Below are 144,179 nucleotides of genomic sequence, written 5' to 3' on the forward strand. Positions count from 1 at the left end.
CATAAAAAATACCTTGCATTTAAATGTATTCAATTCTCTACATGTAATTAGAAAACTTTACAATTTTAAAATATCGCCATTCTAAATTACATTACTATATTTTTGGACATGAAATATGTTTCATTTCCCCTCCCAAACACCTTCCTTTCTCATTTCTCTGGAATGACTTCAGGCTAGGATGAGTTGCCCTCTAGGTGTTCCCATTTCTTTACTGGCCTTTGGAGAGATGAATCATCTAAGTCAGACAAGATCTCAAGATGCATATACAACATCAATAGGAAGAGAATTTTAAAAAAAATGAAGCAAAACCTTTTTTTCTTACGTGATTCTCATTTCTCTAAATGGAACTGCAATCTTATTTCTCTACAGCAGTACAGCAAGTTCTTGGCATGGGACTCAGTTGCACTGCTTGAAAACCTTGTGGTTAAACAAGATTTCATCTGGCAATGTAGCAAGACTTACTCTGAATGCTGAGACTTAGTTCTAGTGTGATCCCACCATGAAATAAGAACTCCCAAAACAAAGAGCTGAACATTTAGGATAGCAATTTTTCAGCTATCAGGATTTAGAATATCCTGATGACACAACATTACTGACCGCTGAGTGGCGGTGTAAGGAAAACAAAGCCAAAAATAAACATAGTGAAAATCCATGTGGTCTTTCACTGAATCCATATCACCACAGAAACTACCTGAACATTCAAACAAAATATCCCCTTTAGGAGAGAAATGTTTGATGAACCGTACCGCATCCTGGCCACGTTAGCTGTTTACAGTATTTCATACATGAAACATTTAGTAAGGATTCTACATCTGTATCTCAAATATATACCATGTTTCAGAGAGGATTAGAAAATCCTTAGGCTTCTTTAAAAAACTTCAGAGAAAGTTTGGGTTTTTCTGTGAGAATATATGGGACTTTGCCCTAAAAGCAGAAGGAATATAAATCTATTTGTCAGTAAGATGGATATTGTTAAAAGAAACAAAACCCCCACTGCATTCAATATGAAGTGAATATTCAGAAAAGAATGAAAATAAAACCTTTCTGAGAAAGGGTCTGGAATGGAGGAAAACCTACAAAATGTATTGTGACCTATACAGCTCTAATAATAATTGCCTAAAACAGTAACCTTCAGTTGCTTTCCAATAACACTGTGGAAAAAAAAAACCCAAAACAACAAGTTTTCTGAAACAGAGAACTCTATAAATACCTGAAACAGAGGGCAAACTTCAAGTAAAAAAAAAAAAAAAGTCAAAAGAAAAATTCAACCAAGCTAACAGGTAAGTACTTGCACTAAGATTGATTTATGAGATCCTGAAAAAGACATAATGGGTTACCATTCATAATCTAGTAACAGCTGTCTACCTACCTTTTAAGATCAACAGAAGTCAGAAAGAAAAGAAAAACACACTGGGATGAAATCCTAGTGTTACCAAAAGGATTTCACATACATTCCTGATTCCTCAGCTACTGCACTTCCTTCTGCTCAGTAAATACACCGCTGTTTTGAGGAATATGAGGAATATTCCTCAGCAGCACAAGAGAAAGCTTTAAAAATTGCACATAAAAACTGAGAAAATGTTTCTTATTTGCAAGTAGCTAATTTGGAAAAAAAGTAAACTGGGAAAGTGAGGAAAAGATGTTGCATTGCATTGCACTGCATGCAGAAAGGTGATAACAGATGGCTGGGTGCAAGAGTCCATAGGCTAGAAAGATGAAAGCAACACAGAAGTCTCTTTCAAGATACAGTATATCCGCACAAAAGATGAATGCTTCCTCCCTTTATGCTGCTTCTTAAGATGTGGTTTCATCTTCAGTTTAAACCCATCTGAACCCACACTCATGTCTATGATCCTGCCCTTTTTTGTGTCACCCACCAGCAATCACTGGGACGTGGCAAGTCACCAACTTGCTGATACAGCTGACAGTTAATTTGTTTTCTTCCTCTTCTGCTGCCTGCACAGCCACACAACTGCTAGCACCAACACAGGGAAGGCAGTGCACAATCATTTCTGTGGATGAGAGGAAAAGATTGGATTGCCCTTTTCAGCAGCAGCTACAGGCTCTTAGGGTGATTTATGGCAGTAAACCTGGGAAACTAAGATCGTAGAATAACCACATTTTTGTAATCTTTCCTATTACTCCGAATTATGAGAAACCTGAAACACCGAGATAGAAGAGCTGCAATAAAGTACACCACAAGCCACGTAGCATTAGGAGGCAGTCTTCCAAGACAGGCAGCTCAGTGCACTCACAAACTTTCTGTGCAAAAAGTGCTGAATATATGCTATATTTCACTCTTTGGAGTTAATTAAGCAACAGACATAACAGGACATGAATCATGATGTAATAATTTATGAATAGGGTGTTGTAAAATATGAAGCCAAATACAGAATATTGATGCAATTAGGCAAAAGTTAATAACACCCAATTATCATAGCATAGCCTCTTAAGTGAAATTGAAAGAGGACACCATAAAAAAAAAAAAAAAAAGAAAAACAGGAAAAATCCAAATATTTGTCAGTCTGCCTGAACGGGCTGTGCCAACACTGGGTATCTCCCCTCTGTAGTAACTGATGAGTTTGTGGCCTCTTGCCATATCCTATGATCTCTTCAGATCTTATACACTGAAATGGATCAATTTGAATAAGTTTGAATTATTTAACAGCAACGCATGATTTCACTCAGGGAAGAAAGTCTGAAGACACTGCCGCTGGCCTCAGTCCAAGCTGGATTCCTGACTTTATGTATGTACCTACAAACATGCCAGAAAAATACGGCAGTAACATGAAGTATACCAAAACAATTGCCCCATTTCCCGCTCCCCTACAATGCAGTTAAGGCCAGAAGCAGATGAGTAGAGAAGTTAAATACAGCTGTGGAAAAGGACAGATGAAAACCGTGTCTGGCCTGACCTGAGGGATAGAGAATGATTTTTGAATTTCCTCTTTGATTTTGACTCACATCCAACAAGGGTGATCAGGCTGAAGGGATGAATTACACCCAAAACTTCAAAATCAGTTTACACTTCTTGAACCATTGCTCAGCCAAATCCTTCCTGTGACGCAGGACAGACCATCAAATCCACCATGCAGTTACCTGGGGAGGCCTTAACACCACCAAGCACATTACGGGGGCATCTGCATCCCCCCAGCTCAGCCTTTTGGGTTTGAGGGGCGGCCTCTCACCTCACTGGCACCACCACCATCGCCCCTGAGGAGAAGGCTGGCCCATTCCCACCTCAGGAATATCTGCTGTGTTACTCTTCACTGGGAAAACATGTATTTCTCTTCACCTTAAAAGCTGCATTTTCCTCCCTGGCACATATGTTACACAGTGACACTGCCCCTCTGCTGCCATTTGGCACTTCAGGGGGGCTCCCCCCAACTGGAGGTTTGTGTTTTGCAAGAGTCAGGCTCAACTTCTTTTCCCCCATCATCTGGACTGCCTGCCCCCCTCCCCACATAGACACAACTGAATCAAATCCCACCCTTCCTTCCTCCCTGCCTTTCTCCTCCACCAGCTTTCCCTCATCTGGAGAAAAAACAACTGCCCCTCAGGCAAGGGCAAGACACGTTTGAGGCCTGCAGCCCTGCAGCCCATGGCCCCTCAGGTCAGTGGCCCACAAACACGTTTACCCTCCGGGTGCCAGCAGAGGACGGTCCCGCCATTACTGACCTGACCCTGCAGGCCGTGTGACAAGGGCCCTGCCACAGCGGCCAGGCAGGCATGGAGCCAGGCGGGCTGTGCCAGCAGGCAGGGAGAAGTCGACATGTGGGGGAATCCATTTCAACCCCTTTCCCAAATTGGATGTCTACACACTGAATCTATACAGCCTGCTTTCACCTTGCTGCAGTGTTAAACTTCATTGTGATTTGGTCACTACCACAGAGCCTCCCACTAATACCTCCAAAGACGAGGAGTTGTTTGTTAGGAAGTCTCCAGGCATGGCTTTCCTCTGACAGGCCCTGGGAGGCAGCACGCCAGAGACAGCTCCAGCAGGCCGGGGACAGCACCGCTGCGGGTTTGGCTCCTCCAGGCCACGTCGCCCCGCACCGCCGCCCCAGCGGCTCGGTGCCTCCGGCGCCTTGGCAGGCCCTGATTTCAGGCCATGACTCATCATTTCAGACATTTTCAACTGAAAGACTCATACAGACATGGCTGCCATACAGTTTGACATCGGCCAGTCTGTGTCACTCTGCCCTAGAGAATAGTCCCTGACTCTCTATTTTGTAGTCTAGAAATATACCCAAGGGGAAAAGGGCGCGAGGAACAGCTCACGTTTGTGATTGTGAGTGCCAATATAACAGACCTGTGAATAAGGCAAGTACAATCTAAAAACATACCTAGAGATGGGGATGTATGGAGTCCTTGTGGGACTTCACCCAGAGCCCTATCAACAGCTGTGATTGCCTGTGCCCAAGAAAGGGCCATGAGGGGAACAGACTGTCCTGCTCATGGAGGACATCTGAACAACATCGCCTGTGAGCAGAACAGGGGATGGGCGAGGGGATGCTGTTGCTGTCTGTAACCACACCACGGGAAGATGACACAGAAGAGCAGTCACTCTTTGGCCTAGAAACAAAGGGAGCGTAGACTGAATATGAATGCATTTTGTAAGCTTTAAAACAAGCACAGTTTTTAGTTTTTATGGAACAGCATTTTGCTATATGACATGGAGGCAGGAACTAGAAGTTCACCAGCAATGTAGCTCCATAAATTTATGGGGTGGTGCCAAGATAGCTGAAGGCTTTACCTAGTGACTTACCACATTTCAGTGATTTTTTGGGTATCATCAAGTGAAAGAAACAAAATATAAAATGCAGAACTGAACAGAAACTTTAAGACAGAAAAGGCAAGATGTACTTAAGCTTATCCCCAAAGAGTTGAAGAATGGTCTTCTTTAAGAGGAAGTAAGGATAATGGCAGCTTTTGTTTGGTTTTGCATTTCCTGATCTGTTTTAGATAGTGGTTATATCTGACTGGAAATAAATTAAATCATAACATGAGAGTGCTAATACAGAAGGGCAGGGAGCAACCAGGATTTCAGAGTCAAGCTTCGCTTGTAGCTGCTGTGGAGAGACGTATGATCACAAGCCCACCTCGGTCTGCTCCTGCCTCCCACTGTGGCAGGCAGGAGTGAGCGCTCGCCAGCGAGCTTGCAGCCAGCTGGTATGCAGTGATTCACGGAGCATTGCTCCCCAAGCCCCCCCCTCATTGCCTCTGCTGAGCCAAACTTCATCTGGCCAAGCATATTTTCAATTTGTGCTGCTAACAAAGCATCGGGTAACCCTGCCAAGGTACTAAACCATATAACCTTCCTTTCTGAACAGACATGTGTCAGGCTGCCAAGCTGTAAGAACTAGGCATCTCCTGAGAACCTGTGTGCACAGAAGTCAGTCATACAGTATCTTGATACAGTGTCATTACTATAAATCCATTAGCATGGTAGGATCAGCCTCTGTAGGAACAATAAACTGATGCTTAATGGAAGCTACCCCAGCAATCCTTTGTAACCTCAAGTACATCATCATCATGTTCACCAGCCATCCTTTTATCTTTCAAAGTACTTTTGGGGCACCAAAGCTTGGCGCACCTTTAGAAAAACTATTTTCACCAGTTAATTCCTTGGAAATAGTGACTGCATATAAATACCTCTAAATGCAGGAGTGGCCAAGATTCCCTGGTGATTTGGTTACAACTATCAAATCATGGTTTATCAAATTTACAGACTACAAAAAGACTGATGGGGTGATAGATAATGAGGGAGTACAGTGCAGTTGTCACTTGAAGAATTAGACCCATTCAAACACAATGCTGATGAAAAAGCCAAACAAAGTTAGGTATCAAAGAACAAGACATCAGGTTTTAATTATGAGAGAAGAGACTATTTCAGGAAGTAGCAGCTAAAAAACATGAGGGTCACAATAGACATGCAGCTAAAATATGAGTTTTCAAAGCAATGTTGTGGCGAATGAAACAAAGAAGGAAAGACAGTGAAGGAAAGAAAGGATAATCTGTTCCTCACATCAATAATGAAGTGGGAGACAGGGCAGAGACAGATTTTTACCTGGCTGTAGACCACTGACTGACAAAATCAGTTTTAAGAGATGGTAGAATCTGGCACATAGAAAAAGACCTGTCCTTTATCAGAAGTTAGAGATGTTTCCTTACAATTTAAGATTTAATCATATGGTTAGATCATCAAAAATTGATCGAGTTGTTGCTCATTTCCAGTGCCTATGTATCAGCCTGGTAAGACAATACTGGGTGCTACATTGTTCTTACAAATTTCATACAAAAAGAACCACCAGTGGCTAGCAGCTTAAGGTACATAATTTTAGGTGGGGGAGAAAAACCTTAATTCTCAGCATTGTTATGCACAATTGGAACAAGCTATAATAAATGGTGAATGAGAAACATTTATTGTCTTCTAGCTAAGCATCTTAGTCCAATAGAAGGGTTTTGACTTGCTAAAGTAAGATGTTATGACCTTCTTCATAAAACTATTAGATTAAATGAGCTAACACTTTCTTCTAGACTTAAAAATCTGGGAAAACATCTAATTTCTTTTCCCTTTCAATTCCCATGTGGGTGCTATGGAAAAAACCTGTTCTCCAGAAAATCTTCCATCATCATTTTCCTTCTCTTTACCAGCAAGGGCAAGCAGCACAGCTTGCCAAAGAAACACAATTTTTTTTTGCATTGCTTAATGTGTATTGCAGATAATGATGTTCTGGGACCTACTTGCTCTGCTTGTGCTGGAGAGACAGAGCAAACATCTGGCATAGGGACACTGGGAGAGCTACAGGTGGCCAAGAGCAGCTTCACTTGCCTAGAATTTCTTGAGTTAGGAACCACTGACAGCTGAAAATCTGCTTTGAGTTTGACAGAGGAACTCGGAGACATGTGCTGGCGCCACGTTTCCCATGCATTGCTTAGCAATTCCTATTAAGAGTGAAACTGGATTTTTGATCCAACTTAGCCTGCCAAGACATGTAGGTTTTGTGATTTGAAGAACCCATCTCTTCAATTTATAAATTCTGGTTTATTTGCATTCTCCTTACCATTCCACACCTCTTCTGCTAATAGAGGAAGTAGCACTTCCAGACAATCCTGGAGGCAACAAGTTTTGTACTGCTTTCTTGCAGAAAAGGATTAGAGCAAAGGAGTGTCTCCAGAACAAAAGAAAACAAATAATTGTGAAATAACTTGTACATTCCAGGAACTGACAGCATAAGGGAGGAACACAGAGGGCATACTTCTGTGCCAGGAGACACAGTTTCAGACTAAAAGCTAAGATGTTGGATAAGGAAAAGTGAAAAAAAAAACCCCTGTGATTTCAAATAAAAGCTTTGATATGCAAATTTCAGGGCATCCTAAACACTCCAGCCTAAACTAATTAAAAGAACCCCTGTTCATAGTTGATGATGGGAAGGAAAGTAAGGCCTGGAAATACACATATTTTTTAATTTGCTTTGTTGGTCTCTATACAACTTTTGCACTACCCAAAGCAAGAAGCAACTTTTTAGAAACCCTTGCTAAACTCATGGAAAGGCTGCTTTCAGTATTGCATGTTCTAATGAACAACCATAAATCTAGAAGTACCTCACAGATGAACTTCTGGAACAGGTTCTGGAGACTTCACGGAGTTAGAAATTTCTTCTAGTCACAAGGACCTGTAGGCAGAGGGCTCCCATTTCCATTACAGACTAACAGAGAGAGCTTTCAGCCAAGAAACATAGTCACAGGTTGATGGTGTTTGCCTACGGCCGCCCAGGGAAGACAAGACTTCAGACTGTACTTTAGCAGCAAAAAGACTGACTGCTATGTAGAAAAGTGCCTTTAACTGATTGTTTTTAAATCTGTGGGCAAACCAGGGAGCTGTGTGACAAGCAAACTGGAAGTGTTTGGATGGGATGGGTGGCAGAATAGAAAATAAAACTATTGCACTCAAACTGGGAGTCCACTGTTAGCCCTCTAACTGGTAAAAACAGAAGAGGAACAATTTTGCTTTGTCTGATTTTTTTATACTGTATTTAAAAGGGAGCTTTGGAAGTATTTTTTCTTCTTTTTACTCCATTATAGAAATTCATAGCAAGCTCCTATCATGTTTTTCCATGAGAATAGAGTATGTGTAGGCCTAGGAAAACATTCAAAAGGGAGCTCTGTGCAAACAGTAGAGAATTTAAATTCTCAGAACTCATTTATCTTTGTTTTCTTTAAACAGGAACATCATGAAAGGGAAAGATCTTGATTAAATATATGACATCTGCTCTTTTTAGTTAACTTCTGTGAAGAAGTGATGGTGTGAATGTAGGCACGACTACTGCAGGATATACACAGGAGCAAATTTACAGACAAAGAAAATATCCTTAATGAGACTAACGTTATACTTAAAAAACAGACCAGCTTTCAGGATATGCAGGCTGAAGCTTTGATCCTCAAAATAAAATAGAACTTGAAACTAGGGATACAAGTTTACCTTACACTAGTTAATCAGTTACATCATCAAAGAAGTTTGTACCTGCAACTATGGAGGGGAATAATATTAGTTATTCTAATATTCTCCTAATATTAGAATATTATAATATTCTAATAATCCTAATATTAGTTATTAGGAGACATTAGTTCCTCTTAGAGAGGGGAAAGGCAGGTTCGTCAGAAAACAGAGGAACTGCTGGTGGTTCAGGAATGTGAAAATAATAACAGGGCACAGAACCAATACATTTATTGACTCTCAAATTTCTGTGTAGCAGAATCAAGCTTAAACAGTTCTTAATCTGAATTTAACTTTAAAAGTTGGCATTTGTATTTCAGTGGAGAAAAATTTCTGTGCCTGAAAGTGTATCTTCTTTTGAATTTCAATCAGCTGGTCTCATAAAAGACAACATTTGTCCCTCTGGATTCCTTACTTGTAGCAAGACCACAAAAACATACAGGTTCAGTAAGGAAACTCACAAAAGAAAGAAGAGTATTTTTATATTTCTACAAGTACATTCCAAAACCAGAAAGCAAACAAAACTTTAAAGCCTTAATTAAAAATCACATGAAAAGAGGGCATGATCTAATGTGTCCTTCCTTTTTCCAAGTCGAGAAGTTCCCTGATCCAAAAGGCTAGTATTTCAAAATTTATAGAAGCATCTCCTTATGGTCAATGTGATGCACATGTTTAGAAGACAAATGTTTAGGAGATCTTTCTGAAGATAAAGTTTTTTAAGAAAAAATACTCATTTCAGCTTTCAATGCAGAAGACACAACATCTTAGGAGAGCTTTCTATCACTACTGTCCATTTATCACCTGCTATTTGACAATTAAAAACATTTGTTTCCACTTGTGGCGGGGATGGGAATAGCAAGTAATGGAAGAAACCAGGCTCTTCAGATCCCTTATTTTCCAGCTTAGCTTCAGCAGGCAGCTGGAGGTCACAGATCTCAGAGAGGAGGATGTTTCTGAATTACTATAGATTTATTTTAATTTTATGTCAATGTCAGAGTGATCTTTGATAGTAAAGTTCAGTACAACATTCCTTAGTGGGAGACAGTTAAAGATGTGAGAGGAACTAAAGTGTGGAGTTTTAAACTTCAACAATAATTTTATTAAAATTCATATTTATTCCAATCTTCTGCAATGCTCTTGTGACAGCTCAAAGAACTTTGATCTAAAAAAAATTCCTACTTGAAACACTGCTGATCCCTCTGTGAAGACAAATTAAACTAAGCTCACTGAAGGTTAAAGCACCCGCAGTGGTTTTCCCAGAGTGAGGTCCCAGTAGAAGAGCCAAGAAAAGTTGCATATAACAGGCAAACAAGATGCACAAGATGAAAAGCATGTTAACTGCAACCTAGCAGTGGTCTCTTGTGTATTTGTGTATATGTGTAGAATGAGGCCATTCAGGGACATGGGACTTAACTGAACAGTTATTAAATTAAAAACAAATGAGGTCAGTTCAACAGAAAGCCACTAACATGACATGTGTCTCAACATGCTTTTGAGTAGGCTCTTGGGGTTATGAACAGTTAAGTTCAACAGGAAAGATGCTCTCCTCACTGTGGATGGTGAGGAAAGGAAGGAAATTATAAGGTAGAAAAATCAAAATGAGCTAAAAGAAACACTTTCCTTCAGACACGGCATGGCACACACTGCCACTGGAAAATAAAACATTTTACAAGAAATCGTATTTTCATGAAACTTAGCATGAAACACAGCCTGATTCCCAAATACCAGTGATACAAAAAATGCAGTAAGATTAAAAGCAATGAATAAATGAATTGGATGTTTTTATTTGTATCATGAAAACTTAGGGACAAAGAAAAATTGGAAAAATTATGAAGCCATCTTTCAGGGCTTACACCAGACTTTACTACAGTCTAGGAGGCAGCTGGTGGATTAAATTGCATCTGTTTACAAAAGACATCCAACTCTTCTACCTAAAGGGTAACATACTGGCTGTTATCAGAGCTTCTGCATTAGACCCATGGAAACTCAACTGGGTTATGGGCAACATTAGTATGTTGCAGACAAAGCCACTTACACTATACGGTGCAAGTTTTCTGGAAGAGCCAAGTATGATGTTGTCCATAGGTCAGTACTGTTACTCATTAGTTAGCCAAGACTAGCGATGAGCCTGGCTCCTACATAACAACTGCAATGAAAACAGAAGTCCTTGCTCTGCTATGCCAGCCACAAATAAACCAAGTTTGTAGCTATTTGGTACCAGTGACTATGCAGCTGGAGATGTTATCTGCATTACAGCAGCACCACAGAAGTAATTAGAGTATTAGATATAAAACAAGTCCTGTGAAGGAACTGGAACCTACACAGACACTAGCTATTAAAGATGGAAGAAAAATGACTGCTGTTTTGGATGGAAATGGTGAAAGAGAAAAAAAATAAGTACATTGGCAAATCATCAAGGTGTTAGCTTCTGGCAGAACTTGGATTTCAACTTAGATCTTCTGGAGGCCAATTTATACTCAAAACATCCTTTCCTTTTTTAGAGGGTTTTTTCCAATGGGGGTTTATTTATGCAATTAGATGGTAGGACTTGGGAAACATTTTAATAGCAGCAGCACCTGATGCCAGGGTATGTTTACCCAGGTAGCTTAATTTGTGGGAGAGTTTGGTTTTGGTTTGTTCCATCTCTAAACAAGCCCTGATAGAATACTTAGCTCAGGAGGATCCATATCCTATTAATTCCCAACAATTATATGCAGTTAAAATTTATCTATAAATAATCTAAAACTCCAGTCCCCAAAATAATGCCACTGGCACTTTCACTGTGCTTGAGAAGTCACTTCCAAGTGCGTATATTGAAGTTCTGGCCCCATGCCTTAGAGCTGTTCACATTTTGCTACACCAGAAGCAATGCACTTGCCAAACTGATTTCCTTAGTGAAGAGAAAAAAGGCTGCAGCATTTTGCCTTTAAAAACATGCATTAGCTTCCCAGGTATGTGTGCAGCACTTACTTGTGTCTCTGTTAATAAAGTCTTAAGTGTAATATGTACATTTTATTCATTAAAGACTGCATTTTCAAATGGAACTTGCAATTTGAATAACCTTATTTAATACCTTGTTCTTTTAAAAAAATAAATAAATATGGAGGAAACTGATCCAGGCACCACTGAACATATGCTGACCTCAACTAAGTGCCTCTATAATGATGGCTTATGACTGGTATTTGAGACTGTCAGTAGAATTCGTGGTACACACGGACTGTCAGAAACGTCAGCTCATTTTTGTGTTTTGTGTGCTTTTTCTTAGAAGTCTGAAGACACCTGCCTTTTGTGATGTAGCTTTCAAAAGCCAGAGAAACAATATTTTAAAACCCAAGAACATAGCTGTCTCAACAGTAAGTACCCCCTAATATGTTAAAGTTATTAAAAACATGAGCTCTACTTCTACACCTACTGTCACCTGGAGAGATTAGAGGCTATATAACTTACAACTTTTCACAGCTACACAAACTAAACTAGAAGAATCTGATCCTGACACCTTTTTAAAAAAGGATTTTCAAAGAAGTCTCCAAATTGAAATGTAGATCCTTTTAAGTTCAGCCATTTATTAATCACTTCAGATATGCTGACACTGCCGTCTCTCTAATGCTTGGCACAGTAAACTACCCCATACTGAGCTCTGTTCTGCCAATTACTGGGCTTCTATTTGGCGAGTATTTAAGCTAGTTTGGGTACCCCCATATGTTACTGCAGCCATAGTAATAATAACAGACCAGCTGTGCTCTCTGCCTAGAAGTTAATCCATTAAGTTCCAACGGGACAATATGTGGACTAGGGTGCTACTTCACATGACTGCAGAGCCCAGAGTCCTTCAGAGGCTTTTGAAGCACATGCAGTCAGTGGTAGAGCTTTGGAACATTAAGGCTGTGCAACAAGAGTGTAGTGCGGAAAAAGATGCTATTGCTTAAACTTGAAACATCAACACAAAACACCTGCTGGTGGTGGAAGAATGAACAACTTTTTTTTTTTTTCTTTTCTTGCCTCCTGAATTTACTTGTATTCTACAGTGGGGCTCAAAAAAGTAAAAGGTAAACCCTGAGGGAAATGCTATTCTCTAGAGCTCTGGTCCTTTGTTCTCCACCCCCACCATAGTACATTCAAATTTCCTTCAATATACCTTCAGCAGGGTGTTCTACTTTGTAGCAGATGCTTCAAAACATTTTTATTTTACACACTGCCTGCAGAACACAGAGTTCTTCTCTGAAGGAACAGTTGCAAACTCAAGAAAAAAAAAAAGGTGGGGGGCATTCAGGCTGATGTGTGTTGCATATTTCTCATGGCTCTATGTCTACTGAGGACATTTCCCAAGGAGGAAGGAGGGGTTTTTGTGTTTTTTTGAATCAAGCAAACAAAGGATTTCCACTTCATGATCACCAGACATTCTTTTGAGAGATAAACAGGAATGGATAAAGATCCTACACTCCTTTAAGTATACAGAGTAAAAACCACTGAAAAGTTTTAAAGGTTTATAAACTAAAAAGCTTTTGAAAGTCATCATCAAGGAGCCAAAAAGTCTAGCTTCCCCTTTGAATATCACTCTCAGCCTCAACTAGACGCATTTTTTCATTCAACTTTCTCACAACATTTACCTAACTACACTTGCCAGCATGTTTTGCCAAATTAGAAAAACGGCTGCAGAAACCATCTGCTTGACATTGCTTACATACATTGTATTATGCGATACTTTATTATATTGGAAATGTTTGGAGATCTTTACATGGGAACCAAAAGCAGCAGTGCTGACTCAGGCAGATCTCCCGCTGATGTCAGTGGGAATTGTACCTGAATGAGTACTGCTGGATCTGATACACAGCTTGCTGCGTAGTGATTGCCGCTGACTGATGGGAGAACATATGGTTATAGTTTAACAATACCAACTGTAATGGAGACGAGAAGGAAATTTTATAGCATTTCTGGCTTGCTGCTCTCTTATAACTATCAGAAACACTTGAATGATTCGTACATATCTGCTTCAGTAACTGTTTCTCCCAGCTTCAAGTGAACACTGAGAAACTTGCAAGGTTAGATCCTACCTCAACAGGAACAGTTTGAGTCAATCTGGTGAGATAAAAACTTGAACACCAGAAAGACTACATGTGAAGTCTAAAATAAGACTTCACAATTTCTCTACAGATTGTTTTACATTATCTCTGGATGAGAATGCAGACATTTCAATACATTTCCCTTGGTCCAATCTGAAGCAGAAATAAAGCCTTCATAGCACTGATTTTGTCAGCCTCATAGCAGCAACATGTGTGTGACAGCTGCTATACCAAAGGACAATGGCTTTTCATATTTGATCCCAAATTTAGGTGTTATAAAATTACAGCTTTAGTAAGTCAAAAACCAAAGTGTCACTGAGGTTATAGCATTTGCAAATTGTGATCACAAAAGCAGCACCTCTGGGTGGATAAATCAAGCCCCCTCTCTCACAAGAGTTGCAGAAGGATGCAGAATGGCAATACTGGGAAAATAATGAAGACAAGCTATGATGTATGTATCCACAAGTCTTAACCACACTTTTAACAGAAAGGATTCTGCACCTTCAATACTTCCTAGGAAGGGGTCATACTAAAGATCCAAATCCCAAAGAGTAGGTGAAATACTTCCTATTGCAGCCCACTAATTAGCATGTACCCATCACAAAGGTTGCAATTTGGTGGCAGCTCCCAGGCACATGACCTTTTCCTTTAAATACTACAGTGAAGATTCGTGTGGTTTGCTTTAAAGAGTTTCTATTAGCCTTAGTTTACCAGCCATGGGAACACTTCCAGATCATGTCTAGAAAACCTGTACTCCTTTTGCCCAGACACAGGGACACAAAAGCTGAAAACCATCACATCTATTGTCTATGTTTCTTCATGTGATGAAAGCCAAAAGTGGCTGGAAATTAAAAATAAAGATGATGCAAGAGAGATCTTACTGCAAATCTCAAAGTAACACAGCTTTTTAGTAATCAATCATCCTCTTCATTAGACATGTGTCAGAGTGGATTTCTGGGTAGGTATCTTGCTGCATTTAGGCTTCCAGGATTGAGAGACTGAGAAGTTTCAATTGCATTTCTTGAAGAACAACCGTAAGTTAGCGTTTGACCTCTGTTTTGGGCAAAAGCCAATGCATCGCCACTTTATAAATTATTGCTCAATTTACTCCTGAAGCAGACAGTAAACGATGTTTGCATTCCAGTAAAGTGAGTCTTGAGAATCAATGTGAGGAACGTACCACCCAGGCTGGAGTTCAGCAACAGCAGGGAGACTTTTTTTGGTACATTTTGTGAGGAGGTACTCTGACAACTTGCTTAACCTCAGTGCTTGACTCATTCTTAGCAATACAGATGAGGACTCTGGCCTCCCTGTAAGCCCTCTTGGCGGAGAATCTATTTGCAAAGGGATAGTCAGCAGGAATGCTGAAGTATCATTAATATTCTCCATGGTACATCCTCCTTACAAGACTTCTGTGGACCAAGAAAACTATATTAAAAAGACTTTGACCCTGAAAACAGGGCCCTAATCCCACCTGAAGGGGTGTATCTACCATCCACAACATCACAAGATGCAATTAGGGAACAGTAAAAGAATAAAACTATCATTTCTGTAAAACTAGCACTCATAGAAGACAGACAAGTGTTAGAAAAAATGTTTGAAAGTTAAAATAAGGATGTTTGGTTTAGAAAAATCATCACAGAAGGGGCACGAACTGAATTTCTAATCCAACTGTAAAATAATTAGGTTAATTAACATACAGAAGCATCATTAATTTGTCTCATGATATCAGTTCCCACTTTATTGTCATATTAAAAAGCTGTCAGCCTTGGTCAAGTGAAAGAACAGAGACGACAACACAGCTGTGTCACTGCAGTTATTCAAAGGAACGTGAAGTTTAGTTACACACAGTGAAACACTAATTTTAGGAAATGCTTACCTAAAATGGACTTCTGTAGTGGAAAAATAAGGTCTACCGGGATTACTATGCCAGTAATCAGCTGCTTACCTTGCTTATGAATGATCACTTGACACAGCTATATTCTCCCTTTTGAGTGAGTTATTATACCTTTATATCTCCTTCTTCCTACATACCTATTGAGACAAAAGGTATAAATTAAACAAAGCAAGTGGGAAAAGTAAGAATTACAGATCACAGCTGTAATTTCTGTCCCTTTGCAAGACTAAGGTAAGGAATACAGTATGTACCTCTCACCTTAAGTGAAAGCAAGTCCAAAAGAAAGTTGATGCTGAAGCAAGCATCAATGTACACAGTTAAGCCCAGAGAAGCAAATACTTGTTATTTCACTTTTGACATCCCTGTGTTACCTTGCCCTTATGCTTCCACTCTTGCTCCTGTTGTTGTATCTTGCTTATCTCACGTTTCTCTTTTCCGACTGAAACTGTAATTCTGTTCCTTGGGGTGACTGAGAGCAGGGCAGCCATCTGTGGTTCAGTGGTTCTGCCTGCATCATCAGTGCACAGCGGTCAAACTTCAACCCACCTCAAAAGCACGGAGTCTCAAAGTGCAACTTCGCACAGAACTGAGGTTTTGTTTAGAGGACTCTGGCCAGAATTCTGTTAAAAGCAAGAGTACAGCTACATTCAGAGTGAGTGGGATAGATCAGGAACAGGACGTGACATTGCCTGCGATGTCACTTGCACGTCACCCCAAGGCAACAATTCCAAAGAAGTGCTGAACAGAAACATTTGCAAAGCTGCAGAAGAAAGTGAACTTCAACTCTGCAGTGCTATGTTATTTAACACTTCATCAAAGGAGACAGGAGTTTTATTTTGGACAGTAGACTTTATTAGAAATTTTCTCCTCATTCATCAGTAAATTCACATTAAAATATGCTGAAGGCAGCTCAGTCTAAACATTTGACATCCTGCCACAACAACAACTTCCAGTTTAAAAACTAGATAACTGATCAGGCAGATAACTTGAAACATGTAAGAAATGCAAATAGAAAGCAGCATCTTAAAAAAATGGGATGAGCCTGAAAAATTAATACATTTCAGGTGAAGCTGGGGAAAAAAACAAAATCAGTCACCCCAAGATGGGAAACAGTTAAATGAGAACTCCACAGACTCTAAACAGATAAATAAACATAACCACACATACATTAAAAAGAGAACCAAGTACTTAGAGTTCATACCACATAAAAATTATAAATTTGTTCAAATAAAAAAGTGACAAGCTTTCTAAAATACGAATATCCTAAATTCTTGGGATAGTGAACACTTTGTTACAAACTGCAGAACTTTGGAGGGACTAGATTTGGTCTTGAAAACATGGACTGCATCTTACTGCTACCACGTCCAAAAATTGATCTGACACATATACCAGTTTCTTTTCCTCTCATGTTTTTAAATCACATAGTCTTCTTCTAGACAATAATCTGCTTTTTTAAATGTTAGAACTTTTAGATAAGATAGGCCTGATAATGTTGAGTGCTGAACACTCAAAGCTCTCAACAACTCTGGATACCAAAGGCAAGGTTTAAATATTTTTCAAAAGTTACTGTCAAGATTTTTCCTTTGCTAATTTATTTTTATCTATTGGGGTGAGGTGTAGAGGAAAGAAAGAAAAAAAAAAATCACATTATTGAAGAATGCTCTGTCCTGCATGACAGTGGATCTTGCAGGTCAGATTTTCTATTGGCATTTACCAGAGGCAACAAAGATAAACCAATATATGAGAGATGAGAATAATGGCCTTCAGGACTGTAAACACAACAGGCAACAGGTAATACATGAATTTTAATCAAATCAATGTTTTCACATTCTTTAGTAGTCCCCCCCCAGTGATCTGCTTTCACTGGTTCAGAAAAAAAATATATTAAAAATTAAATAACACTTAAGTGTCCATCACGACGATTTATATTTTGCTGTAAACAATTTTCTGCCATTTGCATTGATGTAGTCCAATGTGAGGCCAGAGGGTTCTAGACGTCTTATTGGTACTGTAAATAATTTTTCAGAGACAGAGGCAAAGGTAGAATTTCTATGTCATGCACGCGGTCTCTGCCAAGAGCAAAACGAATTGATCTTCGGCACAAGTCCATTAAAGGCAGGGGTTCCGCTGAAAAAATAGAAGAAAATAAAGAGTTAATTTTTCAGCATGTCCATTTACAGGCAATGCTTTATTTATTAACATAGGTTCTGTATTGTATTAAACAGTCATAAAGATAGTAATGGTATTGTGAAAAACCTGACAACCATCAGGCAGTTAAGATGATCAATAGAAGCAAAAACAGAATTCTATGAATTTCACCCCTAATAACTGCAAAGTTTCAGACTGAGCTTCCTTATCTGTAAGGCTTAAAAAAACAATCCAAAACCACTCTTCGGGCTTACCAAATTGCAGCATAAGAAGTTATTACATTTCCAGATTTCTAACAAGACAAAGAGCTTCTACTCTGTTTATAACACATTTGTCATGTCATGTTAATGTGGACTACACTGGCAGCTTCTGACCTTTACATACCAGTTCCTTCTGTGTCTTAGGAACTGGAGATAGTATTCAAGGGTAACCAAACTTCTCAGCAAACACGGCTTTTCCTGCAGCACTCTCTTAGTCTTTCTTTCTAGGAAGTCCATTGGAAGCAAAAAACTAAATAAAACACCCTCAAAAATCTAGAGGAAGTTTAAGCTTTTCCTCCATGAATAAATTAGGGGAGAAGCATTCAGCTGACTAGAAGGCGGGTGTGTGTTCTAATATGTATATACATAAACACCCCCAAAATATAGAAACAACATCTGCAGATGCTCTTAGTTTAATTTAATAGAAGTGAATTAAGTATCTGTCGGAAATGCCTGGCTGATAGCACTTAAGATTGGAAGCCTAAACACTGATCTGCAGTATCTCAAACTATCTCACTCCTATATCCCATGCTGGCCTGAAAGACTTGTACAGAATTGCAGGAACATCATAGAATTTCCATCCAACAGTAGCAGGAACGATCTCTGTGATTGCAGAGTTTGCCATGGAAAAGTTTTTGCAGCAGGAACTGGAATAAAGCCGTAAAGTCTTTAACCAGTTACAACTATCTTCGAGAACAACTTTAACCAGATGGATTTAGTTGCACATGTGGGTTTAAAAGGGTAAGAGCTTCAAAGACTACAGGAAACTCTTCCTCTTCACATGATAAAACAGTAGTGGCCTTTAAAACCTTAGTGGTACTTTCAAATGGAGAAAAAAAAATATAACGTCAAATGGAGAAAAAAATATAATGTCACGTGCCTATATTATAGTGATAACCTTTATAAACTTGACAGATTACTTACAGGTGCTCAACACTGTACAGCACTCAGTGGTTTTATTAAGAGTTCTTTGATGTGTCACATGCAAATTTACACAAACTATGTTAAAACTAGCAATCCTTTAGCTGATATTATTTTAAAACCTACTTGGAAAAAAAATCATTACAAAGCACAAAATATCCGATTTAAGGATTGGTTTATATGCTATAATTGTCTGCTCTGGTGACATACCACTGACTTAATGGATTTTCCATCATTTATCCCACCACCACATTTGATTTGTATAGTCCACAGTTCACTATGGTGTTTCCTAAAAGTGTCTAGACAAAAAGCTTAGAAAGCATTCTGTTGTACAATGAAAGACTAAAAAGCTTATTTAACTTTATAACCACTTCAGTGACTTGGATGAGGAGTCTGCTTCTCCTTAAAAATCCACTTAATCTATGATTTTGGCTATTAAAAGATTAAAAAACAAGAGCCCTCACATTCCACTAATAAAGTAACATTTTCTATACATTGGTGATCTTAGTTTTTTTTACGTACCAGGATTATGAATGTTAAATCTTAAGGGATGATGCTGTAAAATTCATTAACCAGGATTAATAAGTAGGAGCAAAAATAGCTCATGATTTCCAGGACACAGAATACAACACATCTTACAAGTCTTACACCATAAACAACAATTTTCTGAGTATCTTCCCAGATCTCTACGGTCCCATTAAGAAGGTGTAAAATAAAGACTAAGACTGTTTAAAACCATTAACTGACCATGTGGTCTCTTTTTCCTAGACAAAGGAATATGTAAAATATAGCCATCTGTGCAGCCAGGCACAGAGTTAATCCTAAACTTCAAAACACAATTTAAGGAAAGGTTAAAATATTTTTCAAGCTTGAAATGCTTGTTTCACTTCTACAGGGAATTTTCAAATGCTAAAGAAAATGCCCCCAAGTGTTTGCAACAGCTGCTAAATTACACATAATGAACATGTTTTTGCAACTTGAAAATTTAACTATACCCTTTTTATTCTCCTTTCTATCCAACAGAAGTTCAAACCTACAACAGAATTAGAACAGTTTTGTCCTACAATACTAAATAAAAGTTATGTTTTGTGGGGTGCTGGCTGTAAGAACTCGAGGAAAAATTGTAATAATAGCATTTTAAGTAAAAACTTTTTGCAGCTGTGAGTAGTACTAAATGATCAAAAATTAAATTCAGGAAATCACTTTAGGTTTCAAAATAGTTTATGGGATAAATGTAAAACTGTTTAAAATTAAAGACCGACAATTTTCAGATGGTCTTACTCAGCAGAACTATTAAATATTTGGTATGTACCTTAATGCAAGCACTCTCCCATCCATCATACCTGACATTTTTTACTACATATTTTGCAAAGGAGGATCATTTGGAAGAAAAGTTTGGGTTTTAAGAAGAACAACTTAGGTTCTGAAAACTGGGCGAGTTCCAGGGGGAGGCGTTTGGATTAATATGGGGAAGAGGCAGAAGAAAGCTTGTATAAAGACTGTGCAGCCCTTTGATGCGGTGCTGCAGGGCAGCCTGGAGCGCCTCTCAGCTCTGGCACCTGGGCACCCACCCAGCGGCACCTGCCCTGAAGCGGGAAGACAGAGCCACGCACCCTCCTTCAGCCCAGCAGGCCCGGCCCAGGCGGCTGCCACCACCAGCCCCAGCAGGGCCGCTGCCCGGCGGTCTGGACATAAGCAAGTGGTAACTGCAGAGATGCTTTAACATTCAGCGGGTGCCAATACCTGGCGTTCGCACCGGGTGCCAAGCCCTGGGTCGGCCATGCCCCCGCCGCAGCTCCGATTCCCAGTTGCGAGGCATTTCCTGCGCTGGAGCTCGGGGACAGGGAACTGGGATGAAGGTGGCACAGCAGCATGCCGGCAACAAAATGGGCCGCTGCAAAGAGGTTGCTCATCATCTGCTGTAAGGGCTGAACTATCTCCTTCACACACATGCAAACACCAAAAGTGCTTCAGGTTTTTAGGAAATTCAGTCAGAAATAAAAGTATCACAAGTAACTCAGTCCTTCTGGAAAGGAAAAGTTTGACCATCCTGAGTATCTATTGCTATGCATCCCACCTAAAACACACACACAGACTTGATGTATCCAAAGCACTCAGCAACACATTCAAACGTTCAAAACAGTACTTCCAAAATGTTATTTTCATTTGAGGTCATACAAATAATGATGAGAAGGAATAGTCTAATAATGAAAGAGAGAGGAAGATGAATATTCTGAAGCCACATGGTTAGCTGCAAGTCTGGCTACTGAAAAAGTCTTTCTTTCACAACGTTAAACACCTACCTTTGAAAAACTTTTAAATTCAGGGATATTAACTGATTGTCAGAACATCTCACTACTTAGTATACCCAACATGCATTATAAGTGTTGTATTTTTAGAGTAACCCACAATGGAATGGAACTGGGGCAGTGAAGAACACGAACCCACCACTTTGCTGAAGTTATGTGAACTCCAGTAATGTTCTTGCCATTAGAAAAAGGAAGAATGAATTGCTGAGCAGGAATGCAAAATTGTAAAGAAAACATGATTCACAAGAATGGCTCTTTGTACTGAATTCCCAACCAGGCTAAGAAATTCAAAGCGAGACACTCCAGGGCAAGGGAGCAAGCTTTGCACAGGAAACCCAGCGCTTCCTCTCAGGCTCCAGCAGAGCTCAGAGAGAAAAGTGCAGCTACAGCTTGTTGGGTAACACACGCACTGAGCCTCGGGCCAGCTCCCGTCGCCATCCTGAACGTACTGTAAGGAATCGTCTTCTCATTTAAGGTTTACTATGAAACCTCTCCTCCCAAAGGTAGCTCCTCATAACTGCCACACTACAGAGAACTATTTTTCAAGACAAAGAAAATCAGTGAAGAAATAATACTGCTTAATCTATGTGTCAGAGTTTAATTCCCATGTCTCCCAATTTTGTACCAGTGGTTTACAAGGCAGCTCATAAAAACAAACAAACAAAACCCAACCAAAAAACCAACAAAACCCCAATAAAACTAAGAAACAGACCTTTGCTTCCACTCCTTCTCAGAGGTGTATCTACAACAGGCCCACCTGGGTCACAGTACAGGGTACTCTGTCACAAACCACCCTCTCCCCACACTACAGTCCCACGCACGCCTACACCTGAACCCCTGGGAGCGGGGGTAAGGCACAGACAGTAACAGCTGCTCTTCTCATGCAGAGCTGCATTTCACCGAGCGGTGTACAAAATAGCTTAAATAGCTATTTAACATAATAGCTAAGAGCTTAAAAATAGCTTAAATAGCTATTCAATAAATTAATTAAATCAATTAAATAAAAATAGCTATTTAGTAGCTATGCAGCTATTAATAACACAAAATAGCTGTGTTTATATATATAGATATATTCGTTCTAATGGTATCACTGACGGTTTAAGAACAAAGGCAAAGAAGCATTTGTAACCAGAAACAACTATGTGCTTGTGAGCATTTCTCCAATAAATATGCATCTGCGATGGCAATTTGCACATCATTACCAGCTGAAAAGTTCATTTCGTTTTGGCAACCTGGAGTTATTTAACAATCTGGCACTCCAACAAGACTGCCTCATCTTTGTAAACAGGCTTTTATAGTTGAGATACTAAAGTCATTTAGCATCCAGTAACACTAAATGTTATTAACTGCAATGTTACATAAGGCTCAGACAAAAGAGCAGCTTTGAGCACACAACAGTTATATACCAAATGGCAGTACTCATTTTTTAAAAGAAATTTTTAAAGCTGTAACAGCACATAATGTTTGTGGCTTTCATTAATCTATGGAGAACATATTTTTATCTCATTTTATAACATCAAAGTTGTCTGGGGGAAAAAAAACCCCACAAAGCAAAATTAAAGGTGACTGAAAAACAAAGGAAGTTATTGTGAGAATTGTCATCACCAAAAACTAAGAATTTTTAGTTATTTTATAGGTTTAAGATACCAAAATATCTTACATGTTTTGCCTTGAACTTATTAAAAAGCACGTATATTCAGTGATCCATGTTACTGTTTTCAACTGCTGTAAGGTATCTTTAAAGTCAGATAAAAAAATAAAAAAAAAAAAACCACCACAAACAGAACCCAAAACCAACAAAAAGAACCCCCAAAAACCAAACCACCAAAATCCCCTGCAGTGTTTCGAGACAGAGATGCAAAGGCACCCCATTAAAGGCGCGGGTGCCGTCTCCCCAGCCGTGCCGTGCCTGTGCATTAACGAGGCCGCGGTGGCACCCCCAGCCTTGCCCCAGAACGCCCCTCGCCTGGCAGCGCAGCCGGGTGAAGCAGCACCACCTCAAGAACGGGTAAAGGTAACCTCTTGCAAAAGTAGCATGTGAGCACAGAGGAGTCCTGGAAACTGCGTGATGCCTCATTGGGCAGAAGGTTTTCTATACGTTACATACTTGGTGGCTATTGCCCCGTGCCCCTTGCTGCCCTCTCCTCTTTGCCACCACTAAGTCAGCATCACTCAGGTTCCTGCCCTGCACTTCTCTTCACTGCTCAATTGTAATCTCATACTTTGCCACAATCAACGATCATCATCATCTTCAGAGGGATCACGTCCCCAGAAGATTAACCCTTTGTCACGGAAAGGGGATCCAATATGAGATGACAGACTGTCCCTGTTCTGGTGGGCCTCCCGTAAACCAGGCGGGCAGGGAAAGCTCTCTCCGCAGCTTGTCACCACTCTGGTACCTGACACCTACCTATTCCAACAGACAATCCTCTGTCCCCCATCAGGGCACCCGAGTGCCCACCACTCCAGACTGCAGCACCTTGGGGGTTTTATTAATCCTTTGTCTTGAATTTTCCTCCTTCCTCCAGGTACTAATACAGGAATTTGTAACTACCATTTAATTATCACATACAATAAACATACAAATATATGTAAGCCAGCAGTTTTCCTTCCAACCTTTCTGCCAAAGCTTAATTATTGTTTTAATTTTACACAGTACAGGCCAAATTCTTTTCCCCACATAATAAGGTACATAAATACACCCCCTGTGACATATTTATGGCTTCCCCAATGCAACTGATGGAAAATTTGAGTCGTGTTCCTTCAATGGCACAATCTAGAGAAATGAAATTGCAAATAATATATTAAAGAACACAGGCTATGACCAGTCATAAAAAATGCTAATAAATCTCCTAACAGCAATGAAAATGCAGTCAAAGGATAACAGGATAAAAGAAATCACTTATCTATTTTTCCCACAGATGTCTTTAAGCCCTGCAGCCTAACCCAGCAAACCATACAAACAAAGCACCTTAGAACATCACACTTTAATTACAGCAGAGGCGATCCAGAGCACCGCTCTCAAGAATTCTGTAATTCAAAAGGGAACACTGTGGTTTTTCAAAAGAGCATTGTCATTTTTGTCTAACTCCCATGTTTATCCATGCGAGAGCAGTGGGCCCTGGCAGGCCACTACCAAACTTATGCTGGCTTTTGGAGCTACAAAGTTCCAAACTCACCGTTAGCAGCTGATGCTGTTACCGCAGGCAGAGCACCCGCACACCCTCCTTCAGCCCCTCCGACATCGCGCTCCCACCCATGCAGCTTGTTCGCATACAGCTGGAAGCTATCACGCTCACTTCTTCAAAAGCATAACAGTGGCAGATGGTGAGATTTTTTTGTTATCAGTCAAGGCTGATAAACAGCCACTGTCTCCAGCAGTTGTCTACTAGAACAAATAAAGCTTTATGTTGTACCACATCAGCACCTTGCTTTTAGCAGACAGGGTAGGGAAGTAAAACTACAAAAATATCCCAAACACCCCCCTCTATCTGAGCTAACCCACATCCCACAAAAATTTGGTACTTGAAATTAAGTATGTTAAAGGGAGAAAGGAAGGCAAGGAAGCTTGAATAGAGGGAAGGACTCAGGGGTAAACCTCCCTGCTCCTCCTCTGCATGTCTACGGCTGGGCAGGGAGGATTGTTTTACAGATACCTTTGGCTTTTAAGTGTTAAATGCAGTTAAACACAGTTTAAAACTTCAATCAGGCATCATTTAGCAGCAGTAAGCTGAAAAATCAGCAATGAACAAGCAAATATTCTGCAGCATCATTTGTTTTCAGTTAATGCTCTCCAGCTGTGCTTTCTTGAGAGGAAAAGAGTTGAAAAGCAGAACAGAATGAAAACAAACCAATCCCAAAAGCCAGTGGCCTCTTGTTAGGGGTTCGTTTGATCACAAGTACCTATCTCCTTGCAACTTTTTCTGCATTTCAGCGTTTGCAATCTCCTTGATGAAGAAAATACAAGACTTAGCAACTGGTCCCGACTCATAAGCACCAGAGCACATGCCTAAATCCAATGAATACAACACAAGCTTAAAATTTATTCTTAAGGATTTAAATTTAGTAGACTTAAGCATATGCCTAAACACTTTTTTGAATTATATTGGATATAGGAGTGTTCTTCCTAGAAAAGTAATTTGTCTGTGTACATTTGTAGGAAGGCTGTATATAAAGAGTCATATACATATGCATCTGTAGACACCCTCTTCTGAGGGGCTCAATGTCCTCTACAGCTCTTACCATCTACGTGGGTTTATGATCCACCTAAAAAGAGCTCTAGATCAAGCACATTTAATATGTAGAACAGGAACAATACAAAGTCTGGCCCAGGCCAAATCTACAAGTAAACTTCATCATGGAAACTCTCCTGAAAACCTTAATTTCCTGAATTACAACAGCTAATTTAAATGGACATATGCATCATAATAATTCAATTTCCAGTAACAGAAAAAAAATCACAGGTATGATTCATATTTGAAAACATTTTAGCAATTTCTCCAATTTACTGATTACTAATTGTACTGCTCTACATAATTCAGAAGCCGCAAAATGGAGCCAGATAATAATGAATTTTACCAGCAAACAAGTGGCTTCTTTAAAAAGGAGCAAAGCCCTGTAATAAGCTGGTTTTGCTACAGCTTGATAGATTTGCATGCTGCCAGAGAGCAAAAATGGTGGCCACTTCCCTTCTGAAAGAGGAAGCGCACGTATGATTTCATTCCCTGAAATGCAAATAGGAAGGATGAGCCAGAAAGATTTGTTTTCTGGCCTTGATTTGCTTCTTCTCCTCCTCCCCATAAATACTTCCACACTAAACAACTCTTCACTTTGTTCTTGAACACAGTAGAAAGGTAAATTGAGACAGTTACTTCAGTGATGATCCAAATGTTCTGTGGTAGAAAAGACACATAACATAAATACACAGTCTTTAAAACCAACAAAAAAAAAAAATGAAGTGCTTGGAGTTAGAGATGAGCCTAAGATACAACCACTGACTCCTTAGCTGCTCTCAGCTCAAACTTCGCCAAGTTTAACATGTTGGGAATGAGGATTTGCCTTAGATTAATCTCTGATGTATACTTTATAGCTTTTGCTCTTAGAAACACATTTATCACCATTAAATTCAGCTTGTGTGCCAGGCCATAAAGAGGGAAGTTAAAATATATCAAGGTGAGAGAAGATTAAAGCTTGGATGAGAATTTCACTGAGTAGATGCATTGGAGTTCAAAGACAATGTTGTTCAGGGGTTATGGACAGATTTACAGGCAAAGTAATAACAGAGAAAGTTGAAGGAAAGTTCAGGTTTCAAGGACGAACCATCGCAGACAACTATTGTAACAGGAGTTCACACACTGCAAACTATATGCAACATGACGACTGAAATATGCTGAAACAATTCCTTGCATTTTATCTCTTCATGAAATGTGCTTCAGAAATGGGCATATAAAATACCGATGTACTGGCACACACCTTAACAACCTTTATGGCTGTGAACAAGTCTTTATTGCTTGGGGGGGGCAGGGATCAGGATGAGACTTTAGGTGAATCTTTTCCTATCCCTCAATTCATCGGCACATTTCTGCCTTAATAGTATTACAGCAGATGATGAGATTTCTCGGTGGGAAACCTAATCATACTGATTAAAATATTCTAAACTTCAAAATTACAAGTTTTCACAGCTGTTCTTAGGCACATTTTTATTTTGGGTTAAGCTAATGAAGTCCCCCTTTTTGAGAGAGAATGAATGTATGAAAGGGAGGCATGCAAAAGGACAAAATGTTGGAACTGCATGCTGACTGCCCCATCTGCCCTTCTCCCACTGGCCTATTTTATCTACCTGTTGCATTTCGTATGGCATATTAATTGTGTGGGACAATGAAGTACACCCTGTCATCTTTTCTTGTACTGTGCCCAGCATGCTGGAGCCTCACAAGAATTTCTAAATACTACCCTACTAAAATAAAACATGCACATTCAAGATTTCCATTGCTTACAACTCATATTTTCTCAGCTGGAACCTATCACAGTAGTTTTCTGTATGGATGTTTAGTATTATACTAAATAATAAAGTCATTTAGTCAGCAATTAAATTGATTCAAAGCATCTTCTGCATCACACTGCACCACATTGCAGCTTTTTTCAAAGTTTCACCATATTGACCAGGCAACAGAACTGATGACTCTCCTACTTAAATTAATACAAATTGTGCTGATTTGTTTAAGACAATTAATATTTGACTACATTCCTCATATCATTGTTACACGACATTTTCCTCAACTGCTTCAATTTAAATCACCCAGAGGCTCCAACATATGCAGATTTCCTCAAACCAAGCAAAAAAATGGCAGCAGCTTGTCATTTAAATTTTAATGGAATTGTATAGAAGCTGATGAGCTCTAGGGGAGATCTACAAACAACAGACCTGACACATCACTTTGTTACTCTAGTTTTGATACTAATAGAATTATACCGGAATAAATCTGGAACAATGAAGTTGCAATTAGGCTCAATATAATGAATTTGATCCCATTGGTTTAGTACCATTTATATTTTTGATTTCTTGAGAGTGATTTTTTTATGAAGTACCATAACCTTTATCAGCAGCAAATGGGTACTGGAGACAATCTGAATTATTTTCATACTGAATTTATGATTCATCATCGTTCCTGGTATGCAAATACAGCTGATGCTCTCTGAAGACATTTCTAAAGCATTCATTTGGAACACAAATGCACTCTCCTATTACCGGTAGAGCACAGAGGGCTGCCCTTACTCACCATTGCTCAGCTTGTCTCATCACAAGTTCCTGTTATCATCTTTCAACCTTGGCAAAGCTCTGAGATTTCACCCTGCTGTGCCACTGCCCACAGCTGGCACTCCTGCCATGTTGCCTTACAGATCATCTGGTCATTTTGTGAGAGAGTGTGGAAAGATGATTTCCGCATTATGCATTCCTACAGCCACTGTATGTGATGTGTTATCATACCCCGTGTCTCTGAAGCACCAGCATAAAACCCACTGATGGGAAGGGAGAGGTGAGGGTGTAGGTGTGCTAGGGAGAATGGCTTGCCACTAAAGTGACTTCTCCTGTTCCTGTGTGCATGGCAGGGATCCAACAGGACAACAAACATTAAGACACACACACCCCCTCCCGCCCTGGAATTTCACATGGGATTACTAGAATCTGATAGCTAACTCATGTTTTGCTCACACTGAATTTCTCCACTTCCAGGGCAGCATCCCTGGGAAGAACTTTCCAGTACTTGGTCCTCCTGGATACATGGACAGTAGGAGCCCTCTCCGAGCTGTCTTCTCTGGCCTGAACAGCTGAAAGAGGAGGTGACAGCTGTGGTGGAACCTGATGACATTCTCCATTCATCCATCATCTTACTCCTCACAACACTGCTTAATATACTTGGAGAACTAGGCCTGCAGCAGCACACCACTCCTGGCTTCTTTCCCGTCTTCCCCCAGTTCACCAGATCCAGCTAACACATTTTCTCTGGATCTCTCAAACTACACACAACAAGTCTTACCCCAGTGGTGCTCGCTTGCTGTTCCAATTAATTCAGACATAAAGGGAAGGGCAGAAAGAAGCAAGCAGGGGTGCTTTTACCCCAGCCCTCCCCTCCTCACACACCTCCCAGCTTCACACTTGGTCCTTCTGTCCTCGTGCTTTCTGTTATCCACTCGCGGTGGTTTTATAACCACCATCTGCACAGGACATCATTGATGTCCAACAAGATGAGGAGAAAACCAAGTGCTGCTGAACCACCGAGTACTGTGACTATGCTCTGGAAGGAACTATAAAACACCACGAAGGGTCTGGGTTTATTGCTTCTCACTGACTCATTATCAAATATGCTTTGTCTATAACCAGCCTTTTCCAGCTCTCTCTGCCCCAGCTGCCAGCTGGCTAATGCAGTTGCACAGGTGTAAATGAAAGCATCATTTGGCCTGCAGAAAAGCTATTATGAACAAAGATTTGTCTAGATTTTCAGATACCAAAGTCAATCTATAAGGCTGGCAATTAAAAAATTGCATCTGGGAACAACAAAGCAAAGGTGAGCAATTCACTCACCTGTTTAAGTACTTGGACGCCTTATTTCTGTAGGAAAGGGAATCCCATCAACTCACTAGTACAGCTGATTTCAAATAAAAAACTAGAATGAAAGAAATTGATATGTACTACAATACTTATAACAATTTCTATGTGTTTGTGCTTTCAGATTCCTGAAGAGATTCAGGTAGTAGCTTGAAGCACTTAGCTAAGTACTATATGCACGTGTGTGTATATACACGTGTTTGTGTGTGTGTATATATATATAAAAACCACATACATGCACAAGAACGTAAAAAGGAATGAATATGAGGGAAACATCTGAACCACCCTCTCCTTCCTACACACATACTTTACTTATTTATTTCAGTGGCAGTAACACACCATGGAGTTTAGTGACACAAAATAGCTGTTACTATTTGATTTTAGATTTAAACAAAGGGAAATAGACAATTGCAGCTATGACCTGGAATTAATATTATTCTACTTATATTAATAATGCTGTGATTAATAGCACATACAAAATATTTCTATAATTCTACCATATGGACAGACGTACAATAATTTCTTAGTACAAAATATAATTTCAGTATGGATTTAGCTACAAGAGGATACATTTTCTTATCTAGGCTTTGGTAAATATGCAGGTTAAGGTTTTCAAGAATAAGTGTGTTTATGCAAGCCCATACTTCGATACTGCAATAAATGACTTGATTCATTGCAGTGTCAAGCAGGCAGCAGAGCTTAGTGAAGACAATGAGGCCATTTCCAGCCCCCCAAAAAAAGGGATGGCATTTTTTGCCAACTTTTTCTTTGATATTTTATTTACTGATTGGGATATGACAGTTTCAAAATTACATATTAAGTTCTTTAATGGGAAGAACTGTGGAATTTTGGAGTTTTTTTGTTTCTTTGGTTTTTTGTTTTTAATTAGTGAAATATCAGTTTGATGCTAAATTTCCATTATGTTTTAATACATTCTGGACAGACTCCTTTACTATCAGCCTCATATTTTGAACACTAATTTTTATCTTTTTCTTAATGTGATTACAAAAACGAAAAAAGGTGAGAGACAAATATCAATCCTGTTTTATGCTTGTGTGGCATGTATAAATATTTTTTTTTTTTTTAAAAAAAAAAAAAACCTCCACTATGACTATTTTCTTTTCAACCAAATCTTCTGACCTATTAAACCATTTAAGTATGTCTTATTTTCTTCTCTTATCAGCCATCTCCTTCCCTTTCTTCTGTGCTCCCACACTCAAAGCAAACACTGTCACTCAGTGAACTGGGGTTTAAAAATGAAAAGCCCTTCTACCTGTGGGTCTGTAAACACCAGGCACAGTATATTTTGCCATTTTTTAACCTAAAATCTAGGTGACTTTGGTGCAACATATGAAATGTTAAATTATCAAACCAAATTCTTTAACTCAGTATTTAATCAAAAGTACCACTTCCCAAAATATTAAAACACATTCTGAATTACACACAGCACAAAGGAATGCTTCCCACCAAATTCTTTCTGCTCCCTGTTGACCCAGACTTTTTCACTCCACCAGCATTGTCAGCAAAGCCAAAGGGAATTTTGCCAGGGTAAATACTGTTAAGTGGGGGTCTCCCATCCATAGGTATTTCACTTTTCCCCTGTTGGCAGGTCAATCTGCCTGTAAAATGAAATGGATTTTTTTGTTCTTCCAAGTACTCACAGCTTTGAGATACACACTGACCCCTCAGGCATAAGAATATGCCCGTGTCATTTTGATGTCTTGGATATTTCTTAACTAATTAAGTTAATCATGTGAACAATGAGTAAAAAGCTACACACAGCTTTCCAAAATTGTCCTTCATATGGGTGGGAACAGCCACCCAGACCAGACTTCCTAGGGAGCAATCAATTTAACCCATCCTCTAAACCCATCACATTAGTTAGTTGTTTACTTTGGTTATGCTTTTACTCCTGTCCAGGAGGGGAGATCAAGACCTTGTGCTTGTTTTACATCTTACTCAACCATACACAGAACTGAAACTGCAACCCCCAATAAGCCTGTAGTCAAGCACCAGGGACAAGAAAACTTATGGGTTTAGGGTAACCTGACCCTCTCATGTATCCCACTTCCCAAAATGCTGACACTTGTCTTGCATCTCCTTCTTGTCCTTCCAAAAATCAGAAAAACTTCTTCAAAAAACAGGGTTAATAAATCAAGGAAGATGGTTTCCTTCAGAGTCGTGAGACAGAAGCAAACACCACCAAAGCAGAGACACAAAGACCTGGGGCACCACAGCAATGAGAAACAGACCAACTTGATCCTCCCAAGAAAGCACTTCCAGCTCAAGAGACAATGAGGAGAGAGGGGCAGTGACCATGCCAAGTACTTCCCCGGGAACTCCAAAGTGCATCTCTTGTACGTGCTACTCACTCCGCAGATCCACACTGCTGGTGATGGAGGGGAGACCTGGGACCTCCCTCACCTGCGCCTCCGGGTTTCCTTTGCAGACATTCCCAGGACTGCAGGCGGGGAGGGCATGCTCCCTCCCACCAATCCCCTGCCTGGGAAGACCAGGGAGATCAGGGGGCTAAGGAAAACGTTACTAATCGACAAAGACAAAAGCACCTTGGGAGTGGTAAGCACTACACTAAGATCAGTGGAAAAATGTCAATGAACAAAGAAAAAAGAAAAATAAAGACTTCTTTCCTTTCTCTGTGTTACGGTTTACTGTACTGATTTCAATACAAACCTGCTTTACATCATCTCTGCTATTAATGACATATTTGTATGTTGACGTCATGCACTTCGTGTTCTGAATGAAATCTTTTTATCGTATGTACTTTAATTTTATTTACTGATGCAAATTCAGAATTCCGGGGTTTGTATATTTGGGATCCTGGTATCAGTTGAAATATTCCTTTCACTGTCTCTAAGGTAACTTTCCAGCTCAGTAAAGAAGGGAAATATTTTCATATGATTTGCTTTATTGATATACCTTTCAAAGACAAAAGCAGGACTATGTATTCATCACTGCCTTTCTCTTGTTAGAGAACATCAATTAAAACTGACCTTCCAGGGTATTCTTCCTTTTAAAACATCAAAGCCAGACAACAATTGTTCAAAACTCCTGCACCTCTCTCCCATACAGCTTTGAACAAGAACTTCTATGCTTGAGCAAAAGCAAACTTCATAGAGAGCAACTTGTATCACTGCTTGAAGATCTCACAGAAGAGCAAAAGTCGCCCTGCGGTGAAAGCAGACCACAGCCCTTGTGTCCGGATTTCCAGTACGGACTAGCACTTGGCACACTGCGTTTGTAACCTTCCAGCACAATGTGAAGACAGGCCCAACAAAAACATTTCATCTACTCATTTCTTAGATGCATCGCATTTTTCAGAAGACAGTTGTGCATAATACTTCTCATTTCATCAAATATCCATATGGATTTAGCAATTACCACTGACAGAAAAGGTCACAAAATTTTGCCTGTTCCCAAACCGTCTGTTCCTCTTCTGTGCTCAGTGGTCACAGCAGGACTGAATCCTTGCTTTCAAGTACGTAAAGCTCAATTAATTTTATGTGCATTTTTCTTTATGGGCTTTGGCCAATTTTGATGAAAGATTTAGCTTGGTCCATTCAAACATGGATGTCTCACAAAAACTGATTCTCTTTGAGGCTATTTAGAATATCCGAATGAAATCTCTCTTACTTTTGGGAAGCACTTTATGAAGACATCCTGGTTACAGAATTTTGTTAATGAAAGACCACTTTCAACAAGTCCTGAAATGAGAACACATTCCCAAATAATAGTGCATGGTCTAAGAAAGCCCACAAATCTAGAAAGTTCAAAAGGTTGAGTTGCCTGTTAATCACGAAATGAGAACATTGAACAGACCAAAGTTGTCTTCATATACAACTGCCACCTTCTGGCGACTACCATAGCTCTTTCAAAGGCCTGCTCTGAAATTTTGTGTCTGCAAATTCTGTTCCTAAAAGTTCTTCACCTAACTTTTAAAAATATTTTTTTGCTTCATAACAGCAAGTTATTTCCTTTCTAAGGATAGTAATCTGCACAGACTTCTGCCTCATTCCAGGTTTCGCCGTGCTCTTGGCAGCAGTGACGCAATTCTTCCCTGAGCTACCGGAGTTAAACCATGCCGCTTCCCACCAGAATTCTGATCAGAATTCTGATCAAGGCCGGGACTTGTGGTTCCTCTAAGGACAAATGCAGCAGAGGGGGAAGGGAGAGGGACAGTAGGGGATTTATCAGCTGTAAATCTCTTTTTAGAAAGAAAGGACTTTAGAGCAAGCCTTCATGTATTTCTATCTTCCGTAAGTTCCCAGCGCTTAGTGACTCTCAGGTGCTGGTGGCTCTCAACAGACTTCTGTGCTTCAGTGCTGTTCTTCCAAATAGCTACTGCCTGTCTTGTTCCTGAAAACCAATTTCAGAGCCAAAGTTCTGATTTTTGGCATTTCTTTTCCATTGCCTATCCAGGCCAAAGCTGAGCATCAGAGAAAATGAAAGCAAACATCAACACATAGAAAGTCCTTAGAGGGCAATGCCAAATTTATTTTTGGTTGGAAGGTAGCCACATTGACATTTGCCATGCTTTGGCTTTCCTGTTTTTCCAAAACACGCCTCCTGGGCAACACTGTACATTAGACATATAATAATTAAAATGAGGGCCACAAATACACTGCTACTATACAGCTAAACCCACTGCCATACAGATGAAACACATCCATAATAAATTTCCAATCCGCCACTAAAACTTTAGTATTGATGTCCAAACTAATTATATTTGCATGCACAAACTAATCTAGAGCTCATGAAGCAGGGACAAAGATTATAAAAAGTAAGCAAACCAGCAGCTCTCTGAAGCCTCTGACTCTTTCCAGGATCCCTGAAAACTGCCTCTTGCTCTGTGCAAGTTGCCCTCTGCAGATGTAACGCAGTGTATGATCTTAATCCTGCAGAGCCTTAGTAAAGATCTACCTACCACAGCATTAAATCAGGTCTTTGGGAAGCTCTGCTCAAAAGAAGATAAAACTCAGAGCTGTTATCAGAAATTCAAGTAATAATGATTCCCCCAGGTGCCATAAACAATTCATAATGCTGGTAATTCAGTATTTTTTAAAAATATAACAACTAGGATGCCTGTCTGCATCTACCATTTGTGAGAATTTAAAATATCACTTCAAAAACCTGAAAGTTCATCTGATAAGAGCAAAATGGCACTTTTCATGCAATGCCAGAACACTTTAAATCTTATGCAAGTCTTCAGCCTTGGCTTTCAGAAACAAGAACGTAAGTTTCCAGTTGCACCTATGTGACTCCATTCTCTCCAACAGAAAAAGGCTATTTATTACCACTCAACGACGAGCTTTCTGCAGCGCAGGGAGCCCCACTCGGGCAGTGGTGCCAGCCGCTCTTGTCAGGCAGCTGTGGCTCTGTTCCCAAAAGCACCAGCCAACCTCAGCAGGTCAAGAGCGCATGCTACATTTTTCACAGGGATGTGGTCTGCAATGTAAATGAGGTTGCTCTCTAAGCCTCCCTTCAGGAAACACTCTCGGGAACCCAGATCAGCCATTTCCTCCTTGAAATCTCTTATTCCCAGAAGGAAAGAGAAAAAACCTAAGCTTCCCCAGCAGTAAGCATCTGCCAAGAAATTTTAAGTATTCCCATCCAAACCATCCTCCCTTTTCTTAAGGTTTCCATTTCTTGCTGTATTATAAATCACTCTGGGGAAATACCATGGACTCTGAACACTTAAGTTATGTTCCTAAGTGGTAAACCATCGAGTTTTACTAGACTCTTTAAAATAAAATACTGTGGTCTATCTGCAGAAGCAAACTATATATTGCTTTTTCTATATTAATTATATGTTACACGGATTAATGGCCATAGTAACAGGAAGTTAAACTAGCCCTTATTTTGGAAAACTGCTACATTTGAAACAGAACAAACATCACAGGGTTGAACAAAGCTTTGGGGAATGCATCAAAATGCTATGCAAAGATTAGTTCACTTGGCTTCAAAATGGCTTGTCAAATAACAGCAAAATATTTTTTTAAATTCGAATATAAGAGCATCTGACCTGTGGTCAGACAACAGGCAGTACCTTTCAAAATGCTGGAGCTCTGATACAAGACAGCAGGTACACTTTCTGCCCCACAAGAGCTTCTCCTACACAATACATCCTCCAATTTTGGCCTGTGAGTATTCATTCCTTTATTAATAATCCGCTATTCAAATCTTTTGTTCCAGGATGGTCACTACAGGTTAAGAATAATGCATTAAAATGCTTTCGAAGTATTTATAGAAAGATGTTGCAGAAAGGAAAGAATAGCTTAAGTACAACTGAGACTGCGCATTACTAATGGAAGTCACCATAGAAGCTGAGCACTTTGACAGGCCGTCAGCCTGGGAGCAGCGTTCCTAAACCAGCAGAGATGTAAACACACGCAAGGACCAGGCAGTGGTAAATGCTTTCACCTGGCATCAACCAATGCACTGGTTTACTTTACTACTAAAGGATGATTTACACACACCAGAGACATTTTAGTTTCCTTTAAGTGGTGACAGAAATTAGGAAAATAACAGGAAAGGCGTAGGACAGAGCATGCCATGTTCACTCAGGTCCAGTGATTGTTTCATTTGCACTTCAAATTTTCAGGTATCTAACTTTGGATATTAGGTGTACAATGAAATAGCACTGAGAAGTTATTGATCACATCTGTAGGAAGAACAAAATACAGTGTCATCAATTTAAAACTATACATCTAACTAATAAAAAACAGCATCAGAGAAACAAATTATCATCTTGCATCACTTAGATTGTGGGCATTGGGTGTAAATGCATGTCAGGGTTGGTTACCCTGGGCCAACAAAACACTACAAAAATCATTATTTCAACACTGTAAGAAGAACCACAGTGTTTTTTGGGAATCTGAAGGCTTTGTGAATACCAAACCACCACACACATGAAAACATGGCAGTCACAGAGGACTTATTCCTAGCTCTGACACATTTCCTACGTGATGTTGGCCAAACCACACAGGTTACTGTAACCCACTTAGCAATACCGCATGTATGTACGGAGAGGAGGTGTGTTCATCACACTGCACAGCAACATCGAGCCATTTCTGAACTGACATACTTGCGCTGCAATCTGACCTGACATAAAATACCAGGTTGGAAGGGACCTCAAGGATCATCTGGTCCAACCTTTCTGGCACCATGTCCCTGGGGGGCCCTCTGCTTTGGAATTCAGTGGAGAGCTACATTTAGATGTAGGCGTCCGTCTATGCCCTCTGTTTCAACTGCTGAAGCAGCTAAGATTCAGCTCAAGAGGCTGAGCTAGGTGCAATGTTTGTCTTGCCATGCATCACATTTGGAATGTGCTGGACACGAGATGTGGTCGAAACTGGCAGACAACCCTGCCAAATATTGTGTGTGCATAATACAGGCCTGAAGAGCCGAGAAATCCCCCTGTGTGAATGAAAGGCCACGAGCACATGTTACTACAATTAACTCAACTGACATGAAATAGATCCAGAGTCTTGTTGTCCAGAAGCAAACACCCACACAGAGCCACACAAGGAGTTTGGTGGATCTTTTGCCCAACACACGCACCAGAGAAGCCACTCCAGTCCAAAGGGAAATGCCTTTAGCACTGGCAACCTGTTTGGTATAGGCAAGCCAAGGGCCACGTGCCGAGGAGGCAAGCCTGCTCTGCCACCCAGGGGCTCTGTGCCGCTCCTTTCCCTGATAAACTCTAACACTGAAGAGATGGTCAGATGACAACATGAGAAGTGTACTAGACTTCACACCCCTAATTTTGTTTTTAACACAATTTTTACTTCACAAAGCCACATTTTAATTTTAGAGGGTCGTTTTGTGGGTTTGTTTTTTTTGTTTTGGTTTTTTTCCAAAAAAAAAAAATCACCCTGTGATACAGCAATGTAGTTTAACAGATTCTGGCAGCAGACAAGCACAGCTCAGAGTGGACCTCTGTCCTGTTAGCAACATTTGACAGTGCATCAACATTATCTGCCTTCCTCACTGGAAAAAAAAAACTAAACCACATTTCCTTTCCAAAGCACACATGTTAAAGACCAGTATCCAAAGACTTTTCGGTTCTCCTATTGCTGTTACTGAGACAGAAAAGTAAAAAGCAAGTCATTAAAAGGATGTGACCTTTCTGCCAGACCAGCTTCCATTACAGCAGTTTTCACACAGTGAGGAAAATCTCTAAAGATATTAAGAGAATGAGCACTTTGCAGTGCCTCCTCCATGAAATGAGGTTTGCTCAGTTAAAAACAATACCAAGGAAAGAAGTTCAGAAAAGAAACCAGCCGTGCCACTCAGGAGAAACGGGGAGGGAGGCAGTTAATGTGTTAAATCGCATGCTTGTTTCTTTCTTTTTACCAATAAAAATGAGCAATTGAGACACAATTACTTCTTTATTTTTCAAGAATACAGAAGAGATGCTATGATATCCAAGCTGGATAAATGAACTGTAACACCTGTTGACTCCTGAAGCAAGAGTAAGGTAAGCACACAGTTTACTGTGCTTATCCTGTGGGCTGTTCACGTGGGTCACACACCCCACAAGTGACCGGGACAGAAGTACCGTGTCCCCAGTGAGCAGGCTGTGGAACCAACCTGGCTCTGCACAGAGGGAGGGAGTGAGGGCTCCGGGAATGTCACCGCTCCCCTCCTCCTCCGGCCACACACGTGCCCTGCCTGCCTGGCCTGCTGCACAGCGGCCAAGGAAAGCTGGGAACAGCAACTGCAAACCAACACAGCTTGACCCACTGCAAGTCTGTCTAATCTAAAATAAAGCTTCACCTTCACTTACACTCAATCACTGCTCATAAAAGGTAAAATATGAAGACAATATTCAACAAGCTGTGGCAACCATGGTTTAAATCATTTACCAAGAGCTCTCCATTACTCTGTCAGCATTCCTGCCTTTGAAGCACAACCACCAAATTAAAACAAAACCATACAAAAACAATAATCAACAAAAACCCCAAAAAACCATGCCTTTGGAGCATTCTTCTGAAGTAGATTAAAAGGGCTCACCTAAGTGCCAGCAGTTTCTGCAAATAAGCCCAGAGATGAGGTTACTCATTTGCCAGCACCAAAAGAGCCTGAGTATTGCTGGTAAAATTTTTAGTGCTAACTTAGTAGCAAAAATGCCTGTCAAATTATTTTTTCATATGATGAATACCATCTTAGTTTGGTTTATCATGACAAGCTGGAAAGAATCACAATGGCTGTTCATGCAGGCAGGAACAACACTGGAGTGCTCTGGTTTGGATGTGCCCAGCCTAATTCCATTATAAAACCATTCAGTCTTGAGGAGCAAAGCTAGACATCACTCATTCCACTTAGTCAGACTTAAGTGCCTGAAAAAAACTCTCTTCCTTCAGCAGCTTTCACCATACTTGAATAAAAGTGATTGTGAAATATACTGAGAGCATAACAGATGGCTTGTTCTGAAAACGGGCAGCAAAACATGTCAAGGGGATGGACACAGAAAGTGTCGGCAGTGAATTATGGAGCGTGAGTCAAAGGCAAAGCTCAGCCATACCCTTAGCTCCTTCCAGCTTGAAACAAGGAGAAAAAACAGCCTTCAATTTCTCAATTTTGGTGTAAAATGAAATCCCTAATCCAGTTTCCTAGTGCAGAAGCATTAAACTGTAGTATATGGTATATGAATGGATTACATTAGTGCACTTCTAATGTTTTAACATTTGTATGCAATAATTCAACATTTAAGCCTGATTTAAGATTGACTAAATTTAGCTTGGAAGGAGAGATTAACAGAACTCACACCATAGAATTTGTTAAAATGAAAGCAATAATGAGGTGATGATGGGACAGACAAAAATCAAATGTCACAGCTCTCAGCATGAAGAGCAACTGGTTAGGAAATCATACAACTCTGGAAACAAAAGTGGTCTAAAATGAGTATCAGAAATGAGCTGTGGAATAACCTCTTAAACCAGAGTATGGGAGTTTCATCATTCAATACTTTTAGAATAGGAAGGGTGTATGTGGGAAGGATGCTAAAACCATTCAACCCAGAACAACTAAGTCTTCTGGCAGATGAACAGAAGCCATTTAAAAAAAAAAAAAAAAGACTGGGTCATTGAGTTTGCTATCGTGCTACTGTAAAAAATGTAATATAGACTATTTCATTCTCTGATTGAACCTTATCTTAGAGCAGCCTAAGTTTCTTTCCCTTGTAACAACTACTAGAAAGAATAGTAAAGGGTCAGCCCTAACATCTATAACTAGATTGGGTAAATTAGAAAAGTGATAAGCAAAAATTTTTATTTTCTGTCCTCTCTTATTACTCAAACAGGCACTGGAAAATGAAACACCAAATATACAGCTATAATCTAAAGAGAAATATCGTCTGACCTACAGAGAAGTTGCTCTGCATTTCTGCAGTAAACTTCTGGTTGGCTTCTGTTCAAAGTCCATTTAAATTAAACTGGTTTTGAAAAGATCTCTGATGAACAGTGGAACCTAGCAAAACACACCTTTTTAATTAATTGATTTTTTTCTTTTAAATTTACTCCTGCTGTAAAATGTACCCACTATTACCATGGACCAATGTAAAATGTGCCTTTAAAACAGTTTTCATGCTGAGTCTGTGCTGGCTTGCAGCTCCCAAGCAGACTCTGAGCGGGGCACAGGCAGGAGCGCTGTGGCGAGGGCAGAGCAGGGCAGGTGACACAGGGTTGCCTGAAGAGGTGGCTCCTCTTCCTGGACAGATCTGACTCCTGCTCTGGGCAGTTGGCTCCATGACCCCTTTCCCTGGCTCTAAAGCTTATGGGTGAGTGACAACCTCCCGAATTAAAACTTGCCACTACTCTGTTCCAGACAGAAATGTTGTTCAAAGGCAGCAGGTCTCAAGGTATGAACCATTTTTCTTGGGAATCTTTAAATCCCTTCAGAAATTGCCTGGTCAGTTAAACAAAGCTGTGGCCTTTGGTTTAAATTTTGTCCATATTATCTGTCTTCAGATCAGTTCTCAGAATGCCATTTCTTTTCCTCTGAAACGTGAGGCTGCAGTAGTGCTGTGCCGTGCGGGATGAGGGTGCATCACGCGGCACATGGTGCCACGTGGGATGAGGGTGCATCACGCGGCACATGGCACCATGTGGGATGAGGGTGCATCACGCAGCACACGGTGCCGTGCGGGATGAGGGTGCATCACGCGGCACACTGCGCCGTGCGGGATGAGGGTGCATCACGCGGCACACTGCGCCGTGCGGGATGAGGGTGCATCACGCGGCACACGGTGCCGTGTGGGATAAGGGTGCATCACGCGGCACATGGCGCCATGTGGGATGAGGGTGCATCACGCGGCACACTGCGCTGTGCGGGATGAGGGTGCATCACGCGGCACACGGTGCCGTGCGGGATGAGGGTGCATCACGCGGCACACGGCGCCGTGCGGGATGACAGCACACCACACCACACAACACAGCCTGTCCAAGTGCCAGCGTGGGCCCAGCCGACAGCCCCTGCCTGCGCTCGGGGGCACGGCCTGATGCCCTGACCCCACTGTGAGGCACGAGAGGCTGCAGCTACAAAGTGCAGCTGGCACAGTGCGAAAATGGCACTGCACTGCCCAAGCATAGGAAGGCCACTATTAAGAGACTTTTTGTCCTCTGGGAAGTCTTTTATGAAGCAAAAAAGAAAGAGGAAAAAGCCCCTGTCCTCTCTACACACACAGCAGCACACGTGTGCACGCTCAGAGACGCTCAGTGGCTGAAGTAACTGGTAATTGCAATGTTTCAGAAATGGCTTGATTTCAAGTTGATAATATGCTTATAACTATTAGCTTCTTCCATTACCAGATGGGCTGTATAATGTGAAAAATAAATTACAAAACACTTCCCAGGGTTGCTTAAATGACCGATTTGTAGCTGCAGGCATCTAGCAAGTTGTGAATGATTACTGATGTAAAAAAGCATCTCTATTGGGGATGACAGTAATTAGTCTTTACAAAATTCAGTGGAACATCGTCAGGGAGAAGAACAAGAAACGTAGTAATTCGTTCACCACAATTAAACAATTGTTAGAACTTGCAAAAATTTAAACCAGACAAATACGGCATATACCACACAGCACCCATAGATTTATAATCTTATCTAACAATACCACATTTCTTCAATAAGAAAATATCAATTAAGTTAAGCATAGTAAATAACACACAATTTTGTCAGCCTAAATTACCGCTTCTACCACCACCAAATGTCTTTCTCCAATGTTTCTCCTGTGCTATAAAATAATGTAAGCGGACTCCCTTTCTCATTTTGTCTATGGCAATGCTTAATAAAGTGAGCCAGATATCCAAGGAATAAACCAGCTATGAACTACTAAATTAGCTGATACCATAATTTCTTGCCATTTATATGCTTTTAGCATGACAGTGATTAATATCACAAAGTGACTGAATTATATACATTTAGAAACTTGATTTGATAAGTATAATTGAAATATATATATGCAGGTATGTATATGTATATATAGAAAAACATATAAATGCCTGGATGATTCTCAGCTTCCAAGAGAGAAATGGATAATAAATATTTTTGAAGCTCAACATGAGTCTGGAAGAAGCATGACTTTTCCAACCTGAAAAACAATGAACTAAGGAATCCAACAGAGCCATCCCATTTCAGCTGGTTATCGTATCTGCTTCCTGCAGGGCCTTCTGCCTGCACAGACCCCTGGCACCACACTGGTAAGGGCAGTTTAGGCAGCACAGCACTCCTCAACACCAATTCATCCCATCCAGTGCTCTTCATAAAAACCTGCGTGCACTCCTGATGTTACGTGGCCTTTCTGCATGGAGTGATGTCTATACATACTCCTCAACTTGAGAGCACAGTGGAAATGAGTGATTTGATTTTGGAGGTAATGGAAACGGGGCAGTGGAAGGGACAGCAGCAGCGATGCAGGTAGTACAACTTCTTAGCAAGAAAACCATTCAGACCGATTGGATGCCACAGAGAGGGTCTGACTGCATGGCACGAACTCCTTAGTTTTACTGCCTAAGGATTTGCTGTAGCAATGTGATCAAGCCAAAGCTGGGCGGTTGCACACCAGCAGAGAATCCAGCCCCGCACCTCTGGCCTGCCAATAACTATAATAACAATAAATTGATGTAAAATAGTATATAATGAAAAAAACTAAGATCCAGCATTGAACTGTTAGCATGCTTTGCCAATAAATCTCACCCATTCTCAACCATTTTAGGACCGTATGTAAAAGGCACTAGATACTACATAAGAATTTTAATGTTCCGGTCCAGCTACAGCTTTTCATGAATCAAAAATCATTTTGTTAGAGTTCAGTTATTCTTTACAGGGGTCAGCAAATCAAGTTAACCAGCTGAAAAACTGTTGAATATAGCACCTTGAGAAAAAGCACAGCATGTCATGACCTGGTTCTACCTCTTGCTATCCAGATAGGCTTAGGTTTACTCAGCTATCATCACAGGCTTTATAGCCTGCCAACCAAAAGTATTTCCTTTTAAAATAAACATTTGAATTACAGATTATAAAGAGCAGTCTGTTTTAGCAGGTGCACTGTCAATCCCTGCCATTCTCAAGTTTTGCCTTACCTACTCAACACTGAGAGAATATGCTGCTAAAATTAACAGAGCACACCAAGATCTCTCTACAGCTGTGCTGGGTAAAGCAGAGAAGAATAGATTTCAGCTTTAATTAAGACATTCAAAAGGATATTCCATCTGGATAAACAAAGACAGAAAGGCAAGTCTCTATCCCCTAGCCATCCTAGGAAGGGTGCATTGGTGTTTCACAGTCTTCTGACCTTCAGAAATGGTATCAAACATACAAAATGCAAATAGCAACCCTGCCTGTACCTCTGTGACATGCTAACTGGCAGGGTCAGGCCCAAGTGGGAGCACACGTGGAACCAGCTGCAGATGTTTCCCAACATGTCACCTGCCCCAAAGTGCACCCCTTCCTGGCTCTGCCCTGCCTACTGCGCCAGGTGCTCCCCTCCCTTGTACGGCAATGCCCAGAGGGTTTCACCCAGATCTAATAAAGCCCTACAGACAAAATTATCTGAATATTGGTATACCAACAACATCCATGGCACAAGAGGCATTTAGTAAGTCTAGAGAGACAGATCTCTGCTGAAGGATTTGAACACTGGAGTGGCTTTATCCATAAAATGTAATTGTCTCCTAAATTCACCAGCCTTTGTAGACTTGCAGTTAATTCATTCCCTTCAAACAGGATGGCAGCTAAGTAATAATAGGGGGAGAAAAAACCCTTAAAGGCCAAGAGAATTAACTGTATCTTACTAAAGCTAGTAAGGTCATGCATTATTCATGCATGGAGGACAGGAGTATACTCATCAGCTTAGAGGGCTATAGAGAACTCCGAGTCTGAAGCTCTCATAATCTGTGGCCATTAAAAAGGCTAGCTGCATTATTTTATCTGAAAGCAAACAATAGTTAACCACTGCATTTCTCACAGAGCCACATGTAGGCAAAGAGATGGCTTCCAGTTCTCACAGAGACTGCTGGAGCTCCCATTGCAGAGCTAACACAAGCACTTGACTGTTCTCCCCTGGACACAGCAAGTGGACACGGAGGTATATTTAAACCAACTGATATTCCTAAATGCAAGAAAGAATTCTGGTATTACTAGAAGATGTCAGAGCATGTGGCTATTATACAGCATGCTTTCATGGGCTCTAATGAGACCATCAGCATTAAATGCCAGCCAATACACAACCTTTTAAATCAATAAAACCACAGAAAATAGCTACTTTGTACTAAAAGTAGCCCTCTTCACTTAAACTATTTACATCCGCTATGAAGTGCCAGTCCAAACTAGTATTGCATATTTGCAACCTTCTTTCTAAAAATACACCTTTATAGTACAGTAGCTATTACTTCTCTACAGTATAATCATGGAAACTCCATGACTGCATTACTTCTAGCCCGTATGTGTTAAATAAGTGAGCTCATTTTGTGTAAAATTTCACACCCGTGTCTAAAATCTGCCTGTTATAATACAGTATTTACTTTTCACCTGGCCTGTAAACTATTAAAACCACAACGCCAAATCTTGCAGACAAAACTCACATTCACTGAAATCCTAATTGAAAGCTGCAGAATTTTGAGCAGTGTTGTTCATGGCGAAGACAGTGTTGGTGAAGCAGAGCTGAAGAATCTCAAAGAATTATTTCATGTTTGTCAACAAGCTCTCTTTAAGGGAATGCCTTCCCCTAAACTAGGCTTTTCAAGTTGACTACCCTTAATTTCTATTTCTTCTTTATTCTTTTACATATAGTGATATGAACTCTTACATGATGTGCACTAGTTAAAACATGGAATGTGAATAATGACTCCACTAAAATATTCTTGTGTTAACCAACCACCTCTCACAATCCAAGTCTCCAGACATGATGAACTATCGACCCTTCTTCTCTTTCTTGTACTCTACAAATCTAATGAACTATTGATTCTTTCCTCCTTCCCCCATTTTCTGCTTTGGCTATGCATGCCCCTCCTCCACTGTCTAAATCTCCTCTTCTGTACATCCTTAGGCAGGGCACGAGCTCATCCTTTATCTCCATCTCAGCCATGCCTTTCTGTAGCTGAATAGCTGCTGGTCTGTCCTGCAGTGGGTATCTGACAGCAAAATTCTCAAGTCAGAAATACAGGATTGGATGTTGAGCTGTGCTCAGCAACGGAAGAGCACTGCAAAGGAGCTGGTTCTTCACCCCAATGTCCGTTGTCCTACTGCACGCTGGAGCTGCTGCAGTACATACCTGCAACCTCCTGCCCTCTGCAAGGCCTGATCCAAGGTTCCCCAGGAAAACCACCGTATCAGCCCGGGGGTGATGCTGCCAGTGGAGCAAGGTGGTAAAGCTACCTCTGCTCACTCCATCCTGCTCACCCCTTCCACACAGTTCAGCACAAGAGGACCCTCCCTGCTTTCTGAGGGGGTTGGCACAACCCGGGGACCCCAGAGAAAGACCAGCTGCATTGAATTGTAATTCAACGGTAGTACTTATTGTGCCCTGCAAATAAACTCCAAGTGATTTCTCTGATTCCTTAAAAGCAAAAATTACAAGCTAAATCCCTTGCCACGAAGAAAATACTTAATGCTCACTGAGACTATCTAAACCCCTTTGCTAGTTCATCCTTCTATCCACAACAGCTTCCTTCTCCTGCTACGAAGGCTGCCGGGCTCCTGCGCAGCGCAGCCGCTCCAAGACATACTGCAGCCAGCCACCAGCCCCAGCTGCAGCTCCCCATGCTGGGGTACAGCTTTAACCTCTAGAACCTCATGACAGTGACACAGAGATTTGTATTTTCAGTGTTTACATGAGTTCTATTTTCCCCACTGAAGCCTTTCTTTTACTGAACTGACAGCCTCTTGTCATGCAAAAGCTTCGCTTATTGTCTGCCAAACATCGTTTCAGCCAAGAGTTTCCCCCCACACCCCCTTCTCTTTGCTGGCCACCTTGCTGATGAATTACTACTTCATTACAGCATCACCACAGACCTTTTCACTGCTCTACTCTATGCAGCCTACTTTCCTTTCACAAATCCCTATCCTCCTCTCTGGAGCATACAGACATTAAATCCCATGACAAAGCTCTGCTTTGAACTCATTAGCAAGCGTGACCTCAGTAAAATACCTTACTTGAAATAACTTCTGTAATATTCACCATAAACCAACCTAAGCCTACTGCTTCATCGCATACACACACCAGTCTGCGGATATCAAATATCTGGAGTAAATCCTTTATCTTTGGCTTGTTATTCTATTGATAGAAATAATAGTTGAAATATGAAACAAGAAGTTGCTACGGTTGGTGGCACTTACAAGAACATTTTTCCAATTGCATTCTAGTTTAAAAAAATTACTTGTTTCTTGATACTTGGAGACTTAGGATCATCAAGGAAAGAAGATGTTCCATAGAGACTCTGAGTAATACCTAATGCCCAAACATTAGCAACTAAGTTTGAAAAAAATCAGTTTTTATGAGGACTGAAAATAGTAACTGATTCCTCACTAGAAGCTTTTCTCTCAAAAATAACTACTGTCATAAGAACAGAAGTGTAAATATCAGGCATTCCTATCCTAAGTTATGTTTGTTACTTATTAAGTAACAAACATTAAGCCTTTTTTTTTTTAAATTGTTGTTGTTGTCTAGGAGTACATCACTAATTGTTTTTACTTCAAAGGAGCCAATTTGGGAGTCCTCCCAAGAACATCGCTGGTAGAAGTCTTGTAAGCAAGCTCTACCTTCCTTGCTACAAGTTCTGCTTTTATCGTATGATAAATACCATGTGTTAGCATCGTCCAAAGAAGAGGGAATGGAGCCAAACAAGAATGTAAAACTAACCTGGGTACATTGCTGTCATCTTTTCCTCTGGATAAAACTTAGTGGCCACATATTCTATAGCTTAGCAGGCAGTATATCTTCATCCTTTCTGCAAGACCTACAGAAATACAAGCCTCTCATCTCTTTCTGCTTAAATATCAAGTTTTTCTTTTGGACACCTATTCTAGTCTCAACCAATGCAATATTAAAAAAGTGGAAAGGCAGTATAGCAGATTCTGAACTGAATGGCATTATCCTCAACTAGCTCCCATGGAGAGTTCATCTTCTACCACTACTTAGAAAAAAGAAAATTGTAAAACAAAATTCTTCAAATTATCTCAGGAAAAGGCATTTGCACTATCAAAGTACTAGATTTTGTAATGCAGTAAAATATTGAGCATGTGAAGGAGAAAAAAAGGAGTCTTATTTAAAAAAAAAAACAACAAAACAAAACAATGGGGCAAATTATAGCCCCAAGATAATTCCCACATTGCTTAACAGTACAAGGATTTCATCCAGGCACTTTGCAGATAGAACTCAGACGTCTTCCCTCCACTAGGAACACTAACTTCAAAACTAAATGGATGAAACCTATGGACAGCTATACTAGAAATAAGTGCGGTCATCCACAGAAAAGGATGTGCAAGTCTGCAAATATTTTGGGGAAAAATCTTCCCAAACCTTTACCCTAAAGTAAGCACCCCAGAAACACCACAGAAAAACCCATTCTCAAAGCCTGGTGTCATCAGAACAAAGTGAAGACGATAATGTTAAATAAAGAAATTTGGCTCCCATAGGTAAAACAGAATTCAGTGTAAAAGGTTTGTAAAGAAACCTTCTGCCATGGCCTGGCAGTGGAGGTCCTTTCTGTGTGGCTTGTTTTTTGCTAATCAACTCAGCAGTTTTCTGGGTTGTAACAAATTCTCCCCAGCACATGCACAGAGAAGCTATTTCTTCCATTACCTTGGAGACACAGACCTTGGCTGTGCGTCAGCTTCCTGCTCCTCCCAGCAGCTGCCTGAGTCCTGCGGAGCTGGAGCTCACCTCCAGGCTTGTGACTCCTGCTGTCTTCCACCCCTTGGCTGGGCAAACAAGGCTGCTTTCTAGGAAGGAACCATCACCCCTCTCCTCCCCAGGGTTCCATGTGACGGCGGGGCGCAACCCCATGATCAAACAAAATGGTCCTCACACTGGCTGCCTAGTGATTCCCTTTTTAGAAAGACACCTGTTAACATTCAGTAAATAGGGAATAAATGCATTAAGTAGCTTTATCACCCATCATACCTTCTTAGCTTTTGGTAGAATGTGCTCAGCTTTCACCATAAAACCAGAATTTGTCTGTTCTGACTTCGTTAAAAACATTTAAATGTAGAAACGTTATCGACTGCTTAAAAGCTGAATTAAAGTACAGTAAGTTTCAACACGCATGAAAAATCTGTAACTAAGCACCGGACTCAGAGGCAATCAGTTGGGCACAGACTGTGCCCACTCCTGTATCACATACAGGGACACTGAGGGAGGATGAGGGACAGCAGTGTGACCAGCAGAAAGGCCCCCTGGCAATCCAGTGACAGGAATCCTCACTCTCCGTTATAAGACACTTCCACTATAAGATCTGGAAAAAACAACAAAAAACCCACCTAGCCCACTCCCCGGAACAGGTACCATCACAGCCTTGGGCCATCTCTGTAATGAGGAACAGGCCGAGAACAAACACAAACACAGACTTTTAACGGTTTGATTTTGTGCCCTTCTTTTTGATACCTACAGTCACTAAACCCTTTTGCTTAACTGGGAAAAAAAAAAACAAACTTGACTGCATAGCACGGTTATGGGATACATTACTATCAATAATATATAGATATTAACAACAACAAGCAATAAACTTCACATTTAGAGTTTGTGTTTCCAAACTACCTCCCCTCCCTCAATTCTGAGAAAGTCTGAAGAGCTTATGTTATTATGAATCATCTCTCAACATACTATTTCCTACCTGAAATAGCATTTGATTTCTTTATTATTCTTGTAAATTTATACATGAGTGCTTCAGACCTATTACTACTAAACAATTTAATCAGCATGTGTCTCCAAACCTGGCTACAGTAGGAGACCAAAAGAGATAACTGAATGCAAAAAGCAATAGTTGAATCATAAGCTACCAGAGATGAGAAGCAGGAAGAGTTCCACTTCATCAGTCCTATTTCTATGGTTTTCCCAAACCTGAACTCCCACTCATTAAGGAGACCACAAAAGGGTCCAGAGAATTATTTCCTCAACACGGTTTAATTTCCATTGTGAAAAAGTACCTCACGTTTTCCTTACCAGGCAACCTATCACTGCATCAGCAGCATCAACCAAAGGGTGATGGGAAACATGCTAACAGTGGTGAGCTACTACCCAAAACTGACTTTCACACAGCCTCCTCCTCTCCCTAAATACTCGATGCAACAAAAGCTTCATTGTTGTGGCTCCAACCCAAAGCACGCAGATGCTCACCAGATGCTGCCGGACTGGGAAGTGAGGTAGAAAATGGAGCTTCAGCTGTTCCAAACACGCCAGGGCTTGATCTGCTGCTATTGAAGTCAGCAGAATGCCACTGCATTTCATGACAGTAAACACTTACTGACAAAAGCTTCTCCTCTGCAGGCAAACATCCAGAAAGCCCTAAAAAAAGCTCTCTGAAAAGTGGCCTCATCTTTCTATTACTTCTCAGGTTCAGGAGATGCATCCACTAACTTACCTTGTCCAACAAGAGACATCCTCTTTGTCAAGGCCAGGTGTTCTCATACTGGGCAGTACAAGACACACAGGTCGCTCCCAAAAGACTGTGTAATGGGTACTCCTTTTTCTGAACTATGAATCTTGTTTTATTTTCTGACAATCACTTACAGTTATCCATCTATGCACATTCCAAAGTGGATTGTTTCAATCACTTTGGCTAATGATGCTGTGATAAATGTTTTCTCTTGAAAAACTAACAAATATATAACATAGCCCAAGTTACAGAAACATTGTGGTTCACCAGAACTTCTGAAAGGAGAAATAGTGGAAACCTCCACATGAGGATTTACATCTAACTTAGACTGAAGAAACAGTAGATTTATTTCTACCAGTACTTCGATACCTTCTGCTTATGCTTCACAGTAATAACCGACCCTGGACAAAAGAAAAACCCCATGGAAAACACTCTTCACCTCAAGACACATCAGTGGTAGAAACTATGCCAGAGCCTACAGCACTTAGCTCTGGGCAGGGAATAGCCTTCAGGTCACGTTTTACAAAAAGAGGAGTCTTCTGAGTTGATGTCACTGATGGACAGCGTGGAAGCAAACACTGCCGTGAACTCTGTAGGCAAGCCACACACTGCTCTGGTTTTTTTGAACTCTGATCCCCATTCCTGCATCGGCACAGTCACAATGTTCATTAAATGTTGAGGATCAATAAACGATCCTCCTCTGAGCCATACGTCTGCATGTCAAAAGCCCATCACATGAAACAGAACCAAAAGAAATCTGACATTTGAAAATACAAGTGAAGTGTATTTCTTTCTGGAGCTGCTATGTATTCCTTAACTATCTAAATAGCATTTACAGTTTTATTCATGGTGCCTAATGCTTGCTAAGCAAATCAATGAACAGATTGTCGATCACCCCATTTTCAAAGCAATATAAGGAATTTAGACCTGAAATTTTAAATTGTGCCCTGAAAGCCCAATTTACACTGCTGCGCAACCTAGCACAACTTCTTCTGACAGTTTGCAAATAAAACCCAAAACAAGTAAATGCAGCATAATAAGAAAATTAGTACAACCCGTAGCACGTATTGCATGCCTAAAAATACTGTAATTATATTTTCTGCCATATTTAATGCCTTGACAAATACAGAAAGTTGATCCACTGTCCACTGCGTTATCAAGATTTATCAACCTATCTGGGTTGGCCAAGTGCCTTGGTGGGCCCAGGGTGCAGCGTACTGCAGGCACTGCACAGCAGCCCAGCACAAGCATCTGCCAAATGGATTTACCATTCTTGCCTGACCTTGACAAATGATACCTTAACAACAACAACAAAAGCCAGAACAAAAAGAATTTTAAAAATTGGTTTTTGTATTTTAAACAGAAAGACGTTGAAGCATGAATAAATATCTGGTCATTTCCTGAGCTAGTTGTGTGCTATAGGCTGTAACCATCTAACAGGCAACTCCTGCTTCTCTTGTCGTTTCCTCCTCCCAGTTTCCAAGAAACACTGTGATGAATGCAGATTAAAAAAGGCAATTTCAAATACATTAAAGGAGTATTCTGGTTGATTAAAAAACCCAAACTTCCCTGCCTCTCAAAAATTTTAAATAAACCTTGGTTACACAGACACACAGCAAAACAGATAGAAAAGGGAAGTGGAGATAGTGAGGAGAGGAGGAGGAAGGGAAAGGGATTTTTTATCTCTTCTTTCACATGACTACGACATGCTTTGTGATCTTTAGATGACTGAGAAAGCCACAGCTCTCTTGCTAATAAGAATTGCTTCCTTGTGAGCTACATCAGGGCTGGGAAGCCTCTTCCAAGAACAAAGGGTCTCTTCTGGGGACACCGTGGGATATCTCTGCTTGTCCTGTGCCTCAACTGAAGTTTTATGATATCAATACTGAGAGAGGGTGTGCATATGCATACATACATGTAAATACTCTGTGTGTATTTGTATATATACATATATGTATATGGAATGTTCATTTATATACACATGTATATGTATATATATGTGTATGGAATCTTCTTCAAAAAGCACATAAATAAAGGCAGTGGTCAACTATGAAGTAGTATCCTCTGATTTTTTGCTTATAAAGACATGTGTCTGCTTACATAGGCCACACGATTTTAGACCTTTGCACAGGTATAGGAATGGAAGAGAGACAGACCATGTTGCTGTGGGTATACGAACAGCATCCTATAAGTACAGCTTCCCACAGGTGGCCGAGCATCAGCTCCTGGGAAACCCAGGCAAACTGTGACAGCAGAGCTGTTATGACCCACTGCCTCTTTCCCCCATTACATTTTGCTAAGGAGCAGTGACCATGAGAAGCTCGCCAGATTGATCCTGGCTGGTGGATCGACCCGGGACTTTATCAGTCCAATTCTTTCAAATAAAATAACCGAAAGATACCAGCCACAGGAGTTTATACAAATGACAGACCTTGTAAGGATAACTGCATCTTCAGAACGTGATCTTCAGGAACTTTAAGGGGAAGAAAAAAAGATACAGGAAAGAAGTCACTTGTTTCAGAAGCATGTTCCCATGATTACACAGAAAGAACTTTGTGCTTTTATTAGATTCTATAAAAGCTTAAAATGTTATGGGTTTGGTTTTTTCCTCATTTTATGTAATCATTCTGCAAACAAAACAGCCATTGGGTTGGCATGAAGAGAAAGATGGGAAAAGACTGACCCCAAAAGACTACAGAGTCGGTCTTTCCTCACTATTTCTAGTCCAAAAATAGTTTTTAAAGGGCTTATCAGTGCCACCAGGCTTCCAAGTCCCTGTTAAATCAGGACCTCCTGAAGTCCTGTCTTCCTGCCAGTACCAGTTCAGCCCACAAGAGCAGCACAACCTGCAACATGAAGCCTTTCCCAGTTTAGCAATTTTCTATGCCCTGACATTTTTAAAACCAGATTAAAGAAACAGAAATATACACATTTATTCACTTTAAAACACTGTGGGACTTTTTGTCCTCTAGATAGGCTGGAAGGGAATGACAGAAGTAGGCAGTGTCTAGGGCAGTGTGGGAGAGCTGCTGCACCCTGCAGCGTCAAAGAAAAGCAACCGCGGATCCATGGCATCTAACACTAGCAGATGACTAATGTTGCCTCTTGAAGTGGGCAAAGAAACTTATGCCGAGTTGCAACAAGGAGCCTTCTGTAACTTTCCATTTGTCAGTCTTTGCAGTCCAAGTACCGCCTGTGTTTATCATAAAGCAGATCAGTGAGTCCACACATGGGGTCTTAAACACGCTGTGCTAACAGCCGGGCCCAAGAGCTGATACTCCTAGTCCTAACCAGCAGCTGCTCCAGGATTATCACTTCCATGAAAAGCAACAGGTGCTTGTTCATAAAAAATAGATTTATTCTCTGAGAGTATCTTCCTGAGGACTGTTATTCACAGATACAAATGGCCCGGACTGGATTCCTTCTCCTCATACTCTCATTCCCAGGATTTTAAGAAAAAAATCTGATAGTCTGCAGCCATGTGCCAACAGGCTTTCACCATCTTGGATCATGACTAGCCAGGCACGGACCCAGTCTCCAAGATCACCACTGCCCCAGGAAACCAGCATGCCTTCTCTCCACAGACAGCAACTGCTTCTTCATCTGTTGCATTTCGCTGACTCACCTTCTTTTCTCAAACTTGTTGCAAAAGTATCCTGGATCATTATCAGACTATGCTGATACAAGGTTAAGGGCTGCATTTTAACAGAAAAAAGTGGAACACAAATTTTGCAAAACCTCTGTCACTCTGTATCACGTACCTATACAAAAACATTTTGTAGGGCATAGCTCTACTTCGAAGCAAATGTTATTTTGCAGTACTAAAAATCCAAATCCAAATATATACCACCTATATTGCATGCACACAATTGCACACTGACATCAAATTAAACACTAGACATTTGAATGCATGTCTAATAATAAATATCAAACCTACAACAATTTAACGCAAAGTTATCAATAAAAATCTTATGGTGATAAATTGGTTTTTAATAAAGGAGAAATAAAGCAGAAAGAAACATGTTTCCAAAAAAATCCTGTAAATCCTAATCTGATCATTTCTCCTAAATTGGAGGATGATACAACTTCAAGTTTCTAAACTTGTTTCCTTGGTTATCAGAAGGATGAAAAGTTACCCACACTTATGGCAATACACCTGGAAAACTAGAGTATAACCACTACTCCAAATACATGGAGCTACACTGTATCAGCTGAAACTAAGAGGTTGAGGGGTAGGAAACATTCAGAAAAAGGCCAGCATGCCCTCAAGGAAGAGGAGATGCCAGGCCTGGAGCCGGTGAAATAACTAATGGAAGTAGTTTTCAATCAAGTCCACAGCACTTACTGCAAATCCTACTGACACAAGGGAGAGCAGGATTACCTCCCACATTACACCACTAGCAATCAAAACCACACAAATCTTGCTGTGCAAATGATTGCAACTCACACCCAGGTTTTTAAAACAGTAAGTAGACCACAATACAGTAAAACTGTCATCTCGGCCCAGAAAAATAAGAATAATAAAAAAGAATTGACTATTTCAAATTGCATACAATTGTTTACAATAACTGTTTACATATTCTCCATTATCTTCAAGAAACTTAACAGCATTCAAATTGAAGCTTCTTCCAAAATAAAATGAGACACTGATACAAGAATACCGATCCTATCAACAGCCATGAGAAGCACATGCCATGACACTGGTGCTGACAGCTCAAGCTGATGTAGAAATTACTGGAAAACACACATAAATACTAAACTCTTGATCTCCACCTGTTTATGACCTTTCTTAGCAGTAACACTCACCACACACCCCACTGAAATTTCCTAATTACAAGTATATGAAATATACTTCTATTTTGTTTGATTTTACATGAAAAGAGACACCACTGCTTTCTAAAAATCATTCTGTACTGGCTTCACGGACTCTGCCCCATAAACATTGCATTAATTCATTCAGGCCCGTCACCAAAGACACAGATATCTCTGCAGCAGAGAGCGAGAACACTATCAACTTGTTCTGAATCAGCAGAGAAGCTGGCAGCCTTTCAAGTAATCCGAAAAAAATTAGGTAGCTGCACAAAGAATAAACTTCAAAGTGCTTGTCCAGAATTCCCTCTGGGAAAGAGCAATGCATTTTTCACATGCTAATTAACTAATAGGTGCTGCTCATTTATAAACTTCTAAACAAATTTTTAAGAGCAAACAACAAAATTCACGTTAAATACTAAGCCCTTAGAGAAAGATACCATATTTATGCTATACTGCACAGAAAATGTGTGTTCACTTCTTTTCAGCTACATTAAAGTTCAAAGGATCCCCAGGAGGATGATTCATCAGTTAACACACATCCTTCAATATTAAACTAGTGAATCTCTTTCCTCAGACCACACACAATCACCACCCTCCTCTTATTTTTAAAATTTTAACGCATGAAAAATAGTCATAAGTCAGAAGAGGAAACTTTGTTATTGGTACTTTATGTATGAGAGAGGACTAATGATCTGGCCTGTTCGAGTTCTGTTCTTCATTAACAGCACTGTGTTGGCTGCAGTCACCTGTACTTTGTCCCCAGCAACAGCATATATGGCAGGGCCACTTCAGACCCGCTCCTGCTCCAAGGAGGAACGCACACGCTAAAATACCTAAAATTATATTTTATAATGTGAGGTCCCAAAAACTTGGGAGGAAAAGGAGAAAAAAACCCCTATAGTAGCACTGATTAACTCCTATATGCTCCCATAGAGACACTAATTATTTCCAGGACATTAAGTATCTTAAAACCCCAGACTAGGACCTCAGTTCCCTGCTTGTCTTGAACCACACACAGTACTTGGGGCCCAGGACTGTCAGTACTCGTACACTGAATTCAGGGGCTTGTGACAGCACAGGAGCCTTGAGAGCCACAAGCCAGGCAGGACTTTCAGGCTACCCACTTCCAGACCTGTGTGTGTGGATCCTACTGCACGTACCTTTGATGTGAACATTTTAAACATTTGTTTAGCAGAATTATAAACGTTATGTTAATCTAAGAAGTTTTTGACAGAAGCAACCACTCTGGATGTGGACTACATACAGCTAGGTTGGAAGGAAAAAAAGAGGATTTGGTGGTTTTGTTATTTTACTATCTTACACTTCATTCCTGTCTCCTGTGCAGCACTAGCAAGACCATCAGAGACCCATATCCATATAAAAGCAACATCTTTGTTTTGCAACCAATTTCCATTTCAAAGCAGCAAATCTAGACATCACTGTTTGAATGATTTCTTAAATCTCATTTCCATATGCCAAGCAGACAACTAACCTGCTTCTTCTGTTCTGTACTGTGAAAGCTTCCAACCTACAGATCCATTTGAGAAAGGCATGAAAACAAAGTATACATATGTTCCCTGGGGCTTTTTGCTAAAGAGTTGATTTGCATGAGGCATTACAAATTAGCCTTTTTCAAATGAATGCAAAATCCCTAATTTACTCTGTGCACATATTTAACAGATTATGAAATTCATAATATTGGATAAAAGAAAATAAATCAATTATAACTGCTGTTTTGGACAGGGTTATTATGGAGTGATCCTAACCACACTAGCAGCTTCAGCAAGAAAAAGGGGCTTTATAAGAAACACTTTGACTGCTAAAATACTATTCCTAAAGGAACGCTACAGCTGGCCATAGATACACTGAGGGAGTGCAATCTCTTCCTCACTCAGTCTATCCTGGGTATTTGTGGTCTGTATGGCTGTTGTGCAGCCAGACAGAAAACAGTATCAAACCTTCATGCTATTCCTCACTTTTGGCCATGTTTCTAATCTGCCTTTGGAAGCAGCTACATTGCTTTAGTGCCCTGGTAGATTTAAGCACTCCAAATAAACAAACACAAGGTATGCAGGGGAAACTGGTTCACTTCACACACTTCCTCTTATTTCAAAGTTCAAATGGAGACATGTAATTCATAAGCCTTTAACCACAGAAATACAAAAGCCATGCTCATAAAAATTAAATACACAACCTATTTCGGCCACATCCTTCTCAAACGTTTCTGCAAGCTAAATTCAAGATTTCAACCCAAGTTGTCTACAATTCAGAAATGTACTATGAGAAACCTGTTCCCCATGCCACAAGTTTAGCCCCAGGCACAGAAACTGCCGTACCCTCATGTTTAGATTTTTATTATTATTCTTATTTTTTAAAAGAAAGCCATATTAAGAGACTAGCCCAGAGCAACAGTCTGCAAGTTAATTGTTTCCATGTAGTCTGTGAAGGCAACACACACCACAGGCACACACACATGCTCTGCACAAGAAGGAATATCACCCTTTGCTAATCTGGCACCATTAATCCCTTCCCTCCCCCCCAGCTTTTTTCCAGGGAGACGGACTCAGAGTTACCCTGTGTGATGTCAACGGTTATTTTGTGCTGATTACTGGAATCAAATCTCCAGACAGGATATATTTACAGCTGTCTACACTGTCTTACAATAAGCTGATGGATGACTCATCCTTTTTCCCCCTTCAGCTGAAATCACTAGAAGTAGGATGAAGGCAGAACAACAGTCAGTGGGAAGTGAAGATCCCTTCCCGCCTGCCCCTGCTCCCCTCTCCTGCCGCAGGAGACTCCTGCATGAGGTGAGTGAGCTGCAAAGGTCTTGCTCTGCCTTTAAAATACATTACAATGTGAGTCTTTACCCGTACATGCAATGACAAAAAAAAAATCCTAGGAAATGTATAATTTTTAAGATTTCGGTATATATAAACCCACCAATAAACAGGCATTTATTTTGAAGTTCCAGTACCCATGTGCTTGCAACAGCTAATGGCCCAATGCCATGAGTGCACGTCCCTTTGTCATGCACATTACACAGAATACAAGAAATTAAAAATCAATGCTCATAAATGCAATATATCACAGGAAGATGTGTCAGTAGAAACAAAAACTGGACTTTTCCCATCAGCTATCTAGATGGTGCAGATTTGCCAGCAGAATAAAAATGACCAAATGATGGGCTGATAGCAGAGACTGAGCGACAGAGACTGCCAACTCAGCAAACCTGCAGGCAAAAAGCACATCTACTCTTTGTGTCAATGGGGAAGGATGTGAGTTTTCATTATCACAGACAAATTTAAAAGAGGGTAAGTGTATTCATAGCATGTCTGCCTCTCATTTCTGTCAGCATCAGCAAAATATTATTTGATGAAAGACTGAAAAGAGTTTGTGGGTTTGTTTTTTAAAACCGGGTAAGTCAGTTTATAATCACAGCTGATTATCTTAATGTATGGTGTACCAACAGAAGAGCGAGTCTTTCGTAAGCTCCGTCAGTATTAATGAACCAGCTGCTCAGTAAGACGTGCATGGAACCAACTTCTGCCACGGGTAGGTTGGTCTCTTTCTACAGATTTGGGCCAGGCACTGGGAAGTCCTCGAGGACAGTTAAGCGTGTGCTTACATGTCACTGACTTCAAATGAATTTAGGCACACAATAGAAGAATTTGTTAAATAGAGATAATGCTGTGAACTGGGATTGGTGCTCAGTACACAGCCACGGCATCCGCACTTTCAGCTTCTCTCATTATCCAAACATGCCTTTGCTGAACTAAACATGAGGACACTGAAGTTTGACTTCTGTATAATATTGGTACCCACAGCACTGGGTGAATAGCTTCTGGGCAAACATACAAATAGTTTCTGTATGAACTTCTTGAGCAATACAAGGAAGCCCTGGAGTGGTTTGTAGCATTACATGGAACTAGAACCTGTAATACTGAATAAAATACAATATTGTGTGCTATGTAAAAGGCATCCAACACATTCATACTTACTGATTGCATGGTTCTTCAGTTATGAAGTTTGCTTTGTTTATGGTTTAAGCCCATGTCAGAAGTCAAAATGGAGCTGCTAAGCTACTCCATCGAGACACAAGATGTAGCCTACCAAAGAAAAGCTTCTCTTGAAATGAATGATATATGTGGGGGGATTTTCAGTACCAAAATGGCTTTCCTCATATCTTAGTACCCCATTTATCAGTTCAAGGACTTATGCAGAAACCACTAGAAAACAACATGGAAGAGAAATCTCACTTATCTTTATCACCTTACCGTAAAAAACAAAGAAAGAAGCAAGATATTTAATCTGAAAATGCTACCTGAAGCATACATTCCATCCACAACATGGGAGTTTAAACACAGATTTAGCCATCTCATGTTCTTTCATACACTCCACAATGACCTGTTGGGTAGAACAACATGCTCCAACTTTTCCCCAACTAATTTATCCACTTGGCCCTGTGCTTTGCTGGGCAAAGCTACACTCATATTTCATCAGTTGTAGGAATCCTACTATGTGATGGATGCAGATCTGACACTGCCACAGTCAGTCTAGAAGCCTAAAATAAAATAAGATTTCATAAATGCATTACTTTCCTTCATAGTGTAAAGAACCGAAGTGGCAAGGAAAAAAAGGGTTAATCTTGAGTCTAAGAAAAAAAAAAATTTTACCAAAAATAATAAATTGAAAAGAACAAGTGTCCAAAGGGCTTCTCTTTAGCAGCTTTAGGTGAAGGCCACATCTATAAATCCTTATCCTTTATGTACAAATCACTATCCAATTTATGTTAGGAATATCAACATCCAGATTAATCTGTATTAGAACTATGGATTAACAGTAATTGCAATAACGCTTTTCAAGTATTTGCTACATAGGAATGCTGCCTCTTGAACAGAAATCTTCCAGTACCATAGAGATGAGCAAAAGCTTCATCTGAAATAGTCTTTTTTTAAAAAAATGCAATTATATGTTAAAAACTCCAGTTCTTACACATCATCTCCCCAAATTCATGTTTGCTACAAACATTTGAATATATATTTACAGTGTGCAAAATTTTAAAAAAATCAAATTATAGAAATAAACACATCAATACTGTTTTTTCAGTACTCAGTATCCAGGGTGAACAAAACTAAGCAGGTGTATGTTAACTCACGCATACAAAATCCAGGCTTCTGAAATTTTGAAGACTGAATTAAATGCTTACTGTCAGCCTTCAGGGGAAGTTTTGTCAACTTAAACTGCAGCTTATGAAGTCCGTTCCTTGCTTATCTACAAGTGGCAAACATTGCCAATGCTTTCTACAGCACCATGGAATCACCATCTCCTTTTGAACATGCTCCTGACTTGGATCATTTCTGCTAAGTCACTGCATTTCCTTGCCATCTGCAAAGGCGCAGGCAAGCTGAAGTTATTCCTGCTTTCTGAAGGCAGCTTAGAGGACTCCACTGATCCTCTCAAAGGGCACAGCAGACTTAGCACTAGCAAAGAAAAATGCTGATTTTCTCTGACTGAAGGAGAACAGGCGGGGAAATAGCACACAGAAGAATTAACAATTCTTCTCACAGGCTATCCCATGGAGGAAAAAAAAACAAAAACAAAAAATAAAAACCACCCACAAAAGAATAACAACAAAAAAAAATATACAAAACCCCCCCAACCACCTAGTATCCAGACACAATAAAATACTGGTATTACAACCTATTTAGCATAGCAATACCACCAGTGTAGTCCTAAGCACTAACCTGTCTTTGCAGTTCAACTTGCTTTGCTCCAGGGGATATTGATTTTGTTGCATGGCTATAATTTAGGGAGTCATCCAAAGTAATTATAAAATTTTCCTAATTAGCCTCCTTGCTTCTAGATGTGACTTCAAGGTCACAACTAGAATGTACATCAAACTGGAATTACTCAAAGAAATCTCCTACTGCCAAGAGTTAAATTATCTTTCTGCTCCCCTCCTCAAACAAACAAACAAAAAATCAATGCTTTATGTGGCCCATATTGCATTATTGATGTAGAGATGACATAAAATATCCATAATTCCATTAGCTGCCACCTAAAAGAAATGTTAGTAAGTACATGATATTTAATGACAAAAAGACAAGAATCCTGTGGTGGCATTCTTGGGGGCGAGCCTGCTCACAACAGCCAACCCCAATTCCTGACAAGGAGCCTGTGACACCAGCTGTTGGTCAGCCAGCCATGCTGTATCCAAGGGCCTCATAGGCTTTACAGACCAAAAAACTGTGGCATCTTTTGTGCCTTATCCAGCCAAGCATGTAAATCAGCCAGTATTAAAGGTTACTTTGCAACATATGTTCCTGAAAACCTTTGACTTCCAGGTCTCATAGGGAAGGAAAGACTAGCGGCTGTCTCGCTGTGCACAAGAGCCAACAGAACACCAGCCTGCACTAATTTTCTGTTTCTAAAACGGAGAATGCAATGGCCACATAATGTTACTTGTCACAGTTATAAACCTGCTCCGAGTAGCAACACGCAAGTAACCTTGGCTGCCATAGCTACAAACTACGCAGGTGACTATGGGTGGCATTTTCAGAGGTACTCAATTGTACTCCCACTGAAAAATCAGGAGCAGAGCTGCCCTGGCTGTGGCAGAACAAAGCCAAATCAGTATTTGCTTCTGCTGAGACTGAATGAATCTCAGCAGCCCCTGTTCAGCCAGGGGAATCAAAATCACCCAACTTTAACCCTGCACTGCAACAGCCACAATCTCACGCTGCAACCCCCCTATCAGATGCAATAAACAGAATAGTTTTATCAAGGTAGCTGAACTTAAATTAAAAAAGAACCCCAAAAGTAGGGGAATTTACTGCATATCCCCTGATAAAGCATTCCAAAGGATAATAAAATACCCTCACGATTAAAACACGCACCTTACTTCCAGTTCATATTTTCCTTCTAACCAGCAGATCCATCTGGGCCCTGCGCATGTTAACTGAAAGAGCTCTTTCTCATCATTTTTCTCCTTGAATACAGACTCCTAAACCATGATGCAGTTTCTGGCTGAAGGAGCATTCGGTGAGGAGAAGTGAACCATGCAGGGAAGGGAGCAAGGCAGCTGACAGCTGCAGTACAGAGGGCAACCTCGTCCCTGACAGACAAAGACAGAAGATGGTTCTTCCAAGCTTAAGAATGTTGCTTGTTCTTATTTATTTATATCTATATAGATATGTAGATGTATGGAGAGAGAGAAAAATCTGATATAGGAGTTGATATGGAGTCTTCTCAATAATAAATGTTTCTGAACTTTTCTAAACAAAACCAAACAAACAAGGCCTGAGTGCGATTTTAAGAAAAAAATGCATTTTAATAATTTCAGTAAGTTTTAATGAGGATTTATGGTTTGCCAGTTGGTTTACACATACTTTAAAATCTAACATTGAAGGCACACATTTAAACTGTAATGGAAAAACATGTGGATTCACCCACACATTTTTCAACATTTCCCCTCATGGAAAACAGTAATTACTCACCTACAGGAACTGTTTGTCAAGGGAGATGCAGTAAAATTTCTCTTAAAGTCAAAGAATAGAAATTTTATTTCTCCCCAGATGCACTCCATATATTTGTTCTATATGATAATGAGATCCATAGTGCCAGCAGGCAGACCCTGAGCAATGATACAAATCCCATGAACCCCAACAGCTGAAGAGAGGGATGCAAATCATAAACCCAGAGAGTCACTGGTGTTTAGCTTGGCCTCCTCCCAACACAAGCTTTCTAGCTAAAGAAATGCCAAGCTTTTTTCCCTGCCTTATGAACTTTCTAGGAGCACATGGCCATGTTAACTCTACAGTAATCATAGCTACCTAAAGCAAGACAGACAGAACCATTTTCTCCACAAAAAGTTTCTTTGTAATAAAGCAACATCAAGCAGGAAGCAAAATAATACATCCTGTGTTTCTAATACAGTAGTACTCTAGTCGAAAGATTTTTGTAATAAAATTTAATAGCAAATAAAAATTCGTACTAAGAGTTTATGCAACAAACAAATGCTTCAAAAATAAAAAGGTACATGAATGCACACCAACAAAAATACAAAAATAAGCATATGATAAAACTGATTCTTATACAAAAGCCTCTTATCTCCATTTTCCGTGTTCCCTACAGAACTTATTTTTTAAATAAGCTGATACCCATTTGAATGACAGTCCCAATACGGAGCTCAAATAATCTTCTTCATGAAATTACATTTAATAAGCCTATCCCCAAAATCACCCTGTATCCAAAAGTGACCATACTATCAAGTATCCTCCTCTCTTTTCAGTCCAGGATTCATTACAGTTTCAATACAATGTTATACATTACACTGTCCAGATACTTCAAAACAAGAGCTTTACAAATAAGGCAGTTATGCTGTGCAATTTTACATGTTCTTCTTCCACCCTGAAGTTTAACTCAGTACGTTCAACACAGCATCAGTAACTGAACTTAGCTCCTATGCCCAGGAAGCAATGTAGTCAAGTATTAAATGTCATTGGACAATACTGACCCAGTAAGTCTCTTATCTTGTGACTGCAGTCAGTTTGCTTACTTTCAATATTTTAATTTTCCCAAGGGAAAGCAAATTCTATGCTTGTGAAGGATGAAAAGCACAACTTATGGCTAAAACACCAAAACTGACCCCAAAGTACACATAGCACAGATGGGGCGAGGGTGGAGGAAGAGGGGAAAAAGAGGAAGATCACTGTTTTCTTCAAATGCACCCCTCTTGGGCTTATCAGCCAAGACTACTAAAGATGATTTATTAAGACAACTGACAATAAACCTGAAACATCAACATTAAAAGGAAAGCAACATTCTCCATGGCCAAGTCTTTTGCGTGATGTGCACAACACGCTATCAGTTCCCCTCCTTAGTATTTTTGGCACTTTAATAGGACCTTAATATCAGGAAAGTACAGAAAGTGTTTCAAAGCCCTAACATCATCACAGCATTGCTAAGTTACAATTTTTCTCAATAAAACAGCAGCAGGAAGCACATAGGGAGGATTGTGCAGACCATACTGTCAAATTACATTCCATATTTAAAATAACACTTGGAAGAAAAGAGTGTTTAAGAGACAAAAATAATAAAATACCAAAGGTACAGACTTCAAGTAACTCCTTTAGAAGAACACACAGCTCCAAAATAGAAGAAATGCTGAAATTATGAGTTTAACTGAAGAATGGAAAAGCCAGAATGGTGAACCAGATACCAAGTAGAATTCGTCCTGACATACCGGCCCGTATAATGCTCTGCAAATCCCAGCAAATACAGAAACTAGTCAAAGAGGACAGACAGCTGCTCAAATTCTCACCCAACACACAGGCTGGCCCAGCACACTGGCACCGCACCGATTTACAGCAGCTGAGGGGGTGGCCCACTGCATCTGTACCGCAGAAACAGAGAGCCTCCTAAGGGAAAGTGAACAGAGCACTGAATTTTTTTTTTTTTTTAAATTAAAATACCATGCTTCTGGTATGATTTTAAACCATTAAGCAGAAGCTACTAAAAGTTTTCCCGTTCAATGAATTAAAAGTCAGTTTGGGTTTGGTTTTTTTTTTAAGAACTTACCACTAGGTGCCAACAACAAAACAGCTCTGGTTCACTCACTCTCTCACACAAAATCAAACATTAAAAATGCACACCAATTTCACGTGTCACTTAAGGCACTTAATTTTCCTCTGAAATCAATTACTTTTTTTTAAATAGGTCAACTGCTGACCTCCCCAACAGTCTCCAGTGCAACTGTCCGACAATAAACAGGCCCAGGAGGTTTGCTGAAAACATAAGCTTGTTGGACATCTGGTGCTACTGAAGGATAAAACATGCAAGAAAGAAGGCAGGGGGTGGTGGTGGTGTCCAGGGGCTGGGAGAAGACGTGGCTACCTAATATAAGACCCTGCCGAAGTTGGGCAGTTTGGGATCTTAAGCTCCAATTCAGGAAATAATGAGAATGTGACCTTCTTTAATGGACTGGATCAATGCATGTCAAATAGATTAAGCTTGCTGGCAGATAAGTAAATCTGCAAATGAACTACTCCAAGGCTGTTCAATGATTCAAGGTATCCGTAACAAATTTTTCTTAAAACTCAATACCTTTTTTAATAAACTTCTCAGGGTTAAAAAAGAGCTAAGTTAAAAATGAATGCTTTTTTCTTATAATCCATCTTTTTTAGATAGCAAAGTGTTGCTAATAGACAGCTTGACTGGGACACTATTTTGGTGACGTATTTGTTAGTTACGTTTTGGGGGAGTTGAAGATTTGCAACAAAGAGAGAGTCATACCAACTTCACCGACTGCCAGAAAGGTATCCCAACGCTTTACTCCCTGCTTTCAGATTCATTAGCAATTATGTTCCACAACCAGCCCACTGAGACCAAACTTGCACCAATACTCAGCACTCAACAACATGAGGCAAGAGGTAGTTTTGGTCATATGTTACATAATGCTTTAAGAATATGTTATAGAGCATCAATCTCCAAACATAAGCAGAAACAATACAGAGCAGGCTACTGTCAGTCACCAAGCATTTAGGATATAAATACACGATCTTTAAAAGGAATCGATCCACATATACATAGTGGAGGTGAACCAGAAAGGGCAAATTTGCTGTTAACTCAGACAAAACTCACTTAAAGTGAACTTTTTCAAGGGTACATATCAGCAATCTTAGCAATATCAGTTTTTACCCATCTTCTGAACACAACTCCTATTTCAGATACTGTACCAGTTACTTGATCAGTACTAACCTACTAACATAACTCTCAAAGTTGTGTCTAATCAAGCAGAAATAAAATTAAGCAGGAGGCGGCATTTGCTTCCCTTGCTACCCTGAAGCACTGGTAATGGGTTTGAGTAACAGCTGGATTTTTAGATCAGACCTAATAAAGTATGTAATTCTAAATAGAACATTTTCCTTCTTCACAGGTTGGGCTGCATCTACTTTTGAGAGAGAGAGAAGGCAAAATAATTGATAATTTTCTTCAGCAGGGAAGGTTTTCATTTACAGTTAGTTTGAGATGACCAGTTCCGAATGAATGATTGGTGACTGACTATAAGAATACCTGCAAACCACACATACAGCTTCCTTTTAGATTTAAAGGTTACCTAAATATGAATAGATGCCCATATTCAGCTCAAGAAAAAAGGTGGAATCAACTCCACTATCGAGCAACAGCAGGAATTCTGCCATGGTCTAATCTTTATTGAGGGCAGTTTTTAGACTTACCTATAATAATCTGTTTTAAACTGTTTCCATTTTAAGTTGTTGAAACTATTTTATAAACTGTGTTTGACAAAAACTTGTTTTTAGTCTCCTGGAACTATTTTAAGCATTTAGTTGGTAATGGAAAACACATGTGAGAAACAGAATATCAAATAATTCTAACAGTAATATTTCCATATTTTATTCTAATCTTATTCATAGAGGCAAAGTGGAAATTAAACTCAACCTTGTATGACCAAACCAATCCTGTAATCCCTGCTGTGAGTCATATAACAGCTTCAGTGCTCTTCAAAATTACTTGACATTTTACTAATAATCAAGTTATGCTCTCTCTCTTATCATAGATCATTATATGCAGAGCCACAAATTCACTTGTTACCTTTCAGCATTTTAGTTTTAATAAGCATATAGGTAAATCTTGCATTTATTTTAATATACAAGGAAGCACCATATGAAATTTCAACTTTTTTATGAGCAGGTAATTTTATTACAGTTTACCTAATGCTATTTTCTGTTCCATTTTCTGACTTATCCTGTGCTGAAAGATGTAACTGGACTGCCACGTTCAACCAACATTAGTAGATCCTTTATATACATATATTTAATCCCTTTTTGAATCCATTTATACTTTTGATTTCCACATAATCTCACTGCAATAATTCATAGTACTGATTTTTTCAATGTATGAGTTTTATTTTTTAAAAAAAAAAAGGCACCTGATATTTCATGGGAACACCTCAGTCATCAGATTTTGACACAAGACCTTCCATAATCACTTTTTTCTGTGCCATTTATGAATGCATAGACATTTTTTTTAATATTCTCTGCAGTTATTTCTTTTTCAGGCTTAAGAGTTAAGCCAAAACAAACCAAAGAAGGTAGTTTGTCAAATAACACGTATGTAAACTGCCACACGCTCTGGATGCAAAAAACTTACTCAGCTCCTCAAAAGACTAGAGATTCTATTAAGGGTTACTAAACACATATACATCTGGCCAAGTAAGTCACTGAAATCCAGACGATTAGAGGCTAAGGGATCACCCAGGAGAAATAAGCCTCATAGGAATCAGGGAAAGAACAGGGATCACCCTATAAGCTTACCAAGTGCCTATACTCTCCCTTAGCCAGCTATTAATTGTCATTACTGAAGACTGAATACCAAACTAGGTGGACCATCGGTCAGATCCAGGTTTATTTATTCTTTCCTTGTGCAGAAGCCATACTTTCCTTCTTATCCAGGCTATTAACTTTTAGTATTTGTTTACTTACTTTTACAGCTGGGGAGATGGGTTAGAGGAGGACAGGTATGGACCACAAGAGAACACAGCACTCAAGATACAAGCTGACCACAATAACACAATCAGGTTTTCTGTTCTGTTCCAATTCACATGATCGTATTCACCCTTTAGATCACTCTTTATTGATATTTTCATAACATTATGCACAATGCCTCCAGAATCTCTCTTCAGGTGGCAACAGTTCATTGTGCACAGGAACTCTTAACACACTACATAAAGGCAGATTTCCTCTCCTCACCCCTGTCCTCCACTACGCATTACTAGGCACGTAACAACACTGAATTTCACCTACCACTTTATTATCCAGTTGTTACGTACTGCAGGACTCTTCTACAACTCTTTGTGGAGTCCAATTTAGATTTATCCACCTTGAATAATTTTGTGCAAATTATTACTTTATTTTCCAGTTCATCATTAACATACTGAGCAGAGTAGATCCCAGCAGAGATCCTACTAGTAATCTCCTTCCAACTTAAAATCTGACCATTTGCGTCTATCTTTTGCTGCCTGTCCTTTAAAAAAGTTCCCTGAAGAACTGTCCAACTTTAACAATATACAAGTTTATTTCAAGGGATGCCTTTATCAGGTTCTCTGAAGTACCAGGAATTTCAAAACCTAGTGGATTGCCCTTACTCCCACATGCGTTACCACCTTCAGAGAACTCTGAAAAGCATTACACTGACTCCCTTCCGCAAAACGATCACAATTATCATCATATATATTCACTTGCCTAATAATTCCATTCTTTATTACAGTTTCTAATAGCAGAAGCCCAAATGCTTCTTAAATTTTTAATTTAATCTTTATCTGAACACTGGATCTCCAGCCTGGATCAGTGAGAAGCAAAAACTGTAAGCTTCCCTCTGTAACAGAATCTACTGTATGTAATGTTGACTAGATAATTGAAAATATATTTTTCTCATCTGGAACATCTAGATACATTGAAAAGCACTGCAGAAGTAGGTCTGATGCCTTAGTGGGAGCAAACTGAAAATTTCTGTAGTCTGATCACAAAAATGTTAGCTGAAGTGCTGCAGAGTCACCACTCTAGCAGTGGAAGTTCTAGTTTCATACACATTATTAAACAGGGGCTGAACTCAAATTACCATGACTGAAGACACCTAAATCCCTCTATATGAAGAATCTAAATAAGCATTCATCAAGACCACTGCTGCTGCCAGTTATTTTGTTCAAAACTATAATTTGAGTATAAATTTTAGCAGCAAATAGGCAATAAAAATGAATCCCTGGTCTCTCAATAGCCAAAAAGAGGTGAATTTAACACTGCTTTCAGCACCAACAGCACCGCTGCTAACAACGTCTCACACTGCAAAGCCTGCTACAGCCGTGTTACATGCTCACGGCTTTTCCATAGCTGCACTGAACTGAGAGGCTCCACGGGCTGGGGCTGAACAGCATGGAGGAGCGAAGGCCAAGGGCAGCCCAGCCGGGAGGCTTGGCCATCCGAGCGACAGCCAGCACCAGGCAATACAGACCACCAGGGATGGCAGTTTAGTGAAGGTTTGAGAAACAAGTCAAAAGAGATGCAGGCATCCCCTCACAGCTTGCTGAAGAGAAAATCCCTGGACTCAACTGTAAGGGACATCCAGGAAACGCCTCTAGGGACACCGCATTTAATGACTGCACCTTCTAATGTACTTCAGGGCACACATCTTTGTCAGCCTAATTAAAACCAGAAATCATTTAATGTTTGCTGTTTTTCCTGTGAGGCAGGAAACAACTGGAGACTGATGGCAGGAGAAGTGCCCCAGAGGGCAGTGAATTCCCTACTACAATTACCTAGCAAAAAGCGTAGTAACATCTTCGGAGACTGCTGTCTGCACCACAATATTATTATGTGTCTAAAGAAACGGTTGGTTTCACTTTTTCAAAAATAGCTGAACATGTTTTATGAGAATTTCAAAACAGGCCCTAAAATGGGTAAAAATGAAATATAGGTATTAATTCATCTTGGATGGCCCATATGGGGCATGGATACTTTGGTTCTATCTGCAGAAGCTTATTTGCAAAACTGTAATTCAGCCAAATGTGGAAATCAAAGACAAAGATCTGGAAAGATTACAGATCTAATCCTGTTTAATCCAGTACATTTCATTCTTTGAAAGCATCATGTAATATCAAATGTCAGCCCTTGTGTGAAAAAGACTCCATTTGCTTACCAATTTACAGAACTCTGGGCAAAACAGAAAAGCAAGTGTGCTGGGTTTGAGTGGTGGGGGTTTTGGTAGCAGGGGAGGGGGCTACAGCCGTGACCCCCTGTGAGAAGCTTCTTGAAGCTCCCCCCGCTCCACATTGCACCCACTATGGCCACACCTCTGCAATAACATATTTAAGAAGGGGAACCTGAGTGGAGGAGGAGGGGGAGTTGCGAGAGGAAGTTGTGAGAGAGACACCTCTGCAAACACTGAGGTCAGTGGAAGAAAGGAGATGGGGGGCAGAATGTGCAGCCGTGTCAAGAGGGCAGGGCCCCCCCCCGCCACCCCTGGGGGTCACTAGTGTAGCAGAGATTTGCCTGCAGCCCGTGGAGGACCCCACACTGGAGCAGGGGGGTACACCTGAAGAAGGCCGGGACCCTGAGGGAAGCCCCTGCTGTTCAGCGCTGGGAGGACCATGACACACGGGAGGGACCCACGCTGGAGCAGCTCGGGAAGGGCTGTGGCCCGTGGGAAGGACTCATGTCAGAGAATATTCGTGGAGGACTGTCTTCCACGAGAGGGACCCTGTGCTAGAGCAGGGGAAGAGTGTGAGGAGTCCTTCCCCCCCTGAGGAGGAAGGAGCAGTAGAAACATCATGTGAGGGACTGACCACACACCCCATTCCCTGCCCTGCTGGAGGGAAGGAGGTAGAGAAAGCAGGAGCAAAGCTGAGCCCCGGGAGAAGGGAAGGGTGGGGGAAGGTGTTTTTAAGACATGGTAATGCTTCTCACTGTTCTGCTCTGTTAGGTGTTGATGCTGTTAGGTGTCTGAATTAGACTGATGTTCTTTTTCTTCCCCTAAGGAATCTGTCTTTTAATAACAGGTGAGTCATCTCTTCCTGTCCTTATCTTGATTCTGGAGTCTTTTGCTTTATTTTCTCCTTCCCATTTGTGAGGCAGAGGGGTGAGAGTGAGCAGCTCCATGGTGTTCAGTCACCATCTGGGCTCAAACCATGGCAGAAAGCTACCAAACCAAATCAAAGAGCCCTTAAGAAATCTTGTGGCTGAGACCACCTTTGACATCGAAACAGAAACAGAACAGGCCCTTCCCAGCACCAGCAGTAAGAAGGTCCAGAGGGCCTTTTGTCAGTGCTCCCCTCCACCTACCAGCTGAAAATCCAGCTCTTTGGCAGCTTCTTATTCTGCAAGGTTAAGGCTGAAGGAGTTCTCTACAACTGAATCAGTTTTATCATGATTTTTGACATTAAAAAAACTAATGACTTCTTGACAGTCAAAATTGCTCTTTTTTTAAAAAAAAAAATCAAGAATTTTAGTTTATTCAGGGGATGAATTAAAATTTAGATGTGTTCGAGACATCTAGACAGCTTTGCACAATTGCATTTTTATGACTCATACCCTTGGCTTACCCCAATTTCTTCAAAGGTCATTTCTCACTTTTTACCTCAGATTATTTTTAAATACTGTTTCTGCAAAACAACAAAACTGGCAAAAAACAGCTGAACAGAGCCCATTTTTCAAATCTGTAGGAATAGATACAGTATCATTTGCAGATTAAAGAAAGGAAAAAAGAATTGAGTAAAAAATACTTCATAGCTGTCCACTCAGAAAAGGACAACATATCTTCTTCCCTGTCCTCTGAAAAAACAGTATTTTGTAACAGTCACTACAGAGAAACAGCATTACCTATACCTGCTCGCTAGCAGGAGGCACTCCTCCCTCACCAGCTAAATCAACAGAGAAGATTTTTTGCATGAGGAGATACCATTTACCAGCAGCCTGTGGATTTCAGACAAGCACACAGCATTACTGAGCTCCACAGAGATCAGAACATTATTGTCAGATTAGCATTGGGAAATGGATTTACCGTCTGCCCTTCTGCCTCAAATCTTAAGAACTTGAAAACCAAGGGGGTTTTTTTTTTGTTTTACACTTAATGTGTTCTCATCTTGGTCATATACATATGGTTTTCTTCTTTTCTTAGTACTGAGCAACTTCCCAAGTAGAGAGAACATTTGATTACCATTTTCACCTACTCTAAGAGCAGGTCAGTTCCTATCAAACACCTACTTTCATGTATTACTTCAAATACTAACCACGTAGAGTTAGCCAAAAGCTCTAGTTTAAAAGCCTAACCTCTTTTTTAAAAATTTAACACTGCAAAAGCAGTTGTGGACTGAGAAATGAACGTTACCTAGAAGACATTAAAATTAATGGGATTTGGAGCTACAGATTATCCTGTTTACAAGGGTGACTAAACATAGAGGGGGAAAATAGCAAATAATGACATTTGTTATTGTAATTGTCAATGCTGGAAAAACAATTGTACAAAATGTTAATTCAACTCCCTCCTGCCTAATGATTATTATCATGCTTTTTCTATTTTCATATAATAGTCTTCCTTCACCTGCAAAGGATTTCATCTGCATGACGCTACAAAAAATCCTTAAAATTAGAATGTTATCTGTGGGTCAGTTAGGATCTGTGAATATAAAATGCACATCTGTAAATGCCACTTAATGGTAGAGCTCATACTGAGTTGTGAGTATTTATATTTGCAAGTAAATTGTTCTCTTCAGAGTATATGAAGGAAAACTGACATCGTTACCACAGTATTTTGTTATTTCCTACCTAGGAAAGCAAACCTTTTTCCTATTTAATGCAACATGCTTACTGTAACAGTTTATTAAAATGCCTTATAAATTAAACAGGTACACTTAAGGTGAATTTCTGTTCAATGAAAATTACAATAATTCAGAATAATGGAGAGTGATTCAGTACACTATGTGTACTGAAGTGACATTTAGATTTTATGCTCACTCATGTTTCATACATAAGATGTTTCTCGATACTTGCATTTTAAGGAAGTTTCAACAACACAGAAATCTGGGGAACAGAAAGCAGATGGTGGTTCCAGCTGACGAGTCTGATGAGAAGTTACTTGGAGCTCTGGGATTTGTTGACCAGCGTGTTCCAGTGGGTTGCTGAGAAACCCATCCGGCACAACAGTGTAATGGTTTTTCTTGCTCTGAAAGTAGCACTATACATAAAATGATGGGCCACTTCCACAATACTGTATTCCCCAATAGAAAATCTCAAATGACAACAGCAAAACATCGCAGGGGAGGCCCCTCTAAGTGGATAGACACACACACACACACCCTGCCCCAAAAGGCACGCATTTTTAGCAGTTTGGGGAACAGTCCATCACTAGCCAGTTTCCACTGCAACTCCTCCTCAGTAGTGAGCTTTCGCCCGATAACTACTCATGCATGCAGCAAGTCATATACACCTCTCAATCAGGCAGGTTCTCACATCGGGTATCTCAACACTGCACCAGACTCTGGACGTCTGGACAGCCAAGGAAGCAGCAGCACATGGTAAGAAGCAGAAGTACAGAACCGCTGCTGCTCCACAGCTAGAGAAGCTACTGAAGGCATAACCCCCTTTGGTACAAAGTCCAAACGGTCATTCTGTTTTGTTCTATCTCCACTATGGTTTACAGACAAACTTATTTTCATTAATATTTTAAGGTTATAGCTTATATATGCATTATGTATTAAAGGTATTTGAAAAAATAGGCCAGAGGAAGCCTGAAAGTTCGTCTGCATAAGTGATTTGAGAAAAAAAATTGCATTCTCAGGAAGCTGCTGTTTGCATACAGATGCTAGCATTGTTCATGCTGCCAGTTTATCAGAGTTTCATTTCAGAAATGTTGCCCAGGATGATGGTAAAAGGATGTACATGAAATGCTGGACTTATAGCAAGTTACATGTTGGATTTTGAAAACATTTGCATCATAGATGATTTAGCTTCTGCTTTATTCTTGGTCAATGAAATTATAAAATGCCTTAAAATTCTTACTGGTGATCAGTTATACCTGGAAGTTAACACAATTCTTTTAGAGGATACAAGATCTGTTACGTATAAATAACATATTTAAATTTTTAGTAAGTTTTCAGAAAATTAAGAGAAAAAAAGCATTTTAGAAACATAAAAGTCCATCAGAAATTAGTTAAGAATATTTCAGTCAGAAAAAGTCTGCAGGATTAATTCAGCCTCTCACATCCATAAATATTAACAGTTCACTCATTTCTACTCAAATTGAAAAGTTCAGTTGTAAATTCACAAGTGACAAAAGACCCTGTGAGATGCCAACAGCATCACAGTGATTCCTGTAAAGTTCATACCGAAAACACAGCAAACCTTTGTCAAGTTTTGACTTTTACAGGCTCTTAGTTTGAAGAAAAACAAGCAGTTACCAGCAGTTAGGAAAGCCCAGGATGGCTGTGCTTAACACCAGGAAGAGCCAGGTGAATTTTCACTCCCTACCATACAGCTGGGGGTTGGAATCTGAGCTTCTGTGCTCCTGCCAGAAAAACTGCTGATGAAAGTAAAGAAAGTGAGTGAAGTAGGGATGTTTGGTCATTCAGGAGCTTGGATAGTGCTGACCCTTCTTTTCCGTGTGCTACTTGGCTTACTACATCAAGGCTTGTTTCCTTCTGTCAGAATCTCAGCATCTTTCCTTTTTTAACCCTCTTACCACACTTCTCTGCCTTCTCTCTTTTCAGCACTAGCGCCTTGTTCACATTTGCTCTTTCAAATGTATCTTCCTAGATCTTGCTGGCACTTCTCAAGTTACCTGTTATTTTTCTTCCTCCCTTGACACACATTTCATTCTGTTGCCTGTGGGTCATCTGTCTCTCATGACATTGTTCATTCTTTGTACACTATAGCCGTTTTTCCAGTGGTCTGTCCCCACCACTTTAACATTTAAATCTCAATCTAAATTAAAAGTAAAGCATGTGCTAGCATTACTTCCCTTCCCGAGGCAAGAAAATACCACTGAAGCTGGTTTCTTAACATAAACCCAATGCAATTATGCTCCCTGAGGTCTCCATGCACCAGGTGAAGCTATCCTCCTTTCTCAAATGTGTCATGAACAAATTATTTAGAAGTACAAAAGGATTGGCTGTAACCAAATACTAACATACACTTAATGGACTGCAGATTTTGCAGGATGTTTAAAGTTTCCCCTCTGATCTCTCTGAACTTTGGCCTTCATTTGTTTATACAGGCAGAGGCCAATAGGTCATACCACTAAAATCAGCAAACTGTTTACACATATGGCAAGCATGCATGGAGCAGTAATGTAGTCATGGCTACAACCATACACAGCACATTAAAGCAATTGCTTTAGTTAAAATAACAAAGATACAGTGAGAGTCCACATACGTGATGAGGAGACCTTCCAGTGCAGTGAAACTCAGTATGAACTAAGAAATTATTTGGCATTTCTTCAGAAGCCAATGCACACATTTCAGTCTGGTCTAACCCAAGTCATTCACTGTAACTTTCATAAAAAGTGGCAGCCTTTGACATCAGTGTCAAAATTTTACATATTTTTAAGTGCAAGTGCTAGTGCAGCACTGTGGCAGTTAATACTGCACAGAATATAAAAGCTTACACGGCAAGGCTGGAAGAGAAGCGGTCACTGAAGGTACATGAACTCCACGCAGGCTGCTGGGCTGCATTTGTTTAAATGCCAAATTCTGATACGGTGCCTGTGACTGAATGATACATTTCACCAGACTTACTGGGGAGAAGTTCTTTGTTCAGTGAAAATATATTATTTTCATAACACTTACGCTAGTTTTAAAACTAGAATTTGTTATTTAGAAAAAAATCATTAAGTGCTTAAAAAACCTAATTCCTAAGCCTTTAAAAATATTTTAACCTTTATAGAGTAAGATACTTTAAAAAACCTCTCCAAACAGCATATTTTACATAATACAAATTACCTGGAAACAAGGCATTTTTCAGAAGCATAAATTGTTTCAATTTTGAAAGAGTGAACGGGGTACTAATATAACTCCACACTCTGTTTTGTTTCGATGGACTGAGGAAGGTATTTTTGAGAGCAATTACAGGCTCTCTGCTTTAAGAGAATACCAAAAAATAAAAGGTAAACACTACAAGAAATGAGGAAAAGCACCAGGATCTAAAAGAATCTGATCACTTTGGCTTGGTTAAATATACTGTAGCTGTCAAGCTTGCAAAACCACAGAGAAAAAGTGGCAATTTGTTTTAGCTTCAAGATGCTGTATCAAGGCTTTGTGGCCTATTCAGTGGCATGCTGATTAGACATACAGATATGTGGCATACACAAAAAGAATATTATTAAACATTTATAGTTACTTTGTATTGAAAAGCAGAAGAACATCTGCTTTAAATTTCATGTCCGAATGATACATGCAGACATGAACTCCCATTTGCAATGGAGATACAGAAATAAAAATGTATGTTGTGAGAAAATGCAACTGTGAAGCTTAAAAATTATCCTTTTTTAATGCTACCTACTTCCTTGCTCAAAATACATTTTGGTTTCATACAAATCCCTTTTCTGGAATCAGATAATTAGTTTGGCCAACCAGTGATAAGAAATCAGCAGAGACAGAGCTAATAAGTAATCTCTTTTTAAGAAAAAACAGCCCAAAGAGCTGGAAGTTCATTACTTTCAGAAATAAATGTTCACATAAGGCAGGGATTGTTATTGTTATTCAACATACAAGTTTGACACATCTACCAAACTTGCATTTTCTTAGGCATGTCCACGGAAGACACAGTTATAGCTCTGACTAACTGATCTAACACTGGACACCTGCCTCACTCAATTACTGCCTGCTAAGTCCACTCTGAAGAAGCGTTACCAAAATTATTTTATTCAATGCTCCTAGTGAACAATCTTCCCATTGCAACAGACACTCTTACCACCAACGCTGAAGATGTGCAACTCCAAAACCAGTCATGCAGAATCCTGGCCAATGCACAGAAGGCTATACAAAATGCTCAAGTTTGTTTCAAATTACCAACAGAAATCCTCTTAGGAGTGTCACCATTTTATCTTCTGATTTCAACACCAACTAACATTTAGAAGTAATGTTTAAACAACTGTAACATGAAGTTGTGTCAATAACTTATAACGTAACATCTCCTCTGCCTCAGCCCTGAGTTTTGGCGCTGGAGATTGATATGCCTCATCTCACACTTCTAGTGTTGGAGGTTTTTCATCAAAAATCAGGTTTGGTAACAGGCCTGAAGATAGATCTGATTATCCATCCCACCCCAGAACAGTTTAAAAGTGAAAAGACTAAAGTTATTTAAATTCTCTCTATATGCACAAACCAAGATGAGGGGGAGCTTTGATCCAGTCCTGTCCTCACTAGCAGGACTTTTCATCTGTTATCTTCAAAGGCCAACACAAAACTGAACCTGAGAACACAGGGACTGTCATGCTCTGTCAGGTTTCCCTGCTGGCTATCCTGGGGAAACTACAAAATACACCAGGTCACACACACAGAGGACTGGGGAGAAAAGATTCAAGGGAAAAATGCTGGCAGAAAAGGAAGACAAAAGGATGACTTGCAGCAGAATTTACCACCTTTTACCAGAGAGAAAGTGGGCCACAGCGCAGTTGAAGGCTGCTGAGCTCAGAATTACAGCTGCAAAAAAGCAAATCCTGTTCTGCCACTTGCCAATTTCTGAGTGTTTGAGTTCACAGCCTCAGCATTATTTTAACACAGTGTTACTGCTGGGGCAGCTTTCCTCTCGTTCACACAGGGAGGTAGACGCACCATCAGTACTTTCAGTGGAACCATCTGCAGAACACAGCAGCATTTCTGAATGCACTCTTTTTCAGGCACATTGCCTGTTGATTTACTGTAAACATATGGATTTTGCCATAACATGAAGACTCACCACAATATCCTCCAGGAAGATCAGGATCTTCTCATGTTTATCTTTTTTAAGTGGAATTTGCTCTGAGCCCAACTAGAAATCAGGCTGCTATCTCCCTCTCCTAATAGAGAAGCTACACTGTCTTTAAGAGAACAAGAAGAGGCCATCTGCAGAAAAAGCTTGTGATCAGAGAAAGGAAGAAACTTCCATGGCCAGAGAGACAAATAAAGTAGTATCTTAAAGAGAAGTATAACTTATGAGGAAACTTGTACGCAATCATAATCAAAATGGACAAAGCACACACATTTTTGGCAATAAAGTAAATATATCACTGGATAATGTATTGCAGAAGCATCATTATGTGCACTGAAGTTTGAATTTATGGTGTACAATGCCCAACAGCAATACAGATAGAGCAAATCCGAAAATAAATACCCTTTACAAATTTCCATTTCTAATACAAACCTGTGAGAATTAGTTCACACTGCTGAACAATTCCAGCATTGCAGCTTGAGCAAATTCATAAAAGGATTAAGCAAGGCTACCAAGTTTCTAATTGCTATTTTAGAGTAATAAATACATTATTCAAAGTGTACCTTTAGATTACAACATTCACTTCAATTTTGAGAACAGAGGGTTGATGCTCTTCAAGGTTCTTATTTGTTAAAAACAAGATACATGAGAAATCAGTGGAAACGTGACCAGAACATGTTAACACACGTTTTTTCCTTATAACTGTCAGATTTGGCAGTTGCCATGGCACCTTTATGAACCAGAGCAGGAAAAAAAAGCATAGGTATATCAGGATGCAAATAAACCGTAACAGAGCTGTGGACTATTGATGCTTGTTCTTAGCCTTGGAAGTTACTGAACTTAAAACAGTATGCCAGCACCTTCTTATGTCTTAGGCCAATGAGAACTGGATTCCCTGCTAAATAAACAAACTAGGCTAGATTGTAAGGGAGAAAAAAAACCTGTTATCTGTAAAGTAATGAGTGCTTTGGATTGCCTGAGGAGTATCTATCGCTGGAGGTCTTAATAGGTCAAAGTTGTATAGAACAAGACAAGGCTAGTCTAACAAGTGTAGGAGCTTGTGAAGGTCTTTCTAGCTACATACTTTCATAAGCAACTATTTGCTATCAACCTGAGATAATCAGATGATTCTCTGCATGTTTAATTTATACAAATGAAAAAATACAAGTATTCAACATTCACACAGAAAGACCATTAAAAAGACCATTCATCATTACAGCTAAAGTCACACCCTTAAATCTGAACTGTCGTTCCTCTGGAAGAGTGACACTGCCCCTAATGTTCTACTGTTATCAGTAACAAAAACTACCTGAAGGGGGAGGGGGGGGGAGGAGTAGGTACGAATTTGTTATTAAGAGTGTGATAATGTAGAAGAAGAGAAACTCAACTGGGGAAGGGAGGAAATATGCAGGAGGATTGAAAAAAAAAGAAGAGTATCTTGGAGAGAGATGTAACACAAAGACCACCAAGAAGGGGCAGGAGGTAGCTGGGGCAAAAAGCCAATTAACCAAGCAGCATATTCTAGTGACAATGTAGTGGTTTCAACCTGCTGAGAAGAGGTTGAGAATTAATTAGAAAGTGTCAACAGATTAGGATTAAAGAACAAGAAGTGCACTTAACCCAGTGAAGTAGGGTGAATGTAGAAGATGACAAAAAAAAAAAAACCACACAATGAACTATCTAATTCCTGAAGTAGGAACTGAAAATGCTGTTTCCTGTTAAATTATCTCAAAAGCTAAAGATTGCTTCTTCACAGCGTTAGCAGTTTAATTACTAATGCTTCATCCTCTGATTGCACGTCTGTAGGCAAAATTCTTCCTAAGGTTTAGCAATACTGGATTTTCAGAGTACACTATTTCCACTGCAATATCCAATATAATGTATTATCTAAGTATCATCTAAAATAAACAGGTTTAGATAAACAAAAAAAAGCATCAGTGACCAGCAGGTCGAGGGAGGGGATTCTCCCCCTCTACTGAGCTCTTGTGAGACCCCAGTGCTGTGTCCAGCTTTGGGGCCCCCAACATCAGAAGGACACAGACCTGCTCAAGTGGGTCCAGAGGAGGCCACGAAGATGATCAGGGGGCTGGAGCACCTCCCCTGTGAGGACAGGCTGAGAGAGTTGGGGGTGTTCAGCCTGGAGAAGAGAAGGCTCTGGGGAGACCTTACAGCAGCCTCCCAGTACCTGAAGGGGGCTACAGGAAAGATGGGGAGGGACTCTTTATCAGGGGGTGTAGGGGTAGGATGAGGGGTAATGGTTTTAAACTGACAGAGCATCAATTTAGATTAGGTATAAGGAAGAAATTCTTCCCTGTGAGGGTGGTGAGTCACTGGCAGAGGTTGCCCAGAGAAGCTGTGGCTGCCCCCTCCCTGGCAGTGTTCAAGGCCAGGTTGGACGGGGCTTTGAGCAACCTGGTCTAGTGGAAGGTGTCCCTGCCCACGGCAGGGGGTTGGGACTGGATGATCTTTAAGGTCCCTTCCAACCCAAACCATTCTAGGATATCCATTTAAAAATTTTAATTTAAAACCATTTGGGGGGAAACCCAGAGTGTCTGAAGAGAGATTACATACTCCTCCTGGCAGTTAACAATTCTGCAATTTTGACTTAGATTACTTTATGGTAAAAGGCCTCCAAGGGGGAGATTCCATATTTATATTTAGCATTTGTGGTATGTTAGAGACAGAACAATGTAAATTAAAATAAACTGAGAACAGTAGTAAAGGGCAAAGAAGTTGTGCTTAGCTCCATAGCTCCAAAGTTGTTGTTTTAGCTTAGAAACAGCATTCTTTTTTCACAGTATTGAACACATGCAACCTAAGGTCTGCAAGTGATTCAAGGGTTAAGTTGTGGTCTCCTGCAAGGCAAAGAACAAAAGGTTTGAACCCACCCCACATCCCAAAACTTCTGTAGCCTATCAGCTAACAAAGGGGATGTGCCCTGAACCCTACCCCCCCCCCCCCCTTCCCTACACCTGCAACGCAGAACAACCCCAAGGCTTTGTCCCGGTGGGCTGCAGGGGCACAGACAGCCTCAGCAGCAGCAGCCAAACCTGGGAGAGGCAGGAGCCAAAGAGATCACCCTAGGCAACCTGGGGCAGAGAGGGAGCACAGGATCCCAAAACACAAACTACTGTTCTGGGCCTCTATGCAGGAGCAGATACAGCTGCCTGCACTGAGCTACGTTCTCCAAACATCCTCAGTTTTATGTTCACACCAGCTCATTGCAGGCACAGCGAACAGGCTGCTGGCATGTAAAAACAGGACCTCAGAATTTCTGTTTGGATGATTACTTTAAACCCCCTATTCATTCATTGCAGGTAAGTTTGAAGCACATACTTTGAATAATACTTCTGTTTCATTTGGGATGTAAATAGTTACATATGTTAAAAATAGGCTATATGCTGCAGGGCAGGGGTCAGTAACAGCTGACAGAGAGCCTAGGGACCCTTCTCGGTAAGTACCAAATACTACAAGAAGGATCTGTAGGTTAAAATATGAACAGGTACACACAAATGTTTTCCATAAATTACATTTCTAAGTAAAGTTGTCTTCTCTTTTGAGACAAATGCTTCCAGCTCCTTGACCTCAACACTTTGAAAACCGTGTAAGGGCTATGCAAAGTTTAGCACAAGAACCACAACGGGCTATCAGTATCAAGAAGCATTCTTTCACACCTAAACAGCAAAAAGAACTGCAAATACCACACAAAAGGAAATAAACAGCCTGCTATAGAATATTTCAAAGTAGTTGTACTATTACATAAGGGAAATCGAAAGTAAATCAACATTCCTAGTTTTAAGAGGAGGAGATTCAGGCATAAAGATCAGCCAACACCCCAATTGTCTCATAAATGTAATTCTTGGGTCTAAGAAAATACCAGTTTAAGACAAGATGGCTAAATTCTGAATGGAAGAGAGTAAGGAAACTAATGGGATACTATTGTGTATCTCAAAAAGTCTTACAGTCTATTTTCAACCAAACCAGGAGTTATTCTTTCTAGAAGTTAAAAAGGCAAAAGATATTCTAAGAGTAAAACATGGCTATGCAGGACATCAGACATTATTACTGAGAAGTTGGTTGGGTAGCATTACCCCAAAATCTTGCCAAATTTATTCATCTCTTAGAAATAGCTTTAGGATTTATAACTAGAAACATATCAATTGGCAGTAGCGGGTGTGATTTTTTTAATCTTCAGTTACTGTAGCCTACTCAACATGTAATACAGAACACAGAGTCCTTTCTCATGCAATGTCAAGCTTTTTACAGCTCATTTACACATTGACTTATCCTTCCTTCATGCAAATGCACAAAAGTCAAATGTTCAGGCAAGAGTTTGGTAAACTGTAGCTTTCTTTAAAATTGTCACGACTGCATGGAGACGGTGTCTCTAATTAGGATGCATCCCACAGCGTATCCCAACCAGATGTTTCACTCCAAGGCAGCAGCTGTAGCAGCCAGCACTGCACTTTCAGCAAGAGTGTATGTTACAGGATGAAGAAATCTAAAAGTGCTACCAGCAGGCATTTTTAGAGATGGCCAGAAGGCCAGTGCTGATGCACACCTGCAGATGTTTCTTCATGACACTAGTGAAAGCGTGCTGTGCTGACGTACGCACATGGGATGGTTGCCAAGACAAGCAGAGCCCCACAAACCCTCGTGCCAGCACTTGGTATTTCATTTCAACCAACTCTATGTTATCACACAAGGAAGGCTGGAAGAAAAGAAAAAAAGAAAAAAAAAAAAATCTTTCTGCAGCCTCCTTCTGCCTTCTCCCTGCATAGGAAGATATTAAATTCTAAATTTAGTACCTATGAGTTGCATTATCAACTCTATGTCTATGGATCACCTATTATTATTATTATATACAGTATACACACCATCTGCTTTGCACCGATTCAGAACAGGGCAGAGTCAGACCTGTAATGGACGCTTATGAAAAGTCAAAATACTGACTATTCTGTCAGGTATTTTTAAGGATCAAAATAATTCACTGTGTTCAACTCACTCAATGATCAAGTTTTGCACCACAGCACTGTCATATTGTCCTCCTGTCGCTTTGTTTAAACACCTAAGTACTAATGTGTCAGTCACGATCTGCAATGTACATTTATACAGAAGTGTTTTGCTACTTCTCTGTTCCAGTTTATAAAGTCTTCAGGATTCCTCATCAGACAACAGACATAAATAGCCTAGCTGCTTTTAAACATACATGCACCCTGATGAAAAGAACATCTGAAAAATAACATATACTGCATTTATGTTATTTAGTTTTTTTAATTCTTGCAATAGCCAATGAGTCAGAAGTCTGATGTAAAATTCTGTAAAACTTAGGCGGCTGGGCAAACATCAGTGTGGTAAATACTGATCACATTTGATCAAAGAAGTCTGTCCTGGAAGAACTCAATGTGCTTATGCTGAGCACTCTCCATCCTGTCCCCCTGACTTCCCTCCCAAACCCTGACAAATATTTGCAACTCCCAGTCTCTCAAATGTGAGTGAAAAACTGTCTAGTGAAAGTCACAGCACATCATCATGTGATGCTCAGAGTAGCTTCTGAAGTAGAATACTCAGGGTATCAGATGCAGCTGGAAGAACTATGATTGATTTTAACTACAGCATTATTTTAGGAGCAATATTCAGAGTCCAGAGGGAGCACAGGTTCTCAAATCTTTGACCTGCAGCTTCATCCTTCTATGATTCTGCCATCTATGCAATTAACATACTTCAAAGTCTGCATTGTCTCTATACCACTACAACCTAAGTTTAAGTTCATTGCAGCTGTACAAGCCCATCATTTGATCCTTTCACTCTTCCATTCCGGCAAGCCTTTCACTCTTTGCCAGGCAACTGAAATACATGGGCCTTTAAAGTATTCAGATATCTTCTATTTAAACAGCAAGTATTGAAAACACTAGAAATCCCTGCAGTCGAGGTCTCCATTTGCCCTGTAAGACACCACATAAACAACCATTGCAAGCTGTGGTATGCATTCTGAGTGGTAACAATCAATCACTAAATAGCAAGTTACACATCACTGTTTGACAGCACAGTTTCAAGAACAGCTAAGTTACTACTGCCAGATCTACTAAAGGCTGCAATCAGTAGTATGAGATACTTCCAAGGAAATGGGGACACACACACACACACACACACACACACACACCACAGAGAGAATCTGTAAGGTTAAACAGCAACCAAACAACAACAGACCCCACATATTTATGTTCAAATGTATTTAAATTTGTGGATGCAACATGAGCATCTCGCTGTTCTTCAGTTTTCACAAGAACAATTACAAAAACCTGTAATATTAAGTGCTATAAGAGAGTGAACATGCAGAGTGCCGTGACCAGACTTGCACTGCTACACAAGGGCTGGCTGGCACTTTTAACAGAGAAGAGGTGGTATTTGCTTTAGAGCACCAGCTAAACAAGCTACTTTGGTTTCTCGAATGCTGTTTTTGTTGCAGGACAGTAATGGATCAGTGAACATGTGATAACAAATGATGTGATTCCAGGATGTCAAACTGCCCCACGGCAAAGCAGCTTTAAACTTCCTCTTCACATGATCAGATTAACACCCAGGGCTACATAAAAGCTTAGTTTTCAAGTTTACTTTTAACCACGCGTTCATGCTTTAAAAAAAAAAAAGTCTACTACAACTTTCTCAGGGATAGTTTAGGAAACTACCCTGCCTCTTCCAGCAAAATTATCCCACGAGAAACCGGATGGGAATTTTTCTCTCTGCCATCTCACAGACCACAGCTATCCTTCTCTACTTCGCCCCTTTTATTTTATAATTTCTACCAAACTCATTCACATCCTCCTCCTGTGTTTTCATCTTTCTAAAGCTCCCTTGAGCAGCCCTGCAAAGGCTACAAAAGGAATGCAGAACGATTCCTTGTGTGGACGTGGTGGACCAACCCGAGCTGTACTTTGCTTAGTTTGGCAGATATTCCCAGTATTATAAAAACTGCTTTTGCACACAAATATTCTGTTTGCAAAAGTATCTCTTCCCCACCACCTTCAAAAAAAAAAAAAAAACCAAAACACAAAGACTGTCAGTACACTCTTTGCAATGTCTGAGTAATTGCAAAATACTTGCGATCCTCTGATATTCCCCTGTACGAAAGCACTCAGGAAGCAGCCATGTAGCATCTGGCTGTAATAACCTGCAGGGCTTCTGTGGATAAAGATTCTTTCCCCCAGTGCTTATTACAGATGTTTATGAAGAGGTAATCTTAAAATGGGGTCAAATTATTTAATTATGTTTCTATTTTGTATGACAGATGTAAGGCTAATGAGCTGAGAATTAATTTTTGACAGGAAAAAAATTAGACCATCCCAACCAGAAAGAATAAGAAATTCCTTTAGAAATTACTAACTGAAAGGCAGGTGTTGTACACTTGCTATTATTCTCTTTTTACAAGACCAAGTTCTATTCATAAAGCCCAAAACAATGTAAGTTTTGATCAGTCATCTACTTTTGTTAAATCTATGTATTTATATTCATGGTCCCTCCTATGGCTCAGATAATACAGTCTTAAACAGGAACAAAGTTCCACTTACTACCTCGTTCAGCCTTCCATTCCCCAACTCACAGCAGCCCAAGAGCTGACTGTAGACAACTGGGCCTGACTGAACGCAGGCTGTGCTGTGTGTGGGCCTGGCAGAGCATGGCTTCCCGAGCAGTGGGAAGAACTGGGTAAGACCCAGTTCTGCAACTCATCTTCTGGTGGGCTACTACTTCAAAGTCAGCAGCAACATGCTGCTCCTTACTATGTAATTATTTAATTTGAGATTACCCCTTTAGATCAAGAGTAGATAATGCTTATCCAAAACCTCGTATTTCTGGAGAAGAAAATACCCTGAGATAGCACCTTCTGAAATGAACTAAGGAACAGAGCTTTCTTTCAGAAAAACTGCTGAAAGTAATTATTTGACCTGCGTTACCAGATTCTTGGGGATCCACAGCTGCTTCTGAGGGTCCTGGAAAGGCAACTATGAAAAGAAAGCCTACTGGCCTGAATTCAAGTATGTTTATGCACACCATGTAAGAGTTCCCACTACTACAGGAAATTTTTACAGGATCCACAAATCCTATTTGAAAACCACAGATTTAAAACATATCTTCCAGTAAACAAGAGTTTTACTGTTAAATATACCCAGGAAGTTTCTCAACATCTTTTTTCTCAGCCTGTTCACTTTCTTTGGCCACAGACTTCTTGCCACTCTGCTTGCCAAAGGGAAGATATTTTGATACAATCTATACCATCATTATAAGACAAAATTGATAGATATTAGTTGTGTGCAGTCACTATGGGATGCAGCCTACTCACAGTGGAAAGCCCACTCTGTCGCACTCCCACCCCCAGCAGACTCTGTTCACAACAAAAAGATAAAGAAAAAAGTCCTGCATGAGAAACATTGACAGTGTAATGATGAAATATGGTAACACTTACGGTCAAGTCCGTTGATGTATCTCATTGTAATTTCACAGTGCCCCCAAACTGCACTGACTATGGGGTAAAGTTTTTTCCCTTTTAGTCCCCTGAAGGCCACTCCAAGATATTGTCCATCTACCATGAAGCTAAGTGTCCCTTCATCCATATCCAAAACCACCAGTAAGGAGTCTGGGAGTACAAAAGACTCATCCGGTTCCAAAAAGACAGGATACGTGACCCCAGGCTGGTTTTTACAGTTGTGGTAGAGTTTGTTGCGTCCCAGATCCCAGCCCCATGATTCACTATTGCTACCAACCAACGATGTGTATCCCACTGAATGCAGCGGAGCTTCGGCCGTGGAGACGCCCACCACAGCATGAGTTCCCCGTTGCCTCGTGGGCCAGTGGATTTGCCAGACATGCAGGCCTCTCGTGTAGCCGACTTTGCCCCGGATGCAATCTGTGCTTTGGGCAACTGGGTGTCTATGAAAAGTGAGTTTATCATCTTCCTTTACAAATATATTTAAGGAGCGATCTTCATTGTTCCAAGCATGTTTATACTGGACCTCCAGCTTGGCAGGGGGCATATCCAACAGCATGTCCAGTCGCGCTGGCTTGCAAAAATCCGGGCCTCTCAGCTCTCGTTTAACAGGTCTATAAGGGGGCTCCCTCACATCCACAGACTTTATGCTCCCTGAGATTTTCTGGCCCATTGCTTGGCTGCAGATTTACAAAGGAGAAAGAAAAGTTGACTTTGGCCCAACGTTACCTCATGAAAGCACTTTTACACTGAGCCAGTGACCTGACAAGCTGACTGGATTTAGTTGTCCCGTTTGGAGCTTTTTAGCAGCAATGTGTTCACAGAAAAAATGCTCCTGAAAGAAAGCAGAAAGTTTCCAGTTAGTTTAAGAAAGCCAACAGAAAACCCACAGCATATTTTTAAAGAACTCCTTCTCATCCCTAGTAGCTATTTGAAACACCAAAGTTGACAATTCACCACTTTTTGTTCAGGATCCTACAGCACGAACCAGCCTGCCAGCAGGATACTGAGCCGACCAGCGTACAGAGTGCAGACAGTCATTTCCTCCAATTCATAATAGGATGCAGACATTCCCCACCTTCTGCCCTTCCACCTATTTTGTCTGGCCAAGTTCACAGCAGTCCTCAAGAAGGCGTACACCATTCCCCAGCAACAGTGATAAACTTTATGTTCAGCAGTAGCTTCACTTTCACTTACGCTTTTGTTTCATAGCCTTAGAAATATGCACTATGTCAGAATCTCCTTTTATTTCTAGCTGTTCTCTTCCCTGGGCCCTGGCAACAGGGCTTCAGCTTCTGTGCCGTTATTCAAACACATAAAAGCAAATGGCTGCAAAATGTAAATGTTTCCTTTTAACATACCCTGTCCTTAAATAAAAGACAAGACAAAAATTCAACAAGCTTTAGTTTTTTTATAAAGGAGCTGGAAAAAAAGGAGAAAAAAAAAATAGGAGGGAATGAGGGAAGAGGAGCCATGGAAGGATAAACGAAGTTTCAGTTCTTTGGCAGACTTTTCTAATGGGCAGCTACTACAACTGGGTATATTCTTCATGGTACTGGACAGCAGGCTAATCCACATTTTCTGCATTTCAGTATTAGGCTGATGAAAGGGACTGGAACACAGGAAGACACATTAAAGGGAATACATGATTTTGAAATGTATTATTTCTGCACTTCCATAGATAAGCATGGTAATTTATCTGGAAGTGCTCAAAAGCACCTAGGAAAGATTCTTTGCAGCCTGGAGAAGTTAGATTCCTTCACATTTTAGAGCTCAGGTAGAGTGCAAAGGGCAGTCAAGAACCTCTAAAAGTACTAAACGAATAAAAATGGACACAAAATCCTATAAAATCAAGTAGATGATTGACATGTGATCAAATAAAAGTATCTGCACCAGCAGACATACTTCTGTCTTCTGGTAAAATAAATGCCAAGTCCAGAAACACTCAAATATAGCCGAGTAGACCTACTCTGCTTATTTACCGACAGAGTGATGAAGTGTTTCAAGAAGCAGCAAAAATCACCAGACTCTCAAAAGTCTAGGTGACAGCTAGTTTTCATAAAACACCAAAGAACAGACAGGGGCATAAATGTCTTGTAAAAAAGAAGTGTTGCAAGACTTTACTTGGTAAATCACAAGTCCACGTTCTTCCTTTTAAAGAACTTCTACCCCAGATACACTGTCCCATTATAAAGATCATTTCTGAAAGAAGATGAGTAAGAAACATGTACTCACAATGGAAAGAAATAAAAAGAAGTCTAGGAAAAGAACACCTGTAGAATTTACCAGCCATGTTTTAGAAGTGAATGAAGTCCTTATTTACCATGACAAATACCATGTACAGTGTTTTCTGTATGTATTAAATACAGAAATGAAACCATGCCTGTGTTATGTGAAAATTTTCTTTGCAAAACAGTAAAGTAAAAAGTTGATTTTCAAATCCTTGTGACAGTCACGCTACTATATAAAAAAGTCTTTTCTGGTGGCTGGTCCCACATGGGTATATGTGTACACCTCTTTGCACCTAATTTTAATCTTTAAAAAATCAAAATTAAACATAAGCCCCCAAGCCCCTTATATTATGCTTGCAGGAGGATTCAGAATAATTCACATGAGCTTCCCACATGAGATCAGCTTGAACTATCCTCCCTCCTTCTTTCCAAACCATGTAAAAGAAATCTAAAAGTTTAAACAGTAATTAGATTTAAGATGATGCTTGCCATTTCCACTATTGCAGAAGCACTCATAGGTTTTTTCAAAGGTACAATGGCAAAATTGGCCCACCAAAGCAAGTTCAATACTTTATTCCACACTAATAATCCTGGGGGAAATGAAAGAGTGACACTAACACACACACGGGGAAACAAGAGGGAGTAAATGTCATCAGGTAAGCAAGCTTTCCTAGAGGACACATGCTCAGGGATTGGGTAGTTCCTTTTAAAAAGGTGCCTGATTGTTTGAGCTTGAAACAAGGGTATGAAAAGGGAAAATGTCAGATGTTCAAAGGGAACCTCAGTGATTTATGTATGAGATTTAGCTCTACGTGCCTTTGAAAATTTCCTCTTGGCCGGGGAAGTCCTCACTGCATCCTCCTGTATCACTTCCTGATCACATGAGAAACTAAACTTGGCACAGATGTTTAGCTGGAAAATCACCAAGAGATTATAAACACTAAAGTGACTCACTTGGCAAGCCACAGACATTCTTCGTATTGTGCCCCAACTGTAACATAAATAGGATTCTAATAGATAGATTGGTAATCCAGAGGAGTAAAATCCATTATTATAAGTACCTCGATACAGGCACAACTGTGCCTTTACTCTGGGATGCGCTCTAAGTACTTCAGTTTGAAACTATATCTTAGAATATTAAGTCTTCCTTCACACACAGACATTACCACATCATTTAATTGTATAATGTAGCATTTTGCCAAATAGCTTTGTATGGACATAGGGCTGAACAATACTGTAAAAAGTTACTGATGCATTGAAGATGCAGCAGTTCCTAAACAGTGGTACAGCTCAAAAGATACCTTTCATCAAATACTTTCTCCCACCCACCATATTGCATCCTAGTTCTGCATAGCTGGTAGCTGTTCTCAGCTTCTACTAGAAGGCCAACTATAGCCACACTAATCCCATACAAGTATCAGTGGACTTGACCAAGTAAATGCAAAAAAAACCAACCCCACACCCAAAGTGAACATTTAATCATTTGTACTGGTACGGCAATAAAGGTGTAACCCTGTGCTGGCTGTGATCCAACAGCTCGGATTGCTGGTGCTTAGTAGTAGTTGACATGAAAACTTTATATGAGGAGGCAGTGAGGGATCACAATGCATGCCTCCTGCTCACAACCCATACAACATTAACGTGAGCTCCACAGGGAGTGACTCATGCAGAAAGTCTTCCTGGCAGCTCAATGGTCCCACTGCTTGCTTGCAGGAGCAACCTGTCTCAAAGCCAAGATCATCTATTCCCTTTTCTCGTCTGCATGCTGTCCATTTACACCAAGCAGATGGCAGAGACCCACGCTGAGGCGAGGAACAGCAGCAGAGGCATCACCTTGTTCTTCACCCTGTCAGAAGCTGCAGCTGGAGGACTGCAGCTTACCAGGGCCCAGCCCACCTCCACTGACAAATATCCCCGCCCTACTTCCACAGGTAACATCACGCTTCCGACACAGAAGCCTCAGAAACGTCACACTCGCACTCTTACTGTCAGGATCTCCAGGCAGCTTCTCCCCACGGAGCTGTGCAATTCTCACGCAGCACAGGCTGTTGGGAAAGCAGAGCACAATGCTTGCAGGGGGAAGCAGAGCAACTACCAATTCATCTGGCAAATGTACTCCAAACTGGCTTCCTGTCTGCAGGACTGGATGGCTACACCACACGCGATCAGTAATAGCTGTGGTCAACCTGAAAGGATTATTTCTTTCAGATTATGTACTATTCAATCCGTATACAGAAATATTTGGTTGTAAAACCTTTTTACCACCTCCTGAATTAATAAAAACTTGCCAAAGCACAGGATCGTCATTCAGTTGCTGTGACTTTTTGTAATCTTATACTACTTACAGAAACTTAGATTTCCTTGCCTGTATCTTCTCACTAGACACATAAATATTCTGAAATTAAAAGAACATGCATTTTCACTGTATAGTTTTGCTTTGAAGGTTTTCCCAAAGCTTTGCTCTTCCAGTAACTCCGACCCACTACAGGAGTTAGGAAATAAGAAAACATTTCCATCTGGCTTAATATATGACCTCTCCATTGTACGTGTTTAGTGTGTACAACTGAAACACTAAGTTTCATCCATTATCCCTATGATAAAAGATTTTGTGGAAAATAAAGTATTTCCATGGGAAATGAAGAATCACCACATTAGTGCACTCCTTCAGCAACTGGAAATCTCTGGTTGAGAAGACTGTTAGTTTTTGTAACCTGAATTATTTTTGTCTCAGTTTCACATTCATGCCACGTTTTGTCAGGATATGATGATTAGATTAAACGTACTGTACAAGAACAAGCCAACTCCAAACAGGAAAAGTGTGTCAATGTCGCTTAGCAGCGTCCTTATGCAGACTGCCAAAATATTTCGGGAAATTATTCACAATAAAAACACAAACGATACCTACCAGAGAAAGGCTTGCTGGGACATCACTTCGCTGTAATTAAATAGGGTGTGTTTTTTAACAATGCAGTATGTTGGCATCAGTAGAACATAACTGCTGATAAAAGAAACATGCCTTCTGCAAAGTCAGCTTTCAGCCTTCATAGTTACATTTCCCTCTGGATTATGAACTAGATGTGCAGAAAGCTTGAAAAACATGCATGAGAAACGACACCACATAGATGCAATTCAAAACTACAGTAAGAATGTGCTAAGGCTTAGGTTAAGTCTGCTAAGTTGACACCTACCAAAAAAGTGAGAAGCAGCTAGGTGAGTCCCAACTAACGATATTGGTCAGTGAAACTGTCTAGCAGAAAAAGCAGGGAAGGTGATCCCTCTAGCTACCAGCATTCCAAACTTCTACACAGCAGTTCCCACTCTTTTTGCTATTGACTCTTGTTGTTTCCTTCCTGCAGCCAGACCTCACTGTCACCTCCCCTGCTGACCTGGGCTTTGTCATCAGCAAGCAAGGACTCCTGAATGTTAAGAGAGTTGCAACAAGAGGCTCTGAACCAAGGCCTGCCTCTTTTCCGTGGGCACCAAAATTGTTCATTCCTCAGATGCCTGAACAGAACCGATACCCTAAGTGTTTGAGTACTCTGAATCTAACCCTGGTCCTAATGTCTTTACAGAAGGAACAGGAAGAACCATAGAGTGGTTTGGGTTGGAAGGGACCTTAAAGATCATCCAGCTCCAACCCCCTGCCATGGGCAGGGACACCTTCCACTAGCCCAGGTTGCTCAAAGCCCCGTCCAACCTGGCCTTGAACACTGCCAGGGAGGGGGCAGCCACAGCTTCTCTGGGCAACATGTGCCAGGGCCTCATCACCCTCACAGGAAATAATTTCTTCCTTATACCTAATCTAAATTGATGCTCTTTCAGTTTAAAACCATTACCCCTCGTCCTACCCCTACACCCCCTGATAAAGAGTCCCTCCTCATCTTTCCTGTAGCCCCCTTTAAGTACTGGGAGGCCACTACAAGGTCTCTGCAGAGCCTTCTCTTCTCCAGGCTGAACAAGCCCAACTCTCTCAGCCTGTCCTCACAGGGGAGCTGCTCCAGTCCCCTGATCATCTTCGTGGCCTCCTCTGGACCTGCTCGAGCAGGTCCATGTCCTTCTGATGCTGGTGCCCCCCAGAGCTGGACACAGCACTGCAGGGGGGGGTCTCACAAGAGCAGAGTAGAGGGGGAGAATCCCCTCCATCGACCTGCTGGCCACACTTCTCTGGATGCAGCCCAGGACACGGTTGGCTTTCTGGGCTGCGAGCACACATTGCTGGCTCATAGTCAGCTTTCCACCCACTAATACCCCCAAGTCCTCCACAGGGCTGCTCTCAATCCACTCATTGCCCAGCCTGTATTTGTGCTTGGGATTGCCCCGACACATGTGCAGGACCTTGCACTTGGCCTTGTTGAACTTCATGAGGTTTGCACAGGCCCACCTCTCCAGCGTGTCCAGGTTCCTCTGGATGGCACATCCCTTCCCTCCAGTGTGTCGACAGCACCACACAACTCGGTGTTGTCAGTGAACTTGCTGAGGGTGCACTCAATCCCACTGCCCATGTCACCAACAGAGATGCTAAACAGCACTGGCCCCAACACCAACCCCTGAGGAACGCCACTTGTCACTGCTCTCCACTGGGACATCGAGCCGTTGACCGCAACAAAGAAGAAAAACACCAGCTCTGCTGTGCTGGGTGAGTTGATGAAGAAGGGTTTCTAAGTTCAAGAACAACAACTTTTACCTCTACCCAGACAATGTGGAGGCATGAGGCCCAGTGTCTATCAACTATGTTCCCAGTGTGCAAATGGCTACATAACCATGACAATACTGTTTTGAGGGGGACAATTAATTAAGCACACTTTTGGCACCCTAAAAAGATTGGCCAGCTTGGATTTGACTACAGATCCTGGTATCCAACATTGTTGATTTATTGCCCATTTTGAACAATGTTGGCTTCCTTTGTCAAACTGGGAATATACAGTAACAAAGCAACCAGCCAAAAATGCTTGGATACTCTAAACTATCCTGTGCTACAGATAAAATTTTATGCTGCATGCACACTTAGCAAATGACATTTAATATGTGGGGTGAACAATGCAGCAGTAAGTCATGACTTTTTCAGTTCCTGAAAGGAATGCAAATCCTGAAAATCCCAAGGACGTTCCTTTGCAAAGAGTAACTTGTTTTGTAATGTTACAAAAATGTAATTGTTTCAAAATTCAAGATAAGCTTGTTATTAAAATAGACTGTGCATTTAGCTGCTTGGAATTAGAATAATCTGACATACCACACCATCTGTACTGCCACAGTTAGAAGCAGTTTAGTCATATGATGAAGAATTCAGAAAGAATCTTGAGTAGCTCTGAATACAGCGGAATGTGTATTTTTAAATACTTCCATCTACTGTACTTTGGAACTGAGCTGATTTGAGGTTTTAGGTTGGTTTTATGCCTTCCGTCTCTCTGCATGTGTTTCTGGAATTTGTCTCTCTGGTACTGAAAACTGGTTTTAGAAGCAAACATTTATATTCTGAAGAAACATGAAAGATGACAAAAAACCACTTCAATTCTGTAAACAGGTTTTTTGCATAACGACTTCTCAGTTAGAACACAGCAATGTAATTTGAAAAACAAATACAGTAACATAATACAATAAAAATTACTTTTTTTACTATGCAAGTACTTTTTAAAACAGCAACATTCCAGTTCTAAAGTTACTGAAAGGAAACATTTACTTTTTTTTTTTTCAGGGTATTTAACAGGAATACCCATGTGGTTCGACAATTACCATAAGCTTACAGATGTTCAAGCTGCTACATCCCTTCTACCACTCCTTCCTATTCATTCTTCCCTTTTGTCTTGCAGCCACCTGCATTCAAAGGGCCCTGAGATGGATCTGCCTCAGAAAATTAAAGTGGGCAAAACCTTGTATTTTGTTTTGCCAGGTTATTTTCAGGTAGATAAGCCCTCTGATCTGACACATCAGACAGTCATGTATATGCTTGCTCTGGCATCAAGAGAGAACGAAACAAAAGAAAAAAGAAAGAACTCAAAGGCAGAACCATCTATTTAGGCAGCAGCATGGAGAGAATTTCCACAGTCACTTCAAGCTGCCCTAAGGGGCACAACTGAACTTCATGTCTAAATTCAGTACAGTCACGAGCTTCTGCTTACATCTTCCTCACCCTTCTGGCACAAAACCATGCATCTTTCATCCTTCAGCCACCCTTCTGTTACAGTGAATACCTTCCTGTCTTTCCTGAATGGCTGATGTAGCCATTTTGAATATTCAAGTGTCAGGGTTATACTAAAAGAGCAAATTAACACACGAAAAAGGCTTAACACTAAATTGAGAATTATGTTTTCAGCTCCACTTTGCATTTTACAGGATCATTTGCCATTTCACACTTCTACTCAGACATGCTTCACCAAGTACGTAATACCAATAGGTGTCAGACCACGTGAGATTTAAAGCCCAAGGAATAATTAAGTTTTAATGTTGTAATTCTCTCCAGTCATTACTAATTTTCACCAGCCTAACACTTTTTTTAGACAATTTGTTTTACATTTACCTCTACAGCTTTGTAGAGGATCAATACCCCTACAGCTTCAATTTCAAAAACAGAACATTCATTAAACAATGACCTCAGATGTGGCTGAATACCTTCCCACCACCTTTCTTCTGCTGCAATTCCTTTTGCTGTAATATACAGTGGAGTCAGTTGGCCTTTAAAATGAAAGAAAAGTTAGAAAGCCATAGATGAGAAGATGACTCCTGGAAAGCATCATTCTTCACTGTCTAGGCAGCAGCAAATCCCAAGGAATTTGCCAGAGACAATCCCTGAGCAAACTGAGGGAAGGTCCAAAGATGGTAGAAAGCGACAGTCACACAGACAGGACCTCCTGTAGCTTGACACAACTGTTCACCAGAACTTTATTGCAACTGCAGAAACTGCAATAACATGCTCTAGTGAAAATCTGGCCCCTTAGCTCAAGCTTCAGTCTTAGTGCATTATGTGTGTCAACATTTTCCAAGCCTGGCGAGTCTTTGTAAATCATGACAGAGCCTAGGTCTACAACGAGTTTTCTAGGGGCAGTATCATGATGAGGATGGGGGTAAGGAGGAACACCTACTAATAGCAGCTCTGTAGGCATCTACAGCATCACAAGGCTGTTGCAGACTTAGCAGACTCTACAAGAGATGGCTCCACTCTCACAGTGCCTGTCTATATGTTTTGCAGTGGATGATTCTAGTGCTTAGCCTCTGTATCATCTATAAAAAGACATTCACTAACAGCTTAAAATTTGCAATGCTCCTGGAATGGCCAGGATACTTTTGTCTTCTTTTGCTTCTAAGCCTTACTTTGTTTAATTCTCATTTGAATTGAAGCAGCAGCATACAGACAATACCTGTCAGATGCTCACACTGTTGGTGGGCCAGCAGCAAACCCATCAGATGCTCCAGCCAAAGCAGCCCATTAGAGGCCGTTCCTGATCTGACCTGGATGACTTTAATACTTCAAACAATGCTGCCAAACTGTAGTGACAAAAACATACTGTGCCTCTGGCCAAACACAACAGGCAAGAGTTGAAGACATTCTTCCCTCTACAGTGAGTTGAACAGACTGATGCAGAAGAGATGCCCAAAAGGGCTGTCTTGGACAAACCATGGGTGATCTGTTGTAGAGAAGCCACCAACACACACGGGGCTCAGGCTCATTCCCTCCACTCAGGATTGCCTTAGGAGAGGGGAGGACAGGGTTGGAGGGAACCCAGCCATTGTACTTGCACAAACACGTAGGAGATGAATACATGAGAACAAGTTCGATCCTGAACAAAAGCGTATTCTTTTGTTTAATAGGAAAATAGGCTTACACAATCACACCATCTGCATCCCTCCTAACTCTTCCCCCTTAACTATTTCAGTCAATAGCCACCATCAAATCTGACAGAACAGCAGCAGGCTCAAAGGTAACTGTTCCTACAGGAGAGGCAGCCGGAGAGAGGACAGACAGCTTGGAAGTGACCACATGGAAGAGCAGGCTGGGCTGTGAGTTCACACCTTGTCAAGGAACCCAGAAGAGAATGAGCTCACTTCAAAGCTCCAACTGCAGGCAAAGTGTCCTAAAGATTTCACATCAAGTCAGCCACAAGACAAATCCAGGAAGCAGTTTCATCAGTCCTGCAGATTCTAAAGTGAGTTCTTTTAAAGAACAGAAACTAAGTAAACACACTTTACATATGTCAAGGAAGCATCATCACCAATTCAGATTGTGCAGATGATTTTTTATTTCCCAGGTGAGGTAGCAAAGTTACATAGAGCTTTTGTGTGCTACCAAAAAGACAAACCAACTTCCTGATAAATAAATAAATGTTTTCTCAAAAAAACTCAACACATTTTTTTAAGCAACATCAATTAATTTCCTGTCTTAAACACACGCCTCTGCTAAAGCCGATCTGTCAGTAGAGAACAATTGCACAGACAAATGGGGATGATGGAGAAAGTAATATCATAGAAACAAACCGCCTGAGCTCTAAGCAACAAAATTGATTTTCCTTATGCATATAAAAAGCTTTCCTATTTTACAGAGTAGTATTTTTGCTTGTGTTTGCTATTAATTTAGGAAACAGAGCACTTGGTAATGCAGGAGAGGCTGGGAAAGGCCACAGGGCTTTAAGGAGTTAAAAGATTTACAGCCAGTTATGTCCCCATGTCAAGAGGCTGCTCCTGAAGACATAAGGGACGCCCTGGTGAGAACCCAGGATGGGTCTGGGTCTCATAGTGGTGAAGGCTACATGGTATGTTATTTTTTTTCTGGATCTTTCATTGTCCTAGAGACAGATTAAGTGGAAAGGCTGCCTTTTCAAACAAATACTGTTCTACAAAGTATCCCAGACTGCTTCCAGTGTTAAGATCAGAGGGCCTCCAACTAGGAAAAGCCATGGTGAAAGTTGCTACTCTGAGTAGCATTTACATCTCTTTACTGCTGACCTAACAGTGTACATCCTAGAAGAACTGCATGTTACAAGTGCCAACAACTCCAGGTATTTTTGACCACAGGAAAGTATTTTAAAAAATCCACACTAGACTTCCCGATAGAGATATGGATAAAAATAAATCAGGTTTGTGCCTACCTACAGGAGTCTCAACACAGACTATGATCTGTAAGCTCAAATGCAAGGTCTGCATTTCTCAAAATAACTTCACACTTTCATTCCCACTGCTACTCAGTCTTCCACAGAGAATTTTCTTTCAAGCAGCATTTTATTTGTAACAATTAATTACTAATTGTATTTCATTCTTTAATGCACTGAGGGAAAACGGAAAAATGAAAAAGACTGAAAATTATTTGGAAAAAAACCGTACAAGGATGCAAGTTTTAATGGGAATAAAAAGATATTAGTACTCAGTCTCTAGGTGTAGTGTCACTGAAATAAAATAACTAGCATCACATTCTGGAAGTCTCACGCAAGCTATACAAAAATGAGCACGCTCCAATTAATCTTTGCACAAAACAAACATATTCGATATTATTGCAAAGAATCTTCAAGACATCACCTAAATTTGCCAGACACAGATTCTCCAGTAAATCAGGCAGGCCCTTGCTTTGCCCTAAAGAAGAATATGCTCAGTCTGAATTTGAATCAGCAGCACCATACACAAAGAGAAAGCACATCAGTAAATCCAAGTTGAGCTCCATCAACAGGTGTAATATTAAAAAAAAAAAAATTGTATTCTGGAAAACCAAGTGAAACCCTAGACTGCAGTGGGATATACAGACCACCTTGTTGTTTTCCAGCATAATAAAGAATAGCAGTAACAACTAGAAATATCTTTAAAAGTAAGTGACTACCTGCGGGGGGGGGAAATCATTTTCCCATTGAATTATAAAACCAGAGCACACTCACTATGGCCTGCATTCCCAAACAAATACTGGGAAAAAAAAAAATTTAATTTTATCAGAGCCAGACTTGTTTCTGTTTACCACATCCTCAAGAACAGCACAAGCAGGATAGAACCAAGTTGACTAAGGCAAATAACCTTCCAGAATCATTTGACATCTGACCAAAGTACTGAGCATAAATGCAAATCTGCATTTATCAAGCAAACTATGGTCTTGTATTGCAAAAGACTTGGATGTGACATACAAACCACACCACTCTGTTGAACGTAAAACCACATCAGATTCTGCACAAACACTACAAATTATTTCAGTAGAGGAAAGGAAGCTGTTTGGCCAACAGGTTAAGAAAACAGAATATCTAAAGATATTAGAAATCTGAGGGGTTTTAAGTTCCAATCATTCTTTCAAAAGACAAACTGACACATACTTTTCCCAGAAGCGTTGTGCAGACACAGAAATTACTACTAGAATCATGCGATCAAGAACAGTTGGGTATTTTTATATTTATCATTAACTCTGTTACAACTTACAGTAAAGACAGATCAAAAATAGAGCCAAGTTTGAAAAGTAATTTACATGGTATGGAAACTAAATGGAGTGTTAAAATCCAGAAGTTTAGTAACGCTTCTAACTACCTGAAGAATCTCTCTCATGAACAGAGATCTTCCTCCACACTGAGGGAAGGAATGAAAAACAGATATTTTCAATTGCCCCATATATAATTTTCATCACAGATATATGGCAAAGGGCTTGCTGTTACAATCCCAGTCTTTCGAGTCTCCCTCTCCTTCCCACCCCTTCCCCTCCTCCTCTCCCTGTACATCCCATTGTCAGCTTCTTTAACATTGGGAAGTCACATGCAGCTTGATTAATCATGCGGTCTTCCTGATGGACTTAAATCTGCTCTCATATTAGGACTCAACTATTCACAAAAAACTGAAACATCCCCAAAATAATTACAAATAGGCAAGACCAGTTTATAAAAGCTAGCCAGTTTTCATTAGTCACCGAGACACAAGATTCTACACCAAACTCATCTTACTGCGTAACAGAAGGAACCACCTTATTTGTCTGTCCCTGTTGGATTTTCCCTTTTTAAGAACTAAGGCTTTGCCTCTCCCCCACCTTCAGAGCTCCTTCCCCTGTGAGTCTTCTTGACCTCACTTCAGAGGCCTCATCATCTCAACTAATCACCAGTGGATGCTGCTCCTATTTTCTCCACAGGTACCGGCCCACTTTGATTACTGATAGACCACTTGTTTCCAAATTATAAAAATCAGCAGCAAATATTACCCAGACCCCACAGGTGGGATTTGCCTGACTAAATTTAGACTCTATGATGCAGATAAGCTCATCACTGGGATAAAATTAAGGCCAGTAAATGCTCATTTTTGCAATGGACATAAAAGTGAATCTTGTCCAAAATTAGAGGAGAAAGAAGAGGAAGGAATTCATCTCACACACTTCCAGAACCAACACACTAACTCATTTTAATGTTCCCCTCATAATCAACATAGAGAAAGGGGAAGAAACTGATGCATATATGAAGACCACCAAAAATATTCTAATATTTCTCCCATTTTTTAATATTCTTTTAAGACATTTACCTCCAACTCTACAGCACAGGCTCTTAAGGCTAATGCAGCACTCCTGGCACTGCTGCAAAGAGAAGGATCATGGAAGCTCGCTCAACCACCACCTTTCATTAGGTAGCAGATACCTGGTTCAATCCCAGTCTAGACTCACCAGTAATTATCAAAACATGTCATCACTTTTGATTAACGCAGTATAATCAAGGGAGTAGAAAAGGTAGAAGTAGGGTCAGGGTCCTCTCTGAAATTCTCATGAGAAAAAAGAAACATAAACAAAGATCCCAATCTCTGAAGCTACTGCATGGATTTAATGACAATCTCTGTGAGACACTGCAACTTCTAATACTGCAAAAATACTTGTATTTATTCAAAAACTATTCAAAATAACCTGTGGCCACGTACCAGTGGAATTGAGGGCATATTGCTGCTTGGAGGGCAAGCCAGAAGAACCAGACTGAAAGACCTATAATTTGGAAATCAACAATTTGTTGGGCCAGGAGCTGAAAACCTGAGAGATGATCCAAACAAAGCTCCAGGCTACCACAATACCCCGAAGTCAATCCTTTCTGCACTGCAGCAGTTACTGCTGACTGGGTTCCCTAGTACCATCAGGGTCTGCAGGATACACAGAAATTGGTTCTGAGTTCACTTTCTGCAGTCTGAAAAATATACGATACTATAACATAACTATCATCCTTACTGGAAAGGGAGAAACATCCTCAAAGGCGGCAGAGAGAGATGGACGGGAACCCTGTGCTACCATCTAACTTCCCTATCTAACATCCCTATCCCTATTGCCTATTTAATGACACACACTGTGAAGATAAAGCCTTTGGGCAGGAAAGAGGCTGAAGTAGTATATCTGGTAAGGACACTGGTGGTACAATTAGGAAATTTAATTATATTCCAAGGTGGTCCCCGAGAACAATTCCCTTGCTTGGGAACCACTGCCTTAAAATGGTGGTCAGAATACAAGAGCAGCCACTTGAGTGTAGAAGAAAAATATTTGCTGAACTATGCCACAGCTGCACCCAACACAGACACCCAAGAGCTCTGAGAAAACGCACCTTAAAGTGCTATAATTGGAACACAGCACGTAGCATTCTTGAACAAAGAATCCCACGTATAAAATCTTCTCAGTCGCTGCTTTGGCCAGGCTTTGCCATAGGTATACCTGCTACCTAGCTCAGGTATCGGATTCAGGCATTCGGAGCTAACCTGGCACTACAAAACACAGCTCCAAAGCAGAGTAAAAGGCAAAGGCAAATGAGGGCACGCTCTTCTCTGTTGACAAAGGATTCATAGTGATCTAAGCAGGGGGAACTTTCAGTACTAATAAAAAATAAGGTAGTCAGTCTCCATTCAATTGCACTGTGCAGAAATCACTATGATTTATGACTTCTGCCTAGATCCAACTGCAGAGCAGAAAAAACCCACCCTTGTGTGTGCCTCTCATACTGAGCATACACCATCTCATGTCTGTGCAAGACACAGGAGCAACCAAGGCTGCCTGCTTTACACAGACAAAGTATTAAAGGAATTGATTCCTAAGGCAATGGGAAGGTAATACATGGGAGGACTTCCAAGTCACAAGTTCTGCTTATTTAAGCTAAGCTGCTTAATCAGGTTAATTGAAGGAATTAAGAAAGCATCTGGGGAAGAACACATTCACCAACCAGTCTCTAGCCATTTTCAATCTTGTGTTACTACTTCTGGGTGCAAGCTCCCCTGATGGCACAGTGCAGTCATTATCATCAGCCATTACACTAATTACCATCCATTAGATTTGTAAGAACAGGCATAAAATTTAAACCTATTTTTGTTATTTATTTACAAGGTATTCACATACTGGATATGAAGTAACTATATAACGCTTTGCGTTAACAAGAGAAATGTAGCTGAATAGTAGTTACACATTAAAAATGACCAATGGAAGTAATAATTCTCTTCACAAAAAATTGTTTACTGAGTTTTTGTTTGGTAAGACAAGGAGGACAGAAGCTTACACTCTTTAAAAATACAACCAATTAATATACAGTGGGGGAATAGGTAAGAACCCATGAGAATGACAAATTTTAAGTATCAGTCCCATAAATATAAAATTAAATTAAGAAGTCATTCTAGAAAACACTGAGAACAGAGTTGGGACTCTTACAAAGGCAGAGTGACTAAAATCAAAGATAATCCCCTTTGTTTCAAAAGCTAATTATTACATGTAATAAAAATTTCTTCTTGCACCATAAGAGACCTAAAAGCAAGAACTGAATTTTACCAAGACCATCAACCCACACATCTTTGCTGTAATACAGTAACTGCTTGAGTTTTCCCTTACAATTGTATTTATGCAATAGACTATCAGGCTCAGCTTTGATTTCAGCATACCACATTTTTTACCACTTTGGAAACCAAATGCAAAACAGCTGTGGAAGCAAAACCCACTATATGCAAATATTCAGATCAAAAAAATGTACAAGCAGAAAATCCCTTGTGAAGATCACTTCAGTGGGAACTCTGTGATGAAAGTTGTATTAAAATGCCAGTTATGCCTTAGTGTAAGGATATCAAGAGGAAGCATCCCACACACATTTTTCACAAATTGTGTAAAGAGACGCCTGCTCTGCACAGTTGAGATGCCTGCATGAGTTAAGTGCCCAAGTTGTCTATACTGCCAGCAGTGCTCTGGAGGAACTGAGTTGCTTGCTACACTCACTACTATGTTTCCTGCATTGCTAATTCAGACATCTAAATTTAGATGCCAGATTTAGGCAGTCATTTTCCCACTCTTTCCAACACCCAAAATAAAAACATTTTGCATTAATTCACTATCCTCATCCATTTGAGGAAGCAAACAGTATGTCAGGTCTCCACACACTGGAATTACGTTACACCAACAATCAACCAATCTATCACAGGAACCTCTAGCTACAGGAAAAGAGAAATAGTCTGCCCTCATCTCCTGAATAATTGCACACCTGACAGCATTCACTACTAAGTCACATTTCTGCCAAACCTTGGGCATAGCTCCCCCAAGTTCCAAACTATTTTATCACAGGGAAAACAAAATCTAAAAATAAAGGGAATAAAGGGAGAGGGTTGGCTTCTGTATTCATTAAGACTTCCTGCTCCAACATCCTCTATTACCAGGATGTGGATGGAGTACAGCAGTAAAAGCCAGTGCATCAGTCAATTCTCATGTCCCGGGAGTGCTAATACATTTCAGCTTGAATTTCCCTTTGGTGTCTTCTTCCAGCAGCCAAGCTGTAATGGCCTGGCATGTATGGATTTTTTTTTTTCTTTTGTACTATCATTCAACATTGCTACAAAAAGGTGTGTATGAGTAAAAATAAACCACTCAATTCTTCTCATAGGGTCTAAGAGCAGGAAATGCAAGCCAATTATCAACACTGTAGGTGGCTCTTTAAAAAAAAAAAAATTGTAAACTGAAATACCACTGTATCCCTAAACACGAATTCAAGGCAGCAGCCTCCTGCACTTCTGCCATCCCACTGCAGCTTATTGAGGCAAGGGAAGGTATGTTACCACACCAGTGCTGACTCCTCACAGGAGTTTAAGCATCACAGAAGTATCTTGCAGCAAGTCTGACACTTTCATTTGTGCACCCTGACTGAAGTCTATTTTCACTCCCCATTTCATTTTCAATCCTGATAAATACTTAGGCTTAGTTCCTTTAACAAATTAATCACCTTTTCTCCAGGTGTGCCTCCAAGAACTTGTCCTGTTGAATGATCCTCTCCTTTCCTCCTCCTGCTATGTCCACACTTCAGTACTTCAGTAGCTACCAGGAGAGTTATTGCACAGGTGAGCCTCTCTTCCTTCTCTACACCCACACATTTTGCTTCAAATACCATTAATATGAACGTTAAGAAACTTAGGAACAACCAGTATATATAGCAGGTGTCATGCTCATGCTTGTTTAATATATCTTGTTTTATTTAAACCTCAAAGGAAAAGATATGATACAAGTTGTAACAAATCCTTCCTGAGCACATTCTCACATCTTTGGTAGATGATCACTGCACTTAAAACACTGCATCTCAGTCTAAACAAGCCATCAATGAACTACGTGTAAGATTTTCTAGACTGCTGGAAACAGTTACGTCAGCACTGACCAAAGTACAAAGGAACTTCTTCACTTTTTAATCATTTTAAATAATCAGCATCCTCAATGCATTATTTGCCTTTGAATACAAGAGATGATAGAAAACATACCCTTTTTATCTTGCAACATCAAAACCAAAGGACTATATAAATATTTAGTGGATGATCAGTACACTCTGAATTAGAAGTGAGAATATCACAGTATTACCCAGATGTTAACAGCCTCAGAGACTGACAATAGTGAAATGCAGGGACGCAGTCAACCGCTGGCACAAACCAGGTGTAAAACTAATATGCAGCAACACAGTCAAAATGAGGTTGGGATGGCAATGTTTGCTGTCTTTTACACACTTTGATATGTCACCATCACTAGTTCAGACAACTTCTCTGCTCTCGTGAGACCCCCCCCTGCAGTGCTGTGTCCAGCTCTGGGGGGCACCAGCATCAGAAGGACATGGACCTGCTCGAGCAGGTCCAGAGGAGGATCGTGAAGATGATCAGAGGCTGGAGCACCTCCCCTGTGAGGACAGGCTGAGAGAGTTGGGGGTGTTCAGCCTGGAGAAGAGAAGGCTCCGGGGAGACCTTATAGCAGCCTTCCAGTACCTAAAGGGGGCTACAGGAAAGATGGGGAGGGACTCTTTATCAGGGGGTGTAGGGGTAGGACAAGGGGTAATGGTTTTAAACTGAAAGAGGATGGATTTAGATCAGATACAAGGAAGAAATTCTTCCCTGTGAGGGTGGTGAGGCCCTGGCACATGTTGCCCAGAGAAGCTGTGGCTGCCCCCTCCCTGGCAGTGTTCAAGGCCAGGTTGAACGGGGCTTTGGGCAACCTGGTCTAGTGGAAGGTGTCCCTGCCCATGGCAGGGGGTTGGAACTAAGTGATCTTTAAGGTCCCTTCCAACCCAAACCACTCTATGGTTCTGTCATCTTTGACATGCTCGACAACAGTTTTCAGCAACGGAGTATTTTGGCTTCTTTAGCAATGGCATCATAATTTATGAAAGCAAGATGATATAATGCACCTAAACATCCTTGCAGGGTTACATCCCCAAAATAACCACCTAGCTACTGTGCTCCACAGACAGGGACTTCGCTAAAGCATGGGATGAAACCATCAAAGGTCAGAATTTATCAACGGTCTCAGGTTTAACACATGTCCAAAGGGCCTACTGCTGCTGCTTTTTTCCTATGCAAAGGATGAAATAACGGCCCTGCCCAAGAGAACTAGCTGGAGCCCCAAAATATTCCCAGGGTCTTGGAAAACTTGAGCATGTGCCAGTATCCCACACTGAGATCCTCAATATAAGGCCAAAGTGGACTGGTGATAAACCATGGGGAACAGATACTCAGTTCCCCATGCAAATATGTTACACAAATCTGAAAAAAAAAAAAAAAAAATCTACATCTTTTTACAGGTTAAATAAGGATAAACTTTTAAAGATAACCAAATGGAGTAAATTTTAATAGGCTTTTTTTAACCTCAATTAACTGTCTCAGGCAGAAAAGTAAGTAATACAACACAAACAATGCCATAAGACCAGGTTTCAATTTTAACTCTTAAATCTCCAGTTCAACTACAGTGAATTTTTGGATCATTTTTAACTTGAGCCAACAATTCACATAAATGAAGACATATACAGGATACACCACAAAATTATATGCAATGACAATACTGAGCAAGAAATACTACTATGAACAAATTAATACTTGAGTTTTATTTTGAAGCAACTATTAACTTCAAAATACTGCAATGTTTCTGCTGCCAAAAGCACATGACAGCCTTTGGCAAGGAACAGAGCAGACCTTATTCTGGAAATGAAGTCTAAAATATTTAACTTGGAAAACAAAGTTTCTGAAGTATCAGTAGTGGCCCCCAGATTATTCTGTATGTCCAAGCTACTCTTAAAATAATTCTCAAAACAAGAAACCTTTCAGAATTTAGCTAGTAACTTACAAAATAGTTAACACTCCAAATTCAAAATTCCCTTTCCCCAACACTTAATACAACTATTTCCTTGGCTATACATAGGTTTGACAGTCACAGCATTTTCTCACCTGTGAAATAATACCATCCTCGTTGACAACATTGTGCTTTTATTGTTTAATTTCGTGTGGCTTCTGTCATAAAATAGTTTCTTTAATTAGGAAATAAGCTCAAGATTTTGGGAAATTAGTTCAGTGTTCAAAGACAAAACCAGCTAACTTTCTTCCAAGCCATTCTGTCCTTCCCTAATAAAACTATTTTTCAGAATATTCTTAAAGAAAAACAAAAAACCACACAGATCACGACTATGCCTACAATCACCACTTAGGGATTTCTGTGGACAGCACATTCTCAGTATGAAATGTACCACTGACGTAAATACTTTGTGCAACAAGGCTTTCTTTTGAAATTATGACCTCCAATATCTAATGAAAAAATGTATCCTTCCACTGGAGGCAATTTGGTTTTGCACTCATTGAAGAATTCATGGAGGAGAAGCAGTTAAAATTAAAATGGCAACTGAGTACCTAAACCTTTCAGCTCCTTTGAAAAATCTCACCTTTTTCCATGCCTAAAGCTATGCAAGTGCTCTCATGATTAACGCCCCCTTGAAAGAGCAATTCTAAATATGCTAATTTTAAAATATGCTGATTTTTAAATATTCAAAATCGATTTTTAACAAAGGCTACTGAATTTAAAAAAAAAAAAAAAGAAACAACATTGCTCAGACCACTGAACATCCCAGTCTAATCACAAGAAAACCAAGAAAAAAGTCACATGAGGTAGCTGCTGCTGCTAGGTGTAGGAGCAGCCTGAATGGTCGCTAGGTACCAGCTTCCCTTTCCCCCCCTCGCACAGAGCTTTGCTACATCCAGGTACAAAGCGGAAAAAACTACTGAAGAAATAAAATAGCAAAGTGCCCATCAGCAGTCCTTACTGCAGCCCTGTAGAGACGGGAGGTCCAGGCTGCCCAGCTCACCGCAGGAGGCTCGGCCGCCACCCCACCAAGAGGGGTTTCGGGAGACTGAAGCTACTGCAGTTTGGACCCTGGTTAGGTCCCAGGGCACAGAGCTGCTCCTGCAGGACGGAAAGCCTTGTTCTTCTGACAAGACAGTATAAACATGGGCAACCTTTTCTCTCTTTCAAAATCGCTTTGCGAGATCTTCTTCAGGAACTGATACCACAGAAAGGGACAACCCAGCCTCACAGAAGCCAAATGCACGCCAGACTTTAGAGACAGAGTAAAATGAGAAAGGCAGTGTTAGAACGAGCTTTTGGAAATGTACATACTTAAATTAAGAAAACAAACTCAAGAAAAGAGTCTGCTGCAACAGCTCTGAAAAAATTAGTTTGCAATCAGCTCAAAGATGGATTTCATACATTGCTGCGCTTCTACTGCACACCAAAGCTTACTTGTCACTTCAGCCTCTGACAAATCCTCAAAGATAAAGTTTCTAAAGTCACTCGCACTCTGCAGGGCAACACAATAAAACCTGTCATCTGACACCAGTCATGAGTAGGATTACTCCATGACATTCAACCCAATGATACACAAAATAAGCACAGAAAAGCAAAAAAATACACAAAATACTGCTCAGCATTGGTCTAAGTTCAAGTGACTTCAGTATGAACAGATTTAGGCCACAGCTGAGCACCCATGTTTAGCCTAGGCACCTCTCCTCTTACTAAGGAAGAAAACAGATGTAAACTCTCCCTCATTTGTTTCTTTGCTATGGCCAAAATACAGCAAATTATGTTAAATTTCTGCATTTCAATTCTACATAAATGAGGAGCTGCACTGCAGTGGCCTCTGAGGCAAAGATGACATTCATTTAAAAAAGATACCCCCCAAAAAACTATAAATATACACACATGTAAATTTAAGTAGGCTAGTACCTGTCACTACTCCATTTCTGGTGCAAAAGGAGCCAAAGGAAGGAAAGTAGAAGCTCTACTCAGCCCTCCTGATTGGCAGGCCCAGGCTTTAATAGGGCAGAGGTAGCCAAAATACAGCCACTGGGTTTTAATCAAATATTGCCAACCAAATGTAACTGCGGTTCTTAGCTCCAAATCATGGCACCTCACGAGCACTGCTCTCTTATGCAGCACAGCTTGCAAAAACAAGCCACGTTTTCTTGCTCTCCTCTTTGATGCATTTTTCCATGCTGCCACCAAGGCTACCGGGGTACACGGATTGCTTTAAGCTTTGCTTTAAAATCAAATGTCTTCAGGGCAAGGTTTTTTCCTTGATACGTCATGAATGCTACCGATTATACTGTCAGCTTTCCAAACTCAAAAAAATAAATGCAAACCCAATTTTATCACCATACAATCTAAAAGACTGTGGGCTGTAAAGCAGTACAAGCAGCTGAGGCAAAGCAAAGGCATTTCCTGACATCATACCGGACATCACCTTAAAGCTGGATTCAGATAGCACACACCACTTCAAATACTTTTATTCTGGAGAGAGCACGGGTCAAGTACACAGCTGTCTTCAAGCAACAGTAGCTTGGACAGTGTTACAAAAAAAATTTCTCAAAGTTGATTGTTATTGGTAAACTCTGGATTCAGCCCTTTGGGAGTGGCACACTCCAGTAGATTTGTAAGATGTGGTCTACCAACCATCTTTGTGATCCACACACACCTTTTCAAAGCAAAAAGCAAATAAGCAAAATGCCTCACACAACCAACTCCCACAAATGACCTGAGCATCAGTTGAGTAAAGCTAAAGAAGTTTGAAGACATAAACTACTCTTCCAGGAAGCACATGATGCATTAACATCTTATCCTACAGCACATCAGTTGACAGAGTTCTCAGCTGCCTAAATTGCATGTTACAAAGACAGCTTAAAGCCATCCCTGAAGGATGTGTGTGCTGCAGGGAGTGATGCAGATTCACTAGCATGTACACAATCCCACGAAAAATACGTGTGGGCGAGGTAGTTATCTGGTCTGGCAAGTTCCAATCCACAGCACATGTTTATTTTTCAAACAGCAAGTCCAACAACACTAACTTCCAGAATTATTAGCAAATATTTAGCTATGCATAGCAACCTTACATTGAGTTTTGACTTCAAAACATTGGTTAACTGTTCAATGGGCAGCCTTAACATTGCCTTCATCACAGAAAACGGATCTATACTGGCTTAAATACTTTAAATCCCCAAGACAACATGTGTGGCTTACATCTCCACTAGCCTCAAGTTGTGTACTGCATTAACACAGTTCAGAGAGACTACACCAAGTTAGCCGTGTCTATCTAAATAGAGTTTTGCCATCATGGTGCCCTTCACCACTCGAGCCACGAGCCCAGGTTTACCTCCTGGATGGTGTCAGGAAGGTAGGCACCCCTGCAATACCAGCCTCTACTCTGCTCTACCATTATTCTTGCCTTGGTCTTAGGCCAGAGTTTACAAAGTCCAGCAATATTTACATCAAATCTCTATCCTGGGAATCCTGCTAAAAGAAAACATGTCTAGATTTCCTTTACATGGATATTCTAGTAAGAAGAAGAATGCATTTATCCTCACTAACCAAGGGAGGAAACAGAAGTGAGTATCAAGGTTGCTCTGCATTCCCATTATTTACCACGCCTAGAAGCACTCTGAAAGCCTCAAATTTGCACTGAAGTGATGTTGCTCCAGCACAAAAAGAATCAAGTAAAGGATGTCAGTACAGTAGTAGAGAGCAGCCAAGCAGGCTTAATAGAGAAGACAGCTGAAACGCAGCACGGCTTACAGAACGTGAATCTGGTAAAGGCTCTTTCAACCTCTTTCTACCCTTCTCTTCTTGCCAAGAATAATTATGAGGATGGGACAGTTGAGTATCTAACATGATGTTGCTAATCACTTTAACCAAGTATTTTTAAGACCATCTCAGAAAACCATGCTCCCTTGATTGCTGTCACTAAGCCTCAAATGTATAGGCAAAACAGCTCCTCAAAGGAAAAGTCTCCAGCTGTCTGAATTTTAAAAAGCCATCTCAAAGTAACCATCACACGGAGTCCTGCAATATGGCATTGAGTGCAACTGTGAAAATTATTTTCCTTCCCCACAAAAAGAGGACAGTGGCCTATACATGGAAGACGGGCAAGCACGTGAGACAAAAATAGCTTGCTTGATTTTTCTTGGTACATGGAAAATCCATTAGAGAAGTTTACGCAGCAACAGTGAAGCCTGACAAGTTAATGAGCTGCTCGCTTGTGGAGTCGCAGGAGAGATGGCCCATCGTTCAGAAATTCCTATGCTGCACAAAATCAAGTCATAAAGATGACTGTAATTTGGTCAAACCAAAAATCTGAAGTTCTGGTTCCTTCAAGAAGCAAGATATTCGATCAGTACTTCACTAGGGGTTTTTTATGTTTCGATGAAAAACAAAAAAAACCCAACTCACAACTCTTGAAAATCTCCTCGCGAAAAGGTGGCCCCACGTTATTCCTCCCAAGCCCCAAAGCCTGTCGGACAGGAAGCCCGGCGTTTCAAAGCTGGCTGAAGTGACATTTGCAAAGACAAACAGAAGTCCAGAGAGCACACTGGTAGGATGGTGTCGGTGTGAACACAGGGTGCTCGGAGCCTAGCAGCGCCACTATGTACTTCCAGAGCAACACCCACATGAGGGCCTCAGCAAGGCACGGAGCTGTGAAGTTTTATCATCCTTGTGACGCAGGGAAGTACCAGGCCTCCCTTCAGCCCTGGCAGGGACACTGAGGCACAGGACGGTCATCCAAGGACATTCAGAGTCAGCAGCACGACACCGAGACACATTAGCTACCAAGAAAACCAGACTTCCATTACCAAGGCCAGTTATAAAACTTCCACTTGTTGTTAAGAGAACATACAGTATCTGGCGTTACTCTGTCAGCAGCACCAAATAATCTAACGGCAATTTGATATTCACGTCCCTGACGGGCTGCTTTAGTTACAGAAACAACATTAAAAATGTAGCATCCTTTGAGACACGCTGCACAAGCCTGGCCAGCTTCAGCCACAGGCATCAAGAGTAACTCTCTGGGGCTGTTTTTTCCCAGGAGGATAAGGTCTTTCACAACGTGGAGATAGCTTATCAGGGATTGCTTCTGTCACCGAAGGCAAACAGAGCACAGTGAAAATATCAGGTATGACTTAAGCACCGAAGGGCCGTAGCCACCATCAAACCAGCGACCGAAGTAGGAGCTGGCCATCTCTCTCGACAGGACGCTTTCCCCCCCATAGCAGTCTTCACACAAAGAAATGAAGCCGATTTGCTGCCAGCATGGACGCTGCCACATCAACCTCCCTGGCCGCTGCTCCCAGGAGCGGGCGGGAGCGCGGGCGGCGCTGGGGGGGCCCGGCCCGGCCCCGGGGCCCGCGGACGGAGCCTCCAGCGGCAGCGGCCACACGCCCGGCCGGGAGCGCTCGGAACCGACGCGAGGGCAAAGCCTGTCGATACCTTTCTTTGTCGAAAGCCAAGTCTCGCATTCAAATTCAGGCTTCACTTGACAAGGAGTCAGCTCGCCTCTTACCCTTGCCGAGAAGATAGTTTAGTATTTCAGATCCGTCTGAGCAGTCGAACTGAGGTCTGGCTTTTACTGCGCGAAAAAGCACGGACTAACCACTGTGAAATACTAGCTTGTGGCAATCATTAGGCAAGAGGCTTTGCTTTCACCAGCGCAAACTCAAATAAACTCAGTTTATGTAGCTATCCAACATCTAGAAATAATTTTCTTTATAGCTCAGGAAACTAATTGCTATTGTAAAACATTTCATTATAAACCAGAAAACGGCTCAGAAGTGTATTTCTTTAACCAGCAGCTTGAAAAACAGCACTGTTTTTAAAAAAAACCCAAAACCAAAAACCACCTCGTCTCTACGCACAGTGCAACAGCCCACAGAATCCCGACGAGGAGAGGAGCCCACCCGTCGCAAACTTACCATAAACACCCCCCGGAGCCGCGCAACCGAGCCCTTACGGGAGGAGAGAGAATCCGGAGGAAGAGCCGCGGATCACAAGTAAACAAACTCAGAAAGCCCAGCCACCGTCACTTGCAGGAGCGTCCCCTCCACATGCCGCTCTCCCCGGGAGGGGGACGGATCCCGGCCGCCGTCTGCCAACAGCTGCCCCGGGGGGAGCCGGGAGGCGCCGCGGCCCGGCACCGGGGACGGTGAAGGGGGTGGGCTGCGGGCGGCGCAGCCCCGCTGGGCTCGGCTCGGCTGGGCCGGGCCGCCCGGGAGCCCCGCCCGGTGCCCGGTGCCCGGCGGCGGCGAGGCGGGCGGTGGCGGCTACCGGGCTTTGTGCGCGCTGCCTGCCCCGGGGCCGCCCGCCGCCGCAGGCGAGAGCCGGCGCGGCTGGGGAGCGCGGCCAGCGCCGTGCCCCCTCGCGAAAGCCGATCCCGCTGATCTCATCACCGCGGGTTACTAATCCAATGACCGGGGAATTAACAACAGATGGCGACGCCCCTTCCCCCCGCCCCGGCACGGCACGGCCCGGCCCGGCCCGGCCCCCGCGGAGGCAGCGCCGGCGTCCGCCGAGCCGCGCAGCGCCCGCTCTCCGCACCGCCCCGCCGACCCCCCCCCGCCGCCGCTCACGCGTGAAACTCACCCTGGGGCACCTACAAACTTTTCTTAAGAGCCAGGACAGGACGCCGCGCCGCCACCCCCCTGGCTCCGCAGCCCTTCGGGCGGGGGGTGCGCGGCGCTGCGCGACCGCGGAGCCTGCTCTGTGCCGCCGGGAAAGGGCCCCGCCAGAGCCAGGCTGCCGGCCGGCCGCTCGGGAGGGGGACAGCAGGGAAACGCCACAAATCCTGCTCGGGGGTTGCTGCTGGCACCGCCTGGGCTGCGAGGGCGACACGGAGCTGGGGCCCGGGCGGAGGCTGCAGCGGGGGGGGGGGGGGGTGTGCTGCGCTGTTTGATCTCTCTAGGCCATAGACATGCAGGTGAAGCTCTAATTACACTTTTGGATGCCAAAACCAAACCCACACTTCTAGGTAAGCTTCGAGTCTTCTACAAGGCTACAGGCAAGGCAAGTCCTGTCAAACCAGTGCAGGTTACAAAACAGTCAAAAGGCGAGCGCTTCCATCCCTGCTCCTCAACATCCGTAAATACCAACCTGAAAATCACTGTTTTCTAATCCTAATAATCTCTGGCTCTAACACACACACACACACCCCCACCCCCCCGGAACACCAGCACAGGTTTACACAGATGTCGCGTTTTCCCTCACACACAGCGCCTGGGTCAGCATTCAAGACAAGAAACGTCAGATACTGCTTCTCTTCACCCTGTCTATGCACTTCCTCCCAAAAAACGAGGGTAACCTCTCAGAGACCTTAGAGCAATCCATAAAGGTGACATAAAATAGCTGTCTCTTGCGAGACAAAAAAACCAAACAAACAAAACCAAAACCAACAAACCAACAACTTACAAAGGTAATTTAAAGTATTTTTCCTCAAATTCTGCTTTTCTATCTATGCCTTATATTTCTGAGAATGGACTGGGCAAGATTTCCCCCATACACTCTTTCATGGTGATATTTATTTCTACATTATTTTTATTTCTTTTACTAAAGTCTTCAGACAGACCTTTAGGAAAGAACTGAGCCAGACAACAGAAATACCCACCCTTTGACCATAAAAAAAAAAAAAAAAAAAAAAAAAAGGAGAGGAAATTCTGCAAATTCTTTGAGTCTTCAGTCAAGAAATCCTCAGTACAAGCTGCACTAAAACTGGCCGTGTGTTTCACACATGCCATGTGGGCAAAAAAAAAAGCGTAAGATAATGGCAGCACCCTTTCTAAGGGGACCTAGAGGTGCCTCCAGGGGTCAGATGCTCCTGAACCTGACGAAATATTTCCGAAAGAAGCACTAAACTCAAGTTCCCCTCCAGGCCCAGCACACACACCCATCCCCCCCCCAGCCCTTGGGATACAAAGGATGAATGGGAGTTTTCTATATGCTCCACAGTTCTTTAAGCCTAGAAAAGGGTTTCTGCTGCCTCCCATTCCCTCAGGCAGTCTTTGTCTGGTTTATATATACACACGTGGAAGTCTTGAAATGAGTAGTTGTCTGTGCTCTCTATTAGCAGACAAGTTGCTGAATTTAAATCCTCCTCTTGGATGTGAGTACCGGCTAATGTCTGTTCCACCACACTCTTTTGGGAGAGGAGCCGTGGAACAGGCTATGTTTGAACAGAGTAAGTTGGGCAAGTCTGTGCCTTGAAGGATGTTTTGCTCTCTTTTCCTCAGTTTTTGACAGACTTACTTCTCTTACACACTTTCCCCATGCAAGCAGTGCCTCCTAACACTTTTTTTGGCAGTAAGCGGTATGTTTTTCAGTGTAAGATGGGATGTGGTCCTTCCTGCCTATGCCAAGCTTGATGCATGAAGCAAACTTGGAGAGACTTTCTACATGGCTTGTAATACTAGTTCTATGAAAGAAGATTAAAGAAATCATATTAGAAGTCAACTTTCATATCTTTTCAGCCAGCTTGAGACACCTAGGTCTGAAAATTGAACAATGCAGAGATCAATCAGGCAGCACAGAGTTTTTGGGAACACACTTCATGTGCAAATGTGAAAACACTTGAGGGTATAGAAGGTGTCATTTTGATTAATGAGGGCTAAAACATGCTATTTGTATATAGATGAGAATGTATGCACCTCTCCACAGGGCTCATTAACAGAATAGGAAACAATAATGTTTTAAAATATTAACACAGTTTTAAAACAGACTTAAAACCTGGTATAGATACCACCAGTTCTTTCGAGATGATCTCATACAATACCTGGGGAGGTGAGAAAGAGGTGGACGTTTGTATAACAACATTATGAACCTTTCAAGGCAAACTCCGTGACACATACCATCAGCAAAACCAACCACTTGGTATAGTTTCTGGAACTGGGCACCACGAAGGGCAGACCCCAGACTGTATCGTAAGCATTGTGCATCACTCAGATTTCCCAAGTCGTCTACTGGTTTGATTTACCTCACAAAATAAAAACTACAGTCAGAAAGGAAAGCTTAAGAATAATATATATTTCTCTACATGACTGGGAAACACCACCGTTAGGTGGTGAGAGGCAAGTGAGAAATATTCTGCCTCTCCTATCTGCTTGGAATTGCTGGGCAGACCGGTTGACAGTAAAAGCTGCCCATGAAAGACTAAGTGCAGTAAAGAAAAAAGAGATGAGGAAAAAGAAAGTTGATTTAGATGAGAGAAGGCAGTAATTTGCTTTCTACTTGTACCACACATTAGATTCATAGTTTGAAGTTGTATCTTGCCATCTAAGCTTGGCAAACAGACCACAAAAGAGTGAACTGCCCAACTTTGTTCTTCCTGTACAGACTCAACTTCAGGGAAAGTTCCATGCTTACCACATGGTGAACCTTCATCCACTTTCAGCTCCACTCAGAAGTAATTAGGAAACATCTGCTATGCACACAAAGTACTGAGCCCTGACCCTATGATTTGTCTAAATAACAAATCCATTCGCTATTATTTTACCCACTTGGTTTCTGGGCATTGCTATACTCAGGGTGGCAACATCTACTCTGGTTGTTGGTACGAGGCTGAGCTGCTCTGCTGACATCCAGGCTGCCTGCCCTGCAGCTGCTGGGCTTTCCCATCAGAGCTGCCTCACAGCACAGGCAGGAGCAGCTCACAACAAAAGACCATTTAGGCACTGCTTTTATATCCCATGTATCTACATCCCTGGAATTCTTCCTGTTTGGATGCAGGCCTGAGTTTTGGGCAAGCTCCAGATAAGGGCAGAGGGCAGAGTTGAGCGAGGCTGCAAACCTAAGGTCACCAGCAGAATGGACAGTATGGACAATGCCCATCTTGAAGTCCACAAGACAGCACAAATACACAGTTGAGATTTATGGACTGTAAGAACTATGTTTCACTGCATCATATTTTCCATTTAAAGTGCCTAAGCAACCCATGTTATTTGCAACAGCTCTCTTAGGTACAGCAATACTACAATCATCATTCCTAGATGGGAAGCAAAGTTGAGAATTATGATTAAAATCTTTGTTTTCACAAATTTTAGATATCCACATGAAAAGACAAGACTCTTATCTATAATTGCCTAAAGTTCACAAAATTCCCACGTAAGAAGTTTAAATCTTAAAAGTACTCCAGTCCCAAAGCTCTGCTTCCATGAGTGCTGGACATTTCTATCAAAGCACCCAGAGAAACACTGAAGCATACACCTTCCTCTAACCATTCAAAGCACTAGCTGGTGACAGAGCTTCTCTACACGAGCGTTTTCATTCTGACCTGGCCAGTGAAGAGTGAATTCAAACTTTACCACTGCTACCTGGAGTCTACCAAAACTATTAACCAGGAAGCTAGGATACGTGAATCTCTTAATGAATTGAGAAATTGCTACTGAGATCCACTCCCACAGGCCAGAAGTTAGAATTTACCTTCTTACAGCACATCCCTCTACAACCACAACTAAGAAAACCCACAGAGATTAGGAAATCAGCACTTGCATAAATGTTTCATTAGTTCAAAGATTCTAAACAGAGGATAAAGATTCTGCATGCCCCATTTGAGAAATAAGGATGACATTCAGAAATACTTAACATCGCAGAAGTAGCTTATTTTAAAATGTCAAAAGTCCATCTATCCAAAAGCAAAGCTACCCACACTCTCAGATATATTTCCAAAGCTTACTGTATACTTCATATCCTATAACATAGCCAAGTCTCTTCCTCAGACACACCAGATAAGGAAAAAAAATACTCAGACTATACACACATATACTCTCAGGCAAGAAGAAAGCAGCTCAAGTCCCCTTTTGGTTTGCTCATGTATTATTTTCATCAGAGCTCATGGTCTCAAGGACTGTCTGAAGTAACAGATTCCTCTGTGGAGTTGGCAGTCAAGTTTTCCCTTCATGCAAAATTTACTTGGACATAGACAGCCATAAGTTTCTACCAACACAGAAACAAGACAGGACCATGGTTTTTAGGGAAGGGTTTTTTCTTAAACACTGTAATGACTACTTGGCCTGTGCTGGCAGTAAACAAGGTAGGGACACCTCAGAGGATGCAACAGAATCAATTGATAAACAGTGGCAATAGTTATTACAGTACTGAAAACAATCCCAAACTCATTCTACTCACTTATTTTGGGTTCTGCACAACCTAAAGGGCAAATTCCAGTTGTTAAATTCTACCACAGAACCCCCTGTCCGAGAATAATCTCTGAGGAGGTAGGTGCTGTTTGGGAAGCCCAGAGAGCCCGTACCTGCTCTGCCTGCTGCAGTCCAATACAAAGAGACATTTTTTCAGAACTTGCTTTGAAACTCCATCAGACCCTTTCAAGTGATTACAATGCCACAAACCCCACCAGAACCTGACTGGCAGCTCACTCACATCACAAGACTCTGGCATTGTGGTCTCTGCTTTGAAATCTAATAATGAATGTAATCGTATTCTGCACTAGCTTTAATTTTCAAGTGGTATTACTACATAGCACTTCCCAGAGTACATTACAGCAATCAAATGCAACTATAGAAAGGTCCATTTCAGGAGAGAAATCAAACATAAAATTGTCAGTAGGAAGAGATGGATATAGAGTCTGGGACAAGGGCTGTCACAGGAACACCTCAGACTAAGTCAGTATACAAGACTGCAAATGCTGCCGTACATAATGTGCTTCTTTTGCAAAAGGACAGTGACACTAAGGAGTTTGGGGTGCAGACAGATCCTCATTAGCTCAGTTAAGTCTCTTCAGTACATCAATATTATCTTAGTTCGATTTAGACCGAATCATGACTGATCCAACCCCCCTAGATCATCAGATCACTGCGTATTCATTCTGTTACATCAGCTACTACACACGTGAAGGAAACTCAGATTAGATAGCATTGGTGGTTTTGGTAATATTGGTACTTGTTCATTGAGCCAGTCAAGTGAGAGAATAGGTCTTTATGGCCTCCCATGGGAAAAGTTTTGACTTTATAGTTAGCAAGAAGTCACTGTGATGATCTTTCTCTCTTATCTTTTTCTCTTAATGTGAATACGACATCCCAAAATAATTACTTGTGGAAAGCCACAAGATGCATACTTTGGGTCACAGGCAACTTCAGCATGAAAAACCATACCACATTAGCTGTTCTTTCAAATCCTGTCATGAGGAGCTAATGTCACCCAGATTTCCCCATGATGTATTTCTGGAAATATAAGTAATAATGTATCTCTCATACACAGTGCCCAGACATTTTTTAACTGAAACAGACTGGTTTTTGTTTCAGAAGTGCTTTCTAAACTGCTTAGTGGATAATTTCCACGAGATTTCAAAATATAACTATCAGACAAATTAAGAGGTATGTCAAAAAAAAGATTCTTCTCTTTGAAAATGCAGAATTTACCCTGCATTCTGCCTTGCTTCTGGAAGAAAAATCCTGCATTTTCCAAAACTTGTGGAAACTGTATCAAAGATGGATTTATTCACATTCTCCCTGTAAAAATACACTACTGCTGTTACCCAGCATATTCCAGACATTCTCCTTTGTTTTATAGGGTTTTTTTTTAATATATATTTTACAGGAATATTAGATATATCTAAGAGTTTTGCTGTTTCATAATTTTACCTTCTATGTTAAAAAAACTCTATCCACTGCTAATTGATGCTTCTAAAATGATAAAAATCATTGTTGTTAGAATTTTTAGTTGTTAGAAAAACATGTTTTAGCAACATGCCTCAGAGAGCTAAAAAAAAATACATTAATACATTTTTCATCACATTAAACAAACAAACAAAAAAACCCACAACTTTGTTTTCCCAGCCCTGGGATACTTAAAGATACCACTTAAGCCTGATTAATATCCATGTGGACTGTTTTTTGCTCAGACTGATTACCAACATCTGAAACTCTCAGGATGTGTCACATTTTTCTGTTCCCTGATTTGAAGGGCAGAGGGGAGGGGAGAGAGCCTCAAAGGTTTTCAGTTATTGCCATTGCAAATTTCTGAGAATACTCTAGAAACTGTAAAGTCGTCTTCTTGAAAGCATTTTGTTTCAGTAAAATTAAACTGCTAAGTATCCCAAGTATCAAATATGGCCTGTGTGAATTCAGAACGTACAAAGAAGTCTGTGTTAGTTGTTTAGTCGCAATAATCTAGACAACAGGATTTGGTAGATATTCTACTAATTCTACCATATTTTCTGGGTTTTAATCTTCAACTTCTGCAGTGTTTGTTTCCTCAGCAAACCCAGTAAGTAGTTGTAATTTATTCAGCTTGCCCTCCCGTCTTCAAGATTTACAATGATACGTATCTTTGGCAATTTTCCCCAGGAGATCTTTTGTTTCTTCAACCTGAAAACATCCATTCACATCAAAAGCAAAGTCAGTACAGTTTATTATCCATTAGATAATTTGAATATGATTCTTCTAGTAAAGGCTGTGGCTGCAGGCAACCATCTGGGGTCTGGACACACAAAAGGCTGTTCGTAAGGGTGTACGCACAAAAGCACCATGGGGATATGGAAGTGTGTACCATACAAAGGCACCCGATTGTCTTTGGTTTTCTGGGGGTTTTTTGAGGGTGCCATAAGCATCTAATAAGAGAATTAAGCATCAGGGAAGCAGCCCTCAGATGGCAGACGTCAGCTCCAGCAAGGACAGATGGTGAACAAAGGTGAAAAGCACACAATACGTGTGGGTCAGCTTATACAAGAAAGCAGTTCCACTCCTCAATTAAAATATGTTACAACCCTTGTGACATCCTATGTTGTGAAATGAAAACGTATCATTTTCTTTATGGGACTGTCACACCTACAGGGCCACTTTCCAGCAACTTACAGTATATGCAGACTCTTAATATTTTCTCTGAAGTATTGCCTACCCTACCTGGGACAACACACAGGGCTCACAAGAGAGATACAATCTCTGGGAAGGAAAACACTGACTGCAGTACAGATACTAGTCTGGCATAATTGCTTGTCCCACTGACTGTCTTTTAGAATAGAAACTCAAGGTCTGAGGAGACTAAGAAAAAACTCCCCCAACAAGTACACCTGAAAACCATTATTAACTTATTTTTCAATCTGTTATGATTTAGTTAAAAATAGGATTCATAAAGTAACAAGTTGCCCTCCAACAGAGCTTTTTTCTTATGGTAATGTATATACAATTTATGTGATGTCAAGATATACTATGGCATACATCCCACTGCTAACTAAAGTCTGAATGACTAAGTGTACTTCTTACCCTTCTTGTACTTCTCCAAAATTTCCAAAAACAGAGGCTAAATAATTTTACATCATATTTAAACAGCACGGATATAGTGACCCTCCAGGCAACAAAGCCCAAGTACTTACATAAAGAGCAGGGTGCCAGCAAGAAAACTGAAAAATCTAAGAGATCATAGGTCAATACAAACAAGCATTAGTCTTCTGATATGGCACAATCCTTGCTGAATTTGTAAAATACTTAAACTACTGCAGTTGCTGTTGTCTAGGAGCAGAGAATAAGTCCTTCCTTTTTGATTTTGTAGTATCTTCTCTGTTAAAAAATAGAATGAAATAAAAAATGCAGGGACACTTGTATAAGGGGGTGTGCAAAACACTCTCCTTCTTTAAAAAAAAAAAAAAAAAAAAAGACCATGGTCTGTCTTTCTTCCTATTCCTATATATAAAGAGCAATATATAGAAGTCTTGAAAGACTTTTCTTGTTTTGTGGAACATTGCCCAGGCGTGGACATGTTCAGCATCTTTGGGAAGGTTGTCAGTTGTTCACTTTAGAGTCTCTGAAAATTGATCCATGAACAAATAGTGGCTCTTTGTGGATTAGCCCATCTGCCTTCCAGATGGGGGAAAAGGTAGTATCGTAGTAACAGCTGCTCCAACAAGTATAGCAGGTCACAGAAGAATAAGGATGAGGAGTAAAGTAAGGAGAGCTAATATGCAGGAAGTGTGTGAATTTTGAATGAAATCAACATGAGCAAATACAGAAGCATGTCACTGCCATATCAGCACAGAGAAGACACAATACAAGTTTAAGCATGTAAAAAAGAAATTGAACAAGACTATGTTAATTTATTTAGGGAAAGAAGGAAAAGCTCTTCAGGACTAATATAGAGTTCCCTTTGTTATCTGCAATTTTGGTGTAAAAGCTCTTAAACCTCAAGACCCAGGATTTCTTTGGTATCTCTATCACAGCAGCGCTCCAACCCTCAAAAATAAAAATGAAGTGAGTGTGCAGCTGGAAACGTGCTTTGTTTTTCCACCTTTGGAGTTATACATGAAGTCATAAATCAAATGGTACTGTTCATATTGATGTAGCTAAGAGCTAGGCAGAATTTCCATTATATCAAAATATTTTTCTTAGGAGTTAATGCCACTGTATATTTTGTCTCTAAGGCAAGTCCGCTTCCCAAATTTCAGCCTGCATTTAGCTTGAGACAAACTCCAACATGCTACAAACACTATCCTACCAGCTAGTTAACAGCTTGAGTTTCCTTGAATTCACTGGGAGGAAAGGACATTTAATGGAAACTGTGGAGACAGAGAGGAAAAACTAACATTTTTTCTGCTGGAAGTTAAACAAGGACTTCAGAAACTCTGATTTTCTTCTTCTCTCTCTCCCCCCGCCCCCGCCGTTAATTGGATCAACACATTTTCTGCAACACAGCATTCCTACCTACAAGCTATTCACCTCTAATTGATTTCTTCCTGGATGCCATAAGCCAAACATTTTAACAGGAGAACTGCTTGTTTGAAAGAAGTGCTGTCACACACCTTGCTTGGTGACACCAGGAAGCGCAGCCAGTACGTGAAACTGGATATGTCAAGAACTCCTTTCCTTTGAAAGATTAACTGGATTGTAGCTAAAATAATAATTGCATGGTATTATGCATTTCATAATGCTGATTTGCATGCATTTCAGCTGTTTTCACTTTTTTAGAGAAAGCTACTTTTTTTTTCTTTCTTTTAATCAGAAAGTTATCAAAAGACATCTTTAATAGAAACAAATTAGTCATTGTTTAGCTCTATTAATAGACTATATCCTCAGGGTATATTCCACAATATAAAGTATCTTATGCATTCTTTATACATGTTATGAGACTGAACATTTAATACCTACATTTAGAAATTGTTCTGTCAAGAAAAACGCGTATGTTTGAACAGTAACTTCTTCCCAGTTCTGTCATATGACAGAAGAACAATTTGGCCAAGAAGGAAAATGTGACAGCAATTTCGTGTTTTTCAGTGCCTGAGTTCAGAAAGTTAACTGATAATAATAGCATATTCAAGCAGCCAGACATGCCAATAGTTTGCCAGAACAATAAAACCTGTCTTGAATACACGCAGAATACCAAAACTCATCAGAATTGCCTTCCCAAAACGCAAACTCACTCACTCTGCAACATATTTGGGGATAAGTGATATTACTTACAGGCTCCCTTTCTATTTTATTAGAAGCCTATGAAGTACCATTTAGAAAAAAACTCAGCACCAAAAATGCTAATACATAACCATCCATTTGCTGAGTTTTGATCTAAACAGAGCAAGTTAAACTTCAGTGCCAGAGAAGGTGCCAACTTACCCGGCTCTGCCCTGTGCTGCCATCATCCCACAGAGCCCTCTCAGCCAGCGAGGCCACGTTCATCTCTTACATTAGCTACCCACCATATCATACCCTTGCAGAACAAACCAGCAGACCTTTCAAAGCATACATATACATCACTGATGATACCTAAATATATATATATACAGACATACACAACTGCACTTCCCTGTTTTAAGCCTGATTTCTAGGACATTTTTGCCAGAAAGACATTTTCTTACCCCTTTGGTACAGTCAGCTGCATTGCATTCCTTACAAATGAAAGACGCAGTCTATTTCAGATGTACAAAAAAAGCAGGACTGAACATTTCATGAGAAAAGATATGGGACCTAAAATGTTAGGATGAAACACATATGGAAAAACTATCCTCTTTGTTCAGAAAAAGGGAAGGAAAGATTGTCATCTTGTCACCCCTCCTTGTCTTCACACAGTAGATAGAAAATCATCAGCATGAGCCAAATCAAAATTATATATCCTGTATGTTACTGGAGATCATATGCTTAACTACTTCTGCCATAGATTTTTCACATGAAGAGACAACTTAAAGACAACTATTTCAATCATGGCTTAGGAAACTAAAGTTTAGCATTAAACCCTCTGGAAGGAGGGTTCAAATGACTTTTGTTCCTTCTCATATCCTGCAGCAATCAGTCCAATCCCAAAACACATGGTAAGAGAATTTCTGTGACTTCTACATTTCAGATGATGCTCAGAGGTCTACTACATTGGTACTTTATCACAAAATCAGCTCACATTTCTGTATTACTTGAAATAATCATGTTCAGCAGCATAACATTAGACATCAGAGACAGTTTGAGGGATTGTCCTAGCAGTACATCCTCAATATTTTTGGTACTGGCTGGGCATGAGCTCCCTGGAACATCCAGGTGCCTCCGAAAGAGCAGGCACAGCTGGACACTTGCTTCTGATAAGACATTAACCTCCAGCGGGCTTTAGCAAGTCAGTGCAGCTCCTCCATTCCACCGACCCAGAGCAAGTGAAGCAGGAAGGAAAACCAACCCTGCCATCCTCCCTACAAGCAGCTCGTTGGGTGGCTGGTACTCAAGAGAGCCTGCTGAGGCAGGTCAGAGGAGCATGAAACCACATTCACCACCCACCTACTGCTAGACAGGGAATGATCTTACATGGATACCCTTTCCCTAAGCTATGCAGGAGGAAAGCAAAGCAAAGCTTGAGCACACAGTCACAGGAGGCAATGGCAGAGGGTGTGGAGGAAGATTTCACTGTTGCTTGTTAGTTTTACAACTTAGAGTAGGGGTGGGACATTCAATCCTTCCCTCCAGAAATAATTCAGTAACACAGACCGCTCTCCCCCAAATATTTTGCCGTGGGATGTGGAAGTGAACCATCATGACCACAGAGTGTCAGCCATCGCTGGGGCAGTCATCCAGGGAAGTCTCTACCGGCGGAGCTGGGGATGAGAGCAAGCTGCTCCAGAGGCTGTGTAATTGCACACTAGTTATATTGTAAGGCAGCAGCTCTATCATTAAATTGTAATAATATTACTATGATGCAGAAAGCTCAGAGATGGAGTTAAATAGTATGTTGCCAAACTGTGTTCATGTTGGCAAATAAATGAATTCTAGTTCAAATGAAATTTCCCTTACTCATACCACAATATTACCACATGGTTAATTAGAGGCTTTTTTTTAATTAAAAAAAAGTTATTTAATGGACAAGATAGTAGGCTTTTAGAAGTTACATATATGCAGCTATTTATTATAATAGCTCTGATCTCCCATCCATAGAAATTGCTGCTGCAGTTGCTACACACTTCAAAAAGCTTTTAACTCGAGTTCTTTAGATCAACACAGAAATCAACTTTGACAAGATCCTTTTTTTTTTTAACCTAAGAAAATTGTAAAGTCCCACATACAAGATGCATAAAGCTTTTTGCCCCCTTTTTTTTTTTTTTTAAATAAATCACACTTTGTCAAAATCTAGAAGATGAAAGGAGGAGGATGCTGCAGAAGAACTAAAACCAACAAAAAGCATGTTCAGTAAAAGAGGCACTCGCCAAAGAATATTTATTTAAAGTGAATGCTATAAACATGACTATTGTTCGACTGGTGAGCTTGGAATCATCTTTCATGTCAGCAAACACCTAAGGGAGTAACTAATTTTCTTCTGAAGAGTATGCTTCTGAATTTGGGTTTTTGCGGGGGGGGGGTGGATTTTCTTTGCTTTTGGCTTTTAAGGAGCAGGTGTTCTTTTTATTATTTAAATAATTGCTTGTTTGCTTTTGAAACATCTGAAATCTTGCTATTAAGACATCCATGTGAATGTGTTCCCCTTTCTGGACTGCTAGATAGTTACACTCCACTTTGAATATGGAACTTTTGAGAAAATGTTCAACTATATATATTGACAGATGTTCACTACAGAAAAAGAAGTATGTTTACTACACAAAAGAAGTGTTGATATTTCTCCTCATAAAAAAAAAAATATCCTAAGAACAAAAAAAAATGACACCCTCAAAAACTTCAGCTAAGAAAAAGCTCAGTTCAAATCTAGACTTTTTCCAACAAAGTAACAGAAACATTTTTGATTTCTCAGTGACAGATAATATCTTGATGAGATTACTAAAATGAAGATGATAAACGTATCTATTAAAAATTGAATTAAATAATTTTAAGATTCCATTTATTATTAAGATTTGATTTAATTATATAACATTGAGACCAAGAGACACGTAGCTTAAAATGTTGATGGGAAATAATTAAATAACATTAAGCGTGGAACAATTATAACCAATTTGAGCCACAAGAAATAGAAAAATAGCCAAACCATATACATAACAAAATCTCAACCATCATTTAGCCAAAAAATGCATTAACTTTACTTTCATTACAACATAGCAAAATGCAGCCTCTAGAAAATTACTATCTGGAGGAAGGAAGATTGATTGATAACATGAATTTATGCTGCTGACAACTGCACTTGTAATTTGAATTAGTGTTGCTTTGAGAATATGAAAATTCTAAAAATATAAAATAGAAAAATTGCTATTTGGTACACGTACCTGAAATATGTTAAGAAACTGACTATAACTCAAATGTATTTTTAGGGCCCCTTAAGCCATTTCGAATTAAATGGTGGACTTTTTAAGCCTAGTAGAACTGCAGATAGCTACATCTAGTACTATCTTGCCATAAAGGTGTAGCTCAGAAAAGATGCTTGCAAAAAATGAGCTGATACGGAAATTCTATTATTGTTCATTTCTTAAAAAGCATAGGGATTAATACCTGTTAATTGTACCAGTAAACAGCACTAAAACAATGACAGGATTAACTAATCTTCAAGACAATGTACCAAAGTCTTAATTAATGTAAAACTCCAGTGGAATTATGGTTGGCAAATACCAAAGAGCAGCTTTAACAGTTGTGCAGTTCAGGCTTGGATCTCCTGCTCTTCCACTCCTGTGTGTCAGCCAGCACCACTGCAGCGCCGGCTCCTGCCAAATACCTCCACAAGGTCAGCAAGGGAGGTGACAGAGGAGGGAGAAATCCTCAGGGAGCGTAAGTAACGTATGTGGTCTCCCATCCTACAAACTATGAATCTAATGAAAAGTAATTTAGCTAAGGCTGAATGTTGCTCCTCCACACTTTTAAGGACAAAACGCTTTTTAAGGACTAGTTCCAAGGGCAACAGACAACAAAGACATTTCCAGAAGCCTGTTCTCATTACTGCTGTGCTTCAAGTGAGCCAGGAAAGTCACTGCTGACCTTGAGCCAATAGAGAGAAGAAAGTCTTGTAAGGGAAAAACCATCTTAACGCAACAACCTGGAGGAAGGTCTCCCTGTTTCCTTTGCAGTCTGTCCATCCAGGCCTCTTCTGCAAAAGTGAAGTTCTGCTCTAAATAAGGAAATTGTCCTGAAATTGGTTAAATGCACAATTAGGTTCTCTCTAGAAGAAAGTAATTCTCAGTGTATGAGTTAACTACAATTGTTTAAGCAACTCACCACGTAGATTTTCTTATAGCAGAGAAAAAAGGATCAATCTACTAAAACTATTCCATGTTCTAGTGAACCTACTCTGAAATAGATTAGTTTTAGTAATATGCAAGAAAACAGTTGTCTTAGATTAGGGTCTGTTACTTTAAGTTTTATTTCTTATTTAAAAAGCCAGATTAACATGCATTTTCACACATCTATCACACAACCATACATCCATATTAAATGCTTTACTGATGCCCTACTAAAGTTTTCCCTGTAAAATTTTCAAGCTTTGGTGAAAGTTTACAAAACTATTATGAACTGTCAGGACAGGTATTTTTAAAACTGTTTTCTTAATTACACCTAGACTTGTTTTATAAGTAGGCTCGCTTTGAAATGAGTGGCAGATTTGCCATGAATATGAGGAACATTTGCTTGCACAAGTATTGTTCTTTAAACGTTATGTAATGAGAATTCTACTATGCAGAAGACAGAAGTTATGATTAACTCTCTACACATGGGGCAACCGACGGCCACTGAATAAACAAAATCTGCATTAAAGCACATCACTGAGATTAAAATCTTGCATGGAGCAACCTTTCCACATCAACAGGTTCTCAGATCATCCTGATTCAGAGGCATTAACGAGTATGTTTATAAAATGAGATCATCAAAAGCTCTGAAAGTCTGAAGAAGCGTAACTCCCGAGGTATGGTTGAAAGTCCAGAGCCCCCAGTGTTTGTGTTCAAAAGCAGGACAGTCAGCACTCCTGTCCTTTTACTGAGCGCTGGCCCATGGAAGACAGCACATAATAGGCCACAGTGTGAATTTACAGCACAACTGGATTTGTATGGCCCTGCACAGTCATACTCACTAGACACAAAGGGGATAGTCACGGTGCTTACTTCAGATGTTTAACTAAAGTTTAACTTTGTTTAACTAAAGTTAAAGTGTACCTAAGTTAGGAGTCTCCTCACAACCCCACACCAAGACATGTGTAGGGTGTCTCCTATATGGATATGGGCATACTTCTCTACAGAGCAATTAGAGTTATAATTATAGTTATGTTGTAAATCACCTGCTGGGGGTACCTATGTCTCACTTTTAACTATAGGAATCCTGTGAGCCTCAATTAGGAGTCTAAAGATAGAAGCTCTGTACAACAGCACGAATACACTGTAATTTCACCCTCAACCTATGGAACATTCATTTCCCCAACTAAATCAGAAAATGTTCCAAAATGCACTACCAGCTTTGCAGATACTAAGGAACAGAAATCCATGACCAGAGAGCTTTTTGCTTTAGTAATCGTTAATGCTTTTCACAGCCACTGATTAAACTCAAATACTCAAAAATAGAACTATTTCCTGAGAGGCTGAGAAGACTGAAGTCACTACATGAAAGGTTTCAAGTACTTACACAGTCTCCCAAAATATGGTAAAATCATCCAGCTACTGTATTACATGACATTGCACAACTGAGAAAAACATGCCAAATGGCTGTAATCCATGCTTAACAATTTGGGAAGTTCTTGTCCGAATTGCTGCCAGTTTTAGATTATTTACACACCACCAGGAATTTCGTTTGCTTTTTACTCCTTCCTGGTTAAAAAAGGCTGCATTTCTTATTTTCAAACCATCACTACAGCAGCCACAAAGCTGTCACCTTATATTTTTTAATTAACCACTAATAAGAACAGAAACTTGTGAATTAAAAGGTCATTATGATAGCAGTTCATGAAATACCTTGAAGTTTCAAAAAAGAAAGCAAAAAGAAAGCAAGCTACATAAGTATAGTGCTCTTTGGGTAATAATTTTTTATTTTATTCTCGTAAAAATATCCAAATATAAATATTTAAACCAGCCAAAAAAAAAATATATTGGTGTCTAGCATAACTTGGTGATAAATGGACATCTATGGTAAATACTCTTGTTTATAAACATGGTTTCCCAGATTTTCTGCATTTGTTTCACCTCATTTGAACTACCAGAGCAATGAGAAACAAATACCTTATTTGCATCAAAGTAAATGACACAACTCTGTCCTGGTCCATAATTACAGAGATTATGATCTTTATCACCTCTTATCACTTCACCATCAATTCTTAAAACTGCAAATTAGGCTGCAACACTCATTGTATTGTCAAGATAACAAATTGCAACGTCTGCCCTTAGCTTCATGCACAAGATCAGTGGAAGGACTAGCCATCTGCACAGGCCTTTAAACAATAAAGTATATGGAGACATATTATTCTTTACCACAACAAGTTTAACATTAAAACATTTTTGACCTCATTTTTGAAAAGTTCAGAACTGCATCTTACTATAGGTCAAGGATTATTTCAACAGCAAAAAGTATTTCAATTATGCAGTAACATGTAGCCTGCAAATTCAGTTTGAGGACTGATCTGAACATTCTACCGACAAAAAGTTTTTACTGATCAAAGAAATGCTCTCTGACATTGTGGTGAAATCCTCAAGAGCCAACAGCCATGATTGTCTGCATATACCCTAGTCTACACCAACTATTTCTCTGGTATGAGGCAGTAACGGAGCAAGAAGCAGCAGGCTCATCTCTTGGAGCAAGTCAAATGTGTCCTACTATCCAACCCTGAGCACGAGTGTCCAGCAGACACCAGACTGCTTATCCACATACTCCAGCGTATGTTTCTCAAGAGCAAGACAACAAAACTCTTTCGTTATGCTGGCAGCACGCTGAATTCAAGCTGTGTATAATCAAAACATGAGCCTTTTACCCATACCTTCTTGTTAGACCAAATTCTACAGCTGAGTGAAATCAAAACTCTCCCATCACCATGAAAAAAAAACCCAACCCAAAACCTCAAAGTCTCTGCTGTCTGCCTGCCACCAGTGCCTTCTCTCTCCACCACCACTGATGCCTTCTGTACCTGGAGAAAAGCCAAAACACATAGAAAGTAGATTTTAAAGGATGTCCTCCCCTCCCCGCCTTTTTTTTTAAAAGTTATATTATTACCAAAAATATGACAAAAAGGGTTTTGCTTATCCACTACCATTCATGGAGGGAAGGGTGAGGGGAAAAAAACAAACAAGTCTGTCCCACAATTTAACAGACTTTGCAAAAATTATGCCCTGGGAGGTTTCAAATTCCTCTAAATCTTTCAGAAAATCAGATTAATCCAATCTTGGAACACGTATTTGAAAGCCTTACTCTTAATTGCATAATTATGGCATGTCACCTCTGCAGAAGAGCTGGAGATTTGTTGGGCTTCTCATTCATGTGTTACCATACCACTTATGACAGTGGGACATCATGTTAAATTCCTTTAACTCTATGTTCACTACACTTAGAAAAGCAGATTGCTAATGTTAATGATAACATTCTACCACATAAGCTACTGAAACATATTCTCTGCTATGGTTTCATTTGGGAGACAAGAGGGGGGCAAAAATTCTGAAGCAAGCTTAGGAATTTGCATCCAAAATCTACTTGATTTAACACAGCATCTCAAATCTGTTTCTTTTTTATTACAAAAATAGTTTTCATATTTATTTATTTTAGGAGGAGCACTCAATTTACTTAGAACAAAGACATCTGTGTTGCTGTGCTTCTAAAACAAAGCTTGACTTATAAAATGTGATTAAAATTTCTAAGCGCTAAGAACTAGCCTTTGACTTTAAACTTTCTCATGCTTTTTTTAAGATAGTCTGACACAAAGACTAGATTGTTACAACGTTTTCTTTTGAAACCCTCTTATGTGTGAAGCACCATGGAGATCTTTTTTCAGGGAGATGACAAGAAGTGAAATTGTAAAAGAAAGAGAAAGGACTTTAAGAAAAAAAAAGCAAAATATATCAAAACGATTGGGTTTGGAGGTTTTGGGGGGTTTTTGTTTTGCTTTTGTATTGACTAAGTGAAAATGGAAGTCAGTCTCAGCAAGTCTACAGCTTCATCTTGAATCCACTTCAACTGTACTAATCGCACAGATGTCAACCTCTAGACCAATTTAAGATCACGCAGTGTTATTTGGGATAAACCATTATCAAGCTTCATACTCATGGTGAAGGCCAGATCCCACTCTGAGCACCAGCATGTACTAACATGCACACAAACAGGATTATCATCTCAGAAAAAAAAAACCACCACCATAATTCTGAAGTGGCCTCCAAATATTCCTAATTGTCTTGAAATGATACTGTTCTGCCACAGCATTTGTAGTGCAACACTAAAAAAATTCAGAGTTATCAGGTTTGGGTCTGGCTTTTTTCCCAGCACCCACTCCTTTCTGTCTTTGCATGTGAAAGACCTTCCATGCTTGGGAAAGCTTCAATGCCTGAATGTAGATAGTTATGGTACAGGTCAAAATAAGATCAAAATAAGATCATGTTCATAGCTACCCTTTTTGACTAACAAGATCATAGAATTATTAATTCTCACTTTTAGGCTTTCACTTTCACTGAAAGACTAAGGAAAATCAATATAATTTAAAAATGGAAAATAAGTTTGCTATGTATTGCTCAGGTTAGTCCTGCTCTACAGTGGTTGTTTCTACACTTATACTTTAGTATATCCCATCTACACAGATTTCCCACCTCATATCCACCCTGTGCCAGGTAATGTTTTCTACTGTCTCCACTCATTGCTGAAAATCAGTTTTTGTATCAGTAAATTGCAGTAATTAAAGATCCCACTGTACGTCCCTGGAATGCTATATAAACCAGAAAAAAACAACTCCCCCAAAACCCACTAAACTTTTAGCATGCTGTCGTCCCTTCTCCTGCCTTCTTTCTCACTTGCCCCAATCCTACACTCTCCATGGCTTTGCAAATCGACCAGTTTTCAACACTGTCTTTGCAGAAAGCATCTCAGATGTGTGAAGCTGCTAAGTTTTTCTCTGTCCCATACAGTGTGAAATACATTCATGGAAAAGCATAGTAGTGCAAGTTTTAACCCATACGCTCTAGACAGAATGGACCTTGGAAAAATATCAAGTCGGCTCTTCCCATACTAAAACTAAAATAAACATACCAATGTATTCCTACCAAAACCATCTTACATGTTAGAGTAGCCCGATATAGAGGACCTTACTGCTGTTCTTTTCAAACCTGGATTTAAATCTGCAAAAATAATCTAAGGACAGGAAAATTCTCCCATGAATTTATCTCAGATTAGCAAACCTCTTTTCCCCCCTTCCCCTTCTTCTAAGCGTAGTGGTTCAATACAAGCCCCACCCTGGCAGCCAGACAATAAAGCTGCAAATAACTTATTCTGATCAAAGCCCCATCTGCTTGGCAGCAGCAATTCAACTGCACTTGTGGTTTTTGTATGGCTGCAGCTTCTGAATTGAATGATCCTTTCATTTAGATGGAAGTTTAAACAAAATATGGTAATTAGCATCAACCACTGTGGCTTTCATGGCTACTGTCTACAAAGACATCCCTAATAAAAGGACTTCCCTGCTTTCCCATCTAATTACACAACATTGTTGAACAATACAATTTAAATTTAAATCAGGCAGCTCTTTTTCTTTAAGTCAGTTAACAGACTTCCTGCCTTACACTACCTATCGGATGGTAGAGACTATGATTATAAAGAATTCCACCTTACAATCATCTCACTGAATTTTGCTCCATCTTCCCCTGAGGAATATGGCTGAAGTTGGTAACATTTAGCACTAATCTTGCTAGGATAAAACTACCTATCTACCTTTTGAAAGAAAAGCAGGATTTAGCTTTATACCACGGTAGGGTGAAAAATCAGGCATTATGTAGCATTGCAGTTTTATGGCATAATAAAAGATGCCAGCGTGCAATGATGAATGTTTTTAAATGAACCATCCACAATGCTGTAGTCAATAAAAATCTTTATAGGCACAATCCTCAGCGATATAAGCAAGATGAAAATTAGTTTATTTTAACCACTACCAGTTTTTGTTCAGGTACTATAATCCCTCATTACAATAAAAATCAATAGTGGAAAATTCAATCTTACAAAAAGAGTATTTTTGGCAAATGATATTTTACAGACATACAGTCGCATACTGGGCTGGACGTACCTGACCTTACGGAGAGGCCAATGGCCACCGTGGGCCTGACTAGCACTTGGGTTGAAAGGGAAACCCCTGGGGTGTAACAGCAGGTGCTGTAGAAAAAAGCCAGTGGCTCAGTGTCAAACACTTAGTAAACATTAGCCCACAAAAACTGATTGAATGGAAAGACTTAATCTGGCCCCATCAGTGCTGATGAGCTGATAGGCAGGAATAAAATACTGTTTTAAAGCCTCTGGCTGGGGCAGGGATTTGGACACCTGAATTCCCTTAGGCTGCTCTGACAACTCCAATCTAAAGATTTATCCTAAAGACTTTTCTTACCACCTTCTATCTGCCAAGTGAAACAAAAAGGACAGGCAGACGAAATATATCTGAGGGAGCCACATCTTTTAGTAGTATGAGTTATAATTTAAGGGAACAGTTTTACTGTGTATATAATAAGTCTGTCATGTTTGTGAAATTCATTTTTAGAAATATAATTGGAAGAGAAAGCTCCAGACGGGTAAGCGGCATCCTCCATTAGTTCCAAAACAACGAGAGTAACACAAGGCACCAAAAGAGAAAAACTTTCTATTTAAATAACACCATCTACTGTACGTTCACCAAACGGCTAAATCCCGAACAGATTGGGAACTGGAATACAGACAGACAGCATTCCTCACTTACATCCTGTTACAGAGCTGAACAGTAAAACAGAACAAGTTAAAATAGAAACTCTGTGTTAAATCCAACTCGACAGTCCCAGCTTTTAATAACCGTTCCAAGGAAGTGGTCTCCCACCCAAACACCTTGGGCAGACCAACTTGGAAGCCCCTCTTGTCCCACCCTGCAGTACAGCTACTCTCACTAAGCAATTATTTCCTTCTCTTCTGGGGCTGAGCTATTATTGCCCCTCCGATCCGAGAGCAGGAGGCTCCTTCTCCATGTTTGTTGTCCAGGAAGACAGTGTGTGGACTTTTCTCACCTGACACATAATAAGCAACTCATCTACCAATCCACCTAACCTAGCAATGAAACACAAATGCTCTCCTGCTTTCCACTGGTGAAAAAAGAAAAGAAAAAAAAAAAAAAAAAAAAGGAAAATAATAAATTAACATACTGACAATTTTGGAGACAAGTGGCAAAAAGAATGGAAACTGAAAATGCTACTCATCAGGCAACCACTTGAGAGACATTCAGCTGTTCCCAAAGCAAGGACAGCTTACAGTCATCTTAAAACCTGCAGCAGACAAAAATAGGAATTCTTGTCATAAATTACTGCCTTCTTCAAAATTATTTTGCCCGTGTCTTCTGATAAGGTATTACAGTACATTTAGAAATAGTCAATACAAGATTCATGAATGATTAATAAGCTTTCATATTATGTGATACTGATGGTTATCTCCACATCAGGGGAAAACATTTTACACGAGATACAATACAACATCTGATACCCGTAAGGCTCTGAAACAGCAGAGACTTTTCAATTCCCTGTAAACATCTGTGAGAATTCTGTAATTTCTTTGTATCTATTTCCCTCAGTAACAGAACTTCTTGCATGGCACCTTTGTGTTTGACAGGGAGAGGCTAGAAGTTTTTGTCTGGGTATAGTTTCCAAAGGTATGTTATAAATTTGTTTAACTTGTGATCCAAATACATCTTTCAATCAAAAAAACCAAATCATTAAAAAGCAATCTTCTAAGGTTGTATTTCTTAGCAGGAATGCTGCCAAATATTGTGCCTTTAATTGTTGCAAGTAGAAAACTGCATTAACTTGAAAACTATGTGTCATGTGCATATTACCGAAAAGTGACCTTCTGCACAGGGGAAAGTATTTGCCAGTTGTGCAGCTACTGCGATGCCAGGATAAACCACAGGGGATTTCATTACGATACAGCAATTTTGTTTGGAATTTAACTTGAACCTTTCAGCAAAGAGTATTTGCTAAACTGAAAATATTGCTTCTAAGCAAAACTGAAATATCCCCCAAAAAAGGGAAAACACCCACACTGCCATGGCCACAGCCACACAGGCTTAGAGCTCCGGCCCAAGCGGAAGCGCACACACATGCTGTAACAGCCTCCACACGCACAGGGAGACGGACGCATCCCATGGGAGAGATTCCCAGGGCGGGACTGGTGTCACTGGTTCTGCTTCAGCACGACTAACTCAACCTGTGCATGTGCAGTGGGCGCTGCCACACATTTCAGCCACTGCTTTAGGTCACAGGGGCTGCTGCTCAGACTGGACTGTGAAGTTTGGGAAATCAAGAATGACCCTTTCCTAGAGAGCTCCAGCATTATCAGAGATACATATTAAATTTAATATTAATTTGCTAGTCATGGTGCTCTATTTTAGATTTTATGTTTCTTTATATCAGACCAAAATGTCAAGCAAAGAAGATATTCAGCCTCTCAGAACTTAGTAGACTGCTTCAACAAGCCCTGACAATAACTCCACGGGTATCTGTGTAGAAAATGGCAGTGATGCAGCATGGAAGGGGGTAGCCAGTCTTCATCATACTAAAAGCACTACAACTAGACACCTTCAGTTCCAGCAATGACAACCTTAATATGTGTTGTTTGCTATTCCTATTATCATCAATGCAGATGAATGATCTGTAGATGTAATGGTAAAATTTTAAACACTTTTAAAAGGCATCAGATGTGGATTGAATAGCACCATATTAAAAAAAAATATTTTCCTTCCATAAAAAAACAAAATACCTTTTTGTACTTTAAAAGGCACTAAAAAATTAAATAGGAAAATGAAGGTGTGGAATGCACGGGGTTTTTTATGGGAAGTGACCCACAAAAGACAAGACATATTGAGCTCATATTAGCAGGCCTTGAATCCTGAAGGTGTGTCCTGAAGACCTACAGGTTATAATTTTGTAGTATCCATCTTCTTGAAAAAGACTTCTGGAACCAAGTGAGCATGCCAGCTGCTTAGCAAACATCTCAGTTATCAGGACTCAGTCTTCACATCATCAGAAAAAGGAGTTTTTGATCCTTAGGAAAGGAGATTCTCGTGAAATCAAGTTTCTGCTGACATCAGCCAGGATGGATTCATACCCACCATAGGCATATGTACATATCCAAGGTTCTCTCAAACAGAGGAAGCTTCTCTTTACAATTACTATTTCTGAAACGTGTTCCCCCTACCTCAGATAAGGTAACATCCTATCTAATGCCAATCTCCTACTGACAGACCAATTACTACCAGCCATTAATACACACCCACCTACCACAGTCCATGCGGTGACTCAACAGAAATGATAGGGAACAGCTCTCAAAGGAAAGGATGAATACCCATGCTGTAATAAGAGTGCACCGAAGATATTTGTCTAGGGTACCATGATTACATGAAATGTAGTTGCAATTATGCCAAGACTTTATTATGATTGTTTTTTTCCCCTGTAAAAGTCATTATTCTAAAGAACTGTATATCTCACTCCAGTACATACAGGTAGTATCTTGCTTTTAAAACCAAGCACAGAGACCTTTTAATAGAATGTAAATTTACTTTTGTAAAGTGATGAATACATTTTTTACATTGGAAAGCAGAAACAGGCCTACCTTTCCCTCCCCTTCTCCATCAGTGCCATGCATTTATCAGTGCACCTACCAATACAGTTGTCCCTCAAAGGACTTGTCAAAACTCACCACGACTTGTGGTGAGGTACTGTTTGGACCTGGATGAGAATTGCACGCTTTTTGTATTTATATTGATTACCCCATCTCTGCCTCCCATTTGCCTCTCTCGTTATATCTCATCTTCGGAAGCTAGGACAGATGACAGGCAGAAGTTCCTTTCAACATAAATTATTCTGTGATTCCATAAAGTTTTGTACTGCAGGTTCTCAGGGAAAAAAAGCACTTTGTACAGAGACCAAACCAAAAACCTATTTTTTATTTCACACTATAAAAAGAATAATTCTGGGTATGGCTATGAATATGTAGAATTATTAATGGAAATGTTAATAGTTTTCTGAATATGCAGATACACACACAAAAAGCCAGCTGTCACTTTCTGTGCAGAAAAGCACTCTCAGACTGAGTTTGCCTTTGTTCGCATTAACATATACGTGGTTACAGTCCACCAAGTCTCCTGTGCTTGTTCTAATAATTATATTAAGATTGACAGGCCAAAATGGATTAGCACAGGTAGCAGGAATAGGCAGCATTTCAAACTGATCAGGGGATAATAGATTTATTTCTTGTAAAATGTCATTAAAACATCTTACGGGAAGGTCTATTACCTATCCTAAAACATAAACATTACATTCAAAGCTATACCCAACTCTAGCCAATGCCAGTGTCACATTATCATCTACAACACTCATCTGAAAGTGCATTACTGTGTGGTCTTCTCACCTTTGAGATGTCTGCTTAACATTGGCAGAAAGATATTCCAGCAGTGAATTTAAAGGATTACTACAGTTTTTCCACAACTGAAGTCACTTGCCTTTGGCCTGACGCCTTACAACACAGCAGAGGCATACAATAATCCTTCAGAAAAGCACTGCTTGTCATGTCTTATTATTTAAATATTGAAAGGCAGATAAGTATGCCACTTAAAAGAGACAGGGCTTAATCTGTAAACACTTCAAAGGGATCTCTAATGACTTGGCTTTAACTCATCCTTCTTCATTTTAACTGCAGCTTTGATGTTCTCCCTAATCTTCATCTAACCCTCTGCTCAAGAACACATAATCACACAAGAGTTTTTGAGAATATAACATGGACAACTGACATATCAAATAGAAGTCACAAGTAGGTTATACCTGGCAATCTAGTTTACTTGAGAAGTAAATGAGGCCTCTGTGTGCCACACTTACTGCTGACAGATACTCCTCACACATGGGACCCATACCATATCAACACCAAAAGAGGAGAGAACAAAGAAGTTTCACTGTATTTGGCCACACCTGGTGATGGTAACATAACCTGCAATTTGCAGATACTATTGACAAATGTGTCACCTTCACCATCATGACTTTGTGAACTTGTCACAGGCAGGTATTTGTGTTTCCTCAAGATTCTATACATGTTATTCTACTGAGAGATTTTAAATCAATAATATATGCAAATAATGGGCATTTCTAACAGACTAACAGTTTTAGGTTTTTTAACTCAAAGCAAGCCCCAAGTAAACTGATTTCCATAATATCAAGACAAACGTAGAAAGAGGATTAGTTTTACTCCAAAGGTATTTCTTATAACCTGATGCTACTGCAGTTCCATATGGAATGGAAAATTAGTGACTGTTTGGTACTCTCCAGAGAAGCTAGTCGCCAGTGCAAATACATTTAATAAATGTTATTTCTGGGTCATGTATTAAATATCCACATTGTAAAAAACAGCACACATCCACTAAGACTGTAAGACTAAATACTAATAAGTAGTAGTACTAACTGTTAACTACTGACCACTAAGACTCTATATAACAATATTCTAAAACATTATCATGATGTTTCATCTTAAGGAAATAAATTTCATATTTGTAAGCAAGTGTGAGTATCAGAGATGAAGGTTTCAGTGGCTGCTCTGTCTGAACAGATGAGTCGAAAAGGCTGAGCAAAAGACTAGCGGAACCGCTGAGTTTCTGCTTTGCCTCCGATACTGATCTGTCAGTGAATCATACATGTTACTTAACATCTGTGCGAGTGCTGACAATCCTGATTTCCCCAATGTTTAGAAAGTGTAGGACTCTTTGCAGAGGCATTAACCAGCTTTTCTTTCTGCCACTGAGTCTTAAGCAGTTTTTTCAGTCCTCAGAAATGTAAACATTTTCATAGTTTACATGCAAACTCCACTATCCAGCTAAGAGTGTGAAACCTAGAGTATCTACACAAGAGAAGATACCAAGCAAAGAGTGTCTTACCACTGGTTAGTTCAGAAAGGTAAACATGGGATTTAGTTCTATGACAGCTCAGTCAGTAAAACAAATAGCATACCAGCTCAGCAGAACATAATCAGAGTACAATTAAAAGTAAGTTACACAGCTGCCTACACACTGAGAAGATGCTGTCAGTAAAATGCTCTATATCGGCCAATCTCTGAGTATAGGATGGAAAAATCTAAAAATAGTTTCAAAGCAGTGAGACATCCAAGTCAATGCAAGACTCATGTAATCCTTTTTTTCATTTGATGTTTCATGTATAACCAATAAGCTCTATGTCAAGTCCCACTGCAGTGTAATACTGGTGTTTTCCTACCATCTCCAGTGGGTGGATTATAATGCCTTCACTAATTTAAAAGACTTCATCTAAACACTAAAGAGAGGTCGCTTTTTTATTCCTCAGGAATTCACATGGCTTTTGAAAATGGTGGCAATAAGTTGGCAAAAACCTTAAACAAAAAAAAGCAAACTATGTCTTAATTGCACCTCCTGCAAAGAAGGAAAAAAAGAACACAGTACTTAAATCATACTTTTCTATCTAAAAAAGGAACACAAGAAACTCCTCTGCTTCATGCAAGCAGAATGCAAATCCAAACATAAAATACAAATTCCTGAAAGAGGCAAAGACCGTTGATCTTCTGCCCCATCTGCTATAGAAAAAAACTACTGATTATAAGAAAGGTACAAAACATAGACTGTGATACTTATTGAGGCTCCATCAAGCCATACAAACTCTTTCCTTCCCCCTCCAAATCCCCAAATATGCAGTAGTATCTATGAAATAAGGAGCATTATGTTACAACACCTGTCGTACCAACTGCCCCACTCTTTGCTGACATGCCGGGCAAAAGCTGTGCCACAGCAATGTAAAAGTTTCCCTTGCTATTTCTAAATAGAAAATTATCAGAAAATAGTCGTGTGACAAGATTTCTGCATTTTCACTTGTATAATTTATTTCTGCAGTTTAAAAATAACCTATGATTCTAAAGTAGTTCAGACTACAAGTGAATGAAAATAATACATAGAAAAATTGATTGCATCATTTCCTTTGCTCTAACAACTTCTGTCTCTGATTTTGTACAGGCTACATGAACTACAGTTCTTTCAAGAACTATATATAGGTGTATATCTATAGGTATATAAGGTCCCATAACACACATTAAAATTAACATCTCAAAACTGTCAGAATTGATGTATATTTCTGTTTCTACTCTCACTTCACTATATGACTCTTCCTAAATTTTCACATAAGAGCATCAAACTAAATAAGACCTTATACATTTGAAACATATTGTAGAACAGAATCCCAAACCATCGTAAAATGAACAGCAAATTTTCACAGCAAAGGACTCAAAAGATTTGCCAACCAGCAATGATTTGCTGAAATAACCTGTGAATAACAAACAAAAACCAAAATAAACAAAAAGTTCTCCACAATCTGCTTCAGAACAATGGGTAAAAAGAAAGATAAAAAAAGCCACAGCTCATTCACTAATTCACAACTACTAATTTATTCACTGAGTTACAATGGCATTTTAGTCTGAAAAGCAAATACTGGTGGTTCCCATTACATAGATTTCAACTATAGTATTCCAAGCAGATGGCTGTAGGAGTTTGGATCATTTTCTTGTTTACTTCTTCTACTTTCTTGTTTTTAAATTTCAACCAATTCCTACCCAAGCACAAAAGTACAACTAGATATGGGATTTTCAGTTGTGTATTTGCAGTCTGTGCTAATAACAGTGCCTATATTTATGCCATATAGTAATTGGCATAAGCCTCGAAATAAGCATTAGAAGTTGGGGTTTTTTAAGTTATGTATACTCTGTATTATGTCATACCTGGCATTTCTGTGAATTGCAAGTTCCTGTAAAATCTCAGACGGAGTAAAAAAAAAAAAAAAAAAAGAGAAAAAATTGAGGGGCCACTCTAAGCTACAGTCAGGAGATGCTGCTAACACCGTATTGATGGCACAGAAATGGCCTGACAGACATAAGCCGTTTTGATGGGTGAAACACCTGCTCAGTGTCCTTGACAGTGCAGGAATCATGGAAATAAAGAACATGCAGCTACATGGGAATGCTAAAAATAACTCTTCTCACTTTTGACATATTAATAAATCCAAATGAGGACTTTTCAGGGAACGGTATCTCTAATTGCTCCCAGGCTAAGAAAAAGTTTGAACATTTTCTTACTTCCTTGCTTATTCTTTAAACACAAGAAAATTCATGAGATTATTCAAATCAGGATGGTGGTGAGCAACATGAATCGCAAGGTCCTGCTATAAAATTAGGAACCAGTTTAAGGTAGTTATTTTGGACTAAAGAAGAGGGAGCCAGGGGAAAATTGGGTTCGACTGAGACTAAGCAAAATGTGATTGGATTTTTTTTATATTAATTTTGTATCTTAATAATAAAAGAAGAGATCCTACTTTGTGGACTCTGAACCATGGCACAGACAGACCTTTGAATTGCAAACCTCAGAAAACTTAATTTCTACATGTTTGATTACCTATGAATATCTACAAACTTTGGGTGAAAAAAACATTTCTTTTTAATTATAACTTAAGACGCTGCTTGGGGATTTTTAATTCATCCATTTTACATATTACTGAATGTGGCTGTGGATACCAGAGTCACCTTGTGCAAGTTCTGAAGGTGAAAAAGCCACAAAGGGAAGAAAAACAGTTCTGTCAGCATCAGGGTACAATCAATAGCATCCCAGATTAGACAATCAGTGCCACAGTATATCATTCCCAATTTTTTAAAGAAACATTTTAAATTGAATTCTTAAATAATTTAAAGATATCTACTTCATATAAAAAAAGAGGCCATTAAGGAAGCGCTTTACAAGAGGCTCACAACTTTCATCACCTTCAGCTGAACTGAGTTGAACTGAGCCTAAACTTCCAACATTTGTAGAAGCAAATTAAAAAGTCCATAGCATAAAACCAAAAATTTACAAGATTCCTTTAAAAATATATTTAAATAAATAGATGATGACATGTAGCTATATACCTACAATTTAATTTCTCCATGTGCTGTTAAAAAAAAAAGAGCGCTGTGGGCACAATTGCTGACTGGAGCTAATTTTTTATCCCTTTCCATTGAATTTTTCATACACTAACATTACCCGAGTAGTTCACAAATCAATTTCCACTGGGACTCAAGTGCATAGACATTTACAGAATCCTTCCTTTCTGTCAATATTAGTTAAAACTAAGGCTGAAGCAACATGTTCTTGTACTGCTACTTCCACTAAAAGACAAGAAACACATTAGAAACTAAACTGAATTCACAAGACAATCAGACCATCACACGCACATGGTTAATTTTGAATTTTCTTAATTTTTAAGTAGAAAACCCCAGAGGGTTGCATGCTATCAAAACTTAATTAAAAATAGTATAATAAAAATAGAGTAGTTTTTATGCATTACTTCAAAACTATCCTATAGAATGCAATAGGATTCTGTTGCATGAATGCATTTTCTTCAGAAAAGTTTAAAATTTCTAGGAGAGAACTCTTATTTTAAATTCATAAGACATTCCTACTAAATGTCAACCCCATTGTAATAATTTCATTCAAAAAAACAATTTCTGTAGGACTTCTCTGAAAGAAACCTACATAAGAATTAGTTTCCCATGGCATAACTCATCTGACACACAACTGATCAACCCATGAAGATAGAGGAATTAAGAAGGAAACCAAGAACATGCGTACCACCTAAGTACAAACACTAGGAGTATAAACATTTGTACTGAAGGATGTACACATTAGTAGTTTCAATATGTCAAACATTACTTAATTTTGTGGTATTTCCTGTTAACAATTACTGGAAAAACTCATAGTAACATCATATGTTTACCATAAAATTTATTCTCAAGTCCTCTTAGAAAGCAAGCAACCCAGTGTTCACACTAACTGCTCATTAATTACACATCTCTTTTACATGCATAAAGAAGTACATGTGGTCATTACCGTTTTTAGAGTCCCTTTAAATGCACTGTCAATCAGTTGCACATTGCACAGCCAACTGCAATTATGCATTTACAGCAATTAGATTTCCCAAGTAATTTAACATGAAGATTTAAAACTCTTTCAGGGAGAATTTGTATTAATTCTTGATGTCTGCTAAACTTAGATTTGTCCCTCGCATTTATTTCCAATTAATTTGTGGTTCCTAAGCATAAAAGGCCATTAAGACAGGTGTTAGAAAAAAAACCCATTGCTTCGAGTTCCTGCTGCATGGAAAATTCTGCAAGCAGCCCAACACTGAGTAAACCAGAGGGTGCATCTGGAACCAGTCCATGCTCTGCTTTAGTAACAGAAAAATTACTGAAGTGTTGGCCCTTTTTTCAGATAAACATCTGGACAAACTGGCCACTGAGATTAATTTGGAAGTCATTATTCACCACTACAGACACTACTTTATTTGATGGAGAAAAGCATTATAAACATGCAACAAGTTATGTGGCATGTCCTATTTGATCACTAGGCTGGTGTTAATAACCACCAAACCATCCACCTGGCCAGTCCAGGGAAAGCATCTCAACATACACAGCTACTTACAGCTCAGTTTTTTTACCTGGCGAGTAAGATTTCAGCTGCAGGGCTGCACTGTGGTTCATTACTTACTAACATCTTCAACATCTCAATTCCTACAGCACATGTCACTGATGAGCTTCTTATAAAACTGCTTGTCACAAAACCGACTAGCAATAAAACAAAATAAAGAGTTTGTACACAAAAAGGACAATTTCCCCCTTACTTTAAGAATTCCTACCTTCCCCTCACCTATTTCTTTATTTTCTTTCCTTGGTTTATACATACCATGATTTGAACTGCAACTAAAACTTTCTGGGAAGAAACAGTTGCAAACGCTGTAAGGGATTAAAAATGTCCTTACATATTATTAAGACAAAATTCTATAACTCTGACAACTTTCCATTAAACATATACGTTTTCCTGTGACACATGAGCAGTCCCTGCTAGCACTCCTTCAGTGACCAGCCTGCAGCCAGTCGTGACAGCATATAGACAGCCAATTTGCTAGCTAATCTAATACTGCCGCCACCGCCAGCAGCAATCTGCAGGTGCATCACGCTGAAAAGGGATGAGTAATTAAGATGACTTGCTTAACGCTGATGGTTACATTTTTGCTACTTTATCACCTTGCAATATTAAAATAATTGAAAGAATGTAATAAAGAAATGCCAAATAACAAGCTCTGCCTCACTACAGCCAAAACACCTTATTCTGCTCCACAGGTCTTAACCTAAATAAGCCTAGCCTTAGCTTCTTCAATTTCCTCCAACTTGCCCAGCCTAGGTCTGCAGGTTGTCTCTCCTCTGTTTCCTTGGCTGGGGCGTCTCAGCACCTTTGAAGCCTGTCAACAAGAGCGTGGGAGGATTTGGTGGTTTAACTCTGGCAGGAGGCTGACACCTTTCCCGGCCTCACCACTATCTGGATCAGACCAACAGGGAGGCTGAATGCCTACAGCCTGTGTGTGGCCTGGTTAAAACTCATTTCTTAACCCTTTCTTCCCCTGCTTCCTTTGCCAGGTCACAGAGCAGAACCTACACTCTGCTAAATATATAGACAAAAAATATATATAGTTAAAATGAAGCTACAGGGGCCACTGCCACAGCTGGTGAGGAGCACTGCTGTTGTTTCCAGCCACAGGACAAAATGACTTCTCACAGAAGGTGAAGATATACATGGACATAAGTACTTATCAGTACGATAAGGCTTTAAATCCTTAGGGGCTCTCAAACTAGAGCAATCAAGAAGAATTAATCTGTAATTTACAGGAATTGAATTGTTTCTCCCGATTGTATCTGAATCCAGTGAAAGTCCACACAAAGGGTAGCTAGTGTGGTTTAACCTATAGTAAACTGTACATCAAAATGTTTAGGGTAGAAATCTGGGACAAAAAAAGTCTCTATTTGCTCTCCTTTTAAAAAAAGTGAAAGAATGTCAGAAGTTGTACAGGAAAAAACTATACCTGAAAAAGAACAGCACATAAAAAAACATTTAACATTTTTTTACCTGTTCCATGTGTTTGTAGGCATTTAAATTTTCCAAATATTTGCTATCAGTAAAATTTCTACTGCTAACACATTGCCTTCTAGGAAGGAGACCTCATCCTTTATTAAGCTCTTTACTAATCTAAATATTGCTGGAGAATTTCCATGGAGTGGCAATATGTACTTTGATAATAAATGTTGCAAAGGGAACAAGAACACTGCTCATAACCTAAAACTGCTTACATTGGGTTTAGCCTCTTTTGGGATCAATGTCTATTAGAAAGAGAGCAGTACTGTTTTTGCCAAGACCCACTATGCTCTCAAAAGTTTCCTGACCACTTTCTTTACCACTAGAAAAGTGTACTTTAAAATTTAAACATGGAGTGCAAATTAAATTAACAGTTTATGGGGTTTTGCTTGTTTGTTTTTCTTAACTGTCATCTTTTGATTTGTTGATAAGTTCTGGATGATGCAGTACTGCCAAACCCGTGTTCAAAGATGGTAAGTCAGGCCACAAATTCCATGAGAACTTAGAGAGAAACAGCCAAGTTGGACTTTTTATTTTACTTTTATTTTGTATCATCTGTTTTTTAATTAATGTTAAGGTCCACAAACTCTTATCAGCCTGGAAAATTTTATCTGTATTCCAGAAAAGTATGTAAATTCTTGAGACTTGCAAGTAAACAAATGAGATAAGAATTGCTGATACTGAGTTAAGGGGAAAAGGGGAACTAACTAAAGTGAAGAAGCTGTCAAGATTGTGCCAATGTAAGAAATAAAGATATTATCAGCATAGAAAAAAGTAAACCTTCATCTATTATAAACTAGTCTTGAGGTTTATAACTCATCAATAAAAAAAAAAAAATCACATT

At 40.2% G+C, this 144,179-nt stretch overlaps 1 protein-coding gene across 1 annotated transcript; it reads right to left on the minus strand.

Moving 5' to 3' along the window:
- Positions 1-16,286: 16,286 nt before the first annotated feature.
- Positions 16,287-111,027, minus strand: SPSB4 (splA/ryanodine receptor domain and SOCS box containing 4). Its single transcript, XM_074834529.1, has 3 exons — positions 110,767-111,027; positions 85,064-85,919; positions 16,287-17,584 (listed from the first exon to the last, which is right to left on the minus strand). Exons 2-3 carry the CDS (start codon positions 85,755-85,757, stop codon positions 17,457-17,459), a joined length of 822 nt encoding a protein of 273 aa, XP_074690630.1. The 5' UTR covers positions 85,758-85,919; positions 110,767-111,027; the 3' UTR covers positions 16,287-17,456.
- Positions 111,028-144,179: the final 33,152 nt, after the last annotated feature.

The sequence above is a fragment of the Strix aluco genome, chromosome 9 (assembly GCF_031877795.1).
Source record: "Strix aluco isolate bStrAlu1 chromosome 9, bStrAlu1.hap1, whole genome shotgun sequence".
NCBI classification, from domain to species: Eukaryota; Metazoa; Chordata; class Aves; order Strigiformes; family Strigidae; genus Strix; species Strix aluco.

Excerpts from the sequence above, each read along its gene's own strand:
- SPSB4 (XM_074834529.1), bottom strand. The coding sequence starts at position 85,757 with ATGGGCCAGAAAATCTCAGGGAGCATAAAGTCTGTGGATGTGAGGGAG. Across the intron at positions 17,585-85,063 it reads ATACATCAACGGACTTGACC|CGGAACCCCTGCCTTTAATG; the intron begins GTAAGTGTTACC and ends CTATTTTTTCAG.